Below are 116,192 nucleotides of genomic sequence, written 5' to 3' on the forward strand. Positions count from 1 at the left end.
ATGTGATTGACCGAGCATCACTACGCTCCTATAGCCCATGAAACTGCGCTATCCAATCAATCTTAACATGCTAGTCCAAATCGAAATCATTTATGTCCAGTTTAATGACTTCGAACTAGGAACTTAAATAATGTATGAATTTTGTTCACCTGTGGGGTTTCATTCAAAAGGTCATCAACCTAGTGAGCCCATCAATTCATAATTATTTTGGACATTTTATTTAATCTTGAAACCACGATTAAATAAGATTGAAACTTTGTTTCAATTGATAAACATAATTCTGCAAATGAATGTATTACACATGTAACTTGTTTTTCCCCAAAAACAAATACAACTTCTAATTACATTATTTGCCTCAATCCAGTTTCATTAGCATGTTTCCCATGCTTTGGAATTGGAAGGGGTTTACTAAGTAGAGTTCATGAGACATTCTCATAAACATGAATTTTGCAATTTCTAAATCTTATAATCATTTTCATCTCCAAACACTAAGAATTTTCCTTCACCCTTTCGCAAGGAACTCTGGAATTTCTAATTTGTATTCCAACGTTATATTGGATTTTGATTGAAATCTATCATCACTTGTTCTAAAACGTGTGAATCAAATAGATGAGTATAGTCCACGACATGCATGATGCATCCTTTGCATATTGCATGAGGATCATCACTCAACACCTTAATTTCATCAATCTTTCTCAAAGTATTGAATCATTAAGCAATGTGCCATGTTACATGGGATTGAAACTCCTTTCACTATAATGTTGAACCTTATAAGAATCTTATCAATATAAGCTTCTTAACCAAACTCAAACATCAATCAAAACCTATCTCTATAGATTTTGAATCCCAAATGTACTCATCTTCTTCTTCAAGATTTTCATACAAAATGCATTAGCCATCACTTGACCCTTCAAGAAATGAATAATTGCTCTTTGTACTAGACCAAGAAGACTTCATAGCTCCCACTAAACATCTTGTACACACAAGACCTTTTCTTCATTTTACGAGAACATCAAACGATTTGATTTACTCACAAAATTAAGAACACTAACTCCATGATGCTATGCATCCCTAGGATTATTGGATCTTCAAACTTTTGATTGTATCATATACAAATCTTCTTTCATGAACAATTTCAAGAAAGTGTTTTGAAATCCATCTACCAAATCTTATAAGGTAAAAATCACTTAAACATCTTTAATAGATCTTTGCAACGTGACTAATGTAAAGGTTTCATCGTAATCATAGTCATACTATGAATTAGTTGAATCCTTTAACAAGTCTTTGCTTACTTAGAAAACATTTTTCTTTCTTGTCTGTTTTGCTTATAATGGGTCTCACCCAATTGGGCAAATTATTCAAGTGTCATACACTTGCTTACAAACTTAGAATCTATTTCAGATTTCCTGGTTTTTAAACCACTTGGAGTTATAACTTGTCAAATCATCTTTGTTACTTGCATAATCATCATGTTCCAAAATGAATATTTTAGAACTCTTAATCAATATGAAATCATATTTCTTTGACTAAGTTTTACATATGCTAGTCATCATTGTGGGTTTTGATGCAACAATTGAAACTTATACAACAACTTTGTTTAATTTCAATGAGAAACGACAATTGAGGATGTGCACTTGGAATGTACTACCTTCGACACATGGTTATTATTCCCATTACACTTAATGAGACCACGCGTTGTCATTTGTATATAACATGAGATGAATCATGCTCATATTGTTGCTTTTATTCGATTACTTCTTGAATTTCTTCAAGATTTTCGAAATCATTTTTCTTGAACTCTTTCAAGGCTCTCGAACTTTTCGAGATTCTTGTACTCCCACTTGCCTTTTTCAGGAGACACTTTTTAGCATAGGATGAACCAATCATGGTTTGAACCATGTTTGTTTGTTGCTTTTCTCAAACTCTTTTGAGATTTATACTACTCCCACTTGACCTTTTGGAACAATTTCCATAAGGGCATATACTTGAGCAACAAACATTTTGTGCTAAGTATGATTTGTGTAGTAGTACCCCGTGCTCTGTGTAGGAATTGATCGTGCATTAAACGCTTTAATACAATATTTATTCCTTGCTTTGTAGAAAGACTTTATGAGAACTCTTCTTATCCATATCATATGTGGAGTCTTTGCTACACTTGATTTGACATATATAGTTTGTTTTTTGTAGCTTATCTTAAAAGTATATCCCTTGAACAATGGTTGGAAGATAGGTAATTTTCATCCATTATCAAAATATATCTCATATAGATTGATAGCTCCCTTCATAAACACTTCACAAGGTTTTCTTTCGGAGTTTGTCGTAAAACGATTTCACAACTCTTGGATGTTCATCAATGTCTTGGCTTAAATTCTTATTATTACGATCATATCGCAATACTTTGAATGTGTTGCCAAGTATATGTCTTGACTTAAATTTTCACAATTACAATCATATTGTAATGTAATCATTATGTTGTCAAGTATCACTGAACTTCATACTGAACATTTTGAACTTTTCAAAATTTTCACTCTTATGCTTCAACTAAGCACATGTGATCATATCACAAATGAAGTTTTATTGTGCGTCTCTAGTCTTTGAACCTTTGGCTTTCTTACATCAATATGTATTCGACCTTGAGTTCACATCATCATTTCTCTAAATAGTGATTTTGTCAAAATTTCAAATTAGAATGATAATTACATATATCAATGGATTCATAATCTAATGATATTGAAAGTCCATCCCTTTGGATCTTTCGCATGCAATGTTCATTTTGTTCGAATTATTTGACATTTTAGAGACAAATCATTTATAGAAATGGTTCAATTATTTCTATCATATAGAACTTTGAACCTATTTAGCAACTCAAAACAAATTATGACTCAATGAAGCATAGAATAACATTTATTCCACGTTTTTTAATCTTAGATGCGTAGTCATTACTAACATTGAATGGTGTTTTGATAATGGCAAGAATGAATAACATTTATTTAATTCTAGCCAATAACAAGGTAAGGTGAAATATAGGTTCTACTTGTAAAGTTGCAACTTTTGCTTCCAGACTCGTAGATTCTACTTGTGAAGTAGCAACATTTGCTTCTAAACTTGTAGATTTATTTCTCCTTTAGCCATACTTCTTCATTTAGTTCAACCTCATTCTCAATGAGAGAGAACTAAACAAGACATCATATGTCCAAGAAGTAGTAGCAATGTGCTAAATCAATTTCTATAATATACTTCTTAAATTGGAACATTTCCATTCTTTTACCTTCCAACTATATGAGGTAGTTTCTAATCAATTGGAATTAGTCCATTTAATTTGAATATTTGTTGTTCATAACAACTTTTAGCATGTAAGTAGTTTTAGGTTTGAGAAGTAGCAACTTGTTTGCATTTCTTGGCCTATAACTTCTTAATGCAATCCTCATATATTCCTAAACCTTTCCCATTTGAGTCACTTAGAACACTTCTCTTAGGTTCAAAATGATGCTTTGCTTAACTACTTTAAGCACATTTCATGATTTTGCTAAGTCTATTCAATCATCATTCATATTAGAGTTTAATCAACTATTTAACTCTTATATAAAGTGGATGAAGAATAACGTCATTTGATCAACTTTTGATCATAGAGATTTCCAATCACTTTCTTATATTCAATCATATTGAAGATAAGAGATTTTATTGGACTTTTATACTTGTCTTTTAGAGGGTTTGTACCTCCCATCTCATTATATCCCTTGAAACGCTTTTCAAAATGAAGATGTATGTGTTGGCATTTTACTCAAACATTTTGAATAAAACCAACTCTAGACATGTGACATGGATTTCTAAAACTTGCCTTTTAGAAACATCTTAGCAAAATTTGAATATAGGTTTATGGATTATCTTTTAAACTTTTGAGAACGTTTCTCAACTTTATTTTCAATCGAGGAGATTATATATAATAATAAAATTAGAACGACATGTTACTTGTAAGTAAACACAAAATTCAATTATGTTTGATAAAATTTAAAGTACCATAATCAATTTAAAATTTATTGGTAGCTTTAAAGCATTTTATTCAATTTTAAATGATCCCCATTGAATAAAATGATTCCAAGATCCTTTATTTGTGCAATAATTAACCAGAGTGAGGCCCTGCCATCAACTATTACATTTTCAAGGTGAGTAAACTCTTTATTGATTACAACTCTTGTAATTCTTGGTTGAATAATTAACCATCACATGTTTAATTATTACCCTTAGCTTCAAGGTTCTAAACGCTTTAGGTAACCTTGTTGAATATAACCAATTAAAAGTGTAGAATGAGGTCCTACCCCCACTTCCCCAAGATATATTATGACACTCTGCTGAGGGCCGACCTATCATAAACGATCGAAGGTTTCGTCGGGTTTTCAATTGGAAAAGCTGCATCAATATTACTGGGATCTAGATTTATTATGTTGTGATTATTTAGTGAACTCTAGCGCATCATCAAGCAACATAAATAAACCTAAACATGCATAATCTACTAATGCATAAATAAAACATGACATGGTATGGCCCCTTAATCCTAAGAAAACTAATAAAGCAAAAAGGTTCCCACTTGAACCTTCATGGATCTCATCCATCTTGCTCCTTTGGGCCTTCACTTCATTGGCTTTTGGATCAACTGCAACCTGTAATACTATTCTATTCTATCTACTACTTAAATAAAATAAAATAAATTACAAAAATATTTAACGGCACGCAGACCGTATTTAGATTACAAAAATACATCACGATGCGCAGATCGTATTTAGAATCTATGGATCATACTAGTCTATATATAGCAATAAACAATATCATATATTATAAAGTGTCATATAATAAATCACTCATCATGCTTTCCTAAACTACAACATCGAATGTTCACAATAAAGGAAACATGACTTCTAAATATCTCATATTATAATTAATTACTGTAATTAGATAATATCATATATTATTCATGACCATCAATAAAATATCATATATTCTAAATTAGTCATGAGATAGAATCAAATCTTATCTTAAAAGATAAATCATATTTATCCTCAAAGATTATCCTAACAAAGTTAGGAAATTCCATCCTAATTACTAGCCAATCACAAAATTTTAAATCAATTATATCCAATATTAATTATGGGATAATCACATTATTCAAATCAATTATTATCCTTTTGGAATATGCTCAGAATATCCTAACAAATCTTATCCAAAACTAACCACTTTAATTATGGATAATTACCAATTTAACAACTTTAAATATGGATAATATCAAATATAACAACTTTTGAACATTTGATTTTATCCTAAAATAAAAGATTTTATCCAAATAAAACCAATTTTATCTTATAAAAATAAAAGATCATATTTTCAAAATATTTTATCTTATCCAAAATAAAACTGATTTTATCCCAAAATAATTCATAATTATCTTGAAATAATTTTTCAAAACAGTTTTTTTTTTTTTTTGAAAAGCCGCGTCAGCCACCGTGGTGTGGCCAGCCGAAGCCGGCCACGGTGGCCGTACACCTTGCGGTGTACGCTGTCCCTGCAGCGATGCAAGGACAGCAGCAGCAGCACACACAACGGGGTGGTGCACTGCTGCGCTGCCCCTTGACCGACCCGAGCCCAGCCCACCCTCCCTCCTGGACCACCACCGGTGCGGCAGTCGCCGTGGCTGCGCCACCCAGCCGCGGCTGCCGCACCTCAATCCCCTTTTTTTTTTTGATTGATTTTTAATTTAAAACAAAACACTTTTATTAAAATTAAAATTAATGTGGTCCATCTAATTAAATCATATTCAATTTCAAAATTAGGGTTCTTCATGAATTTAATCCCAATTTAATTCTAACTTTTAAAATTAAATTGATCATCATACATAAAACATTTTTATGCATAAATCAATCCGATTGAAATTATGAATCATAAAATAAACCGAATTAAATCAAAATCAAGCACAAAAAATCATATTTTAGGGCTAGGATTTTCAAAAAATTCGAAATTTAGGGTTAGGGGGTTCGAAATTTTCGAACATATTAGGGCTAAAAACGGTCATCTTCATGGCTATTTGAGCATAATTAAATCACATTTAATCGATTCCAAAAGTTTAATCACATTAAAATAATAATTGAACCATAATTAAATTAATCTCCCTCTTAATTGAATTAAAATTGTGGACTATCAAAGAATTATAGTCAATATGCGTAAATGCAATAGGCTAACTGATACCACTGTAGGGAATTATAGGTACTACGCAGCGGAAAAAAAACATGAATCATATTCATACAATACCTAATCCCAAGATCTAATGCATAACACATAAAGAACATATAATCGTACCTTTGAAGCGTGATTCCATGTGCGATCGAGCAAGAACATTGGGAGATAAAGAACCTCAAGCGTGATTCCTCTACTTGGTCCACGGGCACAGATTAAGACCTCCACTAATGCTAGTTAGTTGCAATTGAACCCTTCAATTGACCTTCTATGGAGAAGTGCGAGTAACGAACCACCATAAACCACCACGAACCACCACACGCGCCACCAAGGGTGGCCGGCCGTGAGTCCAAAGGGGAAGGAGAGGGAGCCGTGAATTAGAGAGGGAATAAGGGTTTTGGGATTGGTTGCCTTGATGTCAAAATTCACTGTGTGTGAATTATGACTACTTGCTTGCAACCCTAGGTATGGATCTTATTTATAGATCTCATCTTTAAATAAGAGCCCATGTCAAAAGCCCAAAACTTATTTCCAATCTAACTATGCTAGCCCAATCCATTTCATGATTATTTAATTGCTCATGAGGCCCATTAATGGGCCTCTAACTTGCTTAACCCAATACCCTTGTGTGTGACCTCATAGGATCCATTCTAGCGGGCTTTGGACCATTCGACTAGCCCAAAGATCATCTCTCATAGTCTAGCAACAGATGATGACGCCCCAAGAGAACGAATTTATTATCTCCATAATAGTGATCCTTGATATATCTAGTAATTGCACTTATCGAAGACACAACTCCTTCACAAATACCCTAATTGCCAAAATATCACAATTAAATCGTGTACATGCAAAAACCCTAATTAATGAATCCCACAAATTCCCCCAATTAACATTTTGCAAGAACCCTAATTTTTCCAGATAATTGAGATTACCTTGTGCGAATTCAAGTTATGTCGTTGCTGTAGATGCAAATGCAATTAGAAGCAAGCTTAATTTTGTGTAATTTGGGGATAAATTTTGTTTATGATCAAAAATTGAATAAGTAATAGACTTTTATAGGAAAAATCGGGGGAAGAAAACAAATAAAAGTATAAACTAGCCGTTAATAGCCGTTATGTGGGCCCCACATGTTAAAAAGCCACCGGATTTTCAAATTGGGTGGGAATCTGAGCAAAAAATTAATTTAGTGGGTGGTATTTTAAAATAAATTTTTTTTTGGGTGGTTAGTTAGTAATTGATCACATTTTTGGGTGGTTTTTTGAAAATTTTCCTAATTTCAATTTACCAAGAATAATCCTAATTTCATAAAGACACTTTAGAGAAAAATAAAATAAAGAATAAGAAAAAATAATTTCAATTTAGTAAAAATGAGGTGGAGTGAATCAATTGTTGGGTAGCCATTATAAATCTTGAATTATGAATTATGATGATAAACAATTTGACTCACTTGATACAAATCTAACCAGTTAAGATTATTGACAAAACATCATGTTTAAAAAAAAAAAAATAATAACTATTGTTAATAAAAAGTGAAAATTATTTATTAGCCCATTAGAAAGTTTCAATCCTCTAACACCTACGAGTAAAAAAGAGTTAGAAAATTATTTATTAGCCCATTAGAAAGTTTCATGGATAGATCTATCAAGTTTCTTTTCTGTTTCTCTCACATGATTTTGACTTTTTGAGTTGCCTTTCTGTTTCTCACTCTTGACAAAGATGAAAAGATAATTTTAGAGGGGTAAGAGCTTAACTCAACTTGAGCTACTGTGATTAAACAGTGACGGAGCAAAGAATAACGTTACTATGAGTCATTAGTTTGTTTGTTTATGCAAGTTGGCATAATGTTAGAACTTTTATATGGAAAACCATGGTTTATTTGTTTAAGAACGGACTTCGAAGCTATTTACAAAATTGTCATGTGCTAAACATTCCAAGTTTCGCAGAGATATAAACTTGGATTTCCCGAAAATAAAGTGTGTAACTCTCATAATACACCCAATTGTATGTGAGAAACATTTTCTACTCGTATGTTTTAGAACATCATTTTTATTTATTTATTTATTTATTTATTATTATTATTATTATTATTATTATGGAATGCTTTGAAATCTCTTTAAAATATGAGGAATGCTATCCCATGACAAACTTGTATAAAACATTGAACAAGGTGCAATTAAAGTGATTAGATAATCAAACGCAAATTTAGGATTCTTATTTGTTTGTAACTTTAATTGTTGAATTCAAGTACTCAACCCAAACCTCACTCTTAAATTCACCTATTTGATTTGTCAAGTTTATTTTTGACTTACAAAATAATAATTCCAACCATTTTCGAGTTGGTTTAATTTTGTCAATATAACTATGTCCAGAAGCGAAAATGTCTTTTTATTCTTTTAGCTCACTTCGAGCTCCTCAAACATCATTGCTATTGACATAGTACATACAACCTTACGCATTTCAAACATATATTTCTATTCAACCCTATTAACACCACACTTTGCATTTTCTATATAAACATCTCTAAACACAAAATTCAAAAAAGGAAAAAACAAATGTATATATCTAGCAAGCTAATTGATCTTTGAAGTTGGAAATTTCCTCAAATATAGGAAGTCTTCTAGGTTTCATTGAGCTCCATTTAGATTCAAATTCCTCAAGCCCATGGACAAACTCATCCTCCAAATGAAGGCTCACAATGCTAGACAACAAAGAAGGCGGTTGTCGTGACTCCAAATCCAACAATAGTTCCTCGGCCCGGTTCCTTGATCGGATATCCTCCGAGCCCGGAACCTTGACCTGCAATACTTCCTCGAGCACCGAACGGGCTTCATCATATCGGGCTTGCTTTATAAGACAAAAGCCCAAATTGCAGGCCTTATTTGCATCCGGGTCAATCATTTGGGCCTTTCTATAGACCACTTCTGCTGCCATATAGTTTGTCTTTTGCATGTAGGCCCAGCCCAAGTTCCCCTGTGGTACCAAATGGAGTGTTAATGTGATTTTATTTTGCTACTAAAATACACAAAAATATTTTGCTATGAAATTGTATAGAACTACTGGTGTTGATTGTTGAGTACTCCCTAATACAATTAAAAACAATCTTAAACCCAAACACATTTTCTGTTTGAGTTCCTCTAAAATTATAGAGTTCTAAAACTTACCAATTGTAGCATACCCACAAATTAGGGACAGAGGAGGTATCTAAACTACCTGCGAAAATGATAGAAATGTACGTCGTGACTCGTGACAATCGGATTACACACAAACATATGAATTGATAGCACACTTATATTAACATATTTCCATTTGAAGGATGAAACAGAATTTGTTTATGAATCTTCAGAGTCCTTAATCCTTACAATTATTTAGTCATAATACTAAGCTAATGTACATTAATTTGTTGGAGTTATTCAAATAGTGGTGCAGTGTTATGTAGACTAGTTGTACACTTGTGCTCAGTTCTTAAGATTTTATAACAAAAGAAGGAAAAAAATAAAAAAATTCATACCAGTATTCTAGAGGTTTCTTGTTTGATGGAAACTTGAAATTTCTTGCCATGAGATCTTGCTGTCTTTGTTGGTTTTCCGTTGAATGCTTCGCCTTGGTATATCATCCGTAGTTTCTGTCTTAGGAGCTCAATTTGCTCATCTACTTTCCCACATTTCTGCTCAAACACAACATCAACCAACTAGAAGGTCTTAGCACACAATGTTGAACAAAAAAAATTCAAACAAACAAAAAAAGTCATCAAAACCTTTCGTTTTCAATGAAACTTTGTGTGTTAGTCGTCAATTTGGAGTTTTTGGTTGAACAAAAGCAAAGCAATAAATTTAGAAATGTCATCAACCAAACAAGTTCTTCGAGCAATTAAGAGTTTAGATTTTTTATCAACAACCAGGACAAAACCCGAGTTACACAATGTAGCTACACATTCCAACATTAATACTAATTATCCGCGAAAAAAAAGCATACACACAAGCAAAAAATCAAATAATTAGATGAAATGTATGTTGCAAGAAGTGAAGAATTTACGATATGTACCTTATACAAATCGATGAGAACGTTGTCGAGGGATTCCTGAGCATTCCTAGAGCAAAGGCCTCTAAAAGACTTAATAGCTTCAATGGCCTCTTCAGTTCTATCAAGCTGTTTCATTACAACAGCCATATCTTTGAGTGCACTATCCACTCTATCCCCTGCATTTATAGCCTTCCAAAATAGTACTATTGCTGCTTCTGGGTCCTTTTGCACCAGCTGATCATACCCAAAAATAAATAAATAAATAAATAAAAAAATATCAATTTATTTATTTTTTTTTATTTTTTTTTTGAAATTAGAGCAAAAAACATTGATTTATTTTCTCATGCAACATGTCGAATTACATACTTATTCACAAAGCTACATTAATTAGGAATTTCTCTCGTGATAAGGTTCTCCAAATTTAATCACAAAGCTATAATAATTAGGAATTTCTCACGTGATAAGGGTCTCCAGATGTCTCATTTTCTTTATTTTTATTGGAATAAAAAAAATATTTTTAATCACAAAGCTATCTCTATATACTTTAAAAATTAGAGAACAATTATTTTTTTTTCAATAATTTTAAAGGACTAATTATTTTCAAATCAAATTTCATTTGAGATTGGGATTGATAAGAAGAGTACATCAAATAATCAACATTGACCTAGATTTATTTATCAATTGTCTAACCCCCATCAACAAACTAAATTAAAACAATCCTACAACTTTCTTTGTAATATTGTTAAATAATCAGTTAAGAGAGGCTTAAAATGACATGATTAAGGGCATATTCCGGTTTACTGAAAACAAATGAACTAAACTAAATAGAATTGAAATGAATTGTTTATGAGAGAAGGAAATTGGAAACTGAACTGAACTGATTGGAGACATTGGAGTTGAGCTGAGATGAGATGAACTGAAATTAAGCTGAACCGGAGTTTATTTTCATGTTCACTATCTTTATGGCTCGATAAGGAGCGAGTTACATAAGGGCCAATAATGTAGACGGAATCATTCTTAGAAAAATTAAACAAGCACCATATTCTTATCTACATTTGACTATTTGAAGTTCGTCATTTGAAACAATCAAACATCTAACACATTTAATCATAAAGTTTAACAATATTAGACTATCTAATAAATCTAAATATTCAATCATTGACAAATGCGCAAAATAATTACTACTAGTATAAATCACAAGCTAGATGAACTAAGCAAAGGTTTAATAAAAATAAAATAAAAAAAAACTTGGATTATACAAATATACAATGCATATTAATTAGGTTTCACCTATATTAAATTATATGTAACGGACTAACGGATCATCATATTCAGGTTCTAAAACAAGTATATCTAAATGGTTTACAACTACCATATGTAACAAACTAACAACTATGTTTCACAAAAAAAAAATGTAACAACTTAATAAGAAGGAAAAAAGTTATTAAACAAAAAAGTGAATGTCAACTACGGAGTAACTTAGTTACCTAGTACGAGCACTTATTACAGAAATTAAATCTCGTCTATATTATTATCTACGCGCAAAGAAAAATAGATGAGAATAAAGTATGTTTACATTTAACCAAAAAAAAAAAAAGGTTACCTGGGCATGTTTGGCACGAACATAAGGGCCATCACCAGAAGGAACTTTGTAAAGAGCATGAAGCGAGTCTTTCTCTCCTGAACTGCTACTCTTTTTCTCCATTTTTAATAATAATAAAAATAATACTCCTAAAATAAAATTTATATTTTTTTTTTTTTTTTTTTGTAAAATATAATTTGACTGTTTTCTTAGTGCTAAATTTGTGTAATGGAATGTTTGGGGAAAATAAGAGAAAAAGGATGGTGGGAAAAATGAGATATGGGGTGATATAGAGGAGAGAGAAAATGGTGAGAAAGAAAAAAAAGTGGACACTTTATAAATGCGAAAGGTTGAAATGAATTTGGACGGAAATTGTAACTATATTCATCATTTTATTTGTTGGATTGTGATTGTAGTAGGCTAGTAGGAGTTTATGAATGATATAGTTTGGTATTTTCTCTAAGTTTTAATTATTATAATCAACAAAGATGAGTCAACTCCTTCCCCTTCTAAAAGGAGTTTGCTGCGTCGTCGTGCATCCGCACTTGTCATTTGTTTATACGGCCTTTTTTTTTTTTTAATGCTCGAACTATAATGTATCCGTGTTTATACTTAGGATCTGTTCTCATTGACTGAAATATTTTATAAGAGAAGGAAATTAGAAACTGAACTGAACTGAGCTGAACTGAACTGAATTTCAACGTAAGAGAACAGACCCTCAATCCGTATTAAGTATAGTTGCTTTCAAAATATTTTATAGAGCGTCTTTAATAGAAGACCTCAGACGTTTTTATAGGTCGTTTTGCCACATTAAATATTATACATAATTAGATACAAATCACAAGTAAGGAGTATTTTAACGATTATTTAAAACTTAAAAGTAATCTTCCAAAAACCAAATTAAAAAAAAAATAAAATAAAAAAAAACCTTAAAAAGTACAATTTTTTTTTGAGATTGGCTATTGGAGTATGATCACCTTTTTAAGTTCAAGTAGGTTGGAGGCGTAGAGTTGATGAAAGAGAAAAATGGTGGAATAGAATTTGTAGAAAGTAGCATGTGACAATAAAGAATCCCTTATTTATTAACTATTATTAAAACAGAAGTAGCTGATGACATCATTGTACACGTGTTGCTCTCTCAATAAAAAAATTTCCCGTCTAAATGCAATGATGATGTTATTTTTTTTTTCCCTATCATATTTTAAATTATTGAAATTAAAATATTAAAAGCTTCTACATTACAACTAAAACATATCAATTTATCATTGAAAATTTAAACAATTTCAAATAGCACACTAATATATGACTTCCCACATTACTATGAATTAGACAACATTGATTACTATATCATAATTTAATATGAAAATAAAAAAAATTAAAATTACAAAATGTACGTAATTCTTATTTATATTCATGTACAATATTGATTTAATTTTAAAATGTACAAATTAAAAATAGGTTTTATATAAACCGTGCATCACACGGATTTTAACTTAGTTGTAAAGTATATTAAGGAGTGAAAATATAGCAGATTAACTTTGAGGGTCAAAGAGTGTAGTAGACTTAAATGTAAAATATTCGAATCTAAATAACATAATTAAAATTCGGATTAGATCAGGTTAGATTTGGCGAAATATTACTCATATTAGGATCAAATTAGATTGAAAAATTGAAAATTGAATTTTATTTCGAACCTAAATGGATTATTTGGAACCTAAATGAAACCAAACCAAAAACTTTCCTATAATTATTTGACTTTCAACACTTTATTATGATGGTTTAAACATCAGACACACACTTTACTCATTGATTTAGTTGTATTAACATAAAGTTGATTACAATAGAACTTAGAGAAGTGTACATAAACTATTTATTACAATTCAAATTTACATAAAAGTAAAATCCTCCTACCCTTACCCTTAAGGCCTGTTATGATTGACTGAAGTGAATTGAGATGAACTGAACTTATTGAAGCTAAACTGAATATTTTATAAGAGAAAGAAATTAAGAATTGAACTTAACTGAACTTATAAGGGCTGAATTGAACTGAAAATAATATGAAGAGAACAAACCCTTATACCATATGTTTGATCAATTACAGTTTAATAATGCAACTTTATGATATTTACAGTAAACTTAGAGAAGATGGTGGTTATTGAATTTCAAATATTACACACCACACTATGCTTAGAAATTAGAGTTGGAAACAATTGCATGACATTATGCCATTATAATGTAGTACTAGTAGATAGAAAGAAACTTGATGTTAAGGTATGAGGAATATAGGACAATTCAAACTTGTTAAAGTGAGAAAATTGCAAACAGAGAATAATATTATACAGCGAGTTTGAAGTATTGAATATACGTACACTAAGTACACAACTATATGTTTACGTTCACAAGTGTGAATTATTTCCGAACAGGGTACGATTAGCAAAACGGTCTAATGTACAGACAATGTAATCCCATTACTCGTCCTAAATTCTTAAAGGTCATATGTTTGGCATGAATTCGGCATTCCATGTGAGCCAACAGTCAGTAAGTCACGGTATTTCATAACTCATAAGCTTACATAAGACCAAGACATTATCGAGTATGTACTGAATCTGGACACTATCAGTGAACAGATTGCTTGAGCTTTCACGGAAAGTGAGCAAATTGTCATGAATGTAAAATCTAGACTGAAGGCAGTCCACATTCATGAAGATTAAATAAATCCATAAAATTTAGTCCCACTTCAGATAAGGACAGAGCCAACGGTCATTGTACAATCCATTTAGACATATAGTTCATAGTGCAGGAAAAAAAATTCAGACAAAGAAAACAGAAATCAGGAAGTAACCGAAGAAAATGAAAGATAACCTGGACAAAAAAATTGCATTTTCTATAACACTACAGATTGAGGTCTGAATGAATTACAGAGATGAGAACTATTTCGGATACTTGCCTTTGGCTAAAAAGATTAAATACCAGCAAACAGAAAACCAAGCCTTCTATAATTCATATATCATAGCGTTGCAAAAAGATCGACAAAACCTTATGCCAGTACCCAAGACAACACTAAAACAAATACTATCACTGCATTAAAGGCAAGTTTTTTTTTCATTCCATTCTGAACATAGTAAAGCACATTCAAGCCAAGGCAAGTAATTCACAATAATGGGAAAAGTAGGAAGACACACTTTTAAGCTTGATCACCATCTGCACCACTTTGAGAACGGCCTCCCATACGACCACGACCCCGACCACGGCCCCCACGACCATAGCCTCGGCCACCACCTCGGCCACCTTGAAACCTACCACCTCGATCACTTTGATAGCCACCACCTCGACCACCTTGATACCCTCCACCTCTACCACCTTGATACCCACCACTACGATCACCTTGATAGCCACCACTACGATCACCTTGATAGCCACCACCTTGATCTCCTTGATACCCACCACCCCGACCACCTTGATACCCACCGCCTCGACCACCTTGATACCCACCACCTCGGCCACCTTGATAACCACCATCTCGATCTCCATAATACCTACTGTTTCGGCCTCCTGGCCCTCCTTGATACCCACCATCCCGACCTCCTTGATACCCACCATCTTGGCCTGCTTGATATCCACCGTCTCGAGTTACTTGATAACCACCATCTGTCACAAAATTTTTAAATACCATTGAGAATAGCAAAGAAGAGCATGCACTATGCACTTATGCAGCTACATGAGTCAAATCCTCAAAAATCACTATCAAGTAAGTAGCAATTCCATTTGCGTCAGTTATGTAGTACGCAAAGGAATCATATTGCTATAACACCCTTAAAGTTAAAAGAATCCATGGCTTCATGATAGTTGCAGGCGCATTCATCTTCCATAGATTTTTGCTTTAATCAACACTATTCCAGTCAAACAAGGTATGGCACAGCCAATACTTTGCTCAATTCACATTTTAAAACTACTAATTTCTCCGGCAAATGTACATAAATGAAATGGGATTTCTATCACCAAATCAGCATTACAGCACTCTAACAATCCCAGAACTGCATGAGTTTGGGGAACTGGTAAAAAAGTTTCTGCAGAAAATGTACTATGTGGAGATGGGAAATTTTCTTTGCCAAATCAGCATTACAGCCCGCTCTCAATCCCCAAACAAAAGAGGGCGGGGGGGGGGGGGGGGGTTGGGGAATTGGTTAAATATAAATATAAACAAAAGAGTGGTTAATATTTACAATTATTGATAGTGCAACAAAAATGCCATTGTTACATAGGAGATTTTGGGATGCCAAGATAGTCATCTGATTCAAGGAAAATTAAACATATTATACTCACCATAATATCTCCCCCAGCCTCTACCTCGTCCACCTCCTCTGCCCCAGTTTGAGTACCCTCCATTATCTGCTTACAATCAATAAAGTAGATGTAATCAAAATTACAGTAACAGGAAACAATAACAGTGTAATGCTTAAAGAACGTTACTTGTTCGAAGTTCATACCCTGGTATGATCCATAGCCACCCCTTCCCCAGTTCTGTCCTCGGCCTCTCCCTCTCCCTCTACCACGTCCACGTCCTCGGCCATATGATTCTATCCAAAAGAATGCCAAGAGAGTATCAGACAAACAGTAATTGAATGATGTATAGTTGTATAATCATACATTGGGCGAGCAATTAGCCTATTACCACCACGTTCTTGTCTAGGTTGAAGTTGCTGTTGCTGATAATAGTTTTGTTGTTTGGGCTGCTCATACTGGGATGGAGCTTGATACCTTCAAAACATAAAATAATAAGAGCCATTAAGAGCAGAGTAGATGTAAAAGTGTAAAACCATATTAGGCAGGAAGCACCATAGCTCAGTATAGGCAAAAATAAGATGAGACATATAATGCTGGTTCATCAATCTAACTTAAAAATGAATGAAAAAAAAAACTCATACAGCACTGATCCTGTTAAACATGATGTACTGTACAACTGAACTAACCAATATGGATGAAGCTTACACTTAACTAGATATACACTCAAGACTCAACTATATATAGACTGATCATAGTAATTAAATTTTTTTAAGTAACGACATGCAACCAGCTCTGGAGAAGGGGGGAATAAGCTGAATTCAACTAAATAATACTTCGTAATCAATACAAGAAATCCACATGACTGCTCCATTGTCCCCTATACTAGGGATACCCAATCAAAAAGTCATCCTTGAGTAGACAAAACATCAGATTCCAAGAGTTCAACACACAAATAAGTACAGACAAGGAGGTCTCATAAGAGCAAACTTCAATAATAAATTAACAGGCAACAAAAATAGTACCCTGGAGAGTTCTTATTTAGCTCGTTAGTTGACAGGGTGATAGAGATCATTGATACTTGACGCTCAGTTTCCACTCTGCGGAGATCCAAAAGCAATGGTAAACACAGCAATACATCAAAAACAGCAATGCGTACATGATCTGCAGTGAAACTTACGGTATTAGACCCTCTTCAATGGGTTCCCAGAAATCTGTAATGCTAACTGAACTGATGACAATGTCTTGATGCAAGTGGGGAATTCTCTTCTGCAATAGCAAACAACTTAGTACAGCTTAGTACAACTATTATAAAAACAGTGATCACCGTAAATTGTCAAAGAGAAGCTTTGAAGGGAATGACAGTCAAAGAATAGCTTAGAAGAGTATGACTAACCTTTATAATCTCTGAAATAGCAACAGTTTTGCTAATAGCCTGCCCCATAGCTTTCAAAACAATTTCTTTTGCATGCTTCTCCTGTAGAGTTTTCATAAGTGTTAATATGATTTGAGCAAAGGCACCTGGCAATAACATAATAATTTTATTTTTCCACCTTCATATGAAGTTATGAACTTTACAAAACACCTTATACATAAGGTGAGCAACCACATCACAAATTTAAAAGGTGCAAAGTTGCAAACCTAGATCTAAACACCAGCAACAGATCATCACAAGAAAGAGCAACAACAAAGAAAAGGTAATATACAAGAGGTGTATAGCATTGATATGAAATGGCAATATGAACACCATCAGTGTTCCAGCAATTTACAACCAAACAAAAAAGTGCACTATGCAGCATAATGAAGGGGGTAAATTTGATCGTGTTACAACGTGAGGGTTATACCTGAATCAAAGGTGATAAGGCACTAAATTAACCACATTCAAAGCAAATAACATCTGACTTATACTTCATTCAACCCCCCCCCCCCCCCCCCCCCCTAAAAAAAATAAAAATAAAAACAAAAAAACATTTTTATGGAATTACAGAGGAAATTCAGTTTCCTTCCATAGATTCTTGATGAAAAGATCCACACAACAATGTCATTACTGAATCAGCTCTACAATAAGCCAAGCTGTCTTCCTGGTAAGAGGTCAGAACCATGATTTATGGTAATCATAAACTCACAACTTTGATTAATATTAGGAGATATAACAATTGATCAAGAAATTGGTCAACTTTCATTAAAGGGATGTGATCCCACTTATTCACATTTGAGAGATTTTGGATGCGTCAGCAAGCGATTCAGCAATGTCAGACTCCTCCAACAGCAAACTCTTCGGTATACATCTATGCCATATCTACTAATATTAATCAGTCATGTTAACCCCATAAGTTCTTAACTTTCACTATCTATATATATAAGGCACTAGTTTTGCGAGAGAACAAACTCCTAAAAGTTCATGGGTCTACCCTAAATAGATTCTTTCATTAAGAACAAGATTCTAATCAGTTCACATTTCACCTCACTCACACGGATCCTCATCCTACAATCGCGAGCACAAACCTCTAACAACATAATGACGGCATTGAGACATTTAGTTGGAACAAAATCACACCCAATAATCACATTAATATCGTTGTACTCTCAATACATCAAAACATAAAAACTCCATACAAATTACAAAACCTCGGCATTGTCCAATCAATACATATTCACCTCACTCTCACTAATACTCATCATACAATCGCGAACACGGACCTCATTTAATCACCAAAATCACAATAATCACCTGAAAACCGTTGTATTCTCATTACATCAAAACATAATAACTCCACAAAACCTCGGCATTGTCTAATCAATACATATTCATCTCACCCTCACTAATACTCATCCTACAATCGCAAACACGAACCTTAATCAATTGAAACCGTAATCACGCTCAATAATCTCCTGAAAATCGTTGTAATTTCACTACATTCACAAATTATCCGAAAAACGCATAAAGCAGCAAAAATCACAACACAATTACTCAACCAAAAATTCCAAAAACCTCAGCATTGTCCAAATAGCCAGAATTACATCATCACAACAATATAAACGCTTGAAAATTCAATGAATATCAACAAAAATCGGTCAAAAAATAGCAAAAAATCAGCAATTAAAACTGAAACAACGACAAAAACGATGAATCAAAAAAAAAAAAAAAAAAAGTTGACCTGAAGAAGAGTGGTGGCATAGCTGATGTAATTGCGAATGAGACCTTGAGTAGTGATGCGAATTTCGTTCTCGTTAATCGGAATTTCAGGCTTAGGTTTCTCAACTCTAGCGTATTTGTCCATTGTTGATGACGATTGAGGAGAGAGAAAGTGCGATTTGGAGGAGAGAGAAAGACGAACTCAACCAACCCTAAAACCCTTGAGGAGAGAGATTATGAACCCTAAAACCTCCAATCTCAACTGGAAGCCCAATGGTCAGTTTTATTTTACTTTAATTTAATTTTTTTAAAGATAAATTAATTATCCTAAATTTTTTAAATTTGTTTTGGCATTTTTCAATGTAGATTTATAATTATCGTCATTTTACGGATAAACGAAAAGGGAATTTATCTCTTTCAAAAAACAAAAAAAAAACAAAAAAAAAAATGGGAATTTATCAAGTACAATGTACATTGTGGTACAGATTACGAAAAGGGAGTGAAGGGAGAAATATGGGGTTTGGATTTTGTTATGGTGTACGTGTACGGCTTAGATTGGTTGGGTGATGCAAAGTAGATTAGGCCTAAGCTATTGGTTGTTAGCTTGGACTTTGGATAAAAATAATTTAAACTCTTAACCTCCAATACATAAAAGTCATATATTTAGGGGCTGCTCACATTTAATAAATTGGGCTGAACTGAACTGAACTGGATAGAATAGAGCTGAATGAATATTTTATGAGAGAAGGAAATTAAGAGCTGAACTGAACTGATTGGAGTTGAAGTGAATTGAAATTAAGTTGAAGTAAACAGGCCCTTAATCATTTACTTCGTATTATCATCTCAAATTCTCAATCAACTTTTATTAATGATTTAAATTTCAGAAAACTATATTCCTTTCATTTGTTATGTAAATTAGAGGTTATATACTATGTAATTTAATTATTTTTCACACTAGTAGAATATGCATACTTATGAGGTAGGAAAAAAAAAAGTAATACCCGAGGCAACATCCGGAACTATAAAACCAGTCAAACATAATTATCAACTTAAAGAAATATAAAGTAGTAGCCGGGACATCCCCAAAGTCATACACTAGTTTCAAGATCAAAGATGGTATTTGATAATTTTTTATGCACATCTAAACATCTTGTGTGTATCAAGTGTATGATACAATCAAAATAATTTTCTTATGTGCTTGTAGAAAAATTGTACTTCGTATTTATTATGTCTTATTAAGTGCAACCAATTGTAGGGTGATGACCCTTAGCTTCATGGTTATGTATTATACTGAGCAAAAATGTTCAGAGATTCAATAGGTCCAATCCACAATTAAAGTCTAGTGGCTAACTATCCATATGCATGTCAAGTAAATCTTGTATCAATAAATTGTTGGCTCATAAGGCTTTCACCTTAAATCCTAGAGGTGTACTGTGGGGTTCGAATCTTATCAAGTGAAGATATTGAGGGTAGAAATTCTCTTACCCTCCCCTCTATTTTTAAGTATTTGGCCTACAAATACCGATTTAAAATAACTAAAAGGGTGAGGTCTGATCAGGATCCTCCTTACCACTAAAATGTCAGTTTAATATTGTAATGCACTCATGCATGCGTTCAGTGTTTCTAATCAAAATTTTAATTATTTTGTTAGCCATGTCATGTTGAATTGTGAGTTTGTGAAATACATTGTGCATCTATATATATATAGCCAAAAGTACTAGTAAGGCATGACCAATGGCCACCCATAATAACATGTCGTGTTACGTCTTCTACTGTTCTACATTTTAAATCTCTACCCCATGTTGTGCCTTGAGTCAGCTTAGTACCATCTTTAAACAATCAAACTTATTTTGTAAAGTGCGGAGTAGAAAACTAGAAATTGATCAAGGATCAAGGGGTAAGTGCGTAAGTCTATATTTGTCATTTCACGACACTAGGTTAGTAGATTAGTACTGTAACATCTTCTCAAAGTCGCACAAATTGAATTGGGCAAAAACTTTTGCCCAACATTCCAATATATGGTCAAATTTTCAACTTTTACCTATTTAATCCCAGTAAAACTTTTTCTTGTTTTTTTTTTTTTTTTTTTTGGGTGGTAATGTAAAACGTTATAATCCAACATTATGCACAAAAACTGAAAAATAAAGATAAATTTTTAAAGGATACCAAATGATGACTTGTTAATTTATGTTACTCTTTAAACGGAAGACCCTTTATGATTTGGAATTATCATGGGTAATCTTAGTTTTAAAAACATGTTCTTATCTCATTACACTTCTCTATTTTATTCTTCACAAAGTCTTATATGTGGGCCAATGTGGTTGGCCACACCGTGCGGCAAAGGTTACTTTGTTAATGTAATAAGGGTTACTTCGTCAATGTTATAAGGTAACTCGGTTAGTGTTATAGGGATTACTTAATTAGTATTACAAGGGTTACTTAGTCAGTATTATATGAGTTACTTTGTTTATATATAAGTGGTCACACGAGTGGCTAGCCACACACAAGACAAGCTGTTTATTTTTTAGAGAATTGAAAAAGTTAAATTATTACAAGTGGGGAAAAAATGGAGGAAGAAGCAAGAGCACAGCTTATCTTATTCCATAAAAGATCGAGTCGTATACATTTAAACGTCTTCAAAATCTTCTTTGGTGGTAGTCTACAATATATAAACAATTGATAATGTACAACACCATCTAGCAAATTATAACAAAAACTAGTACGAGTAGTACATTTTAGTCACTAAATTACCCCTTTTAATTAGGGTTTCTTTTACGGGCATTGAATAATTAACCTTGGATCTTATTTAAGCTAATCCTCGATTTGCCTCTTTTGTCCGCTCTTCATAGCTCTAGCACAACAACTGTCCAAACAAAAGAAAGAAGAACAAAATAAGCTAAGGCACATATTACCTATCAAACCACAAGGGGAAGAAGGAATTCGTACAATTATTAGTTTGAACCCGAAAAATGAATTGGTATAAAGTCGATTCATAATCAAATTTTGTGTACGATAAAGTCACATATTCGAATTTCCCAATCTCATTTTTTATATTAATTTTGCAAGTTATTTTTACTCAGTAACATACAAAGTTATATATGCCTTTAACACATAAGACATATGATTCAAGTGATTTTGGTATTTACAAGTTCTAACAAATCTAAACCATGAAATAATTATTCGACTGACTGAATTTTCTATATACATTGACAATTCATCATGTCTTAGCCTCATCATAGGTGAACATTATATTACTGCATATACTTTCCGATTTCTCATATGTCTAACAATTACCATCAATTAATTCAAATATACTTGAAAAAGAAAAATACAAGTAAATTAAATCTAGGATCAAAGTACATAACATTAGACAGAAAGAGAGCTTACATTCATCATCTGTTGTGATCCAACTCCCCGTCTTACGAGCACATTCGTCGTACTTGATCGAAGGAGGAGCTGAAGCTGCAGAACAAGTAGTGGAACAACTCTGTACTTCCCATGCTATACTAATCTTTGGAGATTCATTTGTTATTTCATCATCAAAACCTCCTGATTTTACCGTCGCTGATTTATTCCTAAAGTGCATCACCTTAACAGCCCAAAAAAAAAAAGTCACGTTAATAGTGTAACTTAAACTAGTGACATGACAACTAAATCTGGATCACGACATGAAAAAAAAAAAAAAAAGATCTGCCTATGCACATACGCGTTTTGTCATACCTTTTTTCCGAATTTCCCTCCCTTTTCAGATTTAGCAGCAGCAGCCCATCTCAGAAGCTCCTTCATCCTCGAAATCGTCTTATTTTTATTACCATCTCCTTTATTAGATCTATCTTTCTTCTGATCAGACTGTCTGCAATGCTGCTTCTTATCTGCATTACTGCTTGTTGTTGTTGTTGATGATGAATTCGTCGAATCACTAATTGGCAAGACCTTATTCCCAACATGTGAATTTAGATCCACCTTCTGATTATTTTTCCCTACACCGCGAATCAGATCTTCCTTCATCTTCATTGATAGAATGTATCGTCGTTGTTGCTGTGTTAGCCTCGGGCTAAGGCTGCTTAATCTATTCTGATTAAGTGTCCTAGAAAAATATGTTCTTGAGTTACCTCTCCTGAGTAACAAACCTATGTACCTCAAGTTCTTACAGTCTAAGGACGTTTCTTCGGGTTTTCGAACCTTGTTAACATCTCTTTTTCTCTTGTAAGAAACTACGACCTCTTTTGATGGTTCCCTTGCTGCAAAACATCAGGAAAACAAATGCTGTTTATGAATATAGGAATACAAATAAGCGCGATTAATCATTAAAACTCGATTGAATAATGTGTTGTTTAAGGTCAGTTTTATGTATGTTACTATACCCTGGTTGGAGAGATCAGCCTGTTTTTGATCATGTGCTACCTTGAATAACCACTGAAGAACCTGTTATATATTAATGTATGTGTTAATTGTAAGATTAGAAAAGGCTAATTATTATGTGTTAGTACTAATTAAATAATTAGTGTGACAAAAAAGAAAGGAATTTTGATGGGATCATCAAAATGTACTGCAAACTTCACCTGCATGGCAATGAATGTGCCTTTTATACTAGCAGACTTTTCTTGCTAATTTTTGAAGAAATCAGATTATTTTTTTAATCTTAATAATTTGGTGTTATTTTTTTTTTTTTTTTTTTGGGTCAACTGGACAGCACAAAGGAGATCTATCTGTGCTGTCTTTGTGACTTGTGAAGCAAAAAAGATTCTTGTCTAAGTTGTTGCAAATCTTGGAAGAAGAAGAAAGACAATTCAAGAGAGTTTAATTAGAGTGGAAATTGGAAAATCTAAGGGAAAGTGTTAGGAAAGGGAGACAACTTGGCATAGAGTGGGGGCTGGTTGGCCTTGTGATTCAATTTTGCATATAATGTGGAAGGGTAGTATTATATAATATCGGGAACTCACGTATTACTTTCTCATCGGTTTGGAATTAGTTGTCACTTATTAGGTTAATTGCTCAAAACCTGTTGCAATCAGTATAAAGCTTGATCTTTAGAGATTCATAACTTAAGATCATATCGAAAGTTAAGATTTTTTTTGAGTGGTATTGGTGCGTGGCAATCTTTTGTGCCACGTACTTGAAATTGATATTAACTAAATTTCGGTTCGCCAAACCATGAATGAATGTGATATTTTTCACCATTGAGAATTTGGGATACCTATGGAATCATTTTCTTAGGGGGTGTAGAGTTGTGGGTTACATTTGGTTAATGAGTATCAATCAAACAATAGAATGAAATTAGTAAGAAAAAGATGGGTGCAGGTTGTTTATCCGTGAAATGATCAATCAATGCATTTAGTGCACAATAACTTAATGCTACATATCTTTGCTAGGCATGCTAGCTATAGTATTAGTATGTAGGTTTATTTTAGTAAAAGGAGCAAAATTCAAGTTAATCAACCAATTAGATTGTATTAATTATGATTTTATGGGTGTTTTAGAAAGCATTAAACTATTGTATAAATTATAAAAAGTTAACTAAAATGAAACACGAGTTTTATGTGTTGAGTTCTTGTTATATCAAGGATCAAGATTCAAAACTGATCAAGATGTGTTTCTAGTAAAGTCATAAGGGCAAAATTCTCAAGTTATATCAGACTTTTTATTTGTCATCTTTTAAACCAAATACAACTGTAGTACTCGTATTATATTGTAATAAAAAATACCAACCATTTGATTTTTATTTTTCCGGTTTGATAACCCACATGACCTTTTTTTAGGTGATGATAGTTAGTGTTTATACTATATACTCCATATGACTTTAATTTGTTGCCTTCCATAATTATCACTTGAGAGATAGTATGACTAAAGACTAATTAAATTGAAATCCATCCATCAACTGCATTACATAATTAAATTCTTTCATTCTTTGCAATAATTCATGCACAACATAACTAGATCACTAGACACTATCACACTAGTTAATAGTTATCTTCTAATAATATCTATAATATATTTGTATATCTTTTTTTACCTTCTATTTTCTCCTATGGTCATTCCAATATGAACATTCTTATAAAATCAATTTTAACGTTTCTTTTTGTATGCCATTCCTTCCTCCACAAAAAAAAAAAAAAAAAAAAAAAAAAAAAAAAAAAAAAGGTGGGGGGTGGGGGGGCGGTGTTCAAACTTGGGGCAAAGGCAACTATTTATCAAAAGGGGTTTTTCCACCCTTTGCTAACCAAATAGACGAAAACTACTCAGTTAAAATTTTTTTTTTTTTTTTATTTATTTATTTTTTTTTATTCAATCGTCGTAGGTTTGATGAAGAGAACCATTGTTTGATATTTTTTTTAATGTATTTGTTAAATTTAGATTTCAGTTGTTAATAAATTAATTTATTTTACAAAAAAATAAAAATAATGTCGGTCGTATATTTGAAGCATATATTCTCAAGTACATATGTACTCTTTCTCAAAACAAAATATACGTGTTTTAAATGACAAGATCCTTATCATTAGCCACTACACAAAGAATTACATGCAATATCAAGCACTTGCACTTCCATTCCCACTCAATCCTTCTCCCAAGTATTCAATTCTCATAATAATGGTCCATAATTTCATATCTTTGATATAGTACATGAATTATGGACCTTATCTTAATCCACTATATACTTAGCTTGTGTTATATAAGTAGCAAACTTATTATAGTCCACAAATTAAAGAACTATACTAAGCAATTGCTCTCCCTCTCAATCCTTCTCAAAGCTATAAATTCATCAAATTCAATTGCTAATTGTTGATGGTTGAGCTTGTAAGAAAAAAAGATATTTTATTTGGTAATGAAAACAATGTTGGAAAAATGGGTTGTTAGATCTCAAGTGGATCATAAATTAAACTAGCTAAACCACCGTATATGCTCACATGGGAGTGAGAAACCTACCAATCAACTACTAATCACAATCTTAATTTTATATTAATTTAATCAGTTTCTTAGAAAATGTTTTCAGCCATAACAAAACTCTGATAATAAATGTTAATCATTATATGAGTATAATTTTTCATATGTACTCTATATAAGAGATCAATCATCCAAACAACATTATGTGAAATTTTAAATTTTATGTCAACTAAACAAACAGTAAGGACCTGTTCTGATTTACTAAACTGATTGAGCTGAACTGAACTGATTAAAACTGAACTGAACTAAATATTTAGGAACTAAAATGATTAAAGCTGAAGTAAACTGAAATTAAAATGAAAAAAACAGGCCCTAAGTATCTTCGAGTGGCTACCTTTATGTTCGTGTTAGAGATTCATTGAAATTTCGTAATCAAAATATTCTAAGGACACACGTACATGTGGGGGTGATGTGTCTCTATTCTCATCATTAGATATACGTGGGAGATGTGGCCTAATCTTAATGGTCAAACTTGATCTAGAAAGAGAGGGAATATAGGAAGATGTCCCCATTTTAGGGGAATTTGGAAGAAATAACATGATTTTCACTTCGCTAACAACAAAGAGATGCAAGACTAATTGTTCTTCATTTATGTTATTGTAGTATATTTGTACATGGACGGTGGTGTGATTTTTAATTTTTTTTTAATGCATGTTCTTTGTGCTTGATTGGAAAGAAATTAATGAAAGGACTTTATGTCTTGAAATCCAATCGATTGAATAAGTGTTGATCCAATATATTTTAGTTTTTTAATTACTCAATAATCTTTGTGTTGATGTTTTTCATCTAATTTTGATGTTGTAGGCCAAATAAAAAATTGTGGTTAAATCATGAAATTGATATTAAAATTTTTACTAAAAACATTCATTGACAAATTTAAAATTTCAAATATTATATGGGTTGATGGAATTGAGGGAAGAGAACAAGACTCATTTAAGTTGATGCAAAAAGTTTATGATTTATATGATGACTTGTTAAGTTATTATATAATTAAATTATAATTCATGCAATTAAAATAATAATACAAATATACAAAGTATTAATTCTGTCTCTTCGGAAACATTTGATACAAAGGAATGAAGGATCAATTCAATAATGCATAGCAAAATAATGCATTATTTCAATGCTTGATTGATACTTAGCATCATCACACTATTATCCTTTCCCCTCACGTTCCTTTAATTTCTCCAAGCATTTTCTACTTTTGTTGTAAATTTAGAGCTAAAGGTGTATACATCTTAATCTTTTGATTTTGCAAAAATAGATCTAAATTGTATTTAAAAAAATCTTGAATCTTGATTGATTATAGCCCCTTTTTTAAACTAAGATTATAGCCCAATTTAGTAAAACAAAATTTATAAAAAAATTAAGGGAAATTTTCAATGGTAATCATCAGTTTTTTATTTGTCTCAATGATAAACAACCAAAATTCCAATTATCTTTGGTAATCATGAATTTTTATTATATATTAATCATAGCACTAAAGATATACTATGGTTAAAATCTTTAACTAGGGTTAGTTTTTTTTAATAATTTTTTAACATTTAGATTATTTAAAAGATATTTTTTTTAGAAAAAAAAACACCACCCATTTTTCCCCAACCAAGCCAACCAACCTCCTTCCTCCAATCCACCCATGCCCAGCCCTATGCGCCGCCGACCGCACCCAGAAACCCCAGCGCCGACACCTCATCTGCTCTCCCCTCGTCGCGTCACCCTCTTCCCCTTTAACCACCAATCCGTCCTCCCTACCCCCACGAAACCCTCCAAAAACCATCTCAATCCTCGAAAATACCGTATCTGGAACCCTAGTGACGGCAAGGGAGGTCCAATTAGGGTTTTTTTAAGGTTGGGGTGATGGTTTTAGGGGATTTGTGGGGGAGGAAGGGGGTTTCGGGGAAGGAATTAGGTGAATCGGGGGAAGGGATACGCGTCAGGGGGGTTCAGTGCGGCACCGATGCAGTGGTGGAGGGGTTTGGGCGCGCCGGCGGCTAGGGGGTGGTTAGGGAGCGCGTGGAGGAATGGTGCGTGGGTGGAGGGATTGTGCGTGGGGTGGCTGCCTAGCTGGGCTAGTGGGATGAATGGTGGTTTTTTTTTTTAAAAAAATAATTTAATTATTAAAATAATAAAACTAACCCTAGTTAAAGAATTTTATCAAAATATAACATTAATGTTATAGTTAATATATATTAATAATTTATGATTACCAAAGATAATTGGAATTTTAGTTGTTTACCATTGATAAAATTAAAAAACTGATGATTACCATTGAGAATTTCCCAAAAATTAATTAATAATAACATGTAAACATTTGTAACACAAAGTTTTCATCGTTTGTATCAATAACAATAATATTAATTTAATAATAATTAGGTTCAATAAGCAATTCTTATGCTTATTGAATAATACTAAAACACGAAGTATCAAGGTACGTATACTTTGGTACTTTAACACTTACTTTAAAAAAGATACTCGTATTAAACTAGGTAAATGGATAAATTAATGAAAAAACTTAATCATTGATAAGAAGAACTATTAAATTGTTAATATGTATGATTTAAATTTTATAGCCTAACCCATCTATTAACTTTTCTAATCACTTTCTCAAATAACGTGCCAAAAAGACGTGTTGTAACTTACAAATAAATATACTATTCCCTCCGTTTCCGAAAGAACGACCCATTTGACCTAATTTTAGTTCCAAAAAGAATGACCCATTAGCATTAAAATACCCTCCAATTTGCAATAATATTTGTGCAAAATTAGCTTCCCCATATAAAATTTTGTTTTTCCATATACTTTTATTACTACTCCGTATATCTCTTTACTTTTTTGTAAACCCAATGTAAATTTATCTTTCCAATATACTTTTACTTCTTTTTATTTAACTTTATTAATACCCGCGTAATCAACCCAAAAGGGTCATTCTTTCGGGAACGAAGGGAGTACGTAATAATAATATTTAAAAATAAGTAAAAATAGAACATAGGAAGTATAGAGTATGTTTAGTCGGATTAATACTAAATTAAAAGTGGCTCACATTATTTGAAAATTAAAACCTCTTGCACTACTCTCTCTGTCCTTATTTTTTTATCCCATTGGACTTTACGTGGTCTCCAAGATGCGTCTTGTAATGTAAATAACTTTATTCCTATAGGCGTGAAAATTATAAAAACTTGATATTAATAAAATATACAATTAGACGAATCCAACAAGACCTCACATTACTATATTACCACTTATTGATTGATGAGAATTTATGGTCAAAGTTTTTAAAGTTTGACCCAATTATTTGCAATAGAGCAAAAAAATAGGGACAGATGGAGTATTATTTACGCATGTGGTCTATATTAATTAAATGCATTATATTTTTTCCACAATCTTTTTATTAGTTAGATCATGATTCTAGTAGTTTTAATCATTGTAACATATTGAAGTGATTTATAAGTTTTATGAAGATCACAAGATGGTGTTTCAAGCTCAATTATTCCCTCGTTCGATTGGTGGTGGTCCTTCAATATTGGGACCACTCAATCTTTTCTACTCCGTAACTTGTCATTCTTCGTTGGTTTATAGTTGATCTAGGTTTTGGTATGGAGTTTAAAAACACAAGCAGAAATACATTTCAGAATCCTCTGTCAAACGAATTCAGTTAATTTAAGTTGACGTGGTTGAAAATTGGTGCTCTTACTCCGTAACACTTCATTAGTGGCTTAGGGCATGTTCTTCTCAGATTATTTTCAGTTCAGTTCAGTTCAGCTCCAATAAGTTCAATAAGTTCTTAATTTTCTTCTCTCATAAAATATTCAGTTCAGTTCTATTCAACTCCAATCAGTTCAGTCCAGTCAATCAGAACAGGCCCTTATCTTATTAAAGTGTCATATATAGTCCAAAAGCAAGTGATTACCTTGTTAAAATAAAGTAAGACATGACCTCATATAATATGACAAACTAGAAAGGGAATATATAATTAACAATCCCCTAAATCTAAATGATTGCCACAATAATGATTGCAAGTGGCCGATGAGGTCTTGACCTAGTAACACGGATGGAGGGTCTATGTACGATAGGTTAGTAAAAGTGTAACACATAATTGGCTCATCAACAACTACAGCTTATATGAGTCCACAGTCATCTAGAAAGCATTGTGATCAAGCACATTCCATTTGCGTAGCAAGTCGGACCACGAAAGAATATGCATGAATTGTTGAAAGATAAAGAGATTTTTCTTGGAAAAGAAGATGGCAGTTTTCTAAAATGTAAATATGCAAACTATACATGGGTGATTCAAATTGAAATTTGAAATGTTCCTGACCTGAGAAACCTAAATTTACAACAGCAAGCTTAAATTAAGCTCACTAAATTTGACAGGCCACTAAAACATGAAGAAATGAAGAGCTACACACAGCAGAGCTAATTTGAACCTGGCAATCTCCAACTGCGAACATGATGCTACCTTCAGAGCAAATCGCTTGAGACTGCTGCCCTTCTGACTAATGACCAGTTATCATTATGCTGGTAGATGAAGGTTCTGCGCATAACAAAAATTGATTTGTATACACATTATCAAGATATAGCAAAGAAGTATTAAGCACAGTAAATTGTAAGAGAAGTTCCCCCATATCTCATTACCCATTCAAGATCAGTATTTCATAAGCGGTCTCTCCTAAACCCTGATTGGGTTAAACGACGTCGCTGTCTTGGAGCGGATGAAGTGCCTGGCTCCGCCTCATCCGCAAACACATTCATCTCATCATCATCTGTAAAGCTATCATCACCATCACCATCTTCATCTTGTAGGCCCAGAAGATTCTCCCCCCAAAGGTACCTTTGCCGGGATGAACCCCCTGAAGAGCGTCTATGCCTTGTCCATGGCCGAGAACGACTCCTTGGTCCTGCCAAGGATTGCATAGATCCAAGCATCTGGAAGAAAAACAAGGTAGTAAACAACCGCCCACTAGCATCTGATGATGTCCTCTCCCTTTCAACTGGTGGCCTATCTCTATCATTGTAATCTATCACATAATCACCGAGAACAACAGCCCCTGGCATAGCTGATCGGATAGCACTAACAATGTCATCATGTTCTCTCTGATGCTCCAAGTGTCTCCAAGCTCGCTGTCTTGATGGATCTATTTCAGCAGGTCGAACTCTGGGATGATCACGCCTTGCGTGCCTGCGCAACTCACGATAGTTACCTACAAATGTGCATGATTCTCGAGTACAGCTCCGAGACTTCAAATTTAAATGATTACGAGCCTCTTCTACCACTGTCACCCCTAATACATCTCCCCTACATAGAGGGCATTTTAAATTTGACTTTTTTGCCAGTTCATCATGTTCCAACCTATCCCTCAAAGATTCGAAATTTTGTCTTCCTATAGCCTCTTGTTCAATATCATAATCAGCAGAATCACTGGACCTTCTAGTTGACGTGACTCTATTGCCTCTGTTGTGGACACTATGAGGCACAGGTAACTCATTTCCAAACAATGGGGTTAATTGAGGGTCAGAAACCAGGCTTGAATCCTGGAGGGTTGTAGGATCAAGTGAGGTATCTGGTGAATTGGTGTTGGAGTCTGTCTTGAGTTTCCTATACCGATCCAGGCAATTTGAATGCCTGTAACTTGTATCACAGACATAAGATCTACAGCCTTTTGCATGTGAGGTGCACAAAAGAAGAACTGCATTATGAGGATGTTCCATGCAGATGGGGCACAATGCTGCATCCCATTCCTTTTGCACATCACACACATCTGCATCCAAGGACATGCTTCTTTTCTTACCGGCCATCTTGTATGCACTGAAGTATCTCATAAGAACATATTAGAGATCTTTCCAAAGTTAAGACAATCAAAGAACTTCTTAGGGAAGATATAAATAATTTATTGGATTGTGGAAGATATCCTGGCACTTCAAATTTTTGGATATCAGAACCAGTAAGAGCAACGATGTACATGACAAGTCTTTCGGACTGCAAGTATGTAAAACCCAAAACACTCATCTACTTATCTTTCATACTCCCTCCCCCCACACGGCCACACCCCACCAAAAAAAAAAAGACACCCGGGACACTCAAGCATCGACCTAGAACAGGGTAAAAGCAGCACATATGATTATAAAGCTATAACAAAGTCTTTTACCTAAGAACAAGTTTGATTAATTCATCTTACAAAATTAATATTCAGTAAAGTATATTTTATTCATTAAAAAAAAAATTAATCAGTAAAACCAGTTGTAATTGGTAAAAATAGTTTCGGTTCAATAGAAATCAAGTGAAGTGGTAAGAAAGCCTAGTAGACTAACAAAATGGGTAGAAAATTCGAAGTCTTGGCAGCACACATATAGAACGTGTAATATCAGCCTTTCAGCGTATTCTCTATAACAATCATCATCACCCTATCCTAGGTAAACTTAAGTAAAATAATAGTTTGATAGCGTAAACAAGATCTATCAAACGATAGGCTTAATTCATTGAGGTAATCCAATCTCACAAATTTCACAGTCTCCTAAAATTTGTACTTGTTGAACTAAGAACAATCCTAACAAAGCCTTCCAACAGGCAATTATATCCTCAGGAATACACAAGCATTATATTACTATATAACAGAAAGCACATACACTAGAAAGAAAAATAAAATATATTCGCCATTACCTTGGTCTATATAGTTCCCCAGGAATCAGAATACTCTAGATCAACCCAGAAAGAATAAGTTGCAACTGAACAGGCAAAGTAAATGCATATAGGTCTACAAGAGAATTTCTGCTAGCACATACCCAACTATCATTCTAAAAGTACAGGTCAGACAACCTAAGAGATATAAGATCTACAAGAGTTCCAGCTTTCCTTTATGCTTCCAAGCTCCTATCAAAGGCTAAAGTAAAAATTTAACATCTTCAAAAGTCAAAAGTAACAGCGTATATTACAACCCTAAGCTTTCCCACATCCATCACCTTGGGTCCTTGATGCTAGTATAAGCATCCACAAATGACTCTAGTGAAGATGTAAACAGCAAACAGGCAAATCAACAAGTCTAGAAAAAGGAGGATAAATTGATAAAGGAACAAGCACTGTGTCCACTTGGAGTACAAAAGAGGGTGAGCATGATGTACACATTGCTGACACGGGTTCATCCCAGCAATACATCAATACATCAGCACAAAGAAGTAGAGAGAGTCTAAACTAAAGATCATCTGTCCCCAATGCACACACAAATCTATCCACAGATCTGCTAATTATATTCTACAATCAAAATGGGCAGCCTATGCAATCACCAACACTGAAGCGACAAATTTTTTTTTTTACTGTCATACCCATATCAGCCTTTCCTAGTAATTGTATTTTACAGTGGACTCCATCAGACAGTACTAAAATTACAGCAATCCAGTTAGTAGTTACTTGAAATCCAAAAGGCAAAAATAATTCTCCAAGTACCTCTTAACTTATGCATTTTTTTTCCCTTAATAATTATTACACTAACCTCTTCTAAAAAAGGTTTTTCATATTGAAGGTAGACAATGCCTCATTAGATAGACAGCACAATCTAGAAAATTGACTGCCTAACTGGTACAGCTAACAAACTACATTTCATAGATTAACTATGCCAAATCCTCAACATTCTAATAAATGCATAGCTATTACATTGCATTTATACCAAAAACATAGAATTTTCTATTTAAAAAAACAGAATCCAACACTTTGACATGTGACAATGTTCTACAAAAGTACCTGAACCTGAGACCAGTAACATAGATGACAAGCATAGAAGTTTGCATGCTGCAACCAAACCAAAAAGAAAGAGGCAGATGACCACCGCAAAGATAAAATCTTTTATCAAAACAAAAAAGTGAAGAGATTCAACTTCAAAAAAATTTAATTAAAGATGTCGACTATTGTCTCAAAGTAAACAGAAACTTATGACAAAGACTAGCAACTAAATGAAAGATCATATATTTTACAAGCAATGGCTTCAAGCAAGGGAATGTGCAATTACAATTAAGTAAATCACATTGACCCCAGTTACAAATTACAATTAACCACAAGTGACACTTACCAAATAAAGGATTTGAGAAGAAATTTTCTGAACTGGACGCTCCTGAATGTTTGACAGTGAATGATAATGCCACGCTTACAGTATGCAACACAAAGTAAAAGAAAGGAAATCCCTCATGCAACGCTCCAATCTGTGTAAATTTATAAGCTTAATCTACAAGTCTTGGTGAAAGAGTGCCTGGACAGTGAATCAAATGATCTCTTGATAGTTAATAATGCAGAACAAATTCACGAACATTTTCAGGCTGCATTGAATTCGAACTATCAAATTTTCAAAGAAGGAAATCATACAATCAAAGCATGACATTCCACACATTTAAAACTACGTATAGAAATAAGAATCTCCAACAACTATTTTAAAATGATAAAGGAGACCACACAATAAAAGCAGGAACTGGTAACCAGAACATCAAATGCTTTCCACAGAAAATCAAGAAGAAAAAAAACAGACACAACACACTTCACTATGTACACTATGATGTGTAATAACATAATACAATATACTCTAACATGATACACTATGATGTGTAAGCCTATAATACAATATACTCTAGATTATTACATAATCTATCAAAATGTACTAGATTCAGATTTAAAACAGCTACCAGAACAATTACCCAACCTCGAATTAATGCAGAATACATCAGATTCAACCTTAATATAGCACTCAGGAGTCAGGACAATTGCCCAACCTTGACTCAATGTAAAGTGCACTATAGGGCTCCCAAATTACATAATATATGCTCTAAAAGTGTGATCCCAATTACCCAACCTCGAATTAATGCAGGATACATCAGATTCAACCTTAATATAGCACTCAGGAGTCAGGACAATTGCCCAACCTGGACTCAATGTAAAGTGCACTACAGGGCTCCCATATCACATAATCTATGCTCTAAAAGTGTGATCCCATACTTTATCCAAATCTTTTGTAACAATTGGAGCATCCTAATTCAACCTCATCAAAAATGAACTCGATTTCGGTCCAGAGTCAGCTTTAATCTTAGGGCTATACCAATCAAGCAATACTATTAAGAGTTCTACATCGTCCTCCATCAGAAAATTGTCTACATTTCTGTTCCGAATTTAATTCACACGAAAACCCAATTTCCTAAACATGAAAATTCTTCTTCCCAAACAAACTTCCAGTAGAAACATGCAATAAAAAATATTAAATTCATCTAAAAACACTGTTTATCAGACAATTGAATACATGATAACAGATTTAGCCCAACAACTAAAATTAATCACCAAACCCTAACCCTAACCCTAATCTCCTAAACATAAATCAAAGTTCATTTTCCGAAATTGATCAAATTCAAGTTTCAACCGCATAAAAAACCAAGCAGATGTATAAAACCACAACAAATTAATCACGAAATGAAGAAAACATGAATTAAACTGCAAGATTTAAAGAAAAAAGGCTAAAGATTTTTACAATAATCGGTTATCTCTATTCGATTTGGCTGAAAATAGATTGAAGGGTTGATTAAACGATCAGAAATGGGGTTGAATTTCAGTGGCGTAATAATGCCGACATAAGAGGATGATGATGAAAAATTGAATCAAACGTGTTAGAATTTTTTCTGATTAAATTATTTATACAGCATCAAAAAAATAAAGAAAGAAAGAAAGAAAGAAAGAGAAACTTTATCGAGAGCCTACTTGGTTGTGTAATTCCGAACCGCCTTTGGTATTAAGACTAGGCATGGGATTTAACCTCACATGTGAAATGAGTGGGGTCGGATTGGGTTCGTGCTGATTAGTCTGAAATTTAGGGAATTGAACTTGTTTTTTTGTTGGGTTGGAGTGTATGTAATTATAGGTTAATTTTATGGGTTTGAAATAGCTTTTTAATTGAGGTGTTGTCTAATGATGTCACTTAAGGTCACTTATAGAGTTATAGACTTATAGTTGGTTGAAATCAAGGAACCGAGTTAATGAATAATTTTGATTGGTTGACCGAATACCGATAAGTTTAGGAGTATTGATGTTAAATGGCAAATGAAATTAAATTCATTCTTTTTCATGAAAGCTATGGTTTGAACTAAGGATGGCAGTGGGTCGGGTTAACTAGGAGGCCCGCACCATCCCCGCTCCACTTGGAGCGGGGATGGAGGGAGGTTTGGCTGGTGATAGAGGTGATCAAGGTTAGCCCGGCCCGTCGGCCCGACCCGATTTTGGGCGGGTTTTGGGCATATTTTTCCGGCTCGAAAAATTATTTTTTTTGGGGGGGTTTAGGAATACACTTTTACACATATTTAGTTGATTTTTTAGGCCCGACCCGAAATTGGCCCGAAAAGCCCGACCATTTTGGGTGGGTTTGGTCACAAAAATTTTGGCCCGAAGCTTGGCCCGACCCGAAAAGTGGGCATAATTTTTTAGCTTCGGCTCGGCCCGCCCAATGATCACCTCTAGCTGGTGATGGGGCGGGGATGGGTACAAAATGTGTACCCGCCATGGGTGATGGAGCGGTAAGGATTTAAGAGTAGATCCGCCCCATTTTACTTTTAGAAGATTTTAGAGTAGACCCGCCTCATATTACCTTTAGAAGATTTTATACTTTATGTAACTTTAAACCCCCCAAAGGCCTAATCCGCCCAAACGATAAGAGTCCTAATTTTTTTAACATATTTTGATTTAATTGTCATTAAAATGATACAATACAAAATCATGACAATGGATTTGGGATGGTTATGGGGCGGGTATGGGGTGGGTATGGATATCTAATTAAGTGGGTGGTGGGGCGAGGATGGATCCTCTCTTGTACCCGACGGGCCGGGGTGAGTATGTGGATATTGTACCCACCACATGTGATGGAGCGGGGATGGGTATAAGATTTTTAGGCATGTATTGGTATGGAGGTACCATCCTCCGACCTGCCCCATTGTCATCCCTAGTTTGAACTAGCAATCACATGTAGACTATTCTTTCTAACAAAACCCTAGCCCATTAAGTTTTGAACAAATTATTGATTTAGGCAAACTTTTATTAATTAAGTGTAGGATGAGTTAGAGGTTTCCAAAAGCCCGGCCAAAAGGTATTTCAAGTTATTTAGTTTTTACCATTAAGTTGCTTGGATGCATGCATATCCAAGGCTTCAAAGGAAGACTTTAACCAACTTACATACATTCTCCAGTCCAATTTACTCGCAACAAAGGGGTATTATTTACGAGACATAAAATATTCCTTTGTTGCGAGTAAATTGGACCGGAGGTAGTACATTGTATGTGTTTAGCTTTCTAATCTTTTCTTGTAGTTGAACTTCTGGCCTATGTTTCTTCTCGTCAAAGTAGCTGAAATTTTATCGTTCTTGTAGGATTGAGCTTACATACTAACATCACGATCTGAATTTCAAACTTATGCTCCCTAATTAACTTAATGTTTAGATATTGTACCTTAAGAACTCGAATGTGTGTACTATATATAGGTTACACGTGTTGTAATATCATTTCACACTTGAATTGTTTTCATATAGGAGGTTGAAGCAGAGCTTGAAAGTCAGCGTGATGATGAGCATGAAGTCAATGAATCGAATGCCACATCTAGTTCAAATGCAACTACATCAACATACACAAGCTAATGATGACTTTGTCTTTAGAAGTGTTAGAATAAAGAAAGGGAATTCAAGATGTTACTTCCCATTCTTAATTTCAATTGAATAATTCTCACATAACACCTCATTTTAGTAGAAGTTTAAGGTGATAAATTATCAACGTTTTTCTCTTGTGTAACTCTTATAACCCTCCCCTTTTATGAGAATGTTAAAGGAGATTAATTACTACCATCAATTTGATTATTCATCTCCCTTGACGTTTGATGGGATTCTTCTTCTATGTTTTTCTATAAATAGAAGAAGTCTTTATTATGTTACACACACTTAAAAAAACACATATCAAACACAAGCTAAACACATACTCTACATTGGGCATAAGTTACTTGGCTCCAACCTTCCACCCAAAAGTGCCTTTGAGTGGAAGTGGTGTGTTAACCTTAGGGAACGTGCCGACGAATACAATTGAGCACCCCAGTTGCGTCGGAATTTCGTTTTCAAGTCAGTGAATTTGCTTCACGGCACACCGTACTCTTCCTACTTTTGTGAGATCAATTTTTCGATCTTGCTTAATTTTTTTATACTATTTGTAATAGACTACTCCTTTATTTACAACATGAAGTTGTGTGACAAGCTAAGTCAAAGAGGCAAATAGATACTTAATTCATCAATTCATGCACATATTTTTATTTTATTTTTTCTTAATTGTTTACTTATTAACTCCTTGTACTACGTATTAATAACCATTAGGTGTACAAATGGGAAGTTTGACGATAAGGCTGAGGTGAAGATCAAGGACGGGAAGAAGGGAAGAGCTGAGCTAGAATGTAGAATCCAATACTGTAGAATAATTCTAAAATGAAAACAACATGATACTTTTACCTTCTCTAGCGGACCCAAATATATTTGGGTTTCAAGACATTGTAATACTTTTAATTGCTTATTAATTTCAGGCTTAAATTATGATAAGTTCATTGTTTCAAATTTAGTTTAAAGAGGACAATGAGGGCGAGTTTATTGTATAATGCCGTTCTTCATTTTGGGCAAAGAGGGCGATTTGTTTAAGTTGCTCTACTTGATTTAAATCTAAGAGGGCGAAAATAACGGTTGCTCTTCAGATGTTATAGAGGTCAAACAAAATAGTCGCCTGCTTGTTACAATCAAAAAGGGCAAAAACATTTGTCCTTTTTAATTATAGTCAAAGAAGGTCAAAAAAAAAAAAAAAAAAAAAAAAAAAAAAAAAAAAAAAAAAAAAGAGGAAAAAACCTTTTAAAAGCTTTATCGTATATAAAAACTAGGGGTGAGCGTAGCAGGGTACCCTGTAAAAATATTAGGACCCGGAACCGGAACTTGTTGCAACAGGTTCTGGTTCCTATTTTTAGGAACCTGTTGCAACAGGTTCCTAAGAATTGAGAACCGGATCGAGATTATCAGAGGAAGAGGGATAATGGGTTTGATTGAGAAGGTAAGGAGAAAGGGGAGAATTGATGAGGGGAATAACGGAGTTGTGATATTAATGAAGATGACGACATTGATAGAGCTTTGAGATCTATCAATGGCGCGCGGAACGGGAGAGGAGGTGGGAAGGGGGAGGATTTCGTTGCGGTGGAGTTGGATTGCTGATGGTGGAAGTTGTTGCCAAGGGAGGGGGAAAGGGAGGAGGGTGGTTGTTGTGTTGGTGGTTAGAGTGGTGGTGGTGACTTTTTTTTTTATTTATAAATTAATTAAATTATTAAATTGTTAAGTGAGAGTTAGAAAGTAATTTGAAGATATTAGAGGTTAATCAAGTGAATTAGTGGTAGTAGGTTTCTTTGAACAAAAAATTTTTAACTTTGGATTTTTTATACGATAAAGTTTTTAAAAGTTTTTTTTTTTTTTTTTTGCAAAATGGTGCATTTAAAAGGTTTTTTTTTTTTTTTTTTTTGACAAATTTGCCTATTTTTATTGATTTATTGATATTATATATTGTAATCACTTGTTATATTATTTGATATTATATTTATAAAATCACTTATTATATTATCTGATTCTTTAAGAATTAAAAAGATTGTATTATATCAAAGATAAAAAGATTTGATAATTATATTATTGATAGTAGGAGAAATTCTCTCAATATCTCTAATATTATGATATCTAATACGACTAACATACCGATGATACTATTACGGCTTTACACACATATATTAAATTTTATTATGTCTTGAATATTGATAGTTGATATAGCTAGAATTAGTGAGGGGTTAATTTTCTAATTTTATGCTATCTCATTCTAAAGGCTGTCAACTTTAAGGATTGACGGATCATTATTTTTCTTATCCTATGGATTCGTATCGAATATGTCGAGTTTAGAATCCTTCATTTTTGCACCAATAAATTAAAAATAGAAATTTAAATAATGTTTGACCATCTAACACGTTGATGGATTAAAAACAACCAACTTATATACCTCTTATTACAATCTTTCATTGCACTAATATATAATGCTTATAAATAACAATAATGGTTCCATTATTTTCAAAAGATTAAGCTTAATTAAATTCTAACTTATTATTTAAATCTCACTCTCTTATTTCAATAATACAAAAAGAAAATGAAGCCAATATTCGTGATGCATATATGTTTATTTATCAGCATGGGGCTATTAACAAATAGCCAATCAATTCCAAATTCAAAATTAGAGACAGATAAAGTAAACTACGTTAATATGGATCCATGTAAAAGAGCCAATCCACCTGTGGAGTGCCAGGCTAATCCAAATGGCAGGTTGACTGATAGCCAGGCTAACCCTTATACTCGTGGTTGCTTAAAAGCTACTAGGTGCGCTAGGGGTGGCTAATCGATCGAGCTAGCTACACTACTCGCCATTAAATGACCCTAAATAGCTTAGGTTTCATGTAACAAAATCAATGTTATTATGAAATGTTGTGTGTATTTTGAAATAATGGGATTTTAATTTAATGATTCAAAACATGCATGTGTGTACCTTGCATATTGTAATGTAGAGGACATATGATGCGTTCGTATGTACTAATGTACGTCCGCTTAAGCATGACAGATATTGATTTTAATTTGCAAATGTTTTAATGTATGGTTGTTTTTTTGTGGTACCACTTTTATGTGCTTTCTTTAAGAATTTACTCCCTTAACAAGAGGCAGCCTAATTTCATTCAATAATATGAACAATAAGTTTTGGAGCTGTTTATAATTATAAGTAGTAATTTCTTTCAATTTCATGTTTTAATGATCCAATGGATACGATGTAAAATTGATCTAACATTGATGTCAATTTTGTTGTATTATTTTTTATTTTTTTAAATCATCAGTTGATTTGTATATAATTTGTTTGTTACTTTTTTTTCTTTCACTATTACAAAATTAAAAATGACTAAAAAAATCATTTTAAATAAGCCTAATAAACCATATTGGATAGTTTCTTGTCTCTTATCATAAGAAACCACAAAGAAATCGAACTTGTAAGAAATATGATTTCGTACATTTATATTTTAGTATAGAAATTAAAACGATAAAAATTAGTTTTATTTGAATTATGATTTCTTAGATAAAGTATAAGAAATACTATTAGTTGTTTTTCCTGTGTTTTCTGATAAACCCGAATCCAGATCTTTTTTTAATCTAGGATCCGGATGCAACCCTGATTCATTGGGACGGATCCGGGTACAATATATTTTGCCTAATTTTTTGTAATAAATGTAATATTTGGGTCAAAAAATGCATTTTAAACTCCAATCGAAGTTATTAAAATCAACCTAAATTAAAGTTATACAACTAATAAATAAAACACAAAGTAATTTATACACTTATACTTTGAAATAAAAATTATAAACAACAAAAAGTATGCAAAGAGGGTGATAAAGTCTTTGTTGCCCTACAAGTTATCATGGGCGAGATTTGGATCTACAAATCTAAATCGCCCTCTTTGATCTTATATCTTGTAGTGTCCTTGGATCCACGAGCCTTTGTTGTCCCGTCCCTCTACAACCAATTTCCTATGTGTTGCTAAGAAAAGAGGCATTGGAGTTTATTTTTAGGAAAGGAGTTTGGGTGGTGAATAGTTCAAAACAAGGTACATAGATTTTTATATTGTTTGTAAATCTCAAAACTACAAACAGCTATTAAGAACAATAATGATATATTTTTATTTGTTGAGTAATCATTAATTCATGCTCAGTTAGCAGATTGAAATAATGACATAGACATTATCTTACTATTCCCTCCGTCCCTTAATACAATCCCTCTTTTGAGCCTTTATTCCTCACATAATAAAAGAGAAAGAGGCATTGTATTAAGGGACGGAGGGAGTACTAGAAACTATACACAACATTATATTTCCAATGGTTCCAACGTAAATCAATCATATTCCTAATTCAAACGGTTGCAAAAAAACGGAGTATTTTCATGTTGAGAAACATGTATTTTCCAGTTTAAAAAAAAAAAGAATGATTATTCTTAATTCTTCTTAATAAAAGTGTCGGGTGGAAGTAATAACTTTAATTTAGAAGAATGAATGGAGTATTTTGTTGATAGCAACTCCTCTAATACAGGATTGATGGTGTTTTTGCTGTATAGATACCAGTCCAGTAGAGGCAAGATGCCAAGATTTCTAACATATTTGAAAAAACTTGGACTAAGCTTTATTTAACAAATATACTCATCTGAGTAATATAATGTAAAAAAAAAAAATCTTAGCCGAGTTCTATTACTCTGAAATAGGCAGATTGTTCATAACTTTTGAAGGAAGGCAGAGTAAGAAATAAAGGTCTTATGCTACGTACTAAAACATTTAGTAATTAACACGGGTGTTAGTTAATTCGTCGACATGATCACCTCTTTCAAAAACAGCTGCAGCACCCATGCCACTACCTGTAAGTTCAGCACACAATTTATGAGAGACAATTTGAGGTTATTTTAGTGGCTTCAACTTTACAAAATTAAATTAGCTTTTAGGTTGCACACATGAAGTGTTGAGAGAGAGAGAGAGAGAGAGACCTATGCACATGGAAATGACTCCAAAACGGCAATCCCTTCCTCGGCGTTTCATCTCATTAAGTAAAGTAGCTACACACCGGGCACCTAAAAAAAGAGCAAAGTAGGAATTGAGTACAACAATATACCTAATCATCAAGGCCTTGTTCTTGTCTACCTTATTTTAACAGATTAAAACTAATTTCACACACTAAAATCAGATTTAGATTTCTGCTGATAACCGGGTTTTACAATGTATAACTGATTTTTGCTGATATAAATCCCCCCTCCCCAAACAAAGCCTAATTCACTCAATAAGCATTTTCTCTAGTAAAGCCAAAATGCATACCTGTAGCTCCCAAGGGATGTCCAAGGGCTATTGCTCCTCCATTAACATTAACTTTTGCTGGATCGAGGTTCAGCTTTTTACAACAGTAAACATACTGTGATGCAAAGGCCTGCATTGAAAATGGATGTTACAAATTTGAGAAATGGTGTTGAAGTCACCAACTGAAAATATGAGGCAGCTTGTTCAGAGTGCTAACCTCATTTATCTCAAATAGATTGATATCGTTAAGCTTTAGCCCGGCAGATTTTACAGCAGCAGGAATAGCAAAAGCTGGGCCAATCCCCATAACAGCAGGATCCACACCAACAGCAACAAAGCTCCTAAAACACAGGATAGAACTGAAAATCAGGAACTAGAAATTTCAAACATGCATCCAATAAGATACATTGTTGTTTCTGATTTAGTTTACATGGGTGAAATGATGAGAAGGATATCTTCTGTCAACTTCATAGGTAGTACGTTTGCTCAGCTTTTAGCAATAAGAAATTCAGATGGAAAGGGTTGACAATGCAAAGGGAATAATTTACAAGAAATTACCAGCAGTCAGATACTACAAGTTTTGCACAACAAAATGCAATACTTGTATGCATTGAAAAATTACAATAACTATTATAATTTTGCTGCCATTCCATCTAACAGTGCATTTTTGTTTAGCTTCCATAGACGGTTTAGAAATGAACTTACCTAAATACGCCAAGAATTGGAAGCCCTTTTTTTGTTGCTAAACTCCTCTTCATGAGGAGGACTGCTCCAGCCCCATCACTCACCTGGCTAGAATTACCTAAGAAAATGGCAACAACAAATCAGGTAAAATCACAATTTACTTCATCCATAATTGACCCCCTACATAAGGTCCAATCTCACATACCAGCTGTTGAGGTGCCATCCTTTTTAAAAGCAGGCTTCAGCTTTGCCAAATCTACCATGTTAGAGCTTGCCCGAATTCCATCATCAAGAGATATAGTTACATGTTTTTCTTCCCCAGTTTTTGGATCCACAATCTAGACAATGGAATAAAAAAATAAGCAACTACACACATCATCTTGAAAGACAAAGAAGCTTCATCTCTGGTACATACTACCTTGGTTGAAACTGGAACTATCTCTTCTTTGAATTTTCCAGATGCTGCAGCTGCTGCAGCTCGTCTATGAGATTCCACCTGTGGCACATAAAATAAGTTACATTAATAGCTTAATATTTGTGTCTTTTAAAGATGCGGCAAGCTTAAAGCATGCATGAATGGAACTTACAGCCGCCAGGTCTTGTTCTTGCCGTGTCACACCATAACTTTGTGCAACATTCTCTGAGGTTATACCCATAGGAAGAAGGCAATCTCTTGCTTGCATAAATATTTCTACCTGTAACAAAGATATCCAAGACTTTTGATACTTAGCAAATTCAGCTGTGCTTCATAATTACTTATAGTGCCGAAAAAATTAATATCGAACAGTACTTTTGGGTTAATATGACGAGGCCTGTCAACACGATCAATTGTCATTGACTCCACTCCAGCTCCTATTCCTGTAGGCATATAACAAAAAAAAATTATACTGCAGAAGATTACAATCTAATCAAGGCAGGATGGGATTCAACAACGAAGTAGATGTCCCATACCACAGAAGGTTAAATGTTTCAAACTGACCTATGTCATAATATCCTGCCTTTATGCAGGCAGCAACATCAGCAACAGCTTGAAGACCTGACGAACATTGCCTGTTCACAGTTCTGATGGGCACCGTGTCTGTAACAAAAACTAAAGAGTATTAAAAATCCAAAACTATGGTTAACTTTATCACAATTCTCATTAAAGATAGTTTCAAATGACGGTTCATGTTATCCGACCCCAAATCCTTCTAGGATTACGCCTTTGTTGTTGTTGTAGTATGCCAGTATTAATATAAAGCAGTAACTAAGCATCTCATTTTTAGCCCAAGAATCCCATAAACAAGAAATTCTAGTTAATAACTTAATAAGGTTTATAAAGTGAAGATCGGGGTTTCTCTGAACAAAGAATATAAAGTAGAGATGAAAAAAGTGATGATTATGGTGCGAGCAAGGAATGCAGTGTTTGATCAAAGTGAAAATGAATAACAGAAGAAAGAAACAGACAACATCTCAGCAGGCAAGCATTTTAAAGTACTAACCTGGAAAACCAGCATAGAATGCTGCCATCCGGCATTCTATAGCTCTTTCAGAACCTGGGGCCAAAACTGTACCCACCACAATGTCCCCTACCTCATCTGGGTTTACTCTTGTCTTCTCTATCAATCCCTGTAGTGAATTTTGACAGCTTATGGTCAGAAATCCTTCACAAAATTTGATCTCAACAAGGTTTTCTATAATTATAAGTATACCTTTAGAACAGGAGCGAGTAGATCATCTGCAGGTGTGTCCTTGAAACCACCACGTTTTGCTTTACAGATTGCAGTTCGACAAGCACTGTTCAGTGACATAAAGTGTAAGTTTCTTCCTAATAACAGAAGAAAGAAATAGACAACCTTTCGGCCATAATTTTTCTAATGGTGCGTTCTGCAAAATAAAGCCTACACTAGAACTGAAAATTTTAAGTTCTTACACCATTCAACATTCCCGTACAAAAAGATGATCATATATGCATCAAAAACATTAAGTTATATAAACAGGCAACATATGTGAATAATGTGATACATTTTTCACCAACAACCAAGACCAATGATAGTTTTACTTACGCAACAATTACTATATCATCTCCGAAAGCAGCATTTACTGGATACATCCCTCCATCTCCAGAAGAGCAAACCAAAGGCTAGTTCATAGATCATCCACCCAAGGTAAAAACAAAACGTAATCAAGTTAATTTAAGTTCTCAATAGAGGGATTGATGCAAAATTGCAAACACATCAAATCAAACACAAACCACAAACCTATACTAAGAAAATAAGTTCATCCTGTTACCATCAAATAGGCAACTTTTTATCGTGTTTCAATCATAGTATCACAAGTTTGGCAATGTACATGGAGCTTTTAAAAACATACTCAGATCAACTATGCTAATTTTTATTAGCAAATTCACAAAAACTTAAAAACATTTGGACAAATTTTTTTGTTTAGCAGCTTTCAACATCCCTGAAGTCATTAACTACAGAATGTTTCATGCAGTTATGCAAATGTCCAACCAAAATGACAACTATCATGAGAATAAAATATGGTTTAAAAACAACATAAACTTTAACTCTAATCATGTACTCCACTTTGTTTTTTTTTTTTTTTTTTTTTTTTGGACGCAGACAAAATACAATTTCTTGTCTTGGGTACGGCTTCTAAACTTTAACCAAATAAGCTAGTTGAGATTTACAGTACTTTGTCAATTTTACCAGCTAAGCTAGTAGATGCTAATCAATAGTACTCTGGAATGATTGATGATTGCCTTTTTAATCTTTCAATACTTAATCAAATTAATGAGTAACAAAAAGAGATTTTGTAAAATCATGTCATTCCTGTAGTTAATTATGAGAAGTCGGAACAATGTGACAACAAAATTCAGACATTCTAAAACTAATGGCAAAAATAACTTCATTTTTCCAATTCTCCTGTAAGTAACAGCACAAACAGCAAAAAAAAATTCAACTTTATAACCCAATAACAACCAATTCAATAAAGCCCATGAAAACAAAACTTATAAATACGATGGTTAAAAGAACATGCAAGTATAATAAGAAGAACACGAAAAAAGGTGTATCATGCTCTCGCGTGTATAATCTCAATGTTGTGCATAAAACTATTTACGCTACACATTGATAACACAAAATGTATTCATAATTAAAATAAACACTTACAGAAATAGTAGAATCATGAGGTTTTGGAGAAATGGGATTAAGGTGTTGTAGAAGCACTTTCTGCCTGTTAATCGCCTTCTCCATCTCTCTATTTCTCTAAATTCTCTCTCTTATTCTTAATATAAATGTGATAATTATGTAATTGTATGATTATTGAATACCCATTATATATAAACATGGCAAAAATGAAAATTGGTTATTATTAAATTGACCCACCAATAATAAAGATATGAAAATTGTATTATTTAAATGACCCACCAATAAAGATATGAAATTTGGTGGGTAAAGAGAGAGAGATTACAAGCACATTTTTCTAGTTTTTGTTGATTTATTTTTCATTATTGGGAAATTTGGCGAAGTTTACAAAGAAATTGAGAAGAAAGTGTTGAGCTATTGATGTGCAAGAAAAAGAGTGGAAATTGACGTAGACCCAATGAAATTGTTATTGAAGTTGACAATCTTACTGTATTTCATGTTGTTGCTCAGATGAAAAGTTGGGTGAATGTGAACATGAAGCTCTTGGATTGGCCAATTGGGGCCTTGATGAATTTGTTATTGAAGGTGATTTAATTTTGTAATAAATGGTAAGGACAAACTTGGTTTTCTTGGTCTTTTTAAAATAATTTTTACTTTTGATTTACTTTGAATAATTTCATGTTGGTGTTTGTTTTTTAATTGCATCACTAGTATTAGCCTATTTGGATCCGGGTTATGTCCCGACGTTAGGGCTGGCAATCCCTGACCCGACCTGATAAACCGACCCAAATCCAACCCGAAGTTAATGAGAGAAACCCAAACCCGAACAACCTAAATTCGACCCGATTTCACCCAAATTTCATATTTCATAACAATATTAAGTTTTGCACTCTTTTTTGTAGTCTCTAAGCATAACCCTAAATCGACCCGAAATCTTACCCGAATTGCCACCCTTTTTCGACGTGGCGTAAAATTTGCAATAATACATTTAATTCAAGACTCGATTTCTCTTAACTTAATTTAATTTTTAAATATATTGTCATTCACTACATTAAGATATCTTAATGGTCAGGCATATAGTGTTACTGTGTTAAAGCTTGAGATTGTGTGTTCAAACTTTCATTTGGAACATTTTTTACAATACAAACATGAAACATGGTAATACTTTTAACTTAAGACTTGTTGGTCTTGAAGCGCATATTGCTGACATGTCGAACTTAAAAAAGGTGACACGTGGAACATATTCTATTTTAGAAACGCTTGTTAATATATAAGTATAGATATAGATATGGATATTCAAAAAAGATAGAAAATTTCATAACGAAATACTATTTACACACTCAATTCGTCTCAACATACATTGATACATTAGCTTTTCATAATCTTTACTAAAGAATAATTAAAGATATCAACAAGGCAACATGTACATTGAGCATCAATTGGTTCAATATGTCAACTCGTCTTTTAGATTTATTGTGTATTGACTCGGTGTTCAACATTTTATCCTTAATTTCACATTTAACTCACTATTAACGATTTTTTTTTTTTTTTTTTTGGTGCATGATTAAGGAGTAAAATACACTGATTTTTATAAAGGGCATACCATAATTGAGAGACCTCTAAAACCACAAGGAGATAGACACCTATAAAAGACTAAGGGCCTATTCTGAGCTGAACTTAACTTAACTTATTGAAACTGAACTAAACTGAATATTTTATGAGAGAAGAAAATTAAGAACTAAACTGAAAATAATGTAAAGAGAACAAGCTTTAAACCATTAAGCAGTATTATATTGAGATTTTTTAAAAAGTGAAGGCATAAAGAAAATTTGACAAAACGTGGTGAAACCACTTTTAAATCCTTCATAAAATTTTAAAAAGGTGAAAATAGAAAAGTGTATAAAATGAGAGAATTGGCGAATTGCCGTATTTCAATTCCATGGTTGTAGTACAAAAATTAACGGGCCAAGTAGTAGTAAAATACACTGATTTTTATAAAGGGCATACTATAATGTCTATAATGCCACCATTGATCATTATCTCAACTCAATGAACTCATTAGAGCTTACTCCGTATAAGGTTTATATACAGATATTTTTGTTCAGCAAAAATTTCATGGTAGACCAACCATTGTACGGCATAAGCCCAGCTATATACTGTGATCTTATATCAAAAGAATGAAAAAATATTGCCTAAACAGAAGTCACAGAAAAATATGCACAAAAGAAAAATTGGTAGGAAAATTACAGCATTAACAAAAAGTGAAGAGACAAAAGTTTTCCTTGCTTGATTCGCCGGATCTATCCTCTACCTGAGAGAGTTCTGAAAGATATCGAAGCAATGTTAGAATTACGCAATGAGAATATAATCAATCAATTAACGAAGAAAACATATTAAATGTACTTTTTCCTCTTACCTTGTATGTTCCTTAGATGGAAGAGCTGCAGACATAGAGCGCAGCCTATTTGTAACCTCTGTAAATGTAGGTCTTGCATCAGGCTCAATTGACCAACATTGTTCCATCAAAGTCCTCCACTCAGGGTCACAGCGTTCTGGAATTGGGGGTCGGAGAGTGTTCTTTAAAATACCTCCTGCATTGAATTTCACCAAACAGGCCCACAAGTATCAACCACTAAATTGGAGCAAGTAAAATGATAAAGAAAATAACAACTAAAAACAAAAGGAAAGCAAAAATAAACCATATCAAATATTTGCCAATCAACGCTAAGCTAATAGTATTAGACTGCTAGTTTCTCAATAAGCTTATTGACTGGTTCAGCAAACAAATCCAATAATCTGCTTCAGAGCCTCAGGCTGCTAATTTTCCATTTGCACAATTGCATGTTATAAAATGTCTACATACTATCATGTGCCTCTCAATTGTGTCAATTACCTTCTCCAGTAAAACAACAGCATGATTCAACAGGTAAAGAGCAGAAAACTAGTACTTTATATGTCTCACTTTAAGGGTTCAGTAGCTTGTCTTCTTTAACCTACTATTTCCAAACAGAAGTTAGCCACTAATTTTCTTATACCTATCAACTAATCGTAAAAAGAAAATGATGGGAAAAGTAACATATGAAGTGGAAGTAGACCATCTAGGCAATGAGATAACTAATAATCTATTTGGTAACACTATGCAAATATTTCAAACATCAAAAGTTATTCATTTATCCTCTATAGGTTTCCTATTTTCTTCGCCCCACCCCGTGATGTTGCACTTTCTAGTTTGAACACCCCAAGCCAATTGATTCAATTTCCTAGTCATTTAAATAATTAATGATAAAAAAAAGAATCAATCAAAGCCTTAATCCCATAAGTGGGGTCGGCTACATGAACCAAAAGTGATTATTCCATATAGTCATCCACAAACATCTTCCTCCTCCTTCTCTTACGATCAATAAAGGTTACACAAATTTCAACTAATGACTTGATCACAAGTTCACTATCATCTAGGCTCCACAATAACTGAATGACAATAAGCATGCTGCCTTCAAAGAAACGCAGGAACTGGATCCTGGAATTACAAAACTATATGGAAAAACTATATATATACTTATACAAAAACTCTATTTTGAAGCAGATTACCAATAGCTCTCTGCAATGAGCACACATAGGAAATGAAGATGCTTTAATAGCAATTTGGCCCCTAGAGACACTAAGTCATTAGGTATGGACAGAATATATGCCTTAAACAAATGAGGCTAGAAGAAGCCAGGGACTTTAAAAAGGTTTGGTTTTGCTGATAGAGGATGGAAGTAATAAGACACAGACAAACTTATTAGTACACTTGATACCCCCACTTCATATTGTACATCAAGTAGCCACATCTGCTAAAATGAAAAGAAAAAAATTGAATTTTTTTATTTTCTTTTTTTGAGTGGGGGGTTCAAACAAGTGCATTAACCAAGGGAGAAAACGTCCATAAATACATAGGAGGAGATCTACAAAGGACAATAAGCCTTTTCACAGGTTAATTCTAGGTATATATCAGTTCTTTTCAAATGCAATAAAGTTTTAGAAAACTTTCAACTAAGAAGACTTGGAAGTCAACCCTAAAATGGTGTAAATACATCAAAACAGAATCAGAAATTTATGTAATATCAAAAACTTTGTCGACAAAATTATGCTAATCTCTAACCAGAAATTATTTACCTATGATTGCACCGCAATGCATGTTTGCATAGGGCTCCTCTCCAGTCAAGATCTCCCACATTGCAATGCCAAAGGAGAAGACATCAACCTGCCAATGCCCATAATATTCTCATCAATTAGCTTGAATTACAGAATTTACAGGAAGAAAAATAAATAAATAAATAAAAAATAGGGGTTCCTCAAACCTTCTCAGAAACCTTGGTGCTGCTGCCATTCAACAATTCTGGTGCCATCCATGGAAGTGTTCCCCGAACACCACCAGAAACCAATGTATTACGCTTGATCCTTGACAATCCAAAATCCCCAACCTACACAGTTGTTAATCAATTAGTACACTGTTGGAATTTCCAAAGAAAAGTAATGGAGTAACATTCAGGGACTTTCCAATATTCCCAACACCAAAAAATACGGTAAAAACAACTCCGCCTGACCAACCCCCCCCCCCCCCTGGCTGGAACTTTTTTCTTACTTTCTTTGATTAATCTTTGGGTGCTAAGTGCACGGGGCTGTTTGTGTACATGTTTATTATGCGGGTCATTCCAATCTGGTGATGCAAATTAAAATTACTTCACATGCGGGCCTTAAAGAGCACAGAAAAATTACACTCTCCTCATTTATACCTTTCTTTCACTTCTTTTTTATAAAAGACATGGTGTTGTCGTGCTAGCAATTAACCGTTTGGCGTAAGCAACCAAACATAATATGTTCACCAACAATCTATGTACAGCTACTTGCCATATGTGGCTACCACACCTATGTCGACATAACACAGAAAGCGTACGGGTATGGATCAATACCCAACAATTGACCTTGTATGGACACTTCTAACTACCAATCACAAATAGAGAGAGAGAGAGAGAGAGAGAGAGAGAGAGGCTTTCTTTCAAAGAAAAATTATTTATAAATACTGCAAAAACTGAAGCACATTAAGAAGACAAGGTATCCTCATATCGTAAAAGGACAAAAACTACAACAGATTAGCCCAATTTGGTATCTCCCCTAAAAAAACACCCCTAAAAACCCAGCTGCCTTAGCCCATAAAGAAGCTAACAATGTGTTTATCCCACAACAACTGCCATTTCATTAATTCCTCCATAGCCAGATGCTCCACAAAATAGCCATCACAGTATTACACCCAAGCAACTTCTTCTCCTAACCACCGAACTCGCAAAACAAGTTACCATTCCCATACATTAGAATTTACCCAAGCCTCATCATACACTGTCAAGCCTTCTCCAACAATAACAACACCAAATGATAATAAAGAAAAACATGTGAACATGACTCACCATTAGCTCGGCAAATGTAAAGTAAAATTGAGGTTAAATTCGGATTGCTGATTGCTCAATTTGGGTTAAGTTCATGTCCGTTTGAATCAAGTCAGTTTTGCCTAATGAGTCAAGTCAATTCAAGCAGTGTAGCTAACGAATCTAAACTCCATTCCTTAATGTTCTACCTACTTACTAGTTACTACCCATGTAGTCAAAAATTTTTTTTTTTAAATGACCGTATCACATTACTTATATACAAGAAAAAACATTTGTGTGTGAGATCTTATAAGATTTGTCTTAGATTAAATTTTCAAGATATTTACGTTTCAAAATTTTCATAAGTACATAGGTAAAGATATCTATACTAATCTATTAAAAAGCGTTCCTAAAAACATTTATGTGCCATGTAAACTCTTGTTCATTATGCCACTTCACCTATTCATCCTCTCATTATGCCATGTCACCTGGTATCTTCTTGCATTACGCCACGTCACCAACTCAACCTCTCATTATACCACATCGCTACTCAATCAACTTAATTCCATATAAAAACATGACTACATGAGGGATGAGGCTGGGGAGATTTGAACACCCAACCTCTTATAAGAAGGATGATTGTTTAACCATCTACGCCAATCATCAACCATGTTATAAACATGAAAATAAATGTATATAATTGAAATAACTACGACATCTGGTTAGACAATGTTGTTAAAAAAATACAATGGGAGAAAGCAGACACGTAAATTACGACTTTTGCTTTGACAAACGTCTATTAATGTTTTTGAAAAGCCTTGAAAACGTATCAGTCACACAACTACAAAAGTAGCAACCTGCCGAACTAGTCACTAGTTTATTGTAAAAAAAAATGCACATTAGAGACTATCCAAAAGCCAAGTGGGTAAAACATTAAGGAACGGAGGGAATTAAACAATTTCAACGATAATTGGAGCTGGACAGCTACGATTTGAGTTTCAGATATGGTTAGGTATGTGTTGGGTTATTCGGATCAGTTCATTTTTACAAGGTCTTGATGAATTAACCAATCCTAGCCTCTGTTTTATAGTTAGTATTAATGCTTCACACAAACATTCACAAAAAAAAAATAAAAAAAAAATAAAAAAATAAAAAAACCCTCCCTTGAGAATAACTGTAGCCTTTTGAGGATTTTGCAAAAGGGAAAGGAGGACTCTTCCAAAACAATGAGAAAGACACAGGAGAGTGCAGAAATAGGTCTAATATTCAGGCATCAGATGAAGGAAGCAAATAAAGATTCAGGCATGAGAGAGAGAGGTCGTATACTTAAAATAAAATAATTACTCAAATTAAAATTACATTTGATAAAGGCTCTCCTATCCAATATCCAAGGTTTAACAAAAATATTGATTTCATTTGAAAGTTCATACAACTCTAATCATACAGAACCATGCTCAGTGTATTTGTAATATGCTCTACTAACAGCAATACTTGAAACAGCTATATTTTTTTGATAAAATCACATCAACTTCCTCTGTTACTTTTTAGATGCATCACTAAATAAGAAAGTTTCAAATTAGATGCATCACTTTCCCTTTTATTAAATTAATTCTCTCTATCTCTCTAAATATCACATTGGTTCCCTTTTCTCTCTCTATCTCTCTCATCTCCAAAAACTACCTACGATTCCGTGTTTTTGCAAATGTTGCAACTAAAAAAAATGGAGGAAGTATAACCAATCATATACATAGTGCAGACTGTGTACCTTACAAATAGGTCGTTGTGGGTCCCTCATGTTAACAAGCAAGTTGTCACATTTTAAATCAAAATGAACAATATTTTTTGAGTGCAGGTATTCCATCCCAAAAGCTGCATCCATGGCAATAATGAGTTTTCTCCGACGATCAAGAGATCTGTCAACCAGGTTTCCAAAAACCAAAAAATAAGATAAAGTAAAACAAAAGGAGAAAGAGAGAGAGGGGAGTCATGATACAAGTATTGTATTTATATGTGTTTAATTGGAGCACAGCAATTGAATTCAAATATTACCGGTCCTTCTTGACTAGGACATTCCTGAGTGAACCATTTACCATGAACTCTGTCACAGTTGCCAAGGTACCTCCAGCGCCATCAGGAACTACCCCATAGAATGCAACTACATTTGGATGATGAAGTTTTGAAAGTATTTGTGCTTCTCTCCAAAAGTCCCTGGTCTGACAAGAATGAAAATAACGATTCATATATAATAGTCACAGCCACAAAACACTACAATGTGTACATTTATAGAATTTGTACCAAAACAATCCTTTGCGTTTTCTTTCCTTCCCTAACATATTCTTGGTGTCTAAGTAAAAAGAAGTTCAGTTTATTACAAATAAACTTACCAACCGCTCTTGCTCAGATGATCTTCCTGAAAAGCAACTCTTTTTTATTCTCTTGATAGCAACATCTGATCCTCTCCATTTTCCATGATAAACAGTCCCATAAGTACCAGATCCTAATTCTCTCAATTCTTCAAGATCAGCATTCTTAATGATCTGTGTATCAACTATAATCTATCAATCAAACAGTATACAAAAGAGGAAGAAATACTTGCATGCATTCAGTAACTGTTACCCAGTTTATATGTAGTTAAAAAGAAAATGATGTCATACAGCAACATTAAGCAAAAATCATAACAGGATGAAAATATAAACTGAGCAAGCAAGTTCATGTGATATTCAAACCAAGAGGAAAATGGCATCCAAACAATATCTTATGACAACTCAACAAGAACATAATAAGTCAGGGCAAAACAAAACAAAAATAGAACACCTGCAATCCGTAGATGCCAGCTTCTATTTCAGCCATCACAGCATCAATGACAGAGTCATCCTTATGCAAGCCAGCAGTTTTAGAATCCTAGGTATGCAAATATTTCAGTCAACTCCAGTTAAGAAGAAAAAAAAAAAAAAGAATAACCAGACAAGACAAACTGTATAACGATTTGGTACCTCAGAGCCAAGTTCTGCGCCAATGCCATCGCCGTCTGCCACACTTGGCTCTTCTGAGCTAACATTAGAGAAAACATCTACTGCAGGAGGAGGCACAGAGGGAAAAGCAACTTCTTTGGGCATATAATTGCAAGCATCTTCAATAACAACCAGAGGCTCAAGGTGATTTTGCTTATGCATATTCAAGGGTTCTACTCGACCAATGTCATTAGACAATGTCACGCCATTGCCATTAAGGTGTTCCAGCTTCTCAAACTTCTCTATTGGATGGCTATTGTCAGGCTGGAAAACATTCTCCCCTCCATAAGCAGCCACTTTTGTTGAATTCATGTCAAATTGAAAGTCAACATTACCAACTGAAGATGGGGATGCAACAGCGTGCTTTCCAAGAGACAAAAACGAATCATCTGACAAACCAGAAAGCAGATCAATCTCTCGATTATGACCACGAGACTGCACTATAGTGCTCGAAGATCTTCCTAAAGCTTCATCAGTGAATTCTCCGGTAAAATTACTATGAAGAGCCTCACCATCATCATGGATATTGACAATAACAGATGAAGTGCTTTCCAGTTGACAATCAGGCTGGCACTTGGGAAAACCCTCTGAAGCTGTAATTGCATCACAGGTGGACATTGGCACCGGCTGGTGTACTTGAGGCACTGGTGCATCAGCATTAATATGAAAACAGTTACCATTCACCAACTTGTTCTCCACAGGGTTACTAAGGAACACATTTTGATCAGTTGTACCCTGATGAAACTGAGTTTCAGAGCTTAAAACCCTGTTTGTCATCTGGTGACCTAGAGGATTAGAATTATAAGGATTCTGCATAAGTGGATTCAGAATACATTGATCTTCAGTGCCCATATGGTACTTATCATTTACATTATTGGTAGTGCCTTCAATATATGAATTGCAGCCCAGAGGCTTTGAATAATGTGGAATTGGGAGATCATCTCTTTTACGGGACTCAGTAGGTTCCAGATCCATCAGCTGATTCTGTACTTCAGGCTTGACATTATGGACATTCTCTTGCAATGGTAAGACCTTTTCTTGAAGGGGAGAAGAAAATGCTTGGGAAGATGTTGCAGGATTAGCAAAGTGCAATGAAGAAGATGGGCTTATTCCCTCTTGTGAACAATACGAGGACTTCTCCCCATACTGTTGCAGCTGGGAATCTGAATATGCATGAATCATACCATGATAAGAGTCCATTGAGTCAGCTGATCCCAGCATGAAGGCTCTAGAATCAACTTGTGACATATACCTCTCATGATGAGCAGCTCTGCCCGAAGCCAGAGATGGTTGACTGCCATTATGATTCTGGTTACCATCAGTAACAGGAATGATAAAATCCCTGCTTCTCAATTGTGCTTCAGGAATAATCTCTTGTCCAGGAACACTTGGTTTGCCAGATACACTATCAGATGGTAGTTGGGTTTGAACAAAAGAACTATTGCTTTCGCCACTGTGTTTCCATAAGCTATCCTCATACCATTGCACGCCACCACTCTTCGCATTACCAGACTGAGCGGGTCTGGTAGATAACGAAGGAGACTGAACAGGTGACCTGGTATTGTTGAAGAAATCCATTGTAACATGTGCCCCTTGTGAGGAGGTAGAACCATCCTTGATTTCCAAACGATGAACAGATGAAGGTGAATCACCACAAAAACTTGGAATACGATCTAATGTAGCACCTGATTTGTTTGATTCAATGATTAGTTGCTCACCAGAGGCTTTCCGGGGGCTACAGTCCACTATACCATTGACAGCAACAACATATTCGTAATCAGGACTGGCCTGCGGTAAAGTGCCTGAACTGCGAATTTCAGTTTCACTTGCAGGGATCAAAAAAATCCGAAGTCTTTGAGATCCACACGACTTCTCAATCCCTTGATATTCCTCCATCATATTTTGGAGATCCTCATTGGAAGACACTGATATGAGCGCATCAAGATCTTCACCTGGTAGCTGGTATTTGATACTATGTGGTTGATTGCAAATGCCAGAAGTCTTATGTATAAGTTCTTCCCATGTGATATTCTTCTTAATAGAAATCATGCGTGTCTCTCCCCCTACATATCTAAGTTTCCCATCAATTGGCCTGGGCAAAATTTTACCACCAAAACTGCAGAGAATCCTCAATTTTCCAGGTTGAGAGCCATCAGAGGACCCTACATCGCAAGGGTTGTATGAATGAGGAGAATGAGGAATAGTAATGGGTGGTACTCTAGCTCCAAGATTGCCTTGATCAAAATTCAAAACACCAGTGTCCTCCCATACCCCTTGGCCATTAGCACTCTCATCTATGTGACATCTTCTTTCAGCACGAGTCCAATGATCAACCTCTGGAGGACACCCTTGTGCAGAGGCAAACTCAGACACCTCCGAACTACATTCAGAATCCACTCTACGAATTCCAAGGATTCTAGCAAGATCTTCATAACCCATTTGACGATCATGCTCATTGTTTAATCCACCCCTTATCTCTTGATTCTGAACCATCGGTAACCCAGGAGGAACCACCTTCGGAGTTAAACGATCACGAATAAACTCAGAAGAGAATTCCTCTCCCGTCTGTACAGACACATAATTACTAGTATTTACAGTATTTCCCCCTCGTAATCTGCTATTCGCAACACCTACAGTCGACTCATTTTCAAACCCTTGATCCAAGGGTACATTCACATTTCCCCTCATATCTACACCCAAAAATTGAGCAACTTAACAACTGCCCCCTTCAAACTCCACAACACCAACTCAATTCAATCATCAAAAGCTCATACTCGAATCCAAATTTCGCTTCCTCTTTCGCAAATCCAAAAAATTATATTTATATACTACTATATATATATATAGAAAAATATATATAAACAACTACTCCAGTATATATAATATGCTACCCAGAAATCAACCCACCAATTATTCACCTAGTAACAAAAGTATACTCAACGATTATAAAATCTATATACAAGTAATACAACATTAAAATCAAACCTAATAATCAATATATAACTACAAAAAAAAAATACCCAATTTCTTTTATCATATCAAAATCCAAAATTCGCTCAAATTCAATCAATCGAAAACGATTAATTAAAAATTATAACAAGATCAACAAAAATTACTACCTCTCTCTCACTAATCATGAGAGAAATCAAAATTTCAACCGATCATAAATTGTTTTTGTACTTTTCTTTTTTACCTGAAATTGAACAGAAATTTGAAATTCGAAATTCGAATTAGATCATCTAATTAAAAAAGAAAAAAGAAAAAAAACATTAATCAAAAAAATGAAATTGATGAAAAAGGAGAGGTAAAAAGGGAAAAAGCGTAGCTTACGATTGAAATGATCAATTGAAGTCATCGGACGGCGACATTGTCGAGATTTTGGCGGCATCAACACCGGGGCAAGAGAGAGAGAAGGGGAGGAGAGAGAAAGTGAAAGAGGAGGGAGAAAGGAAAAAGGCTTTTTTGTATAGTTGTTTTTTCTATTTATTAATGATAGCATAAAATAAAAATATCAAAATTTAAGGTTTTTTTTGGGGGGTAATTAATTAATATTAATAAAAAAAAAATTAAGAGAAATTTGTTTTGGTGAAAAGGAAAATAAAATTTTAAGGGGGACAAACGCGGTGAAAGTGACATTTGTTGCACTAAAAAGGGGAGTTAGTAAATTAAAATTAAAATTAAAATTAAATTTTAAGAATTTATGAAATGAAAAAAAAAAATGAGAAAAAAAAAAAAAAAAAATTAATAATGAAGGGAGTATGGCTTTTTTGCCGCCATTATCATTCCTTTTCAAGACACTTAACTATCTCCTCCATTGGCCCCTAAGTCTCTTGGTTTCTTGGATATTTTTATTTATTTTGGAAATAATTCGTTATTTGGATGTGATCCGATAATTAATATGTTTAATATGACTACAATAATTTATACTCGTAGTATTCATATGGTAGCAAGTTGATTTGAAAATATGTTTGAGTGTAATCTAATCCTATGTGCTTTGTATATTACTCTAATTTAAAGTTATTCAAAATAATTTTTCACGGAGTAAAGTGAAAATAAATAAACGTAATAATGTCTAGATAAAATTGGTTTAAGGCAAATTAACAAAAGGTCATAGTTTGCTTTCAAGTATGATAAGTTCAAATGAGTTAATATTTCCTCGTTTTTTTTATAGTTGCAACAATTTGACTTTTACAATATTCATGTGTTTTACTTTGACGGTTTATACTTAAGTAAAAATATAGTCATGTGGAATCTTGTTAGATTTGTCTCGGTTTATACAGTTTTAATATCAAATGTTTATAATTTTAACACATTGATAATTAAAGATATTCTTATAAAAAAAAATAATAATAAAGATATTAACGATTGAAAATTGAATTGGCAAGTATGAAAGAGAAGTGTTGGAACTAAAAAAAAAATAGAGAAAGTATGTGTTCTAAAAGGAAAATTTTGAGTTAACAACATCCGCATTAAATTTCGATGAGTTTGGACGAATATCTGACTAGATGACAAATTAACTAGTAGACCAACGATGATGTCATTTATATTAGCACTTGTTTCAAAACTTCAACTTAAAATTTTTAAATTATACTCCGTACTTAAGATGTCATTTGAAACTTAGGGTCTATTCTCATTGACTAAAATGAGCTGAATTGAACTAAACTAAACTTATTAGAGCTGAACTGAACTGAAATGAAATGAATATTTTATAAGAGAAGGAAATTAAGAACTGAAATGAACTGAAATGAAATGAACTAAACTGAATTAAAAATAATCGTATCAGAACAAGTCTTTAGTTCTAACATTAAAGATGTGATTAACATTGAATTAATTAGGCAATAGAATATGTACCATAACAATTTTTTGGACTAATATCTAATAATGTTTTAACAAAGAGCCCTATGAAATCTAATATGGGTAAAGATAGCATTGGGTCGGATTGGCCCGAAGCTCGGCACAACCCAACACGAAAAAAGCACTCACGGTACAACATTATTGTATGTGTGGGCCATGGGGCCGGGCTTGGGCTGCCTTTATTTAGGAGAAGCACGATAAGGCACGGCACAACCAAGCCCAGCACGACAAAGCATGTTAAAATCAATACAATTTTTCTTAGGCAAGCAAGTTCGACACGATAGCACGTGAGCCTGGGCCGTGCACGAGCCAACCTTTTGAAAATTTCGGCCCGGCACAAAACTCGTGGACCAATCCATAGGTCAAGCCTAAGTAACCCCAAAGCGCGTGGCCTGGCACAAGGCACGGCCCAGAGCCATCTTTAATTATGGGCATCCATATTATCATATACTGTGTAAATTGATGATTGAATCAAACAAAAGTTTCCTTTATTAAAACTACAATTAGGGTTTGTTCTCTTACATTGAAATTCAGTTCAGTTCAGCTCAGCTCCTAATTTCCTTCTCTTATAAAATATTCAGTTCAGTTCAGTCAGCTCAACTCCTAATTTCCTTCTATTATAAAATATTCAGTTCAGTTCAGTTCAGTTCAGTTCAGCTAAGTTCAGTCAATGAGAACAGGCCCTTATTGAGTTGCATTGTGATACATGTTTTGCACATATTGTTGGAATATACTTTTGTCGTTTATTTTTACTTACAACAGTTTGACTTTTACACTATTCACATGTCACTTTAACTAACTTTGGTGATTTAGGTTAAGCAAAATATAGTCACGTGAAATCTTGTTATAGATTCATCTCGAAATAAAATTTCATAATATCAAATTTTTATAATTTTTACACACTTGTAATTAAAGACATTAACGACCTATAAAAAATTTTAAAACAATTGAAATAGTACATTGGTAAACGTGACAGAGAAGTGTTGCAAGTATTAAAAAAAAATACAGATGGTCTAACAATATATTATAACAGTGATAATGATTCTCATGCAGATTATCTTAACGTACTACCTCCGTTACAGGTTATGTGCAACGATTAGACATTTTCCCTCTCTGCTTTATGTCAAATCGTTGCACATAACCTGTAACGGAGGTAGTATTTGAATATTTGATAAATTTTGCGACCCTCCAATCCTTCACAAATCTTTATCAATGAATATTTTCCAATGCAAAAGATATACACTCTTTTATAAGCTATGACACATTATAATTCTTAGAGGAGAATGAACAACTACCCTAACAATCAACAATTTCACCATAAGGAGACTCGATTTCATTATAGGGAGACGAATAAAGCTCTACAATAGAAAATATATTGTATTAAGGAAAAAAAAAAAAGGATAAAAGAGAGGAATGAGAGAATCACCAACTATGTTTTATGTACGAGAACAAGCTCAACTAATTAACAACTAACCGGCATAACCTCATTTAATTTAATTACTCTTAAAAAATGGTTAACCACATATTATTAGTCTAAAAAAATATTTAAAATTTTCAAAAAAAAAAAATGGTTAATTTCGCCAATGTCGGCAAAGTTTGGCAGTTTAGAAGCCAACTCAAAGGCACGTCCTAGTGAAACCTCCCTAAACGTAGCATTGTTGGTGGCCCCTCTCATATCTATACACATGAAGATCCCACTACGTAATTCTCAAGTAGAAGAAGAAGAAGAAGAAGAATTACAACAAGTTGGGGTATCAAAGTTATGGGGAGTGCCAAAACACAAAATGACATGCATGCTTACTACATTTTGATTGTTGTGTTTACTCCCTTACAAAATTCAATGAACCATCTATGATTTCCTCCACTCCTTTTTAGAGGAAAAAAATGCTCACATCTCAAGGACATCAAATATTATAATATAATAGGGAATACATACTAACTAGTACAAAGTTTTTTGTCTATATACTACCTCCGTTAAATGTTAGGTGCAACTTTGAAATATTTTATATCTCACAAATAATACCTCAAAGTTACACATAACAATTAACGGAGGTAGTATATAAATTTGTGAGAATGAGGAATCGCTCATGTGCTTAGAGTTTCCCTCCCGATTGCAAGAGATCCTGAGATTGATTCTCACCCCCGTCCTTGTGGCTCTCTAAACACCAAAAAAAATAAAAAAAAAATAAAAAAAATAAAGATTTGATGGATGAGTGCAAAGCAACGGGTGGATAAAGTATATGAAAGAATGAAAATACTACCTTCGAATTTCAAATAATACCCCAAAGTTGCAACTAATAAAAATCGGAGGTAGTACAACAAATTTGCCAAAAAAAAAAAAAAAAAAGGTTGGTAAGAACTTTAAAATCTAGCATAGTTTGGCATTGAGAGGTTAGTTGACTAGTTGTTACTTGTGTCTTGAGTGTATGATTTGTTTAAACTAACTAATTAATTGATTTGACTAACTAATTGTATGAATTGAACTACTTTGACTAGCTGATTCTTAGTGATAATGTGATGTAGTTTATAAATAGTTGATAACTACTTTATTGTATAAAATGATTAATAAGGAATTAAGGACACATACACAATATGTTAGAAATTGAAGTATTAGTTTGAACAAACTTGGTAATAAAGTAAATTTAGTTTGAAATATATTTGATCAACTTTAAGGTTGAAGATTCAATGGACTCAATTCCCTACAACTGCCAAAAACCCCACTCATCAAAAAGCTCGTATTATTGCTTTGACATAATTAACTTTTTAGATTTAAAACTCTATATATTTAAATTCTCTTTTAACCAAACACTCTTTAGAGACTGATTTAGTCGAACATGTCTCTTATCTCAGTGGACATTAAAAATCCAATTATTTTTAGAGACAAGATTTGATTAAACTAATTGGATTCGTATTTTGTAGTTTCATGCCTTTAGTTCAAATAATTATGTCACTCACATGAAATGATATGATTGTAAGACATGTAGCAAATTATAATTTGTTAATGCTAGTTGTCGATATCATTAATAAATGTACAATCGATTTAGCATACAAAGGGAGTAGTACTAGGATAATTCTGATTGGTGTTTAGTTTTGAGAAAGATTTTATGATTACGTACTTCTTTTTGGAGTTGTTTTTTAAGCCTCATCTCCTATAATCTCTTGGATCTTGGTCTGTATTTATGAGTTCTTTTCTAAATAAGTTTGAGCATACATATATGACATGAATATCTTTCAAAATCGTTTCTAAAAGACAATAAACTTTCTCTACAATTTTATTTACTATCTACCAATACATAATACGAGTAATTTTATTAAATTATTATAAAACAATATACCAATTATATAATAAGAAATCACTTTTAAACACGAGAAAAAAATGTTTTAATGGTACCAGCTTCAAATTCTTAGCTGAACGCTAATTTTCTGTTTACTACAATTCATCTCATTATCTAAGAGGAATCCAATAGCTTTTTCCAATTTCATCTGGTGTATGTAGTAGTAGATTTGGTATCCTCATTATCATTCCTTATCGAGTGAACGAAAGATCCCACAGCAATGCAAATCGGACTTTACACAAAGGCAAATAATGTGCATCATATCATATCGAAATCAAGCCGGAGATGCCGACAGTCCATGGTGCAAGAATCAAACATATTAGCATCTTATCTAATAGTTAAATAATTAGTTCACTATTCAATCATCTCTGGTCTACAAAAAAGGAAAAGGAAAAGGAAAAGGGAGATAACCCCACAGAAGATTTGCATACAGTTCAGGCTGGGGTACAAGACTCACATGACAACAGCGATGGCAAGAACGAGTTTTTTATTCATCAGCATTTCTAATTTGCAGCAAATGAACACTATTATTGGTTGAATTGAATCACATCGGAGAATTTATAAATACTGAACTATCTATCTACTTCATAATATCCATATGATGACTAATCTCCCTGTGTATGTGTATATATATATAGAAGAATGGTAAAGTTCTGGTTGTTCATGTTGCTGCACAGTGTATGCTTGTGACTAAGCATCAGAAAGATTTTCAGGCAAGCGAGGAATGTTCTGCCATCCTGTACAATGCTGGAGAATATGTTTAAGGGATTCAGTAGGTGGTTCCATTGTCCAGTCATTGTAAAACTCGCTAGGATGAAACACAGTCTCTTCATTTGCCAATGGCTTTACTCCTGATACAGCTCCATTTAAAAAGAGGTCTCCTTCAGATATTATGCTCCCAGTAGCTTCTTGTTCTTTATCAGCAGCCTGCATCAGAAGGCAAGCTGGTAAATTGACAGAAATGATCAATAATTAACCACTATTAGTTACGAGTAACTCCATAAAAATGCATCTGCATGTGAACTGGGAACCATTTCTTTATTCACTCAAATGTAATGCACAAGTATCAAAGCACCACTAGAAACTATTGTTCGGCAACATAATGGTGCATAATTGCATATAGGACAAATCCCTCGAGAAATGACAGACAACATCTCAGCAAATGCACATATATTATCTCAGGTGTGTAACAAGAGCTAGCCTGCCGGTTCTAAATTTATAGTTGAACCTTTGCATTCAATACAGAAGATAATGTACACACTATGAAGAGCACTGTTAAGCATGTGAAATGCATCCGTGTGCAATCGTGCATAGTTCAGATTCTCAATCCCCTAAAGATCTGCCGAAAGAAAACTACAGGTATTTAATTCAGGTGTAGCTGTCAAAGGAAACAAATTTACTCAAAAAGTTTATCGTGGATCTTGAAAGGTACTGATAATATAGATGAGGTAAAATCCAGAGAGTCACCACTGATCCTAGTCCCCAACCCTGCCCAATCAAATGCTCCTCCACCCAGACACAATCCATCCAAATGTGACAATTAAATGAAACGTCAAACTTGCATATAAACCAAATTTAATCATCAGTACTACATAACCTTATCCATAGGTTCTACCAACAATACTCTTTGTTCACTTACAACCTCCATTCCTGAGTGAAGCAATTATACTGATTACAATTTTCAGCCCTGATGTAATGAAACGGATCATTATTATAGATGGTTGTGTAGGGATCCAACGTCAATAAACACGAACAGATACAAAAAATCAGCAAAGCTCCAATAGAAACTACGAAGAACTAATTAAGTATAGTACATATTATGCAGATCATGTAAAGTAGGAGACAATAGGAATATATTACCCTGAACCATTGACAAGAAAGTCAACTGCATTAAAGTGAAGATAGCATGCACATCACATAATAAGAGACATAAGCTATGCTATTCATCATAAAAGAAAGTGAATTGGAATCATCGTAGTCATGCATTATAATGCATCTGCTTCACTAGTTTCTTACTGTGGCCTATTGTTTGATTGTTTCCAACCTTCCAATTCGTATCAGAAGGCTATTGCACTTTGCAATGAGCTAAATCTCAGAAAGAATACTAACAGAACAACACCAAGATCACTGCTACCCTTCTGGTATTGGATAATTAAATTTCCATTATCTGCATCACAAGGAAAGACAAAGGTAGAAAGAAGAGAAAGAGTTTACCTTCTCTGTGTAGTACAGAAAAGCTGTTTTCTTCTTATCAGCTTCATATATGTTGCACTGAGAATATATCTGGGCACAGAGTAGTTTTATAAGTTAAGCCCTTGAGCTATTACACATGCAAACTAATTAAATTCTACAAGAAAGAAGCTGATTTTAAGGTTGTAGCTCAGAACCTGAGATTCTACACTGGCACAGACAGCATAAATACCCCAACCCCTGGTGTAATTGTTGTAAAGATGAACCTTCCCATATCTTACACGAGGATGTCTTTGTCGGGTTCCATCAAAAAAACAGTGGTGAATAGTCACCCGAATGCATCTATCATCAACATGCGATGGATCTGCTCCAATGAGCATTGTTTTGTCATGCTGAGAGAAATGACACCTGTGGAACAGAAGAGAGATATTTAACCGATTAACTATAGCTAAGCATATTACTCCCTCCCGAAAAAAATGAACAGATGTGAACAATTAAATGATCTTGCAATCATATAAAACTAAGGTAGAATAAGTTCCAAGATCCAGTGACTGACCTAGAGATAGTGATATCAGTACTCTGTCGGGTGATATCAATGAGACCATCATCATAATCACGCAAGGTGCAACGATCAATCCATATATGCTTAGAATTCGGCTTAATCTGAATCCCATCTACATCATGTCCCCTCCCACCTTCAAACTCAAGATTGCATATAATCACATGCTCACACTCCTTGAGCCTTAACCCTTTCCCTGTGAACTTAATCCTTTGCCCACGTCCATCTATTGTCTTATAAGACGATACATTCAAGTACGACTTCAGCTCAATGGTACCCGAAACTTCAAATACAATCCAAAGTGGTTCCTTCTTTCGACACGCTTCCCTTAGCGACCCTGGCCCATCATCTACACCAACACAACAGCCACATTACTATCAATTCATCACAACAATTCTCAAATTCATAGTAACAATTCTCAAAAGAGCCTATTTCTTACGTTTATTTTTACTGCAACGTTTCCAACTTTTACACTATTCAAGTATTCAGTATTTCAGTATTCAGACACTATGCTTTAATTCTACTTAACTACGTCGAGAGAATCTTGTTAGATTCGACAATATATACTTTCAAAATATCAACTTTTTTTTATCAGTACTTAAATTATGCACTGGCAAGCATTGCAATTTGCAACTAAATAGAAACATTGAAATAAAACATAAAATGAGGAAATAAAAACAAAACGACAAAAGGCTTAATTACAAAGCAGAGAACAAAGTAATTTACCCATTTTTTTACATTCATATTGCAATTAAAATCCATAATTCATTACTTTTAGCAACAAATGCAGCCAATTCGGATAGGAAAATGATATATGCAGCCCTAAGCGCTAATCAAACAAAACAAAAACTTAATACATACATCCCAAATCCCAATTCCAATAGGAAAATGATATATGCAGCCCTAAGCGCTAAGTAAACAAAATAAAAACGATCACGAAAGTACGAAAATTCAAATCAAATTAGAAAATGGTATGAAAAATGTTAAGAAAGATGAAGACGAACCGGAGAGGGAGGTGACAAGGAAAAGGGGACCGTGAAGGCCGCCAACGGAAAATCGACCGAAACCCTGAGCTTGTTGAGCGAGAGCGCGTAAGCAGGAGTCGACATGGGAGTAAGGCAAGGTAAGCGCCATTGAAGAAGAATAAGAAGAAGATTGAGGTTGAGGATTGTACGGATATGGATAGTTGGGAGGAGGAGGTGGGTATATATAGTTGGGATTTGAATAGGGAGGAATTGATGAAGAAGATTGTTCCACCTGTTGTTGTTGATGATGATGATGCCGGTTTTTGCGAGTGTTAAAGTGGGAGTTACCCATTTAATGAAAATTAATTAATTAATTTTGGGAGGAGTTTATGAATTGAACATTTTAATGTTGGGGATTAATTGTGGGAAAGAACGAAACTGTTGTTTTGTGTTTTAATGAGTTTCTTTCTGATTTGATAATAGAGATGTTTTGGGTGGGGTTGTGAGAAATGTCGGTATACAAGAATATTGGAACGGTCCAGGTATGAAAGGGGGGTGATCAAGGAAGGAATATAGGACGTTAGAGCTTAAGGCCGTTACAGGTGAAAAGGTTATTGCCCACTCGGTTGTGGTAGGGTTCTAGCATACTCCATCTGTTTTTAATAAGTACTCGTACATTATATCTAATCTCTAATCTTATGTATTAACCACGAACATTGATCAAAGAGATGTGTGTGAATAGTATCAAAGTCAAAGTAGGGCAATCAAATAGAAATAGAGGGAGTATGTATTAGAGAACATAATTTTCAAATATTGGCGTGGTAAGTCAAGATGTGGATAAACTATTGGAAAATTTGTTTAGAACTACCCGCAAGATAGGGTGATTTGTTAACAACTACCCAATTTTTTTTTAATTGTTTACAACTACCCGCAAGATGGAAAACGTTTGGGTAGCACTACCCATTAACGTTTTCCGTCCAATTTACACGTTAATGGGGCCCACCATTACTTTTCCCACCCATTTTACTCCCCAAATTACCTTTTCTCTCTCCTCTAATTTTCCTCCATTATCACTCCACTCTTTTCTTTACTCTGTTTAATTGATGTTCAACCTTTCTAACCTAAGCAGCAAATATTCACCATCATCTTCGTCCCTTTTTCAGAAATTTGCAGCCCTACCATCCCCGTCTTTGCTTCATCTTCTCCCAGGGTTTTTTGTAGTCCACAAAGTCTCCAGTTTAGGTGGAATGCCACAATTGCACTTGTTTGGATGAAATTGCATAGCTGAATGGTATGAAAAATTGGACATCCTACAAATTAAAATGTCAATTTAGTTATTAAAATGCTTCAAAATTCTATCTCTAAGCCAGCATTACTGATTCCCATTACTCAACTTACCCCCCCCCCAAACCTTAGAATTCAAAAACCCCCAAATATTATTGAACACATAAACCCTAAATTAAAACAGTAATTTAAACCCTAATTCTTGTAATTCCAATCAATTAAAACTTGTAAACAAATGCGAAAATCAATGAATTAGAAGGAAAGTGTGAGAGATTACCTGCAGTTGTCTTCAATTGCTTGAATTCTTCAATCAGATTTTTGACTGTTATTGGAGGGAAAGGAATTAAAGAGGAGAGAGGAGAGAGAAAAGTAGTTGGGGGGAGTAAATTGGGTGGGAAAGGTTAATGGTGGGCCCCATTAACGTGAAAATTGGACGAAAAACGTTAATGGGTAGTGCTACCCAAACGTTTTCCATCTTGCGGGTAGTTGTAAACAATTAAAAAAAATGGGTAGTTGTTAACAAAACACCCTATCTTACGGGTAGTTCTAGACAAATTTTCCTAAACTATTATATTTTCAACCGAAAATGAATAAAAAAAAGGGTAATGCTATATGTAGTCCTAAGGGTTATATATAAGCATTAAATACATTTTGGGAAAATGTATAAAATTAGGAATTCATGACAAAAACACGCGTAGATTAGTGTAATTAGTGTTTATATTTTTATGAGTTTATAACTTTTTATGATTTTCAAGTGTAAATTTAATGCTTATATATAACCCTAAGGGTTATGTATAGAATTTTCCATTTAAAAAAAAAACTAAATAATTAATAGACATGATGTGTGACTAGTGTTGTATACGGAGCATCCTTGCTAATAAGCTAACTCGCCTAAAATAATTAAAGTAGAATTTGTGAATAGTGACACAAGCCATTAAATATTAGAAGGAAAAAAAATGAAGTTTGAATTTTATGATCAAACTTTATTGTTTTTTCACTTTAAACATATACTAGTATTTGTAAATAAAACTACAGAGTTATAACATGATTAGTTCATTCAAGTGACAAATGTAACAAGCTTGGGATTGTTTAAATTGTCAAAGTTGAAATTACATTTTTCTTACGAGTCGGATTTGGAATTTTTTCCTAGGGTTACTAATCGATTTTGAGCAACTCCAACTCGACTCAATCAAAGCTTGGTCAAAATTCGCCTAAAACTTGATCCAATTCGAAAAAATAATGAGCACGAGTTGAGCAAGCTCTAAGTTGACACGATTACCTCATGAGCAGATCAATAATATATTTTATTAAATAATATGTATTTGGAAATTAAAGTTGTTACCTTAGCTTTTTTTCAAACAAGTGGAAAATAATAGGAGTAAATTTATACAAGTGATATCAAAGGGAAAAAGAAAGGAAAAAAAAATTACCACGTTGGGTTAGAGCATGCTTAATCAATCATACAAATTTAATCCCAATACAACTAACATAATAATCGACCATATAAACAAAATGCGTAATCATCCATGATAAAAAAGATATTCTTATTAACATTTCAGTAGGTAATAATAACAAGGAAATATATGCAAATGGTGATTTGAGATTTGGTATAAGTCTAACTAAAACTGCATTTGGATAACAATGATGAAGAGAAATGGGATAAGAAGGAAAAAGAGCCAAAGAGGGAAAGGAAAGGGAGACGAGGGATAAGGAGAAGGTAAACAAGCATAAGTAATTACGTATCAAGTTTTTGAAAAATTCACTCCATCTTGTTCTCAATTAGAAAATATGCAATTACATTCAACAAATTTAAAGGAACATTTTTTATGGAGCTTCCAATGATAGTGGGAATGCTAAAGTATTTTCCATGCTCCTTAACTCTTCTTGTCAAACTAGAGAGAATAGAGTGAATAGAGTTTTCTGTGTATTGTATTACGATATATATATATATATATATATATATATATATATATATATATATATATATATATATATATATATATATATATATATATATATATATATATATATATATATATATATATATATAACCTAGAAATAGAGATTAGGGCTTATACAATGGCCCAATAGCTAATTGGTCCGTTGTCTTCACATAAGACGGACTAATAATACCATCCTGAATCGCATCACGAAGATAATAACAATCCACTTCAATATGCTTGGTACGCTCATGGAAAACCGGATTCTTCGCAATATACAAAGCAGATTGATTATCACAAAACAAACTCATAGCACGGGGATGCGAGACACCCAAACTTAAAAGAAGGGCCTTTAACCATTTCAACTCATCAGTGGTTTTAGACATCGAGCGGAATTCGGCCTCTAAGAAGACTTGGCCACAGTGTCCTGTTTCTTAGTCTTCCAAGATATAGGAGAAGCACCAAGAAACACCAACCAGCCAGATATAGAACGGCGCGACAAGGGACAACCTGCCCAATCTGAATCACACCACCCTGTAATATGTAAATCACAATCTAAACTCAAAAGAATTCCCTGACCCGGACATCTCTTTAAGTACCGCACCGTACGAAGAGTCGCTTCCCAATGGTCTTGGCGCGGGTGTTGCATAAATTGAGACAAAATATGCACCGCGTATGCCAAATCCGGTCTAGTAAAAGACAAATAAATCAGACGACCCACAAGCCGTTGATACTGCTCTGGATCAGACAAGAAAGAGGACTCTGAATTCGCCAGAGTATGATTCTACGCAATAGGAGTACCTGTCGGACGAGCACCTAGCAAACCAGACTCTGCAATAATATCAAGTGTATATTTCCGTTGACACAAAAATATGCCTTCCGGACTACGAGCAACCTCAACACCAAGAAAATACTTCAAAACACCCAAATCTTTCATATGAAAACAGTCACTCAAGTATGACTTGAATGTAGAAATCGCAGAAGAGTCATTACCAGAAATTATCAAATCATCAACATACACCAGAACACTAAGTTGAATAGACCCAGATTGCAGAGTAAAAAGAGAATAGTCAGAGTACGATTGCACAAATCCGTACCTTTTCAGAGAGGCGGCCAATTTAGAATACCAACACCGAGGTGCTTGTCGAAGACCATACAACGACTTCAGCAGACGACACACCATACCAGGTTGAGAGCCATGGAACCCAGGGGGAGGCTTCATATAAACCTCCTCATCAAGATCACCATGAAGAAATGCATTGTGGACATCCATCTGATGCAATTCCCAATTCTTTGCAGCAGCGACAGCAAGAAAAGCACGAACAGTGACCATTTTAGCAACAGGAGCAAACGTCTCGTTATAATCGATACCTTCAACTTGATGATTACCAAAAATAACGAGACGAGCCTTCAATCGCTCTAGAGTGCCGTAGAGTTAAGCTTGACCTTGTAAACCCATCGACACCCAAGAGCTTTCTTGCCCGGAGGCAATTTTTCCATCACCCATGTGCCATTATTTTCCAATGCATCAATTTCTTTTTGCATCGCCTCTCTCCACCCTTCATCCTGCATTGCCTCCTTGAAATTACGAGGCTCAACCGTCGTATCTACAGCTGCAATAAATACACGATGTTGCATAGAAAAATTGTCACAATTCACAAAATGTGATAAAGGATAAGGAGTACCTGAGGAGCTTGGAGGAGACGGTGAACTATGAGAATTAGATGGACTCGGGAGAGAAATAGTATGTGCGACATAATCACGGTGCCAACCCGGTGGATGCCGTTGTCGTTGTCCACGACCCATGTCAACATTAGAGGAAGATTGAGAGCTCAAAATGCCTTGGGGAGGGCTGTCCAAGCCGCTGTCGGTGGCAGCAGTAGTGGGGATCACAGGGGGGCTGCGGGCAGCACTAGAAACCGCAGGGGAGTCGCGGTCTAGGCTGCCAGCAGCAGCAGCAGCATGCGGCACAGGGGCAGCAGTGGCAGGGGATGCAGGGAAGCCGCCTGCAGCGCTGCTGTCCGTGTGCTCTGGCTCAAGAGAGCTTTCACTCGCCTCAAGAACACTCTCCAAATCGTCCAAAAAATCAGTGTCAATGTCCCTAGTGTCGTGTGGTACTTCCATAGTACCCACATGAGCATCACCCACTTTAGCAAACGGGAATTCAAGTTCATAAAATTTCACATCACGTGAAACAAAAATTTCTCCCGTCTCCAAGTCATACAATTTCAACCCTTTCTTGTCGTTTGGATAACCCACAAACACAAACTTCCTACTTCTAGGAGCAAATTTGTCACCCTTAGCCTTTTGATTATGAGCAAAGCAAAGACACCCAAACACTCTCAATTCATCAAAATTAGGTTCCTTGCCAAAAAACATTTCAAAAGGTGTTTTATTATCTAGTAATCGAGAGGGAGTACGATTAATTAAATAAACCGTACCAAGAACACATTCACCCCAAAAACCAATCGGCAAATCACCTTGAAACATTAATGCACGACTCACATTCAAAATATGTTGGTGTTTACGCTCTACTCTACCATTTTGTTGTGGGGTACCAACGCAAGAGGTTTGAAATAAAATGCCATTTTCATTAAAATACGGAATCATAGGTTTGAATTCCGTACCATTATCACTCCGCACACATTTAACATGAACATCAAATTGGCATTTAACCATAGCAAAGAAAGAGCAAAATGAAGAGTGAACCTCGGTTTTATCATTTAACAAATAAACCCAAACACCTCTAGAAAAATCGTCAACAATAGTAAAAAAATAATGAGCACCACAAGTAGAAGATGTCTTATATGGCCCCCATAAATCACAATGAATCATTTCAAAAATTCGGCTAGCCCGACTATCACTATCCGGGAAACTATCCCGTGATTGTTTAGCTTGTGGACAAATTTCACATGCTTTATTCAAGACTTTGCTACTAGAACTAGTACTAACAGCAGGTACTAACTTGACGATTTGATCCGATGGATGCCCCATACGACGATGCCATAGCTCGAATGTAGAAACCGCCGGAGTTGTCACCGCACATACTGTTGGAATCCGCCGGAAATAGTAGAGTCCATCAATTCGTTCACCGCCTCCAATCAGGCTCCCCGAGTGTTGGTCATGTATAGCACATAAAGAGTCAGTGAATCGGACATAACAATTTGAATCATCAATCATTTTGACACGATATTAAATTACAATTTAATTGAGGAACAAATAAAACATTCTCAAGAGTGATGCCGTCAGCCAAATACACTCGCCCCTCTTTCGTAGCAAGAGCTTGTGTACCATCCGGAAGACCAACAGGGCACGATAAAATAGAGTGTACATCCAATAAGCAAGATGCGTCACCGGTAACATGATGAGAGGCGCCGGTGTCGATGATCCAAGATAAGGAAAAAGACTCACCAATCATTTTATCAGGTTTATTAGTAACCATATTCAACAAGAGACGAACATGCTCGGGTATGAACTCGGATAGAGCCGAAAGAGTGTCCGATGATGGAGCATCACCAAGCGGGCTACCCACAACATTAGCACGTGTCGTGGGCTTGCTGTGAGCAGTAGCAGGCGCGGCAGCAGCAAGGGACGGCAGAGCAGCCCTGCTGCCAGATGCAGGGGACGAGCTGCTCGACTGCCCAGAAGACGTAGCATGCCCTTTCTTCCCATATTTCTCGACCCACCATTCGGGATAGCCGTGCAGCATGAAGCAACCGGAGTTCTCCTGGCCATGGCACTTGCAATGAGTGCAGTACAATTTAGACTTATCAACCCGATTTGGTGGCTGGGAAGTTCTGCCGCGATCAGAGGAAAGGGCAAAAATATGCGCATCATCCCTCTCCTTGGTAGCCTTGGACTGAGCTATGCCACGAGACCTTTCTTCTTGGAGAAAGACATGATACGCACGATCAAGCGTCGGCGGTGGCTGTTGAGACAAGAGATTGGTCCTCACAGCCGCATACTTCTCATCATCAATACCAATAAAAAATTGGTGTAATTTTTCCTCTTCTTTGTCAAGTTCGTACTTCACTGCCACATTGCAAGTGCAATTCCCACATTCACATCCATGGGGAGGCTTGAGGCTAATCAAATCATCAAAGAAACCCATCAAAGTGTTATAATAATCCTCAACAGTCATTGGTTTCGATTGTTTGCAATTAGTGATTGAAGAACGCAATTGTTGAAGCCGAATCCCACTGGCCTCGCAGAAGCGCTTCTCCAAATAATCCCACAACTTTTGTGCTTCCTCAAAGTATGGAATAGAAGCCGCAAGTTTCGGGTCAATGGCTCGCAAAATCCAGGATACAAGCATAAAATTGATTGTGTCCCAATCAAGCATCTTCTTCTTCTCCGTTGGTTTGGAGATGCTACCATCAACAAACCCATATTTCCTTCGAGATTTCAGAGATAGGGTGATAGCCCTGGACCGCGCAAGATAATTCTCACCCTTTAACACCACATGTGTGATCAAATTGTCGGGCTGATCTCATGCGCCAAGATAAAAAGGGGATGAAGGATCAATTTTGCCGTCTTCACCCATTGATGATTAAACAGTAATGAAGAATAGAGATTAGAGTAGAGATTAGAGAATAGAGAGTAAAAAAATCGAAAAGATTAGGGTTTAAAGTATAGAGGCTCCGATACCATGTCAAACTAGAGAGAATAGAGTGAATAGAGTTTTCTGTGTATTGTATTACGATATGTACGGTATATATATATACAACCTAGAAATAGAGATCATGGCTTATACAGTGGCCCAATAGCTATATACAATATATCGCTCAACACTTCTCATATTTAGAAGTCCAATCAACTCATCCTGCTTCAACAGACACACCCCGTTATTAAAAAAACCTCGGATTTATCACAATTAAAGTTTTAACCGAAAGCAACTTCATATAAGTTGAGAATATCAACTATCTTCCCACATTCCTCTTGGTCTGCTCTAACAAATAAAAGAACTAATGTCGTCCACCAAAAAAAGGTGAGAAATATCTGGCCTTGTCTGACTAGCACGAACTCCATGAAGCTGACGTTCCAACACTTTCTTACTAATTATCCCTGACAAATAGGGAGATAAGGGGTCACCCGCCCAGGAGACCCCCTCTTGAGGGCGCAACCTCCCCACAAACTGAGCCACCACGAAGGTGTCACCACCAATGCCAAATCAATTTTGTGTTCATTCAAAACCTCACCCTATTGTTTCGGACAAGTGATACGTGTACACCGTAGTCAATGTACCAAGACCACCACCTAAAAATCCTTAAGTACCACTCCACTGTCAGTCTGTCACAAACCCAACTACCCAAGTGACTCAGTCCCCCACATCAGCCACGTGTACACCGTTCCTCTTAACCAACCAATCAACTTCACCCTCAACTCCACGAAAAACTTTCCACACTCGATCATTCCCCACTTATTACAAATTTCCCATTTTACCCTCATAGATTCTCTCCAGAATCTCTCCCTCGCATTACACACTTACATCCCTTCAACTTCAAAACGCGCTCCTCCTCTTCTTCTTCTCTCTCTCTCTCCTCAATTCAACAATGGAGTTTTCAGCTTAACCTCCAAATATCTTCCGAAGAACATTCTAGAAGTAGGAGAGAGAAAACGATCGGAAACTTTAACTTCGCCGGTGGTTTAACGGCGCCGATGGCGGCTGATTCGCCGAAGAAGACGGCGATGAATCAAGATGAAGTTAAGGTTGATATTACTGGAGGAAGTAGTTTCGAACATTCTGGAAGTAATAGTAGCAACAATGGCGATTCTTCTGGTAATTGATTCAACTTTCTAATTTTAACTTCATTTTCTGCTTAATTTGTTGTTTAATTGATTAGAAATTGTATCGGTAACATTAAGTTTATGAACAATTGCAATTAGGTTTCATTGTTTTGTTTTGATTTTGATGATTTTTGTTTTGTTTTTACTTGATAGTTGTGAGTTGTTAATTTTTTGGCATATTGTTTAATAATGTTCAATTTGTTTTTAAGCAACAAAACGTGGCCAGGTAATGTTGATACCTCATGATATAATTTTAGATTGCAATTTGATGATTTGTTTCTTCGGTTTGACTTCATAACATTTATGATTTGTGTTAATTTAATGTGTTTGAAGAGAAAGTTTAAAAAAAAAAAAAAAAAACAAAGTTTACATGAATTATTGGTTTGTTCAAAGTCTAAGATTAGGCTTGTTTTTGACTTTATTCGCAATTGAGAAATTTGTCATTATCTTTCCATGGTGACAATGTGATCGATTTTTTCGAGTGTGTTTAGTGTGCATGATATAGAACTTAAGGATTACACAGAAACTTGTACCGAACGGGTGTATAGTGTACTAGCAGGCTTAATCACCCCAAATCATGTGATAATAAAAACCATCTTTCTTCTGCTAACTTATTGTAGCTATCAAACTCAATTAAGGTTGGAATGTGGAATTTATGAAGCCACCTCTTTAGAGAATCAAATTTTTTACCCTAGCTTTATACATGAAGTATCCATGACTACCTCACTTACAATCTTGACTTTAAGATAATCCACCTCCACTGACCTTGGTCAATTTTGCAACCCCAATCAACATTAAAGGGCCATTTGGTTGCTGGTGATAAATGGTGGTATTTTGGTAATGGAAATGAATTTTAAAGATAACTTAGGAAGGAGTTTAACAAATCCCTGTCATAATGCAATTTCATCCTCAAACATGTGTTTTGTTCAGGTTTTTCATTACCACTTGGGAGGAGGTATTAGCCAATTAGGCGGGAATGAAAATTTCTAAAAAAATGGTCCATTTGGGGTGAACTACTGCATTTCCATGGGAATGAATCGTGATTTTCCTGTACATTTTACCTACAAATTCATTCCCATTACCATCACGTTTGGCTACCTACCAAATGGGTCGTAAGTGCTACACATTAAGAAGGTGAATGAACCTACTTAGTCTTGTAGAGTTCTTGATTTATAGGGTAAGCTCTAGATCAAGATAATTTTGAAGACATCTTAAACTCTTTTTAATTTTTTGACGGGGTGTTATTACATTATTCTGTATTATTCTACGGGGTGTTTCCAACTTTATAATTTTTATATCCGCTGGGCATTTTTTATTAATTAAAATTCACATGGCACCAACTTTTTTATGATAAATATTTTTTACTAACTGAATGTTTGTTACGGAGTACTAACTTTGTAATTAAATTTCATTGATTTAGTTTTGCAAATTAAACATAGCTCGCACTCTCAGTCTTCTTTTGCATATAACCACTTATGCTTATTACAATCTTAAGAGGTGACTGAAGATTAACGATGAAAGATTTTGGAATTTACTATCAAAGTGGCACACCGTGAAAAAAGAATTTTTTTACCAATGACTCAATGAGCATCTAATACCATCTTGATGGTCGTTAAAGAAAGATTGTAATTTCTGAAGGAGTTGACACTAATTAATCGTATAAAGAATTGGAATTTATACCATCAAAGTGGCACAACGTTAAAAAAGACATCTTATACCAGTGAGCCATCAAATACCTTCTTGATGGTCATCAAGGAAAGATTGTAATTGTTGAAGGAGTTGACATTTGACACTAATTAGCCCTTTGCTCGTATAAAGAAAGTACAAGGACAAGTCATCTTATAAACTGTGTCAAGACTACAAGGCCGCCATGTGGATGTTTAAAAAATGCTGTACACCATAAAATTCTAAAACACTAATGCACTATATTAAATATTCTACTCTGTCAATGTGATCTCTAAAGTGCTCACTTCAAAAACAACTTCTAAAAACACTCCACTTTATAGCCACTAAACAAAAACCATCGTCCAATCTTTACATTTTTCTTTGCGCTGAATATATAACTAATGTCAAAAGTGTAAAACTTTATGGGGTCCTGTGTGTGTTTAAATATAGAGATTGGAAACTAGTAGGAAAATAATATCTTGTGTCTTTAGTAATTTGGGATGGGATATTTATTGTCATGAAGAATTATTTGTAAAACCTGTCATTAAGACAATTGGAGGAGCAAGAGAAAATTTAAGACCAAAATATGTGTATATAACCTATTAGTATCTTCATTATAAGGATTTCACCTATTTTTTTTAATATTTAAATCAAGGTTTTACCTTTTTGAAAAAGGTATGATTGGGCAGCACATTAATATATACGAGTATTAGGGGGAAGTAATAGTATTTTTATTACAACATTAGACTTGCCAAGATTCTCAATTATTTTAAAAGGATAGTACCTATAGAGGATAAATCAAGGGTTTATGGTACAATTGAGAAAATAAGGTGCTTAAGTCTAGGTTAAGGCCTTTAGGGTTTAATTTTTTTTTTTTTTATCGAGAATGATTTGGATGGAAGTACTTTACAAGGGTTTGATACCGGTGAATACTTGTGTTTTTGTCTAGGCTTTTCCCTAGATATATATATAAACATACGAGTAAAAGTTTAGAACATGTGTCTGAAATTAAAATTTAGAACATTTGAGTAATAATTTAGAACATCTATGTGAGTAATATGTTTAGAACATTTGATTTAAGAATTAGAACAAGTGATTAAAAATTTATAAAATCTGCTTTATGAAATTTTAAACATATAAGTAAAATTTAGAACATCTGATTTAAGATTATGAACATATGATTAAAAATTTAGAACAAACAAATATAGAATATAGAAAGTGTGAGTAAAAAATTTAGAACATACGAGTAAAAAAATAGAACATACGCTTTAAAATCTGGAACATATAATTAAAAATCTTAGAACACACATTTTAAAATTTAGAACATATAAGTTAAAATTTTGGAACAAGTTATTTAAAATTTATAATATCAAACTTCACTAATTTATGGTTTAGAACATGTGAGTACTAAATTAGAACATTTGATTTAATTTAGAACACCTAGGGAAAAGTTTAGAACATCAGATTTAAAATTTAGAACATACGAGTAAAAATTTAGAACATAAAGAGTGTTCTCACATAAGAAAAATTATCACATAAGAAAAATTCTCACGAGAGCCTCCCCCTATATATATATATATATATATATATATATGCATCGTCACACTGAACAACTTCAACTCCACTCTTGTCGCCAATAAGCAAGAGTGCCATCAAACTCTGCTTGTGCGGCTTGCGCTCTTGTCCCCAAACAATTTAGTGCACACCACACGGATTTGGTGTCAAAGCACTCAGACCTGTCACAAGGACAAGAAACAAAGAAGATAATAGATATGATTAGTTATCTGTTGCATTGTTTTCATATTTGAAAGATTTGTTACTACTACCATTTCTGATTTACATTACACTATCTTTCTTGTGTGAGCTTATTCTGATGATTGTATTTTTGCTGGTTTGGTTAGCTGGCAGGAGTTTTTCTAGAGTGAACACTTTACCGGCAGAAAAGACACAATGTGGTAAACTAGAGCCTGATGTGCTCCCTCCTAAGTTGGAAAGGTCAAAAACTGAGAGGCAACACCCTAGAAATATACTCGCTTCAGAAGCGGCACAAATTTTTGATAACAACATTCCCGTCCAGCAAAAGGTATAATATTCAATCTGTGATCCTTCTTGCAATTTGGTATTTGTTTGTATCTTTATGCTAATTGTTCATAACCATTTCACTGGGAAGTCAGGTGACTAGTTGCTTCAGGCTTGTATGTAGTGGTAGATCTAGTAGATTTGGTAATGAGATGTAAATATAAATGAGATAGGTTTTTTAAAGTGGATTGGTTCCTTATAGTTGCAATTTTAAAGCTCATTGGTTTTGATAAAACTTTCTTCTTTTCAATACAAACAAGGACAAAGTGCATCCCTGAAGGATGGTCTGGACTTGCCATGTGTACTGTGTTTATAGTTTTGTGTAATAATTTGTTTAGTCTGTTGTTGTGAATCTGTGAATACTGCTATTTTTATGCTTATCTTTTTCGTGTAGAACGTCTATTTTTGAGGTTGGTGATTCAGATGCTAATCTTTGAAGTGATGTTGCGAGGTTTCCCCAATTTTTATTTATTTAATTTTTTTTTTTTTCTTTTCTCACAAGGCCAAATGATCTATTAAGTCATCTGTCATGCAGTCATGGATGTGAGATTAGCTGAAATTGGATCAATGTTCTTTGTAATATGGCTATAATAAATTAAGCATTAGAAAACCAGGATTATCTTTTGCAAGTGAACAACCCCTTTTTAATGTAGAAAAATCCTACACAAAGTTGGGCAGTCCTTTTAAGAAAGAAGACACTTGAGACTTGACTGATGATGAGCCCGAAGTCTCCCTCAGGAAAACACCACCCTGACCTCTAGTAATCCACAGCCATACCCGAGAGTCAAAAACTAATTCTAAACATATACAAGCCAAAGGAAAAGAAAAATCTGCAGCTTAAAAGTACTAAGTACTAAGCCACTTTAATTCCTTAGCTGACCCATTCGTAGACATCATTTGCATGAATTGGTCTTTCAAATTCCTCAGCAAAACGACGAACTGACCACAATGCTTCATTGTCTGTTCGTGGCTCATCTAGTTTAGGTAGACAGAGGTCTCACTGGCAGCATATATTACTTATCTCTTGAATTTTGGAAGCCTTTATTATTCTAGGCTTCTAGCAGCCCACTTCAAAATTAATGCATGCTAACGCTAGTTAAGTTAACAATAACACGGTCTTTACAGCTACAAATACAGAGTGAGTATAATGATATTAAAATAACAAATGTTGAATTGTGTAATAAGGTCTTCTTTAGTACTTTTCACACAGTGAACTGTTTACTATTTGCAAAAAGGAGTGAGTCTTCAGTTATTAGGTCATTGTAGCTATTCCAAAATAGTGAAATCCCAAGAACCTTCTGAGTAGCCACCTTTAGCCAATTGTAACCAGATTTGCTAGCAACTTGTTTGTTTAGATTCCTCAACTTGCCTTGCAGACACATATTGGACAAGCAGGTACTCAATAATGAGTATGAGCTCGTCATTATGTTCTTAAAGCATTTAAAAAATGTGTAAATTTGGACTTATATTGTTGAGGTCTTGGGAAACTAGCAAGCCTAGTTGATTAAGAAAAACACTGTAAATAGTAATGAAGCAGTGGGAGAAAGGAGAATTAACAAATGCAGCTAAAGTCACAAATCCGGACTCTTCAAGACCAATATAATCCAACTAGAAAAGATAAGCTTTTACTTCTCTTGCCCGATGTTCCTCTTTCTAATATGTAAATAGTGAGTAGCGGCGTTACCCCGGGTTACTACTTTTATAGTTGTGCAACTGCTAATTTTAAAGAGCATTGAATAGTTTGTATGCAGTTTGTGTCTTCAATACTTTGTAGTATAATATTATTTATTATGCAAGGTTAAAGCTTAATTGACAGTTAGCCTAGATGGTTAAACAATAACCTTTCTTGTAAGAGGTCAAGTGATTGAACCTTTTCATCCATATATTTTTTTCAATATATTTGAGACGACATGGAGTATTGTTGGTTGTGTGGATGACGTGGCATATTGTTGAGTTGAGTGGATGATGTGGCATAATAAGGAGTTGAGTAAGTGATGTAGCGAAATAAAGGGGTCTACGTGGTGTATAGACGTTTTTAGGAACGCCTTTTAATATCTTAGTAATTTAGTATAGATTGCACTTGAGATGTAGTTGCTCGAGCAAAAGAGTCATGAGAACTTTTGGCTTTTAGATGAGTTTTGTGAAATGTGATGGGATCTATTAATTGGGGTTGGTGATCTGATTCATGGAACCCCTTACTGATATTCTGATTATATCAAGTAAAACTTATTAGAGTTTTGAATTTTAGATGAATATCTTGAAATTTATTTTCATGATTTCAAGAAACTTTGACATTGCGTCATTGTAAACGAAAGCTATGTTTTCTACTAAAGGAGGAAGGGGCATGCATATGCAGTTTTTAATTATGCTGGATTGTACACTTAATAGTTAGCTATAAAAAAAGTAATGTAATGAGGTTTTGAGGAGTTTTCCTTAACGAACCCTTCTAGATTTTGGAATTATTCAATTGAAAGCAATGGAAAAGATCACAGACTGGTTAGTGTGGAAATTCATAAATTTTCTGCCTCTATTTTGCTATGTGCTAGATTTTTCACTCAAATGAGTATCCGAATTTTTTCAGATTCCTTCATGTCACATCACTTGCCAATTGAGCTCCTATTTATGGGATGGTGGGTAGGGGTATCTTTGCCAATAATTTATAGTTCTCCACTCTTGTTGCTTTAGAATGCCAGATCACTTGCGCAAGATCATTGGGCACTTTTAATGCTAATGGAATGACATTGGTTGCTGTAGATTTTAGAATATCAATGCAACTACTACAAAAGCCTAAACGTACATTCATTAACCTAAAATGACATTAATTTTTAAGTTTTGTTTCTCTTGTACTTGATCCCTGGTTCTACTGTTATTTTGATTGAGCTTTCATAGTTGTTCGTCTGTAAGGGCATTCTTTTATCAGGAGTTTGAAGTTAAATTTTTTATACTTCTTGCCGATTGGTTTTGATTCTGGGGCTTGTATTGTAACCTTGAAAGTTTTGCAGCTTCAATTGTTGAACAGGATTGCTACGGTAAAAGATGATGGGACTGTGGAGTTTGAAGTTACTGGAGATGTTGATTCTCACACTTTTGGTGGTGGACCAACTGATCTGTATACTGAATGTGCTGATGAAGAAGAATCTCCTGATGTGACAGACCTTCAGTACATTCCACCTCTTCAAATAGTTATGCTAATAGTTGGTACCCGAGGAGATGTGCAGCCTTTCATTGCGATTGGTAAGAAGTTGCAGGTCAGAATTACATCCATTCCTCTGTTCTATGTTTGTTGTTGGTGTGCTCTTACTATGAGTTCTCTATGTAGCTATACGGATGAGGTGTCAGAATATTTCTTTGTTAATTATTTGGTATTCAATTAAATTGTGAAAAGAGATACTCCGTAGTATATACTTCCTCCACTCCGTTTTATTTAAAGGATTTTGCACTGTTCATACTCTCTTTTCTTACGTCATATATTATGAAATAGTCATGTGGGATCTTGTTGGATTTGTCTCAATTTTTACTTTATTAATATCTAATTTATATAATTTTTCTCATAACGCAACTAAAGATAACAATTTAAATTGTGCATTGACAAGCGTGGAGCTCTTGATGGTAAAGTAAACTGGAGAGAAGGAAGTATTACTTAATTGTAAATTTAGGTGTGATTGAGGATATTGGTTATTTTATTTTATTTTTATTTATTTATTTTTTTAAAAAATGATAAAATGTGAGAGGGTGTAAAATTATAAGTTTTTGGTATTGGAAAGAGATGTATTAAGCTAATAACAAGGCCTCTGAAATAGAAGTGTAAAAATTAATTTAGGACAAAAGAAAGGGAAAGTGTACAGATTATTTTGATGTGGGATCAAAGGAGTAACATTTTATTTAATTTAGTACTTCCTCTATTAAATATTAATCAATTTGCAACAAAGGAATATTTTATATCTCACATATGATCCCCCTTTTGTTGCAGTTAATATTTAACAGAGGAAGTATAATAATGTGGGTAAAACTAGTATTTAAATAGTGCAGAAGTCCAATTGTTGTGATTATTAATGAACGGATGATGTAAATCCCCTATTAGCTATTAGTCGATACTCTTAATAGCTAGTTTCCTAACAAGGGTGCTATTCATAATTAGTTTTATTAGAATTTAATTATATTATTTTTACAGAAGATGGTCTAACTCATTCCATATTTATTAGAGTTATTTAATTTCCCACAAGTCACCCATCTGTGTGAGGATCATTAGGTGATGGCTATATCATGTTCTATATAAAGTCATCCTGATGTCACTATACATGTCTTATGTGTTACCCTCTTTTTTTAGAATTATGCAGCTTACTTGCTGTCCTATAGCTGTTTGTTTTCTTTTCTATATGTCTGATAAATTTCTCTTATCATGAAAGAGTGTATGTTGGTTGTATTTTCTGGCTATTAGATGATAAAGAAGAATCTCTGTTCTATATGACTTAGTTAAGCTTCTCTTTGCAGGATTATGGCCATCGGGTTAGACTGGCCACTCATGCTAATTTTAAGGACTTCGTTTTGACATCTGGACTGGAGTTCTTTCCTTTAGGTGGTGACCCAAAGGTTCTTGCCGGGTGTATGTACCTAATTATGGCTCTTCTTCCTTTGCTCTATACTATATTTCCCCCCTTCCCCCTCCTGTGACATTTCTAATTGCATGATTTCTACTGTAGTGCATATATGTTATATGTTGATCCTTCAATATGGTTGCTCAAAGTGGAATAATTTCAAAAAATTTATTCTAGGGAAGAGATTTTCCATTTCCACTAGTTTGATATCATTATCATTGTCATTTGTATCCCTCTTGACATTCTCTTTCACTCTTCCCGCTCACTCTTCTCCCCTATCCTCAATATGAGTGAATAGCCACTGGAGCCTTGCTGGCAGTAGAGAAAAAGGGAGTTGTGAACGATGCATTGTCTGCAGAAGGGGGCAAAGTTCTGTCACAAACTCCATCAAGAGTTTATCTACTGCAAGTTAGTCCGAGATCTTTTCCGGCAGCAGCTGGTGAAGGGCTTGTTTTATCATGTGAAGGATGCGGTGTGACATTTGTCATGACATGTTGGGCTTCATAGAAACACCAGTGGTGGTGATGTGGGGACGTGGGGTAGTGCTGTAGTGGTGCCTCTCTTGGTGGTGGTAGTGTGAGAATGATGGTGATGGTATCATGATACTGAAGAGAGAGGAAATTGCTTGATGGGTATTTAGGGTTGCTACTTTTCCCCTGTGGCCTTATGTGATGTTATTTAAGATTTTAAGGTAATTGTTTCCCCTTATGGTCCTGTGTGATGGCCTATTTGGATTTTTACCCTCTGATGCAATTCCAATCAGACTTAATGGGTTACTCTAATCCTAGTATATGTTGCCCCGTTTTTACTCCAGGAGCAAGGTTTCCCCTTAAGTATGAACGGCTTATGGGAATGATGTGTGTACCTAACCTGTCTTTTTAGGAATAGAAAGTGTTTGCAGGCTAGATATTTCTATTATGATCCCATTTGAAATTGCCTTATAGAAACATTTTGTTTGGTGTGCTGATGGTATCACTTGCTTCAATCTTCATTTCTTGCTTCATCTATTTCACTTGCAAGGGTGTGAATTATAAGTTTGAAAGAGCCTAGACGAGATTAACCGTGTTTGTGTTCAAACTTCAAACTAATTTTGTTAAGTTAAGGCTTTCAGTAAAGTTAAAAAAGGTTCTTGTTTGGTTCTTTTAGGAATTTTGTGTATCCTTGGCTAAGTTTTGTGTATCTTTGCTAATCATTGTCAGTTTGAATTTGCATTTGTGCTTCAACAATCTCCTTGTAATGTCTATCGCTGCTTAACATCTTGTATACATATTAAAATGAAATGACTAATTTGCTAGTGAAAATAAAAAATGGACTTGCAATTATATGTAAATAACTTTTTTGATAAGAAAAAAATGTTAAGATTGTTAACTGCACCAACAAGGAGTGCTTTCTGAATGGACAAGCTATCCTCAAACATAATTGAAGAAATGACTTGCAATTTATTTAACAACCTCCAAATAATTGTTGTTGAAATTCTGAACAACTTTCAAACAATCTTGTTGCTCGAGTTGTTTATGCACATAATAGGAACGAACATATTACTCATGTATGTTCATTTTCTAGCTCATTTACTAAAATGGGCTTAACAATAGTCAAACTTAGTTAATTTATTATTATATATAAATTTTTTTCGCAAGTAACTTTGAGCCAATTCGTGTTCTTCGGTTAGAGTATCACTTTGCAACCTGTTCACTTGTCATGTCAAATCTCACTCTCCCTTGTTTGGTTGGTTGTGATATTGTATATAAACGAATCCTGTGCTTCAACCATCATCTTAAGGCTTTGGTTGGTTAAAGGACCAATTCGACCAAAAGCTTAAGATTGGTTTTGTATGGCGTTAGGGGGGGGGGGGGTTCTACACCTTCTTGATTCTTTTTTTTTTTTTTGTGGGGGTGGGGGGTGGAATTATGTGTCAATAATTTAATACTCCGTATTTATTTTTGGAAGGGGTTGGGGTTGATTAAGCTGGCTACTAAACAGATTGCATCAAGTTCCCTTTCTGTTGGAGATTTTGGATGGTATAATACATGTGTGTACAAGCAATTATTTAGCTTTGTTTTTCTATATTGGCTCTTGTTTTGATTTTTATGTAATATTATTGTTCTTATAATTAGCTGATTTGTTTGTGCAGATATGGTTAAAAATAAAGGCTTTTTGCCTTCTGGACCTTCAGAGATACCTATTCAACGCAATCAGATGAAAGAAATTATATTCTCGTTACTTCCAGCTTGTAAAGATCCTGACATGGATTCCAATGTTCCTTTCAAAGCGGATGCTATCATAGCTAATCCCCCAGCTTATGGTCTGACAACTTTATCTTTGTTTAGCTCTTTCTTTATTTGGGTGATTTCCTTTATATTTTTCCTGTTTGGATTTACAAGTCTTGATTTTAGCACCCTGAAATTTGTTACATTTAGCACCAAAAAAAGGTTTCAGATTGAGAAATTCCAGAGTGTCTAGATTTGAGGGGAGACATGCGTGTTACTTTTTGAGGATGTCTATACTGGGATATAAATGTAATTATAGACCAGAAGGCTTTAAGTTGAACTATTTTCCTTCGACGGACTAGAATAAAAAGAACTTGAGCTCGTTAAGCCAGATATGAATGTTCTTTACATGGGGTATACTTTTAGTCTTACAGTTATCATAGCAGGAGCAACGTGAGTCATTGGTGAAATCTTAGAGTCTGGATGTTAGATAGCTGCAAGGTCAGAAGAGCTCATACATTTTTGGTTATATTTCTTTAATAAACAGTTGTTTCTAGTGAACCCGTCATGCAATACACAATTTTTTGAGTAAGATGAAGATTTATTTGGAAATCAATGCTAGACTCAGATGAGTTACTTGACTTAAGAAATATAATACTTATTTATTTTTAAATTTGCATTGGGAACTTGAATAGGATTGTGATAGTGTATGATTGTCTATTCTTAAGAACTGTTTACTCAGCATTATGAGTAAGTATGGACTTACTAGTTTATGTAATTGTGCATCCTTTGGACCTATGTTTCAAGCTAATGAGATCATGTAATTTGCAGGGCATACGCATGTGGCTGAGGCACTAAAAATACCAATTCACATATTTTTCACCATGCCCTGGACGTAAGTCTTTCTTGGGTGATTAAACCTTAATAAATACAGTTTTACCTTTCTAATTCTTTGAACTTTTTTTCATGCATGTCTTCGTTTTTTTGCTCTTATCAAAATTTACTTAATGTATGCTTATAATCAATTATCTTTTTCTTTTTGGGAAAATACTAGGCCGACTAGTGAATTTCCACATCCTTTGTCACGTGTCAAGCAACCTGCCGGATATAGAGTACGTGCAACCTTTGCAGTCAATCCTTGTATATATATAATAGTTTTTACTGCATAGCACTTAATCTTGTCCTATTTTTGCAGCTTTCTTATCAAATTGTTGACTCTATGATCTGGCTGGGAATTAGAGACATGATAAATGACGTCAGAAAGAAGAAACTGAAGTTGCGCCCTGTAACATATTTGAGTGGTTCACAAGGTTCAGAATCTGATATTCCACATGGATATATTTGGAGCCCTCATCTTGTTCCTAAACCTAAAGGTGATACTGCTTTGACTTTTTGTAGCTAAGAACTTCGATACTATCTATGCTATTTGATCCATTAAGTCTTTAAAAGTCCATCAAAATTTTACTTTATGTTGATTGGGTGCTCTTTTAATCTTTTTAACTTTCTCCCCTTGCAATTTAGTATATATGTTATATTATAATTTTTAGTGCTTGGGTGCAAATTTAATGTGTTGAATTTGTAGAGGATACTCTTACCTCTATTTAATCTTTTGCATTGCTTCATTTGTTACCATTCATTTAGGGAGTTTTGTCTCTCTAACTTAGTATACCGTTTTTGATAGCTTCATTTGTCTTTGTAATATCCAGTTTCATAGAGATACTTCAGTGTCTTTAATTTCCTAAAGATACCTTTTTGTAATATGGAGAGTTTAAGTATATGCAAAAAAGCTACAGAAGACAAAGATGACTTAGAAGGAAGATGCTAAAAAGGACAGAAATTTTTTTTCCCTTCTCCACTCTCCAGGACAATATTGCATTGGATTGGGCCTAGAGTTAAGTTGAGAAGAAGAACTCACATGATAGCCTCGTAAGGATGAGTGGATGACATCTAAATCTGTGTAGCCAATCAAATTTTTGAGGATTAGAAATTCTGATTTTATTCTTGTTGCTGTGTGCTCCCTCCACCCCAATTTAAGTATCACAGTTCCTTTTTCATTTGCCAATTTAATTATTTCATCTTTTTATATGGCATGAACCCACTAATACAAGTTAGGATCCCGAATACTATCTCTTTCAATACTACTAGTCCGTTTCATATTATTTGCTACACTTGCCAAAAATGGATGTTTCATATTATTTGCCATATATTTTTTTTTCTTTTTTAAGTTGTCATTTCTCGCCTCTGCACATGCATCTCTATCTTTCTCTCTCCATTTAACGCTCACAAACAATTTTTTGCCTAGGAGTCCGTGCAACCCTTCGAAGTTACAAATAATAAGAAATGGAGGTAGTATAAAAAAATCCTCCACTATTTTCCGCCGTAGCAACTTTTCTATTAAAGTGTAATAGATAAGCCAACTTGTCACATACAACTTTGTGCAAAGCTTGGTGTGACAGGTAAATTGGGATGGAGGGATTATGTCATCCATTGAAGTCTGTAGCTATGACCTGGTATATGAGACTTAATATTTTGGTGCCCTTTTCCCTTGTTTTTTCCTTGACATCTTAATCAGCGTTCAAATGAGCTTACTGTTGAGCTTCTAGTAGTATTATGACAATCATGTACCAGTGTACCACCGTCTGAATATGGCTCCATGGTTGGTGAATATAGGAGCTTATTTTTAGTGGCATAATAAATTCAGGAACTATGGGAAGTATCATCTGTCGCTGCTTTCTTAGACTTGTTCAACAGGTATCGGACTGGGGTTGGTTGTGGTCATATTCAGGTGACTAAACACTTTTGTTTCTGGTTGGATCCTTTACAGGTGCACATGGGTACCACAATTTAGAATTTTAGATGTTTGAAAACAAAAGAAATAAACTTTTGGGATTGAGGTTGCGCAAGATAGATTCAACTTATCTTGGTTCAGGTCATAATTGGTTATGTTGTCAAATGCTAGGCATTAGTCTAGGCAGGTAATATTGGATTAGCTTGTTTTAGGTACAATCCCGGTAATTCAAATTCAATGACCAAATATGGGTCAATGTTGCTAGGATTATATATCTTGGATGCCATGGCCTTAACTAATGCAGTATTGATAGCCTACTTTTGTAAAGTGATTTGGGTTTGGCTGTTGAAGACCATATGATAAGTCTAGGAAAGCAATATTGCCTGACAACTCTATTTGACTGTTACGAATTAGTATTGTTTAAACTTAGAAGTAGTATGACGATAGAGCATGAATTATAATAAATTTTGAGGAGTATTACTTTCTTTCTGTCATGTTGCCGTATTTTAATATTGGTGGTCAGCCAAATTCATTTCACATTGGCTTTTTGCTTTTTAATCTCTTTCTTAGTTCGGTAATGCATTAGTGGTGATTGGCAAATTGATTCTTCTAGTATCTGAAGATTTTTGTTTTGCTTTCTCATTTGTTTTGATGTTGTACATTGTCTTTATTCATGTTTTGTGCTTGCAGATTGGGGACCCAAGGTTGATGTAGTTGGCTTTTGTTTTCTTGATCTTGCATCAAATTACGAACCTCCTCAGGCTCTCGTAGATTGGCTTAATGCTGGATCAAAACCTATTTATGTTGGATTTGGCAGCCTTGTAAGTGCATCTCACTTACTATTCTGTTTACAAATTTTTTTTGTTGTGTGTGTGTGTGTGTGCGCGCGCGCATGTGCGTGTGCGTGTGCGTGTGCGTGTGTGCAAGGGGTATAACAATCTCAGAACCAACTAAAACTAGGGAAACAGATTGACACTTTACATAGGAGAGCGGTAGTGGATAAGGAGTAAGATGGTGAAATATGTATGCTAAAAATAGAATAAAGCTAAGTGGGTACTAAAAAGGAGGGTGTCCTTAAACTTTGAATAAAATTTCTAAACTCAACAAATTTTCATGATATTCAATCATCCATATCAGGTATAGTCTTCCATCGATAGAGATTTATGTAATTAGAATAGTGGGAGAACTAATGCCTGTTATAGATTTATGAAGAAACCTATCAAGAAACTTAATCAACTATAATTATAGACTTATAACTGTAATAAGAACAAGGCTAACTCCCATCAAGAGATGAGAGTAAAGAATCCTCACTAATGGAGAGAAATTATTTAGAAACACATTATGGTAGCCAGCAGATCTAAGAAAGTACATAAACAACAAAAATTGGGGATTAACATTGGTAAGAAATGATGGAAGCCCTATCACAATGAACATTTAAGACTTGGGTTTCAAGAGAGAGGATGGAGGTGAAGAAGTGAACACACCTTTGGTTGTGTTTTGAGAGTTTTATACCTACTACAACTATTGTCTTCATAAGAAAAACCATTGTAGATATTCAATTTGTTATGTGACCAAGTTCTTGATGGAATATTAAAATTGTGTTAGTTTAAACTCAGTTATCCCTTTGTGGACGCTTTCTGCTTCAGGTATGCTAGAGAAGAGCCGATGTAGTCAAAAGATATTAGATTAAAACTGTACACAAAGATCTGATTTTTCAATTAAACAGGTAAAGTATCTGATGATTTGACACTTACTGACTACTGTGTAAATCTTTCAGTTGCTTATATCTAAAATATAGTTTCACAATAAATGTTATGGAATGATAAATTTGTGATGTTAGACTCTTAAGTCAATGCTAGTTTAGATTTTAGAATTGAATGATGCTGCAATATAAAAATTAGAGTTTATTTGTCACGCGAATTCATTAGCTTCTTTTTAGTGAAGCCATCAAATTAACTTCTAATTGATACAATGGACCAAGTGGCATGATGGATGTGGTTCAACACAAATAAAGAGGTACCAAGTATGTCAAAAGTTGCCTGAAGAAGCTGAAAAAATTAAAAAAAAAAAGTATGATCAATATAGCAAATTGAAGTTGCTGAGGACTTGGGAGTTGCAGTTAATTTTATAACCTTTTCCTGTTTTTCACTTTTTGGTGGGAAGTGGGATGTTTTAGTGGGATGTTTAAGTGTAGGAAAACTAAAAGATGGTAGTAAACGAGAGAATTACGTTTGAGTTGCTTTTTATGATGGGTGTGGCCGTGTGGGCTAGCAACAAAGCAGTATATTGTAATGGCTTCAAGCAAATAACAGTCTCACACACAGCAAATCAATGGAACAGTAAACTTAGAGGAGAAAGATGGCACCTTTCATTCACAAGAAACAAGGTTTTTGCAACGATAGGTTTTGCCTATCACTCTCCACAGTGAGTTTAGCTCACAACTCTCCAAGGATTTTACTCAATACCATGCTTGCCTTCTCTCTTTTCCTCCCCTTTCTTATATACACATCATAAGAAAAAAGATGCCCTAATTGGCTGTTGAGTTTGTCTTTTCTCCAGCCGTCTTTCCTTCTCATTTCTTGGTAGTGTACTGTTGTTAGTGCCACACCCTTGAGTGAGTCTGTATCCTTGTCTTCTTCTGTGGTAGGTATGGACCACTTAGGGTTTAGCTCAATCTATTACATATAGGTAAATAAATGGCTAGTCTAAGAGAGGTATTAGCCCAAAACCAATAGGCACATGGAGGAGTAACCTCTTGATACAAAATGTGGTTATTCTCTCTCCTCTTCACCAAAACCAAATGTAGGATGAGTCACGTGCACATTCATATGATGGAGGTATTCACTAACAAGCTTATTAGGGAAAAATTAGCTTATTTGACCAATATTAGTTCATTGGGCACTTTAAAAAGCTGATTGGGGTGTTTGGTGGTGAGCTGATTCAAAGAGCATATTCCATCAAATAAGCTCATGTTTCAATAAGCTCCTTAGAGGAGCTTTTTCATCAGTTGATTCAAGTATTTTAGGTGAAATTACAATTAAACCCCTATTTCATCCAACACCCTACCTCAACTACCTATTTAAGGTCCTTATTGGTCATTTTGCATATTCAAACAATTTTGAGCAATCTGATATTTATGAAACATTTTTATACAATCAGCTAGTAGGCCTATGACAGCCAGTAATGTACAATTTTAAGCAATCAGCTATTTACCAAACACTTTGTCACATCACACGACATGAGCCAAAATGATTTTATGCAATCAGTTAATATAATCAGTATGTACAATCAACTAGTCAAAATCAGCTAACACGGTTTGCTTTCAGCTTTTCACTAAACATGACAAATATGTGGGTCTTAACTCCACCTACCACATGTGAGTGTCCTTGTAAAGTTAAAAGGGCAAGTGCACTATCCTCACTGAGGCTAGACAGCTTATAGAGATTTAGACATTCGCCACATGATTGAAAGCCTAGAATAATAGTCGGCCAAACCTAATGGTTACATGTTATATTAAAGAAGCTATGAAAATAAACCTGCTAAAATCAATTGGCAATTGGATGAGTATTATTGACTTATAGGTTAAAGGCGATGGGATCTAAACAGCTTGGGGTAAATGCATTATTAGGAAAAGAGCTCTAATGTTTTGGAGAGAAAATGTTCTTTAATTACCTTATTGGTTCTATATAAATTTTATTTATTATTTTTCTCCTTTTGAATTTTTTTCTCGTTGTCTTCTTTGTGTGTGTGTGTGTGTGTGAGGGGAGGGGGGGGGGGGGGGGAGGGATCCTTTATTGTACCTTTTGTGTAGTCTTGTATCTCAATTATCTTGCTTTTATCGTCTCATTAATTAGCTATCTAGCTCCACTAAGCTAAAATGATCAACTTAAAAGCAATGATGTGGCTGGCAGTCAATGAGACACTTAATGGTGGTTGTGAGATTATGGTTTAGACTTTAGAGAATGAGCCTGAACATGATCGCAGAAAGCTGTTGCTTATGTTGGGAGTGGAAGGGAGCTGACAGATTAATTCAAACTTGTGTCATCATGTATCTGAATCATATGGCTTATGTTGCCCCCACCAGCTTAGCTATCTTAGCTCCTTTTAGTTTGAATGATCATGTTAAAGCAATGATGTGCCGGACATGAGGTAGGACACTTAATGGGTTGGAAATCTGAATTAGGCAGATGGGAGGTGATGAGCCTAGATATGACCAGAGATTTATTCATCTTAGTATGCCTGATAGATTTATTAATCTTAGTATGCCTGATAGATTTATTAATCTTAGTATGCCTGAAAATAATGATATGAAAGGGGATTCACTGAATTCAGGTTATTAATTGATCTTGTGTTTTGTTATCTAAGGTAAATGTTTACCGAGTCTCAATTGATTGTCCCACTTAGGAAATACAAGCTATGAAATTTTAACACTTTTCCTAGCGAAAAATTTTCACTTATCGTCAGCTGGTTATAAATGGGAACCTCACTAAGGGCCTTTTTAGTGGTATTGTCATTGTGTCTTCTTATTTCTATTGCTAACAACAGATACTAGAGCTGGTAGATTGCTTTGGTTTTTACACCCTTTAAGACACCATATGTCAACCAATTTGGGCTTCTGATGATCTCCTTTGAAGGCTTGTTAAATTTTATGCTTCTTGGTAGTGCATTGGAGACAATATATTGGTTCACGCGAGGGGAGACTTGTTAGGTGCATGGGATTTAGTTTCAAAACTTTCAATTGATAATTTCATACTCTGAATTTTGAAAAATATAAGCCAGGAGATAGCGCATTACTTCAGCGATCTTCTGCATCTATACCAATTTGTTTTAGAATAAACCATCACTTAGGCCTTTTTTTCAGTGGGTTTGATCTTTTTCTTTAACCTAATTAAGATTTTTTTGGGTGTTCTTTCCTTCTGTTGTTTCCTTCCATTTTATCTATACTGGAATTGGGAACGCGGGATTGAATACTTTGATAAAGTCACTAAGGATGTTTGTTTTTATGGTTTTCTATTGGCAATTGGCTCTGGGTAGTATGAGAGGATGTCAGTGTCAAGATAATATCTGTTACTCTATTAGTCTATATTCCATGAGCACTGAGAAATATAAGAGCAAATAGGTGTTGAAGGTTAATTTATTTCTATATTTGAGTTTTTTATTTTAATATTGCGATTGACCAGCTGCCATCAACCTCTTCTGCTTGAGGCAGTTTTGATATGTTGTTTCACGCAAAGCATTGGTACTTGATGCTGACTGTTTTTATATTGTGCCAGCCTGTACAAGAGCCACATAAAATGACTGAAATAATTGTTGAAGCACTAGAAATTACTGGACAAAGGGGCATCATCAACAAAGGCTGGGGTGGTCTGGGTGACTGTGAGTTGTTTCTTCATCATTTCTCTTTTCCTGTAGTCCTGTGCTGGAGTAGTCTTCATTATTACCACTTTCTATAATCTGTTGTTCGAGTACTAATATAATTTGTCAATAACCACTTTCAATAATTTGTAGTCTTCATTATTACCACTTTCTATAATCTGTTATTCGAGTACTAATATAATTTGTCAATTATATATCAGTGGCTGAAGCTAAGGAATCTATATACCTACTAGACAATTGTCCACATGATTGGCTGTTTCCACATTGTGCAGCTGTGGTATGGCTCAAAATTCTTTTTAACTTTTACTGTATTTGTGATAATCAGATCCCAGTCTACAAACTTGGTTTCCTGAAATTAACCATAAATTTTCTTATTTATGTTATTTGCTTTTAGGTGCATCATGGTGGTGCAGGGACTACAGCTGCAGGCCTCAAAGCTGCGGTAATGTGGTTGTCTTTCGTTACATCTATAAATATAATGCCTTTTGATTGTCGTTAATACCTAATTATGTGCTCTTCTTTATGTAGTGCCCTACATCTATCATACCATTTTTTGGTGACCAACCTTTTTGGGGTGAACGTGTGCATGCTAGAGGTGTAGGTCCTCCACCCATTCCAATTGATGAGTTCTCACTTGACAAGTTGGTTGATGCCATAAAGTATATGCTGGATCCAAAGGTATACAGGAATATTGTTTTCTTTTTTTCCTTTTCCTTGTTGCATTAGGATGGTAGCTGTTATGAACTTTTTCAGCATTTTGCCATTTTTGATTATTAGGTTGCCCATGCGTATTCACTCATTAATTAAATCAATACTCCATATTATAATAAGAGAAGGTTATGTAAATGATTGAGCTGCATCATCTTGTAGAGGGTTCATGAGCATTTTCCTGTTTGTTTGGAATTTGTTGTTGTCCTCTATTCCAGACTTTTTATGGACCTAATGATTGGCCTGGTGAGCCATTAAAGCCATTAAAGGGTCTCTTTTCGCCCCTGGTATCATACGTTCAAATGCTGCTTTAGTTTTTTAAAGTAGATTTTCACATAGTAAATGTGAAAACTGATATTTGTATATTTTCATTGTAGTTTTGTATTCCTTGGTATGAAGCATTCTTGAACATTTGGTATTTATGCAACACGATGAACTTCTTCGGAAACTGATAAGAAATAGGTTGATATAAAGCTTCAAGGTCCGTTAAAATTAGTGAGCTTTATATGCACCGAGTCAAAAGTGTTTGATGCATCCTCACAATCAATTGTTTTCGTGTAAAAACTATTGAAAATGCCAATCTAAAGATAAAATTATTGAGCTTCAAATAAGCATTAGTATCACCGGTCGATCACAAGCTCCAAAATTAATACCATTTAAATAAATAAATTTATGACTTTTACATAGCCCTTAGGGTTGCGTATAGTAGGAATCTTCTAAAAAGTGTCAATCTTGCTCTGCAACATGTGGCATTTGGTCAAATAGGTTTCTGGTGCTTTGGTATGATAATAGTTATGTAATAAACGATGCAGGTGAAAGAGAGGGCAGTTGAGCTTGCAAAGGCAATGGAAAACGAAGATGGTGTAACAGGAGCAGTGAAGGCCTTTTTCAAGCAGCTTCCTCGTAAAAAGGCTGATCCTGATTCAGCTCCTGAGGCATCCAGTGCATTCTCGATAAGTCGCTGCTTTGGTTGTGCTTGAGTCTCGGGTGACTTTTTTGTTTGTATACTTAGTTGTCCATGTATCAATACCATTACTCAGAGGGAAGAGAGGAGAGCAAGTTCTGTGAAGTTGTTGATGTTGTTAGTGCCTGTGGCTGTTTTTATAAGCTTATTAAATTTTCACGCTTTCTGTAAACTGTAAATTTCTATTTACTATTTTACTCCTTGTTCAAATTTTATTTATTTGTGTAAGATAAGAGAATGTTATTTTTTTATTTTTATTTTTTTTATGGTTTTCATAGCCTGTTTGTTTCCACCCTTTTAGATTGGGGCATATAAACGTACGGTTCATTAATTCAGGTCCTTTTGCTGTTTCTTTGTGCCGAAGCTGGAAATGTGATTTACTTGGAAGTTGCAAATTTGGAAATACAAAAGTTTTTTCCCTCACGTAGGTTCTCAATTGTCATTTCCTGTTCGTCCAAAGAGGACATTAAGAGGAATGTTGGTATTAAGAAATTGCAAAATTTGTCATGATACGGTCTTGTTCACGACTTCGTTGACAGATCTTACACCGATGAACAGAAAGGAGCATATTAGATAGTTGCAACATTTGTCTTTTACGGTCTTTTAAGTTTTGCAACATTATCCCTAATCGATATGGGACAATAATTATTTATTGTTTTTCCTTTTCTTTTAACGCTAATCGCACTATTTATTTATTTATTTATTTATTTATTATTGCTTCCCTCTCCTAGAAAAGTACAAAGTACAAATTATGGAGTATTTAAAATCAATTTAAATATAAAACCTTTTTTCGCTAATCAAAATGTCACTTTTAACAACTTTCCACTACTCTATTAAATTTTCATGTAAATACAAGTGTTGCAAGTATTTAAAAATCAGTACTCCGTATTATTATTTGTATATGCTCCTACCTCCTGTATTCTCTTTCATCATTCTCGTACTGTGTATGTTAAGGTGAAGGTGAAAAGCATAAACTAGACAGAGAAAAGCTCATCGTCTTTACCTACCAAAATATTTATAAGTTTGACTTCAGTGGTAAGTATTGTATCTCTCATCCTTAAACTCGTGTATAGTTTTAGGGTCTGTTCTCTTCAGCTTAATTTCAGTTCGGTTCAGTTCAGTTCTTAATTTCCTTCTGTCATAAACAATACATTTCAGTTCAATTTAACTCCAATCAGTTTAGCTCAATTCAGTGAATCAGAACAGGCTCTTAGTATGTAGGACATTTTCTTACTAATAACAATTAAAGAACTGGACGATGAACCTTATTCTTATTATTCGTATACTGTTGATATACTCATCTTACTCTTCTACGTTTTTCCTCTTTTTTCTTATTCATTGACACCAATAAACAAAGTCAATAATCTGGTTGTTCATGTGGTACTACTGGACTAGTTTGCTAGTCCTTGTCGAACTGAGAATTTTTGTTATGTTTTTTGTTGTTTTATTTACTCTTTCATTATGACAAACCATTTCAGTGGTATAAATGTGACAATACAGAGCCGCTGATTCTTCTAACTTGGACCTATCATATACTACCACGTGGACTAAGACATACGGTGTAAACATGGGTATATCTGCCATTTTTATACCTAAAAAAACAAAGTATTAAGACAAACTACATTCATTGTACAGGCGGTGACCTAAGAAAAAGAGTGACATTATTACATTATTTTTTTTTTTTTTTTAAATTACTTGTTCGGTTTCAAATTAGTTGTCACACGTTAAGTATATAAAAATTGGATTTTCAGGCGGAGAATAGGAGACAGAAAATATTGTTAATATTAATAATATTACAATTAATATGAAATTGTATACATGACAAAATGTATTTGTATGACTATATGTACTCTCTTTGTTTCTTTTTATTTGTCCTAATTTTCTTTTTAAGGCGTCTTTTTAAAATTTGTCCTAATACTTTACTCTCATAAAAATACTTTAAATTCTGCTTTTTTTTTTTTCTTTCATCAAATTCACTTAACTAAAACTTAATAAACTGAAATATCTCTACGGAATAAAAAACTGAGGACGGAAGGAGTATTTAATTGGAGACGAATGGGAGAAGTAGTTTTTTAAAATTAACCTATTCAAGTGTATGAATCTTCCCATAACTATTTATTTATACTCATCTGCTCATCAGTAACCCTTGTTCAAGTAGTTAATATTGGTCAGATGTAGCAGAATCCAGTTGCATGGATGCAGAAGAAAGTAAAAGTGTACACTTCAAATCCAATCTTGGTCTATATTGGACGTTGAACAACACGCTCTGGAATTATCTGAACACCCCTTTTTAAGTAGCTACTCTTAATTGGGTTTTTCTCCCTCTTTTTGATTGGTTACTCATTAATTAATGTCTTGGGAATAGTTGATGTTCCTATATATATGTTCATACCATATTTATGGACAGACAATTGTCTAACCAACTATCAACTCTTTTTGGTTGTGGTCAAAAAATTGTAATACCTCTGTTTTAAATTATTTGTAACGATTTGATATAAAGTAGAGAGGAAAAATGTTTAATCGTTACAAATAATATAAAACGGGGATAGAGTTTGTGGAGATATGAAATTGAGTTGGGGCTTCCGATGGAGTAAAAGATTTTCAACACTTACAATAGTTACAAATGTGAGGTATATATGGTCCATTCAAAATCAATTAATAATATGAAGAGTACTCCGTAACTCGCTAGTCATACATGATAAAATGAGCACGTATTCAATAAGAGTTTATTCAGTTGCATCTTATACATATGACTTAAGCCTTAATTAGACCGTAAAAGAGTCTGCTAAGAGTACACAATAATGGCCTAGACAGTGTTCTTCAATGTTTAAGTTAACATGCATGATCAATTATGAATATGAAGAATTGCAAGAACATCTATAGTGATTTATTTGGTCTTTAAATTTGTGTCAACTAATTACCCTAACAAGTAAATTTGGTGAATTCACTTGGTAATGTTTGTTATTTGTGACTTTGAGGTTATGAAATCAAACATTTTTAATTAAGAGTTTAGTGTTGAGCTTTCTTTACTATTCCCTTCCAAATGGTTAGGTCTAATAAGATTAAATATACCTTATATCCAACTATATGTCTAATCGTCTAGACCTTAAGTCTGCATTTTTTTTAACACACTTTATAAATTAATTAATATGATTTTAGGTCATTGAATCATTACTAGGTCAAGTTAAAATTGAAATTCTTGACATATTGAGTTAGATTTAGACTGATATTTAATACATTAGATTGAATTCGAGTTTGTTTAAGTACAATAGCAAATTGTTTTAGCTTTAATCAAGCTCTAGCTAGTACTCCTCGAGTCAAGTTTAAGTTCAATACTCTTAACATTTAGGCTCACATCGAGTGTTAGTTCTCCTTGAGTCAAAACATAATTTGGTTCAAATCTTAAATTCTCGAGGCAACTCAAATGTTATGTCAATTTTGGTGTGAATAATATAAATGCGACGACTATATTATCGAATATCATTGGTTCTGGTCAATCGGTTACAGATCAATTAGATTCCGTCAATTTGAATCCGGTCAACTTCAAACTTTCAATTCTATTTTTAAAACTTTAGTTACAAGCCATTCTCCGTTATAGTGTACCATTTCTCTTTACAAAAAGAAGTCATTCACAAAACTAAACTCATTCAATAAGACAAAGTCAATATACCTTTCTTCAAGGTGATGGTTGGAAACCCAATCTACTAAAGTAAAGACATGGAACGAGGAAGAAGTGGGCACTAATGCACTATAGAATGCACCTGCAAAAGAAATTAACTCAAAGTTAAGTAAAACAGATAGCATGTCAGACTACTAGTGTACTCTTTCTTTCTTTCTTTCTTTCTTTTTTTATCTACTGTGTATTTTATTCTTAAATTTATATAATAAACTAATTCAACCCTCGACACCCACGATTTTTTTAGGCTCATTATTTACGAGTCAGACACTTGATAAAAAGGAGAAGAGCCAAAGAGGCGATAAATATCTCCACTTCTATGCACATTTACTTAATAAGATTCAAACACTTACACAAGTACACAATGGTAAAAAAGAGTCTTACCAAATAAGTGAACATTGCTCCGGATGTCAGACTACTAGTGTCCTGAGTACTAAAAAGAAATGAGAGATAGAAAAAGGAGAGAGAAAGAGCTAAATTCCATTTCCCAATTCATATCATGCACACATTCAGTTGACACAACTCTCAACATTACAACCCACCAATCTCTTCTGAGACTGACATGCAGAACAACTGCATTTGAGTGTACTGTCTATGCATCTCTCTGTCTTATCTCTTCTGTTTCCTAAGCCCATACATTCATCCCCTTCTTCTGCTTTGCTACTTACTTCAACTTCCCCTTTTTCTTCCTATTTATACAACAACAACAAAAATTGAAATTACTTGCCTTCAATTCATAAACTATTCAAACTACCAACCTTTGTTCTCTAAATTCTTCTGCTACATTACATAACATTACACCTAATAATTCTGAGTTCTGAGATTTTTTTTGCCTTGTTCTGTACTAGCTATAGTCTGATCCCCTGCTTCTTATCTTCAAGGTTCATATTTCTATCTAATTCTACTTTTTCATCAATTTTCATATTATTTTGTTGTATGTCTATGCATGTGTGACTATTTTTATTCTCATACTCGCTTTGTCCCACTAAGATTGCCCTTTATATTTTCGAATTCCCCCTTCCACGATTAACAACCCATGTGCACCACAAAAGAATCAACTCTTAGAAAACAGACAAAAAGGTATGGGACAATTTTAATGGGACAGAGGCATTTATGGAAAGAATGTTAGATGTTGCTTTATGTTTAGAATATAGTAAGGTAGCTTAGCAGTGTTAATTAAATAGATGTATGTGCTTTTGTGGTAAAAGACTAAAAGTGTCACATGATGTCACAATTCAACTTATCAAGAGCTTTATCTAGAAAATGGAACATTTGATCATTAATATTATGCTTTAAGTAAAATAGCCACACAATTGCATAGCTTACATATGTGAGTGTAGAAGCAAATATGTAGTTAAAAATGATTGCATTGAATAAATAGTAAAAGGATTATGAAATGTGTGGCAAACGGTTTGTTGATATCTAGTGCACCCAAATTAGTAAAAGGGTTATGGTTGCATTTAATGTGCTTTATATATCTTTGGTTTTGTTGCTCATACTTTTACATTAGAATTACAAGTTACAACGAGTGCACCAGATATTTTGGATGTCCGAGTTTGGACTGTGATGTATTGAGTTAAAATGAAGAGTTCGAGTTATAATACATAAAATAATAAGACGAATTTGCTTTAAACCCCCATCCTCCACTTTTTAAGAAAGATCACCTAGTCTTTAACTTTTGTCTCAAGTGTTGATGGGCCTAATATGTTAACGTTATTCCTACACATGATTATGTTTTACATAATTTGTGACTTGTAGCACACAAATTTGGTACATATGAATGTCTTTTACATAAACTTTATGATCTTACTAAGTTGTTTTTTAATAAATTGTGTAGATATGGAGAAACAAGAGTGTGAAACTATCCACAACAATATGGAAGAAAGAACCAAAGTATTCCCTTGTATGTTCTGTTCAAGGAAATTCTATAGCTCACAAGCTTTAGGAGGCCATCAAAATGCTCACAAAAAGGAGAGGGTTGCAGCAAGAAAAGCCAAGAGGGCAACTGAATATTCTATCCTCAATGCGTACTCGCCACCATCGTCTATGTCGTCGCTAATTTTTTCCGGCAACCACCAGCAGCAACATCCCCATATGGCCCTCCTTAGTAGCCCACCCCCACCACCAATGTACATTGCCTCCCATGCTTCCAACATGTCTCATTTTCCTACTAACAATCAACTTTGTGACCCATTTGGGCCTGGTGGGCCGACTCGATTTCCTAATATGATGGTTTATAATAGCAATGGTGGGAGTGGCCCAATTAATCCATACTCATCATGTTGTGAAGAGGCCCATGACCAAAATATGGGAAATTGGCAAAGGGAGTTGAGGTTTGGTGGGCCCAATAATATGAGTTCAATGCAAGTGTTGAAAAAGAATATGGAGACTTTTGGGAGAGATTGTCATAAAGAGATGGAAATGAAACTTGATTTGTCTTTGCATTTGTAAAAAATAAGATTAATTGGAGGCTTTGTATTTTGAAATTTTTAGAACTTTAGTTTATGACTAGGCATGAAGCCTTCAATTTTGGCAAAGGGAGAGAAATTAAATAATAAAAGAGTTATGATGAAATTGAATCTTTTAATGCTTGATTTAGAGCTAAAAGAAGATTGTACTTTTGGTGGTACTATAATTCACATTTCTTCCAAGATTTTTGGTAGGCAAAAGAAAAAGCCAAAACACTAAATGTAATAAATCTATTTAATTAATATGATTATTATCCATAATAAGAAATATAATCACATGCCCCTATATTTATTGGATATTTACTTACAACAGCTTGACTTTTACAGTATCTGACTATCCGTATAGGCGTAGAGGAAATACTTGGTATTATAATATCTTTGTCTTCTTTGTTATAAATTTCTCTTAATGAATGTTCAAGCCATTAGGCCCGGCCAATTACTGCAAACACAAATGAATGGTTAGAATGGGCCAAATGGTCTGCTTTTGTAGAGTTGTTAGCCCATCAATTATGTCACGTGCCTCCTCCCTTTGGGCGGTAGGGCTCTTGTATCAAGCTTGTATTTTTGCCAAAAAAAAAAAAAAAAAAAAATCCACTCATAAAAATATATATTATTTAAAATGAAATTACTTAAACAAAATGTGGTTTATTGGGACCAAATAAGCAAATACACAATGTTTAGTCAAATCAGCTAAAAAGTATTAACCAATCACACTAATTGCGTATATATGTCGCTCGTGGAGTATCTCCTTTGCCTTTCTCAAAATACTACTCCCCTTTTCCTTGAAAAGTTGTTGTGTTTAGCCTTTTTGCATCAAACTTAACTTGTTTTGATCATGAATTTACTAGAAAATATTGACTTGTAACATGGAAAAAGGTACCTTTTAAGTTAGATTTGATAAGATATATCATAATAAGATATTAGTTTGGTTACCACAAATGTGGTTCTAGTTGGTATTAAACTATTAATATAGGCATACATGATAAAATTATAAATTGACTGACATTGTTAGCATTTGACATATGCTTAATGTATACCACTTTAACAAATAACAATATAACAAATACAGAGCAAAAGACAAGGCAATTCTTTCATACCGTAAACTCGAGGATGATATTGGTACTAATAAGGAATGGATAAATCACTTTTTATATTTAGGGCTTCCTAATGTTTATTTTCTTACTTTTTATAAAAATTATGAAGTATCACTTTTCATATTCACTCTATTCTCACAAGAATGTTTGATGATATAAAACAATATTGTATTGAATATAAGATAATACTATAATGAAAATATGCCTTGATATCATAATTATATAAAATCTAAATAAAACAATTTGCAGATAGTTGGAATAAGGCCCTGTTCTTTTGAGCTTCTGGGCAGAGCATAGCAGATTTCAGCAGAGCAAAGCAAAGCAGAGCAGAGCAGAGCAGATTTCAGCAGAGCAGAGCAGATTTTATTATTATTATTATTATTATTATTATTATTATTTTTTTTTTTTTTTTTTTTTTTTTTTTATTATTATTATTATTATTATTATTATTATTATTATTATTATTATTATTATTATTATTATTATTATTATTATTATTATTACTACTACTACTACTACTACTACTATTATTATTATTATTAAATATTAATTATTATTATTATTATTAAATATTAATAATAATAATAATTATTATTATTATTATTATTATTATTACTACTACTACTACTACTACTACTACTACTACTACTACTACTACTACTACTACTACTACTAATATTATCGCATTATTATTATAATCATTAAATTTTTAAAGTTAAATATTAATTATTATTATATTAATTATAATTATTATTAAATATTATTTAATTATTATTATTAAAAATTAATAATTAGTATTATCTTTAAATATTAGTCATTATCTTAATATTAATTGCTATAATTAATATTATTAGTTACAAATATTATTATTATTGTTAGTATAATTACTATTATTATTATTATTAAATATTAATTATTATTGTTATTATTATTATTATTATTATTTTTATTAATAATTATTAATAATTTATTATTATTATTATTATTATTAAATATTAATAATTATTTTTTATTTTTTATTTTTTTTATTAAATATCAATAATTAATTATTGTTATTATTATTATTAAGTATTAATTATTATTATTATAATTAAATATTAATTATTTATTATTATTAAATATTATTTATTTATTTATTATTATTATTATAAAATATTAATTATTATTATTATTAAATATTAAATATTAATTATTTATTATTATTAAATATTAATTATTATTATAATAATTTAATATTAAGTATTAATTTTAAGTAGAGCAGAGCAGAGCAGAGCAGAGCAGAGCAGAGCAGATTGAAGCAGAGCAGAGCAGATTTCAGCAAAGCAGAGCAGAGTAGAGCAAAGCAAAGCAGATTTCAGCAGAGCAGAGCAGAGCAAAGCAGCTCTAAAGAACGGGGCCTAAATCTAATAAGAACTCATTTGAAAATCTAACTTTTTTTTATACATTAGTATAAAAATACATTAAAAGTTTAATCAAACAATGGCATGAAATTAGATAAGATCAAACTATATTTTACTTAAATCGGATTAAACACTTTATTTTAAGTGAAGAGACCACGTGTGAAATCATACTATTCATCACTCTATAGTGGTCAAAATCATTTTAAGGAAGGATCAATGATCAAGTCAAAACAATTTAATGTATTTCAAAATTCTCAATCAAGTCACTCTTAGCTAATTCTTTATAAATGCAAAAAGTTAGAAACATTAATTTCCAACTTTTATAGGCCAAACTTTTTTGGAGAAAAGAAAACAATAAAAGTAGAAAAATGGAAAAAAGAACACACATCCTATAATTTTGTTTTTACATACTTGTAATCCAATCAGAAAACAAATTAGATACAAATACAACCTTTAATTTTTAACTAGTTTACATAATTTACCAATAATTGTGCATGATGCAAACAATATAGAGTCTATTACGCCATGACATGCTACTGTTTATATCAAAAGTTGAGTGCGTAATTTGTACGTAGATTGTATTAACTATGAAAAAAAAAACAGAGTCAAAGAAGCAGTTAGTTTAATATTTTAATGAGAAATAATAGACGGTCAACCTAATATACGAATATTCAACCTTAGAAAAAGTTAAATTTGTGGCTTAATTAGTGGAGCCCTTTAACAATCGGTAAATTTAGCAATTGTACCAATCATATTCAATTATCTACTCATTTTCCATTTATTCCCGTGATTGTCGGACCTTCTCTTTGTCTCAATAAGTCACTGGTTAGTAGGGATCCGGTGCCCATTACTCCATTACCCATTTTGTTGAGGAACTCGTCACAAAATGATGCGTCATGCGTCGATTGATGTTATGTTATGGTATATAAAAATGCTACTTTGTAATATAAGATAAAACTAAAATCGGCTGTTAAAATAAAATACGGGTAGTAAACTAAATTATTTTCCAATATTTGTAGTAATGTAGGTTTTTGTTTGACTGTATATTAATTTCAATAAAGGGTTAAGAATATTGTTCCTTTTTTTTAAATCTAAAGTCAACCATCAGTTCACACTATTACCTACACCGGCTTAATTATGTTTATGCGGCTGGCATGCATTACACATGAAGTAGCTCTTTGCAAAATTGGACCAGCTCTCTATTTGAAACAATATTCTATTTTTTTAATATATTTTTTCATATTATTAACTAACACTAATTGTTTAAATTGGTTTTGGTTTAGGTACAATTTTACTTTTCATACAAGTACAAAATTTCCACTCCATTCGGATTAACAATCATGCATGCTGATTAACAATCATGCATGCTGATAATATACTTCTAGTAATTTAGACTTATATTAGTATCGTGACAACTAAATTTAAATGCACAGACATTCTGCGGGATATTATTCATTTAAATTGAGAGATAATAGATCAAAAGTTATCAGCACCATGCCATTCCTAATGAGTTAAACTTGTTACTACTCAATACTCATAGAGTCATAGACTAGGAATTATATTCTTAGGCTGTACTTAGCTTGAAAACCTACTGGTAATGAGCCAACTATAAGCTAACAAAATCATTTATTTCGTTATTTGGCACTTCTAATTGTTGTTTTAGTAATTGGGGCATATTTAGCAGCTTGTATATGATTCCTCTAGCTAATTTGTAAGAAAGTCTTAATTGTAGCATTAAGAGTAGTTAGTTGTAGCTATATGTGATTGTTTTATACCATAAAACTAACAGAACTTATATATTGCGATCATATTTGTTTAAGTTAGCGTTTTACTATACTACATGCATATAACTAGATATACAGTAAACAAAACCATAGCTTGTTAACAAATTAAAATTGCCTAATTACGAGTGTGAGGGATAGCTCAAGTGGTTAGAGCTCCATCCTGATTCCAGAAGATCATGAGATCGATTCTCACCCCCACCCTTATGGCTCTCTAAACGACAACAACAACAAAAATCCTAATTATGAACTAGTTAATTAAGTAGGGTTGATGTGTACCGTACTTTACTATCTATACTGCTATTTGATCAAAATCATTTGAACCAAACTTGAACATTACAATATAAATTAATAGAGCAAATTAAAATAAACCGAATTAAACCTAGCTTGCTCTTAATGAATTACAACTCATTATTTCAGCTCCCATATCTATTTTCATCACAATAAATTTCAATTTCATGTTCAAGTCTAAGAAAAAAGTACTGTAAGCTAGCTTTTTCATCCAATTGTGAAATTAAAAAAAAATGATAATATTGTACGAAATCAATTTGGTATTCTAAAAAAGTTAACGTGATAACTAATAAATTGGATGAAAGAGTATATACAAAGATAGTAAGAAATGGGAACATTCTTGTGATGAATTTTTACATGCTTGTCAATAATTCTTGCAAAAGTTTGATGAATGAATGAAATCGTATATTCACCCATATCAATTGATGAATGACTCTAAGCATTAGGCCATTAGGGTATGTATATATAATATATGTAAATGTGCTCCATTAATTATGACACATGCACAAGTATTGAACTGCGTGTCTTCATGCCTCGTCTATGCATTAACTTACGTAGAGTAGCATCTTGTCCATGCACTAGCCCTAGTCCTATAAGCTAGTCCTGTTAGAGGAAGTGATAAGCTCTCAAAGCTAAGTGTACGTTGCAAATTAACCATGTTTAGACCTATTAATTTAATTGAAGTTTTAATTAGTAATAGTCCGATCCATCACTTAACTTGATATTAAGGTTAATTAATAGGCGAATTGACTTTTGTTATACGTTACTATGGACTCTATGATTTATAATATCAAGATTATATTGACAATTTTGATGCACGAGAAGAGTTGATTATACCTTATAGTTTACTCCATTATTTAATTCGTAGCAAGAAATTAACTTATCAGATCAATTTCAGTGAATTATCAATTTCAAATATTGCACTTGTATCATCATTTTGATTGTTTCAACCAATTTATTTATCCGTTTCTTAACTTTTCAAGTATCGTTACCAAACCAAATAAACAATGTCTTTGTTACCATACTTACCAATGATAACAACCCTAATTTGTTGGAGTTTCTCACTTTCCAACACAACAAGCTGCTAGGTAGCTATTTTATTCTTATGTTATGTATAAATTCATAGATGTTGAACCACCTTTGACAATCATCTTGGTTAAGCAGGTTTTATTAGGTGATTTCAGAAACTCAAATGTTTACTTATTTTTACATCAATCAACAACGACTCCCATCCTCTCAATTTCACTAACTATGAAGATGACATTTATTCAATCTTTATATGCTTTATTTTCACTACTTGATCATGGATAAGTACATATACGTGCATACACATACGTAGTACATTGTTTCGATTTAAAAAAATTTATGTCCATACCGTTATTGATTTATATATAACATGTACGATTGTGTTAATTACTCGAAAGAAACTCAATAATTGACATAAATCTCAACTGACTAGCTACAAATATAATAAGATCATATCTCGATCTTTTGAATATACGTACACTGTCCATACTCAATCCGATCCATAGCTTCCTACATCGTATTGGATTAATCCTAATATATAGGGATATAAACAATAATAACAGTCCAAACATACATGAGTAAAAATGTGGAATACGTAGTTATATAATTATTCAATGATTATTAGTTAATATAGTTATTAGTTACAAGTCTAATGTAGGAGTAAGACAAGGCATGATTTAGGTAGAAAGGTAACGTTACGTATGTACATAACTCCCTGACACTATCTTTATTGTTACTTCATACTTATTTATCATATGCATGGAGAATTGGAGATTGAAACGTTTAAGATTTGGGCAAAATTTGTGGGCAAAAATACAAAACCATAGTCAACAAATCCTTTAATTAGTTGTGTATGTAATTACACATCTTATCTTAGATTGAGTGTACATTAAGAAATTAATTAATTTGTTGAAATATAAGGACAATCCCATTTGCACTCATTTAATTTGACCTTAAAACAGATCTCTCTGTTGCAAAATATATAATAAATTACTCTCTTAATGTGTTCTTAATTATCAACTAATGACTCTATATACTAATTTGATCTTAACATAAGAAAACAAAAATATGCACGTTAACCTTGTATTATAACTAATGGGCATACATACTCAATTGATGTAATTCGAAGTGATTAGACAAAGGTGAAACCAATTATGATGTTAATTATCCTTTTATCCGCATATATATAGTTCAAATCAATTAAATGCTACAGAAATTATTAGGTTTTCTTGTATGAGACGGGTGTATGATAAACCAGGAATAGATGTCGTATAAGGTTTTATTTAAGTGACTTATATGCCACGGAGTAATTAATTAGCATATAAACAAATAGTGAGTCAAATCTTGTATGAGACGGGTGTATAATAAGCTAGGGATAGAAGTTATATAAGGTTTTATTTAAATGACTTATATGCTACGGAGAAATTAATTAGCATATAAACGAATAGTGAGTCAAATCTTACGCTGTCACATGCAATATTTTGTCATTGAATAATCAATCATTTTCACAATTTATGAAGCTTAAGGAAATAAATGAATGTAAATAGAGTCTAGAGATCGATAATACTGTAATACTATAAGAACTGATGTACTACCTGATTGATTTGCAATTGATAGTTTTTTTTTTGTCTAAAGTTAAAGTTGAGACAATTATTGATACTATGGGGTTATCTTGATGATAATTAACAAGCAAACGACTGATAATTAATTATTATGTAATATAATTGATTGTGATTGGTTGATCTTACAACTCATGCATTGGTGGATAATTGAGTTGATAATTTGATTTACTACATGAACATTAAAGTACTTTCAATTTTTCACACACCTTCTTAGAATAAATTAACTCCTTGGAAATCTATTTGATAATGGATTATTATATATTTATATCCCTCCAAAATTAACGAAAATCCTCATTTCTCATTCACCATACAATCGGGTTTTTTTTTTTAACCACTCACAAGGTACATTCACATATTGACATATAAGTATAGAAAAACAATCTCTTTGTACACGAGTCCGTGAACAAGGTACACCAATTTGTATAAGAAAAATATTCTCATTATTTTACAAGTAGTTCATTCAAAAATAAATACAATTTAGAGTTCTAACTACAAATGTGCAATAATACAAACTACAAAAAAGTGGAGTACATTGCATGACTAGCAATGCTGATAATTTATTTCGGATTCAAGACTTTGTCATAGCTTTCCTAAATTGGCTCTATCGCATGGGAGAGTGAAATAGTCCAAAAAGATGGCAATTTTAACAAGTTAAGTAAATTCTAGTTATTTAAATAAATATGGAGTACTGCCGAAAATCTAACAGAATTTGTTATATACACTCGGGTGTACCGTACACCCAAGTAATTTACAAATTATAAAATTTATTTATTTATTTATTAAATGAGCAAAAAAACCCGGGTATACCGTTGTAATTTTGAGAATGACATAAACATATTACATCAGAACAAATTCAAATTTTTTTTGTACATTTTTATTGTACCGTTTTTCAAAGAGTTGAAACATGAAAATAAGGGGTTGAAAAGTGCCCATAACTAATTAATTTGATAATCATAAAACAATTTAGGCATTTAGCCACATCATTAGGAAGCTAAGAATGAATTCCGCATGCAGTTGCGGACAAATGACTAATGCACAACAACATTTCAGAAGGAACAAGGTAGTGGAAGAATATTTCGTAAATTCCTAGAATTTTTTTAATAGTGGTATACCTCCTATAGTCCTATACATATCAACCTATAAATTGTGCAAAATCTTATTTTCTACTCTGTAATATATATACTTGTATTATTTTTACTTTAATATATTCACACTCGCACATTAAAATTAGAAGATGCATAATAAGATTATTAAATCTAAACTAATGCCTATTACTCCACGTGTTGCTTCCAAGGGTGTATTAAATCTAAATTAGAAGATGCATAATAAGATTATTTATAACATGCAATTCCAAGGGTGTATGAGTTGCACATTAATATTTATTAGGGGATTCATAAAGTTTTTCTCCTAACTTCCTATTAAAACATTATTATTTTTCAAATAATTTATAACATTGGCTCATAATGCTTATTAGTTGCACATTAATAATGAATAATCAGGCACCATCATTTTTTTTTAACTTCTCATTATAACATTACGTGTCGTCAGGTATAAAATAGAAGAATATAAAAGTATGAGTCTCCCCATATATAAAACATGGCTTTAAAAGACGCGACTTGTAAGGCTATTTTTGTTGTAATGTGGATTGTTAAGTAATAACTAATTCCTATTAATGAATGATCAATATAATATACACCTCTTCCTATAAGAATATACTTGGTTTATGTAGTACTCGAGTACATGAACACCAAAAAAATTAATTACCGAAATTAATTGCAATTATTTGTTCGTTGTAATGTTGCATTAGAAAAGTTGTTAGAATGATATGATAGGAACCATTAAGCATCTTACATGGAAAAGTGAAAGCTCAAACAATAATACGGAGTAATGAAAAAAAAAAAAAGATTATGAATAAAAAATACAAAACTACAAAATACATAAATAAAAAATTTAAGCAAGAAAAAATGAAGATAATCTTGAACCGGAACATTAATGAAAATCCGGCCAATCTAAACTGAAACCGAAAGAACCGGTGACAGAAAGAGAAAAAGTTGTCAGAGATAGTGGATAAGAAGTTTGAGCCGTACTGGTATTTGACACCTGTCCACCGCCCCACATGCTGTACGGTTTCTCTCAAAAATTTAATTTTTGAAGACCAAAGACCCCAAATCAGATATACGTAGCCACAATCTGCTGCTGATGTGGCGGTGGCCCCTGATGCACGTGACTTACCCTTCGTAATTTTGACATGTAGGAGAGAGAAATTTGAAAAAGAATTACTCCCTCCATTGTGTATTAATTGTAATTTTTTTTTTCACATTAATTGTAACATTTTTATACATGAAAAGGAATTTACTGAGGTACTGTTCACTCCACCTTAAAATAATAATATTTAGTAAAAATAATTTCTGTTTAGCATATATAATTTAAGTTCAGTAAAAATCAGTCACTTTAAAGAAAAAATATAAAAGAGAATCAATAAAAATAATTTCAGTTCAACAAAAATTGTTTCAGTTCAATAAAGTTATTTTCACTTCATTATAAATAATTTAATTTCAATAAAAATAATTTATATTCATTAAAAAAATATTTTAAGTTCAGCAAAAATAAGATTTGATTGTAGGCACAAAGGGAAAGCCAAAATGCTACAAATGGTAGGTTTACATTGTATTTTTGGATTGTAATAAGATTGGAGTGCACTATGAAGAGAATTGCTCCAAAATCAAGGTGTTGCTTATGACAATCGTGAATAAAAAAATCACGCATGTAATTAGAATTGCATCACAATACAATTGAAGAGAAGTGATTCATAATATCCTAATTTTAAAATGAGATCGAGAATACATTTGTTGAATGTAATGTTTAAAAATAGTGGATTAAGGGTTTGTTCATATTTATTGAATTATACTAAACTGAAATGAATAATATATGAGAGAGAGAAATTAGGAGTTGAACTGAACTAAACTGAACTGGTTGAAGCTGAAATTGAGTAAGGGCCTGTTCTCTTACGTTGAAATTCAGTTCAGTTCAACTCAGTTCAGTTCAACTCAGCTCCTAATTTCCTTCTCTTATAAAATATTCATTTCATTTCAGTTCAGTTCAGTTCAGCTGAGTTCAGTCAATGAGAACAGGCCCTACATGTGAACAGGCCCTAAATTAAGATACACAATAATTGATAATTGTATGCATTTGGTAATGGATAGTTTTAGTGGGTCACTACTCACTAGCTGTTTTGTTAGTAATTAAGGTAGAAATCTAGATTCAATTTTGATTTCTAAGTGGTTTTTATTAGTCAAGCACAAGCTTTAGTTCTTGTAAATAGTTGTGTTAGTGGGCAACTATCTACCCCAATTTCTTAAATTAGTGGCTTAAGTTTATCTTTGTTGTGTGCTTATATGATAGGCCTTTGTTATGCACTTTACATACCACGATATGCAAGTTCATTAGCCTGAATTCATCTTGCGTGGTTAATGTAATTCCTTTAATTAACATTTTCAACTCATTTTGTGGAATTGTTACCAACACATTATTAGTGGATTGTCGTATTAAGATTTCTACTTTGACATCATGTAGTTTATTTAAATTATCTTCTATTATCAATCGGTTTTACTTCATTTGTTTAATTTTCATACAATTGTTTATGCACGTTTGACAATGCATAGTTTTAACCTTACTAGCTTAATAATATAAACCTCAATTATTCCGGTCAAAAAAAGAAAAAAAAAATCAACTTCATTAATTAATTACTCCGTAATAAGCAAAATATATACTCGTATATGCGGAGTAAATTTTTTATTTGTATTTAAAATAAATTTATATATTGACTAATTGACATGAAGTCATGAATTGATTCATTGTATAAATCGGTACAGACCATTAATTCATCGTATAAATATATTTTAAATTCCCTAAAAAATCTTCATGTATATAAATTTGTTTTTAACTAATTCTTGCACTTCGTACATACGTAGTATAAAATAGAATCAGATAAGATTTTCTTTACACAAAATTATTATGCATGCAAATTAAAGATATGATGAGTGGTTGTATTCCGCAAATTACAATTAAAAATTATTTTCTCTTTTCATATTGTTGTTTCATACAACCTTCACAAGGGTTTTAATAATCTGTTATAGCTGTGAAGTTGATTTTAGCTTGGTTTATCTAATTGTAGACGAAAAACTATAATACTACACTACTACACCAACCATAAACATAGTAATGTAACAACTGGATTTTTGCACTATTCATCATACTTGTTTGATCACATAAGATAATTTGAAATAATTGATTTCACAATATCAACTTTTATATTTTTTACTCATATATAATAATTGATATTTAACATATAAATGTGCTTTGAAATGAATAATGCGTAATTTCATCCTTGTTGCAATATTTGTGCAACAGAGGAAGTACTCCGTACCACTCTATGGAGAGTGGGTAGACTTAAGAACATAATTAAATCAAATCACACTCATAACGTGTAAAATTATTGAATAGACTCAAATCACAATCGTGATTAGTGGATAACCAATATGCAGTTTCAAGTTTGAAAGTCCGGAGTAATTATGTGCACTACACATCATGATTCCCAATGGATGATATATTCAATTTATGTAATATTCTTCAGTTTTTGTGTTTTGGTGATTTTATACGGATTAATAAGATTAATAAGATAGTGGTAAACAACGATTAGGTGTTATATATATCAAGTATTTTTTTTGAAATAGAAATATTTGTATTTACAAAAACTTTTGTATACACCCGGTTTACACTAATATTACTGTACATCGAGCAGTATAAGGGTAACTTTTACCTAATTTTAGGGTAACTTTTTGCCTTTTTTTGGGTAACTTTAAACATAATACAATTTTTATATATGTAGACAATAAGAATAGTTTTATAATGGTAATTTAATTACATTCAATCACTAATAATTGATTTTAGTCATTTAAAATGTGATTATTTATTAATAATTTTTATTTGTATTGGATTACTTTTATGCATATTATGGTAACTTTTATTTATCTCAATGGTAACTTTTGATCAAATTAGTCTATTTTTATAATAGATGTACAATAATTATTGTACACCCGATTTTTTTTAAAGTTTGTGTTGTATTTATATATATCAAGTATTTATACATTATATTCACTTTAAAAATAGAAAATATTTGTATTGGAAGTATGTAAATATTTTGATAAATGAAGAAATTTGCATGGAAAATATTTATGTGGAAGAAAAATGACTAAAAGAAAAAACTTTCCCTAAATGAGCAGGTGAACTTCCGCTTTAAAAAAGCAGCAATTTAATCAAGAAAAAAAAATTGAAATGTAAACATGAAAACGTCTAAAATGATAAACTTTAATTTATCTTTCAGGAAGGGATTAATGGAGTATAAGGGCCTGTTCACATTTACTTAATTTCAGTTCAGTTCAGTTTAGCTCTAATCAGTTCAGTTCAGCTCCAATCAGTTCAGTTCAGCTCTTAATTTTCCTCTCTCATAAAATATTCATTTCAGCTCAATTCAGTTCAGTTCAGTTCAGTTCAGTTCAGCTCCAATCAATTCAGTTAAGTTCAGTTCAGCTCATTTCAGTAAATGTGAACAAACTCTAAGTATAAGGCATCTAATATAAGTTTATAAACTTTAATTTATTTTGGATTGAGTTTATCCGGTTAAGTTTGTTATTATTTGATATCTTGCTTTGATTAAATTTAGTTTGAGTGATATAGTAAGGGCTTGTTTGACATTGTTTTTTGTTTTGAGTTTTCAGTTTTTTTAAAAACAAAAAACCAAAAACAGGAAACAAGAAAAAACCAAAAAACTGAAAACCGCAACAATGTCAAACGAACCCTAAGTTTTTTGTTCTTAAAGAGAACATTATTAAATCAGATTTTGTTATATATGTATTAAATGCAAAATTTATATTCATAGTTTAAATTGACAATAATATTATATATGGATCTTGCTAACGAACGCCCCCGGGCGTTGGATAAGTATTTAAAATATTACCTAAAGTGGTACTCCTTCCGTTTCATAATGTTAGTCCCATATACTATTTTTGGCGTTTCAAAAAGATCTACCCATATTGAATATATTTCATTTATAACTTGATTTTTTTTTGGAATTGATTGATTGTGGATTGATGACACAACTCTAAGTAAGGAAATTTTTACCTTAAATTATGCAATTATGACTTGTGCTTTCCT

General features: G+C 33.6%; 10 protein-coding genes across 12 annotated transcripts; 2 read left to right on the forward strand and 8 right to left on the reverse strand.

Annotated features, from left to right (window-relative positions):
- Positions 1 to 8,656: 8,656 nt before the first annotated feature.
- LOC145624186 (protein SULFUR DEFICIENCY-INDUCED 1-like) lies at positions 8,657 to 12,143 on the reverse strand. Its single transcript, XM_081677170.1, has 4 exons — positions 11,846 to 12,143; positions 10,264 to 10,476; positions 9,731 to 9,886; positions 8,657 to 9,192 (listed from the first exon to the last, which is right to left on the reverse strand). The coding sequence occupies exons 1-4, from the start codon at positions 11,945 to 11,947 to the stop codon at positions 8,785 to 8,787; spliced, it is 879 nt and encodes a 292-aa protein (XP_081533296.1). The 5' UTR covers positions 11,948 to 12,143; the 3' UTR covers positions 8,657 to 8,784.
- Positions 12,144 to 14,687: 2,544 nt separating this feature from the next.
- Positions 14,688 to 19,622, reverse strand: LOC145616660 (uncharacterized). Its single transcript, XM_081671425.1, has 8 exons — positions 19,264 to 19,622; positions 17,502 to 17,582; positions 17,286 to 17,374; positions 17,131 to 17,205; positions 16,497 to 16,582; positions 16,312 to 16,401; positions 16,148 to 16,213; positions 14,688 to 15,472 (listed from the first exon to the last, which is right to left on the reverse strand). Exons 1-8 carry the CDS (start codon positions 19,384 to 19,386, stop codon positions 15,009 to 15,011), a joined length of 1,074 nt encoding a protein of 357 aa, XP_081527551.1. The 5' UTR covers positions 19,387 to 19,622; the 3' UTR covers positions 14,688 to 15,008.
- Positions 19,623 to 21,839: 2,217 nt separating this feature from the next.
- Positions 21,840 to 24,171, reverse strand: LOC145616670 (uncharacterized). Its single transcript, XM_081671437.1, has 5 exons — positions 23,804 to 24,171; positions 23,606 to 23,666; positions 22,962 to 23,482; positions 22,629 to 22,830; positions 21,840 to 22,104 (listed from the first exon to the last, which is right to left on the reverse strand). Exons 1-5 carry the CDS (start codon positions 23,807 to 23,809, stop codon positions 22,085 to 22,087), a joined length of 810 nt encoding a protein of 269 aa, XP_081527563.1. The 5' UTR covers positions 23,810 to 24,171; the 3' UTR covers positions 21,840 to 22,084.
- A 6,278-nt stretch (positions 24,172 to 30,449) lies between these two features.
- Positions 30,450 to 36,020, reverse strand: LOC145624187 (uncharacterized). Of its 3 annotated transcripts, none has more exons than XM_081677172.1 (4): positions 35,902 to 36,020; positions 34,238 to 34,414; positions 30,816 to 31,986; positions 30,450 to 30,714 (listed from the first exon to the last, which is right to left on the reverse strand). In XM_081677172.1, the coding sequence occupies exon 3, from the start codon at positions 31,974 to 31,976 to the stop codon at positions 30,834 to 30,836; it is 1,143 nt and encodes a 380-aa protein (XP_081533298.1). In that variant the 5' UTR covers positions 31,977 to 31,986; positions 34,238 to 34,414; positions 35,902 to 36,020; the 3' UTR covers positions 30,450 to 30,714; positions 30,816 to 30,833. The 3 variants fall into 3 exon arrangements, with proteins under 3 accessions (XP_081533298.1, XP_081533299.1, XP_081533297.1); XM_081677173.1 differs by lacking the exon at positions 35,902 to 36,020 and adding an exon at positions 35,675 to 35,891 and having other exon boundaries at positions 34,238 to 34,367; XM_081677171.1 differs by lacking the exon at positions 35,902 to 36,020 and adding an exon at positions 35,675 to 35,891.
- Positions 36,021 to 42,483: 6,463 nt separating this feature from the next.
- On the reverse strand, positions 42,484 to 47,465 carry LOC145616679 (3-ketoacyl CoA thiolase 1, peroxisomal-like). The gene is made up of 14 exons (XM_081671442.1): positions 46,937 to 47,465; positions 45,830 to 45,906; positions 45,476 to 45,560; positions 45,266 to 45,392; positions 44,764 to 44,862; positions 44,575 to 44,642; positions 44,372 to 44,479; positions 44,203 to 44,280; positions 43,990 to 44,122; positions 43,806 to 43,902; positions 43,318 to 43,441; positions 43,122 to 43,230; positions 42,797 to 42,880; positions 42,484 to 42,670 (listed from the first exon to the last, which is right to left on the reverse strand). Exons 1-14 carry the CDS (start codon positions 47,018 to 47,020, stop codon positions 42,591 to 42,593), a joined length of 1,353 nt encoding a protein of 450 aa, XP_081527568.1. The 5' UTR covers positions 47,021 to 47,465; the 3' UTR covers positions 42,484 to 42,590.
- A 1,343-nt stretch (positions 47,466 to 48,808) lies between these two features.
- Positions 48,809 to 58,808, reverse strand: LOC145624189 (RAF-like serine/threonine-protein kinase 20). Its single transcript, XM_081677174.1, has 10 exons — positions 58,656 to 58,808; positions 55,308 to 58,518; positions 55,129 to 55,215; positions 54,699 to 54,851; positions 54,364 to 54,527; positions 54,080 to 54,227; positions 51,253 to 51,375; positions 51,068 to 51,155; positions 49,329 to 49,503; positions 48,809 to 49,234 (listed from the first exon to the last, which is right to left on the reverse strand). Exons 2-10 carry the CDS (start codon positions 58,011 to 58,013, stop codon positions 49,213 to 49,215), a joined length of 3,666 nt encoding a protein of 1,221 aa, XP_081533300.1. The 5' UTR covers positions 58,014 to 58,518; positions 58,656 to 58,808; the 3' UTR covers positions 48,809 to 49,212.
- A 5,096-nt stretch (positions 58,809 to 63,904) lies between these two features.
- LOC145616688 (putative pectate lyase 4) lies at positions 63,905 to 67,742 on the reverse strand. The gene is made up of 5 exons (XM_081671443.1): positions 67,268 to 67,742; positions 66,261 to 66,612; positions 65,902 to 66,112; positions 65,729 to 65,797; positions 63,905 to 64,441 (listed from the first exon to the last, which is right to left on the reverse strand). Exons 1-5 carry the CDS (start codon positions 67,578 to 67,580, stop codon positions 64,205 to 64,207), a joined length of 1,182 nt encoding a protein of 393 aa, XP_081527569.1. The 5' UTR covers positions 67,581 to 67,742; the 3' UTR covers positions 63,905 to 64,204.
- Positions 67,743 to 70,577: 2,835 nt separating this feature from the next.
- Positions 70,578 to 74,794, reverse strand: LOC145625355 (uncharacterized). The gene is made up of 6 exons (XM_081678415.1): positions 73,654 to 74,794; positions 72,889 to 73,499; positions 72,138 to 72,756; positions 71,899 to 72,065; positions 70,915 to 70,986; positions 70,578 to 70,718 (listed from the first exon to the last, which is right to left on the reverse strand). The coding sequence occupies exons 1-6, from the start codon at positions 74,792 to 74,794 to the stop codon at positions 70,578 to 70,580; spliced, it is 2,751 nt and encodes a 916-aa protein (XP_081534541.1).
- Positions 74,795 to 75,900: 1,106 nt separating this feature from the next.
- LOC145616695 (sterol 3-beta-glucosyltransferase UGT80A2-like) lies at positions 75,901 to 96,868 on the forward strand. Its single transcript, XM_081671449.1, has 14 exons — positions 75,901 to 76,231; positions 79,806 to 79,987; positions 82,986 to 83,231; positions 84,475 to 84,586; positions 86,710 to 86,880; positions 87,617 to 87,680; positions 87,840 to 87,897; positions 87,981 to 88,158; positions 90,264 to 90,394; positions 94,847 to 94,949; positions 95,150 to 95,226; positions 95,344 to 95,391; positions 95,478 to 95,627; positions 96,470 to 96,868. Exons 1-14 carry the CDS (start codon positions 76,111 to 76,113, stop codon positions 96,635 to 96,637), a joined length of 1,809 nt encoding a protein of 602 aa, XP_081527575.1. The 5' UTR covers positions 75,901 to 76,110; the 3' UTR covers positions 96,638 to 96,868.
- Positions 96,869 to 101,003: 4,135 nt separating this feature from the next.
- LOC145616706 (uncharacterized) lies at positions 101,004 to 102,878 on the forward strand. The gene is made up of 2 exons (XM_081671457.1): positions 101,004 to 101,178; positions 102,135 to 102,878. The coding sequence occupies exon 2, from the start codon at positions 102,137 to 102,139 to the stop codon at positions 102,746 to 102,748; it is 612 nt and encodes a 203-aa protein (XP_081527583.1). The 5' UTR covers positions 101,004 to 101,178; positions 102,135 to 102,136; the 3' UTR covers positions 102,749 to 102,878.
- The last annotated feature ends 13,314 nt before the right edge of the window (positions 102,879 to 116,192 follow it).

This window comes from Chenopodium album, chromosome 3 (assembly GCF_948465745.1).
Source record: "Chenopodium album chromosome 3, dcCheAlbu1.1, whole genome shotgun sequence".
In the NCBI taxonomy this organism is placed as follows: Eukaryota; Viridiplantae; Streptophyta; class Magnoliopsida; order Caryophyllales; family Amaranthaceae; genus Chenopodium; species Chenopodium album.

Excerpts from the sequence above, each read along its gene's own strand:
- LOC145624186 (XM_081677170.1), bottom strand. The coding sequence starts at position 11,947 with ATGGAGAAAAAGAGTAGCAGTTCAGGAGAGAAAGACTCGCTTCATGCT. Across the intron at positions 10,477-11,845 it reads TTCGTGCCAAACATGCCCAG|CTGGTGCAAAAGGACCCAGA; the intron begins GTAACCTTTTTT and ends GGGTATGATCAG. Across the intron at positions 9,193-9,730 it reads AAGAAACCTCTAGAATACTG|GGGAACTTGGGCTGGGCCTA; the intron begins GTATGAATTTTT and ends TTGGTACCACAG.
- LOC145616660 (XM_081671425.1), bottom strand. The coding sequence starts at position 19,386 with ATGGACAAATACGCTAGAGTTGAGAAACCTAAGCCTGAAATTCCGATT. Across the intron at positions 16,583-17,130 it reads CTAAATAAGAACTCTCCAGG|GTATCAAGCTCCATCCCAGT; the intron begins GTACTATTTTTG and ends TATGTTTTGAAG. Across the intron at positions 16,214-16,311 it reads TGGCTATGGATCATACCAGG|ATAATGGAGGGTACTCAAAC; the intron begins GTATGAACTTCG and ends GATTGTAAGCAG.
- LOC145616670 (XM_081671437.1), bottom strand. Across the intron at positions 23,483-23,605 it reads GGCTGATCTCTCCAACCAGG|CAAGGGAACCATCAAAAGAG; the intron begins GTATAGTAACAT and ends GATGTTTTGCAG. Across the intron at positions 22,105-22,628 it reads GATCACAACAGATGATGAAT|TTGTTGTGCTAGAGCTATGA; the intron begins GTAAGCTCTCTT and ends TTGTTTGGACAG.
- LOC145624187 (XM_081677172.1), bottom strand. The coding sequence starts at position 31,976 with ATGGCCGGTAAGAAAAGAAGCATGTCCTTGGATGCAGATGTGTGTGAT.
- LOC145616679 (XM_081671442.1), bottom strand. The coding sequence starts at position 47,020 with ATGGAGAAGGCGATTAACAGGCAGAAAGTGCTTCTACAACACCTTAAT. Across the intron at positions 45,561-45,829 it reads GATGATATAGTAATTGTTGC|TGCTTGTCGAACTGCAATCT; the intron begins GTAAGTAAAACT and ends GTCACTGAACAG. Across the intron at positions 44,643-44,763 it reads GGCAGGATATTATGACATAG|GAATAGGAGCTGGAGTGGAG; the intron begins GTCAGTTTGAAA and ends ATATGCCTACAG.
- LOC145624189 (XM_081677174.1), bottom strand. The coding sequence starts at position 58,013 with ATGAGGGGAAATGTGAATGTACCCTTGGATCAAGGGTTTGAAAATGAG. Across the intron at positions 51,376-54,079 it reads CACAACGACCTATTTGTAAG|GTTGGGGATTTTGGATTGTC; the intron begins GTACACAGTCTG and ends ACAACTGTGTAG. Across the intron at positions 51,156-51,252 it reads GCACCAAGGTTTCTGAGAAG|GTTGATGTCTTCTCCTTTGG; the intron begins GTTTGAGGAACC and ends GGGCATTGGCAG.
- LOC145616688 (XM_081671443.1), bottom strand. The coding sequence starts at position 67,580 with ATGGGTAACTCCCACTTTAACACTCGCAAAAACCGGCATCATCATCAT. Across the intron at positions 66,613-67,267 it reads CCTTGTCACCTCCCTCTCCG|ATGATGGGCCAGGGTCGCTA; the intron begins GTTCGTCTTCAT and ends GTGTTGGTGTAG. Across the intron at positions 64,442-65,728 it reads TTCTGTACTACACAGAGAAG|GCTGCTGATAAAGAACAAGA; the intron begins GTAAACTCTTTC and ends CTTCTGATGCAG.
- LOC145625355 (XM_081678415.1), bottom strand. The coding sequence starts at position 74,794 with ATGCTTGATTGGGACACAATCAATTTTATGCTTGTATCCTGGATTTTG. Across the intron at positions 72,757-72,888 it reads GTGAATGTGTTCTTGGTACG|GCTAAGGGTGACAAATTTGC; the intron begins GTTTATTTAATT and ends CATAATCAAAAG. Across the intron at positions 70,719-70,914 it reads TGGCTGGTTGGTGTTTCTTG|AATCCGGTTTTCCATGAGCG; the intron begins GTGCTTCTCCTA and ends TATATTGCGAAG.
- LOC145616695 (XM_081671449.1), top strand. The coding sequence starts at position 76,111 with ATGGCGGCTGATTCGCCGAAGAAGACGGCGATGAATCAAGATGAAGTT. Across the intron at positions 83,232-84,474 it reads CGATTGGTAAGAAGTTGCAG|GATTATGGCCATCGGGTTAG; the intron begins GTCAGAATTACA and ends TTCTCTTTGCAG. Across the intron at positions 95,227-95,343 it reads TTCCACATTGTGCAGCTGTG|GTGCATCATGGTGGTGCAGG; the intron begins GTATGGCTCAAA and ends ATTTGCTTTTAG.
- LOC145616706 (XM_081671457.1), top strand. The coding sequence starts at position 102,137 with ATGGAGAAACAAGAGTGTGAAACTATCCACAACAATATGGAAGAAAGA.